This window comes from Hippoglossus stenolepis, chromosome 5, assembly GCF_022539355.2.
Source record: "Hippoglossus stenolepis isolate QCI-W04-F060 chromosome 5, HSTE1.2, whole genome shotgun sequence".
NCBI classification, from domain to species: Eukaryota; Metazoa; Chordata; class Actinopteri; order Pleuronectiformes; family Pleuronectidae; genus Hippoglossus; species Hippoglossus stenolepis.
The window spans coordinates 14,843,345-14,979,524 of NC_061487.1; the positions used below are offsets into that span (position 1 = coordinate 14,843,345).

The 136,180-nt window shown below is 42.1% G+C and overlaps 6 protein-coding genes and 1 non-coding gene across 13 annotated transcripts; 5 read left to right on the forward strand and 2 right to left on the reverse strand.

The window, feature by feature from the left end:
- Positions 1 to 4,512: 4,512 nt before the first annotated feature.
- Positions 4,513 to 23,329, forward strand: klf13 (Kruppel-like factor 13). The gene is made up of 2 exons (XM_035156291.2): positions 4,513 to 5,582; positions 16,591 to 23,329. Exons 1-2 carry the CDS (start codon positions 5,051 to 5,053, stop codon positions 16,908 to 16,910), a joined length of 852 nt encoding a protein of 283 aa, XP_035012182.1. The 5' UTR covers positions 4,513 to 5,050; the 3' UTR covers positions 16,911 to 23,329.
- A 5,451-nt stretch (positions 23,330 to 28,780) lies between these two features.
- Positions 28,781 to 73,428, reverse strand: otud7a (OTU deubiquitinase 7A). Of its 2 annotated transcripts, none has more exons than XM_035157773.2 (13): positions 73,284 to 73,428; positions 54,660 to 54,789; positions 51,546 to 51,699; positions 47,135 to 47,320; positions 46,804 to 47,022; positions 44,031 to 44,132; positions 42,553 to 42,680; positions 41,784 to 41,896; positions 39,403 to 39,530; positions 39,159 to 39,308; positions 33,328 to 33,442; positions 32,683 to 32,767; positions 28,781 to 32,281 (listed from the first exon to the last, which is right to left on the reverse strand). In XM_035157773.2, the coding sequence occupies exons 3-13, from the start codon at positions 51,628 to 51,630 to the stop codon at positions 30,725 to 30,727; spliced, it is 2,868 nt and encodes a 955-aa protein (XP_035013664.1). In that variant the 5' UTR covers positions 51,631 to 51,699; positions 54,660 to 54,789; positions 73,284 to 73,428; the 3' UTR covers positions 28,781 to 30,724. The 2 variants fall into 2 exon arrangements, with proteins under 2 accessions (XP_035013664.1, XP_035013665.1); XM_035157774.2 differs by lacking the exon at positions 73,284 to 73,428 and adding an exon at positions 73,016 to 73,216.
- A 2,071-nt stretch (positions 73,429 to 75,499) lies between these two features.
- Positions 75,500 to 91,135, forward strand: LOC118109304 (proprotein convertase subtilisin/kexin type 5). Its single transcript, XM_035156328.2, has 16 exons — positions 75,500 to 76,043; positions 77,684 to 77,887; positions 77,975 to 78,043; positions 78,197 to 78,239; positions 82,012 to 82,157; positions 82,725 to 82,919; positions 86,763 to 86,849; positions 86,968 to 87,166; positions 87,265 to 87,488; positions 87,612 to 87,854; positions 87,995 to 88,240; positions 88,516 to 88,711; positions 89,382 to 89,587; positions 89,773 to 89,873; positions 90,132 to 90,303; positions 90,382 to 91,135. The coding sequence occupies exons 1-16, from the start codon at positions 75,857 to 75,859 to the stop codon at positions 90,762 to 90,764; spliced, it is 2,901 nt and encodes a 966-aa protein (XP_035012219.2). The 5' UTR covers positions 75,500 to 75,856; the 3' UTR covers positions 90,765 to 91,135.
- A 147-nt stretch (positions 91,136 to 91,282) lies between these two features.
- LOC124851859 (beta-1,3-galactosyl-O-glycosyl-glycoprotein beta-1,6-N-acetylglucosaminyltransferase 3-like) lies at positions 91,283 to 93,204 on the forward strand. The gene has a single exon (XM_047339725.1). The coding sequence runs from the start codon at positions 91,332 to 91,334 to the stop codon at positions 92,613 to 92,615; it is 1,284 nt and encodes a 427-aa protein (XP_047195681.1). The 5' UTR covers positions 91,283 to 91,331; the 3' UTR covers positions 92,616 to 93,204.
- Positions 93,205 to 93,863: 659 nt separating this feature from the next.
- Positions 93,864 to 115,451, reverse strand: bnip2 (BCL2 interacting protein 2). 6 transcript variants are annotated; one of them, XM_035156335.2, is made up of 12 exons: positions 114,415 to 115,450; positions 111,641 to 111,736; positions 111,436 to 111,503; positions 110,748 to 110,924; positions 108,061 to 108,243; positions 107,747 to 107,849; positions 107,537 to 107,668; positions 106,915 to 107,001; positions 106,350 to 106,448; positions 105,548 to 105,583; positions 103,934 to 103,961; positions 101,947 to 102,001 (listed from the first exon to the last, which is right to left on the reverse strand). In XM_035156335.2, exons 1-11 carry the CDS (start codon positions 114,780 to 114,782, stop codon positions 103,949 to 103,951), a joined length of 1,362 nt encoding a protein of 453 aa, XP_035012226.1. In that variant the 5' UTR covers positions 114,783 to 115,450; the 3' UTR covers positions 101,947 to 102,001; positions 103,934 to 103,948. The 6 variants fall into 6 exon arrangements, with proteins under 6 accessions (XP_035012222.1, XP_035012225.1, XP_035012221.1 ...); XM_035156331.2 differs by lacking the exons at positions 101,947 to 102,001; positions 103,934 to 103,961 and adding an exon at positions 93,864 to 94,488 and having other exon boundaries at positions 114,415 to 115,451; XM_035156330.2 differs by lacking the exon at positions 103,934 to 103,961 and having other exon boundaries at positions 101,414 to 102,001.
- Positions 95,761 to 97,117, forward strand: LOC118109306. Its single transcript, XR_007032704.1, has 3 exons — positions 95,761 to 95,800; positions 96,077 to 96,272; positions 96,943 to 97,117. It is a non-coding gene; the product is annotated as an uncharacterized LOC118109306 (transcript).
- On the forward strand, positions 98,841 to 100,627 carry LOC118109307 (beta-1,3-galactosyl-O-glycosyl-glycoprotein beta-1,6-N-acetylglucosaminyltransferase 3). Its single transcript, XM_035156337.2, has one exon. The coding sequence runs from the start codon at positions 98,887 to 98,889 to the stop codon at positions 100,168 to 100,170; it is 1,284 nt and encodes a 427-aa protein (XP_035012228.2). The 5' UTR covers positions 98,841 to 98,886; the 3' UTR covers positions 100,171 to 100,627.
- Positions 115,452 to 136,180: the final 20,729 nt, after the last annotated feature.

Sequence of the window (136,180 nt, forward strand, 5' to 3'; positions counted from 1 at the left end):
GAAGTTGGATTGCCCAAGCAACTTCAGCTCTGAATTAAAGGAAATCCAGTAGAAACTTTTTAGTTAATAAATGATTACGATTACAAGAAAAGTTCTGTTTTGATGAAAAAACATAATAAGTATTGTAACATACACTCTATATAAAAGATGTATGATGTGACAGCTCCCCAAAAGTGAGGCCAAATAATCTTGATCAACCCATGGTGGCTAGCTGCAGTAGGGGTTATAAACCCCGCCTCCTTTAGGTTAGCAGATGGGACGTGGCCCAAACTAAGATGTCACACATATTAAATAATCTTTTCCTTAAAGATTATTTCAGTCATTTATAGTTAGCTCTTATCACATCAATGTTTGTTCAGGTGCGGATTTTTCTGGTATGTTTGGTTTTAGTTTTTTGATGCTCTAACAACGCAATGCTTGACAGCTTAGACTGACTTGCGATAGGTCGAAAATGATTATTGGATCTCCACACCAGGATCACTACTGCACAAACTCTGGCTCTAAATAACGTTAAAAACACAAGATGGCCGCACCCGTCTGTGGGCTACTTTATTGTCCTATAGGAAGTGGGGACGCATCGTCTATATTTATTTAGAGTCTATGTAAATAAATAAAAATACTAAATAAATACTAAACCTCCAAACATCAGCATGTTAGCGTTGTCATTGTCAACGTGTTAGTATGCTGATGTAACAGTGGAATGACACTCAGATAAGCCCGAGATCTTTGGCCTCTGCTGAACATCACCATCTGCTGCAGGAAAAACTCTCAATCCAAGTGTTGTGTTTCATGTTATTTTTATTGTTCTTTTTTGTCTTTTTTCCTCCTTGCCTTCAGAGCCAGGCCTTGACACAACAAGCTCGACCAGATTGCTAATAGTGGTCAGACTGTCCTGTGCCTGAAAACACATCTCTCCCATTACAAACAGAAGCAAGAAGGCCAATCAGATTGCGAGAACTTCATGTCAGTGCCAGACAGTGTGCTGTTTAGACGCTGCCGCACTGATGAATCAGCACTGGGAATTTGGGGAATTTAAAACTGGTCTCTTGAATCATCAGATCGCAGTATAGCTACAGAGAGAGAGACTGTTGCATGTTACCTTTGGAGCTGCAGCCGCTCTCCTCGGGCCTTCTTGTGCCTGACACCCTGTGGGAATTGATAAACACTCGCAGTTTCTACACAGCTCTGGGAAATAACCCTGTGAAAGAGGAACTACACCCTCTTGACGTGCTCTAGCTAGAATAGGCTTCCTAAGCACCACGTGAAATACAAGAACGCCGCGTTTTTTTTTTGTGGTGAAAGAATATGTAAAATAATACAGCCAGATGGCCCTCTGAATGCCACATCGCCTTGCTCTCTCTGAACACTGGGAACTTTCTAGTGTGGGCTTTTGTGCACGGTGCTGAAAGTGTGCATTCATTCTCACAGGAGAGCATCAGCTGCTGCAGGGAAGCAGGTCTAATCCTGTATCACTGCAGTGTGTGTGTTTTTTCTTATTCTTAATAAACGTGTTTCAAGCGACCCCTTTTGTTAAGTGGTGGATAAATAAGAGGTGAAAAGCGGAGCACAGGGTGATCACTGAGAACATCATGCACAAAGCAGAGTTTGGTCACGTTCTTCATCTGAGACGATTGATTCCTGAAAATGTATTTGAGATATAACCAGTGGGGTTAATTTGGGTGCATGAGCTTATCAGGGACATTCAAGTGTGTCCTCGCTGCTAATCAATAGCACCAGCAGGTTTGTTTTCTGACAGGACTTTGCAACTGGGGACATGTTATTTTCCAGCACTGCGTTTGAAAACCTAACATTGGAAACCTGATGAAAAATTGACTTGTGATTTTAACTCCAGGTTTCTGGGAAATATGTCTCCGACGGACTCGCTGTAAAACTAACACTGCGAAAATAAATGGCCGTCTGATAATGACAGAACCCTCATATCGCACAGCTCTGTATCTTGACTATTTCCTCCCCACAATGGTGTCACTTGTCTCTCGCCTGAGGATAAATTGAAGAAGACATTGCCTGTGGTGGCTGGCTGCCTTTCAGTTGGCAGAGACCACAGAGCTGCTCAGAGGAAGGTTCTGAGGTAAATTGCTGGTTCTGTGGAGAGTCAGCCGCCATATTTTAAAAAATAAATAAAATAAAGAACAAGCTGTTGGTGATAAATTTAGCAGAATATTACACTCGAAAATGGATCATAATCGTGACACATAGCAACTCCTGAAAAACAAATGTACACACAATCCCTGAAGAAGAAGAAGAAGAAGGTTTAATCAACATGTTAAACAGGTATTTGAACAACTGTAACAGTTTTTGCCTGTAATGTTTACACCACTGTCTCTTCTTTGACTGAGGTGTAATTAAAAGCTTTTGAGAGGTTGTGAAGAAGAATTATCAGCCCTGTGGAATCTCAGCAGGCTACGCCAATAATGTGGCCGTTGGAAGCAGTTGAGCCCACTGCTGGATCACGGTCTCGTTGGCCAGGGTCCCGGAGGAGAAGATGACACAGTAACATTCATAGAATCAGGAGGAAGTTCTTGTCGATGATGATCTGTGGCAGCCGGTCTTTTATGCAGACCAGACAACTCACTCGCCTCAATGTTCCTCTGTGTGACGTGTGTGCTTTTCTTTATTGTTTCCTCATTTGTGATTGGTCATTTGTTAATGTGACACGGAGAGGAAGTCAGTGGCATACTTGTTTCAGAGATTCACCTCGAAAGAAGAAATTGCTGCTGTTTACCATCAAAGCACATTTCCTGTAAATTCCTCTGCAGACACTATCACTGCCTCCACTAAAGAGGAGGTGTTTTCATCTCTGTTTGTTAGTTAGCTGGATTGCGCAAAAAGTACTCTACCAATATCCATGACATTTTGCGGAGGGCTGGGGTTTTTCCCATGCAAGGAAGACCTCAAGAATGTCATTTTCTTGGGTGTTTTCACAGATTTCTCAGAGAACAATTCATGGATTCTGATGAAAAAAACCCTGACATTTTTATTGGACTGATATTTATGATTGTGTGAAACTTCCAAAAAGGATCTGGGTCTAGTGAATTTAAATGTGGTTTCATGAGGGGGGACTGTTGGGCCTCGGTGGAGGTATGAGCTCAACTGTATGAGCATGTGTTTTCTTCAAAGTGTATGGTCAAAATGTAGAATCAAGCCTCAATCCGATTTCTTTGTCATGAGTGTTTGATAACATGTTAACTATCATTGCCAGTAGTTCTTCTAGCAATTGTTTAAAATCTTTATTGTCTTATATATCTGTATTGGTATTCTTTACTTTCTAATATCGGCATCGGCCTGTATGAGCTCTATGAGTGCCATTCTGTTCTGGTTTATTTTGTTCCAAGGTTTTGGTTTACATCATTGCAGAGCTTTTATTATGTCTGGTTGTGATATAAAACAGTTTGAAGGCATCTGTCTGGATTGTATTCAACGCATTTCACTATTTTCAACACTTCAGTGGAATGAAATGAAAATGACCCCTGCATTAACGTTACGAGAGCCTTCAACGTTTTCATTGGTTTTCTGATTCTCAGAGAATAATTCATGGGTCCTGATGAAAACAAGACAGGCATGTTTCGGGGCCTGATATTTATGAGTTTGGGTAATTTGGTGCAGATTCAAGTAAAAATCTGGACCTAATGTAAATGCTCTTTCATAAGGGGACTGTTGAGCCTTGGCGGAGTGTCAGTCTAATTGTTCATGTGTTTTCTTTAAAGTTTATGGTGAAGCCGTAGAATGTGAAGCCTCAATTACATTTCTTTGTCATATGTGTTTGACAACAACTACTCAGCTACTACTCTATATTGGCTGATAGATCTGTATTGGTACTCTTTTGCTTTCTTAAATTGGTATTAGCATCGGCACCTCGCCTTGGTGGAAGTATGTGCTCTACTGAGTGTCATTCTTGTTGTGGTCTGGTTTCTTTTTGTTCCAATATATGTATTTGATGCTTTCAGTAGTTTCATACCATTGCAACGTTTTTCTTTTGGACTTTTGGTGAGATAAGACAATTTGGAGCCATGATTTTGGAAAGGACCCCAGCATTAACATGACCAAATTTGGCGCTTTTCCGACATCTTCACCGATTTTTCATTATATTGATGAGCATGTGCAACCTAGTCCCAAAAAAACAAACCGGTTCTAGTGAATTTAAATGTGGTTACATTAGTGGATGTATGTGCTATACTGAGTGTCATATAGTTTATATTATTTTTTTTTCCAATGTTAGGATTTGCTGCTTCTGTGTTTAAAAAAAATAATTAATAATAGTTTGAAGACATAATTTTGCATTTCGAATGACACTATTTTCCCATGGATAAATCAGTAGAATGACATTAAAATGACCACTGCATCATCTGCATGCATTTGCAAATGTTACAACACGTGTCAGCGTGCATGCATGCGGACTAGGATGCTGCAGAACGATCCATCCCGCCCAGTGCCAGGAGACAGCAAAAAAAAATAGTCATTGTATTGCACATTTTGTTCCTGAAATGTCTCTGCAGTGCATGTAACCGTCTCGCCCGTGAGCAACCTGTGGGGAAACTTTCAAGCAAACTCGTCCTGCTCGGTGCATCTGAGGACACGCGGTGCCCAATGAATGAGCGGCCACTCTGACGATGCTGCCGAAGCGCTGCCGGTCGACACGCCCCCAGCGCGGATACAACCAGCAGGAGCAGGCGCTCAGGAGACACACACACACACACACTCACTATGCCGGAGTGTTTGAAGCCGCGATGGGAGTTAACACATCCAAGTTTGTAGAGTTCCTGTTTCCAGCGTCGTTGCACTAAACAAAGACTCTGCCTCTCTTCTTGTTTTTCTCCATCTGAGGGGGTTTGTCTGCATTTTTGTCCGAGGCGTCTCTCTCACAGGATGTTGATGATACTGGAAAGCCGGGGTGAGATCCTAAAGTCACTTCTCCTCTGACGAGAACCACCTCCTCTTCTCCACCACACAAAGGGAAACACGGAGCAAGTACTTTCCCCAACGCGCCATCATTTTCTTTTTTATATCACTGTTGTTGTTATTGTTATCTTGAATGTCATTCAGAAGCAGAGGGGGCTGTTTCAAAGACACGATGGATCACTTTGCTGCAGAGTGCCTTGTTTCCATGTCCAGCCGTGCAATCGTTCACGCTCCTAAAGGGAATAGGGAGATGAAACCAGAGAGCCCGTCCTCCTCCTCCAGGAGCGGGGAGGAGATGAAGGAGCCCCTGGTGAGAGACAACTCCTCTCTGTTCGTGGTGGCGCGGATCCTCGCGGATTTTAACCAGCAGCAGACTCCCGGCAATGTTGCCGAGCAGGCAAAAATAAAGGATGAGAGCATGCCGAAGCTGCTAGATGAGGATGATGATGATGATGATGATGATGGTGGTGGTGGTGGTGAGGATGATGGAAACTCTGCCACACCTACCACCATCTCCGATCCTTCGCTCAAACAAAGAGGCAAGAGATCGAGAGGTCGAGCAGAGCAGGAGTCCCCCCAGAAAAAGCACAAATGCCACTATTCAGGTTGTGAAAAAGTTTATGGCAAATCCTCCCACCTCAAAGCTCATCTAAGGACGCACACAGGTCAGTCTCACCGGATGCGAATGTTTCTTGCTGTGAACATCATACTTGTTGTGGTTCCCCCTTCAATATACACGAGAGCGGATGAGATGATTAAAACTACGAAAATACAGATTTGAATAAAGAAACTGGTTTCTGGTATACACCCAGAGAGATATGTGTGCAGAGGAAGGTGGGTGTGTGTCACATGCGTAAATACGCACGGATCCACCCTGGGATGGAAATAGACAGACGGATTGGGGCAGATTTGGCTCATAGTTTAATCATTTGCCTTTAAGTTGTGTGAACTTTGGGTAATGTCATTTTGATTTCGGGGAGGGAGGGAGTCGAAAACAGTGCCACTCCCACTCAAGTCTCCGAGCCTTGTCACGGCTTTACTCCCCCCCACACCGCCCTCATTGGACGGTGCGTATAAACCGAAAATACAAAGCAAAAATGCACAAACATCCCATTTTTCTTTCACGACCTCTTATATATTGACGTATATTCGTGCACAAAGTAAACTTTGGTTAGTTTAATGACATCCTGACAAAATAAATAACATTCAACAACACGCATTATGCACATCCCAGAATAAATAAACAAGTGTGCACGAATATGCGGATGCAAAAAAAAAAAGTTTTCAAGATCAATCCAGTGCGTCACACTGCAGAGAGAAAAGAGAGAGATGGGGAGAGAGGCTGCGAAATGCGCTCCAGATCGGAAGTAAAGGCTCGGTTAGCTTTGACCTTCCTGGAGGACCACACCTCCACATATGCGCTTTGCATTCCGCAGGACAGGGAGCTACACAGAGAGAGAGATTGGAGGGAAAAGAGATGTAGATTGGCTCAAATTGGGGGGTTTGATAAGCGCCGCGCAGTCCTCTGCCTGCCCAGAGCCCTTTGTTGTGATGTGCCACACCCCCAAGCAGACAGACTGCCAGCTGATCTGGCCAGCAACAGACTCAGCTAGCTGAGCCTCGACTGAGGAGCCTCTGCCTCCCTGTTACATGACTGCAGCTCTCACTCCCTTCCCTCCTCTGCTTCTTCCCACACACACACACACACACACATTGATCACATGAAAACCTTATTTGAACTTGACATACATTTGAGTCTTTATGAGATTTTATGTAATAGGGGAAAAAAAACACCTGCTCGACTATGACCCCTTTCTTCCTCTTGTCTGTGACTCTATATACAAAGGTAGATTATTGTCTGTTTACTTATCAAGACCTTTTTTTCTTTATGCCTGTCTAACTGTGAGGGTGCACTCCCCTTTCCTGGCTTTGTGACTGGTTTGCATCTGTTTATATCTCCAGATGTATTATCCTTTAGAAGAAGTTCATATGGATGCCATATGCCTTGGAAATAAATTGAAACTATATAACTGCCAGCACACGCTACCTCAGGCCTGTTAGGAGGTGTCTTTTCTCTGATATGTGCTGTTGTGTATTTTTGTGTTTTTATCCATCAGCTGCTGCCTGGTGCTGCCAGCTCTGGTGTATTATCAGTTTAAGAGTCTAAGAAAATGAAGCCCTGATTTGACTTATGTCTATACATAAAGTGGGAGTACATGATACTAATAATAGTTTGTGTTAGTGCAGTTCTATAACTGTCCATCATTCCTGCCCCTGTTTCTCTGCTTATTAAGCCTTTCCTTTCTTTCAGGACACACTCCTGTGTCTGGCTTTTTGTGATTGGCTTGCGTCCGGTTTCTTCTTATTTGATTGGATAGTCACAAAATGTGAGTCATCTCAGTTCATCTGAGCCAGACGTGCAGCAGCGCCTCTCTCAGTGTGCCAGCCTCCAGTGCAGTGTGCTTCCCTTTAGCCCCAGCCATGTGTTTTAAGTGCAGTTTTATTGCCCTGAATTTGCCCAATCTCTTGTCTCTTTGCCTGCTAAGTGTTTCCTTTCGCCTGCCTCTCTGTGTCGATATGCCCGGCGTCTGGCTTCACGATTGGTTTGTGCCCCATAAATTCCCATAATAATGACTCTTGCTGCTTATTTGATTGGATAGCCTCAGAATGTGGGTCATCTGGGTTCAGCCAGGCTGTCTCAGCCAACCTTGCAGTGCTTTCACAGAGCCAGACTCTGGCGGTGCACTTCCCTTCAGCCCCTACTAACAGAGTCAAGAGAGAATGGATCCCATCCCCAGCCAAACACCACTATCTAATTGAGGGGGGTAAGCACTGTTATAGACACTAAACAAAGAGCTGGGAACAAGGTGTCCTTACTTGACTTCTCTAACGCCCAAAGCCTCATCATCCCACCTTTTCAAATCCTTGGAGCTAAAACCTGAGCTGCATTTTATTTCTGATGCACACATTTTGTACAGCACATCAAATAATTGATCTCATTTCAAACACAGAATGAACTTTATCCTTTTCATTTTAATCCAAGCAAAAATCATATTTTAGTTCATGTTATGATGATTTTGTTGAACAATATTGGCTGTCTACTCGTTACTTTTATTGTCAAGAAACCAAAATCTAAACTAAACTAACACTTGCTAGTTATATACTTTGGTCAATTACTATCAGTATATTGTATATTGCAATGTATGTCATAGTTTCTTTCAAACTACTGAAGCTTTGTCGAGGGTAAATCTAAATGACAGATAACCACTGCTATAAATATAGATTCAGGGTTTATATATAGTTAAATATAGTTTTCAGGGTTTCAGTGTTTCTGATGCCAATCCAGTGTAATGGACATGAATAAAAGTTTGTTTACGGAGCTCAAAGTTTTTAAATGTAACTTTTGGAAAACTCTTGTCTTGTATTGTATTTTGGATAATTTACAACCCTAAAAAACGTCCACAGTGGATTTTCTCGAGAAACTGGTAAATTTATCTCTTTAAAGGTGTTAAAAGGTTAAATGTCTAATTTTAGGTTTCAACCACACTTTGTGTCCTTCAGCCCAGAGTAAGATGGCCAGTAGGATGTAGCAGACATGGGTGTTCAGGCTGAATTTAAATCACTCGTTATGTTGCATCTTGTTTGATGTCGAGGAATCCACAGCAGTTTAGGGGTCTATGGTTACCAGACAGCTTTTGTCTGATCTCCCGGTGTGGGAGGTGGGACTTTTTTTCCCTCCAGCACATACACTTATCCTGAAGTATGGAAATTGCAGTTGTGTAATGCTGATTCACAGATAAACTCTGCTTTACAGTCAAATGGAGCAAAGGAAGGCCAGAAAGGCAACAACTGCCTCTGATTCTTTCACAGGGAGTTTCTCGCGCTAGTTGGTTTCTTTTTATTCAATCTTTTTCTCTCTCTTCAACTGTGGAACAGACCCTTAACAATGAGGTCCCACTTTCCCAAGAGGTGTCTTGCGGTCATGGGGTACACAGTGTTTTCTGTGAAGGCTCATTACCCTGCTTTAGTCATGTCATGCAGACGGCCACGTCCAAAGGAGAGATGGCCCCTGACAAGCTCATTACAAGTCATGTCTTCTTCAGAAAGAACAGCCCGGCTCCTCTGTGCCCCCCACAGCTGGGCCTCACAAAAGGCCATCTTGTCAGTGTACAAAACCTATTCGAAAACTATTTGAATCACCGGGAGGAACAGGGTCAATATTTCTCAAAGACAAAGAGCCTAATGACATTTTACAGTTCGTTTGACGTTTTGTCTAGACATCTTTTGTGTTATGCTGGGGGTACCTCTAATACCGAGAGATTGCTGTATAGCCTTTTACTGTCTGTCCTAAAAACTAAGTGGCACCACCTGGCAGTACAGTTTCACCATCATGTAGCTCCAGTTGTTCATGCATGCTTTCTATTTTCGGTCAAATAACTGCGGTTAATGACACTATTTTAAAACGTAAAATTATCCCAAATTGGGTACGGAAAAAGAGAAGCAGGAGTCTCTGATTTTATATAAACTGCATCTCCGCCAGTGGTTTTATATTTGGCTGCACGGCTACACAGAGTGCAGTGTTCCTGTGTGGCTGGTGGCAGTGATGAGGTAGCAGGGTGGAGATGGGGTTTTCCTGCTCTTTCCCGAGCCTGACCTTGGTGCACTAATATGCAAAAACAAAAACACTGGGGCACAAGAGGTTAGTCACTCTACCTGCCACATGGCAGGATTTCCACCATCCCTCCTAGTTGAGTAATATTTCTACTGAAGTGAAACAAAAAGCGATGACTCCTTAGTCAGGAGATTCCCAACACTTTCCATTGACCTCCATTCGGGTGAGGCTACAAGTTAAATGTCTGTTTTAGGGCCAGCTAGCGGTGTGTCGTGCACCACTTAGGTCCAGACTGAAATATCTTAACAACTATGAAATGCATTGCAGTTAGGTTTGGTATTCGATCATGAATCCTAATTACCTTTTGATGATCATTTGCAATTTTCCTCTTGTTCCACCAGCAGGTTGACATTTGCAGTTTTATGTGCAGCGTCTCATTTATGACCAAATACCTGCAGATTTAATCACATTCCTATTAAGTTTAGCTGCATACTGGGTTTAGTGTAATTAGCGAATGTTAGCATGCTAAAGCACTATACGCTTAACATGGCACATGCTCATCACGAGCATGTTAGCAAATGTGAGCATGTTAGCCGGTGTCAGTTCAGCTCAAAGCCCCACTGTGCCACTGAGTCTGCAGCATGGCTGTTATACATTTAAAGAAGAATACATTTGAGTGTTTTGTCTCGCTGTAAGATAAGACTGGATGAAATGTGGTAGGCGGCGGCCCACAGTATGTCCAGTGGAAACAAGGTATTAGTTAAATCTACTTGATCCTTGGGATGCAAATACAACCAGTGGAACCACCATCTTGTCTGTGCTAATCCTCTGGTCCATGAAAGACCCCACCAAGGCGTGACGTGTTCTGCTGTTATGCTATCTTACATATGGACATGTAAAGATGACTGTAGGACAGTTCCTCGCTAATGTCAGGATATAAACCTGATTTAGCCATGATTAAGCATGCATGGTGGACACTCATAATACTGAAAGGCCCCTGTCAGGCAGTTCCCTGGCTTCGCTGCTTTCAATGGCCCACGGGGCTCATGTATTCTTTAGTTAGCTCTGGAGTACTACTATAAAAGCTACTCTGTCTGTTCCCCCACCAGCCCCTCCCACGCTTCTCCAGCCTGCACAGCAAAATAGGTGCTGAAGCGTGTTGTGTTCCCAGGCCAAGACCCGGCCAAGGCTCGTGGTGTGGTGTTGATTACCAGCGGCAGGAAGAGAGGGATACAGACCTGTGGAACACTGTGCATTTTTCACCTCTGCTATTAAAAAATTGCCAGCCGCATCTCGCATGCGAGGGAGGGTTCTGCAGTATAGAGACGGAGAATGTACAGTGTGGCGGGGTGGGGGTGGGGTGGGGTTAGATACTAGGATAGTCACTGTCAATACCCTCCATTGATGTAGGTCATATATTCAGCTGCATGCATCTGCAGCTAATCTGATTAACATTGACGGGCTGTGACCTCTGCACCAGAGAACACCCCTGTCAGGTCGGCGCTCAAAGGGTCCCATCTGAAAGTTGGACTCGGACTGGGTCCACTGTGTTCTGTTCAGCACAGCTCGAATAAGGGGGCAATGGCTGAAATTTGCTGTGGAGCTGATGTCAGAGGGAGTGTTTTTTCTCTAGCTGAGCCGTTTATGTTCCCTACAGTATGTAAGGTGTGTCCCCTTTCTCTGCGTGATAAATCAGACTGTGGCAGACCACGATACACTGGGGTGAGGCCCTCGGCACAGAACGAGGAGTATTTTGTTCAGTCTTGGGGGAAGGACGGCATAATCATCTCCCTCGTGAAAATATTTCTCTCCCACTCACCGTCAGAGTATCAGGTATAACAGTGGGACAGCTGGCACTATCCCCAGCCTGTATCTGCTCTTATCGCGTGTGTGATGAGGCCTCCCAGGATCTAGCAAGGCTATGGCTCTTTGTCTGGCACCGGGCAGTGAGGATGTCTATCTCATAGGAGATATAATGTCAGGCTCCATCAATGGAATGAGCTGGCATTGTCCCGTGAGAGTGGGTTATGGGGCATCCCTGCTCCCACCTGCTTATGTAGACCAACTGCAGACATCCATTAATACAGTAGCTGCAGCTGCCTGCATGTCCTAAGTTCACCAGGGCTTAAAAAATGAGGCGACTGCCTGCAACACATCAAGGCTGCAGGTTGTTTTACTATTCACTCAAGGCTGAAAGAGAGTGCCCACTCTAACTAATTGAAGCAATTGTGATGAGCTAGTCAATGCAAGTTATCCCGGCAGTTCTCTTAAAGAGTTGAGGGGATGAAGTAATGTATGTGCAGGAATCACAGACAGTCACACTCGACCCCCGCTGCATGTCTCCCGGTGAATGTCAATAAGCCCTGTGCAGCGCAGACCAAGGGGAGTGAGTTACGGTTAGTACGCACAGCCTGTCTGATTGAAATGCATTACAGGAGTGCCTCTCCTGCTGGGTGCGAGGCTGCCGCTATTGTTCACAACCTGACAGCTATAGGCCCACGAGGGGAGCCGGGCTATTCAACAGCCAGCAATGTCCCCCTCAATAAAGACAAAAGATGATAACAGATCAAATGCTCGCTGTTGTCAGAGCTTTCTCCCACTTTGGAGCCGGACCTCATCACGAGCACCTGACCCACCCAAGGGTACTGTGTTCCTGCAGGGAGGTCTAATTCTTTATCTTTTGCAACAAACTCTGAAAAGAGCCAAACAGTTTGCAGTGGCTGATTTTCTTGGAAATTTGACTCCTCTCCCACGGAGTTAATTTTTCATAGACAAACAGCCACGTAAACAGTTGTTCTGATCTCAGATGTGTTTCAAATCAAGGTTTTTTCTTCTCTACAGACCGCAGCACGTTGTAATCCTTTGTTGTTATTTTTGTGAAGCAAGGCCTGTGTATGTTCTGCTGCATGAACAAAGAAATGGGTCGCTGCAAAAACCTTAATGTATGTTTATTGTTCTGCACACACATGTTTGTGTTTATAACATCTTGGCATGTGATGGTGAGTGTGGAGGGAGAGGCCGGGCATGGTTGGGTTACCTCGTCTGCTTCAGTGGTTTATGCTGATGAGGGACTCGCCAGTCATTTTAGTATTACCCAAAATCACATGAATGCTTGTCTCCTGGCAGAGTGGCTGGCTCCTGGTTGGTTACAGGTCATAGCATGTTGTAAACATGCATCCAAATTACAGGATTCTGCGGAGCCCTACCACTGGAGTTAGTGGTGTCCCTCTCATTTCATGTTGCCAAGCTGGCTGTGCAGCTAAGCCAGCAGTGAGGTGAGGTAGCTCCAAATCTAATGAGCTGTGATCTACTGTCTGACTCCAGTCTTACTTTCCCTTTGTCTAGGCTTGTAAAAGTCTGTGCAGGTCGTGTGCATGCGTGTGTGCATGCGTGTGTGTGTGTGTGTGTGTGTGTGTGCAGCTTGTTGTTGTCATGAGCTCTGTAAAAGATATTTCCTGCTCTGTTTCTCACAGCCAGAACAAAGTTAACTTCAAGGTGATCTCACATGTATCCACAGGAGCTGGAGTTTGTTCCCCTCTCTCACCCTTTAGGAGCTATTTACTCAAGTTCTCTCATGGCACGCACACGTGCAGGTTTTAGCTGTGGGAGTTTGGCCCATGCCTTAGGACACACCAGGAATGTTATCTCCTCTGGTTTGAGATGCTGATAGCCACTGTTGGAGCAGGTGACTGAGTTGAGTTCCTGTGCCGCTGCCGCTGCTCACGTCAAAAAGAGATTTGATCTCGCCTTCACAGGCCGCATCTCTTACACCGGGGAGACAGATTCCGTTTCTCTCGGCCGTTTCTGCAGAAACCGAGGAGCCGAACTTCTAAGATATGAATGAGAGGAGGGTGAAGGGAGACGAGCAAGAGATGAGTTGTTTATTTACTGACCCAGTGGCCTCCGAGAGAACAGTTATATAACGAGAGTACCTGTGACATAATCACATCGCCTTGGAGGGGGGACACTAATGCCTTGCAGTGGTACAGTTTGCATGCATGATGTAACTCACTTTACGGGTAACTGGGTCACTTTGTTCGTTAGGGAAAAGCTTCCCTCATTACGCCCCGTACTACCCCCCTTTCCTTGCCCTCTGCAACCGACACATTCTGAGAAAGACAAACCCCACCCTGGAAATGGCACTCTGCCAGAAATGGGTGCCTGGCCTCGGTGGGGCCTGGCGTCATGGCGGCCACAGTGCCCTGCTGTGACAACGCTGGGACTAGTTGGGAAGAACAGCAGTGTAAGGGGAGTAGCTAGCAGCATTAGTCTTTCAACTGAGATGCTGAGTGATAGCTGCAGTTAATTGAAATATCTTGTAGAGTGACATCCTCCTACAACAACAGGGTTATAGCCGCTATCTTCATTTCCACTCAGGATCGAAGTCTTTGTTCCCTAAACCTCCCAAACTTTATGGATCCTTATGGTTATGAAACAAGTGCAACAACCAATTGGGGCACTGCATGTTTGTTTTCTTCACGCAAGAGAATCTTCCAGGGCGGACATTAGAGCAGCAGGATTTGAATGCATATTCATATTGTCGACCCAAATGCCAAAAGCAGTTCAGCATCAGATGAAAATGGTCATCGTATCGGTTCATTCTGTATTTTCTAAGAAGTCACGTCGCTCCACATAATTCGATGCGTCTCCGTGAGTAGCTGTTGGATACCTGATGCTTCCACTATGACTGCATTACTGTATCAGAGCAGTTAGACTGGATATTTCAGCCAGGCTCTCTGGTGTCTGGTTAAATATTAATGTTGTTGGATCCTTTACACTGGTTATTGAGCCTTAAGCTGCCTACGTAGCTCAGCTCTTCTTTTTCAGCCAATAACTCATTTTGCGGGGCCATGTGGCAGCATGGGCTGCTCCTCTTGATTCTAAGGTCTGAAATCAGATAATCCTGAGTCTTTGAGAATTGGTAACGCCAACGGATTAGGAGGTCATGTTTTCACCCCTGTCAGTTTTTGTTGGTTGGTTTGTATCTTGAGCACGGATGGGACGGATTAGCACAAAATGTTGTGGAAGGTGTGGAAAGTATGCACTAGGGAAGAGCCCATTAAACTATGGTGCAGATTTAGATAAAGGGGCAGATCTAGGAATGTTTTTATTTGTTGACATTTTTACTGATTTCCCGGGGAATAATTCATGTAAAAAGGAAAAAGGCATGTTTAGGGTTCTGATACCAATGAGTGTGTTCAATTTGGTGCATTTTGAATGCTGGGCCTTGGCGGAGGTATGAGTGCTGTTCTTTTTGTGTTAACTCTTGCGGGAGAGTGAGAACAAGATTTAGCAAGAAACAAGGTGGTATGCAATGTGCATATATGCAAATGTCTATATGTCAGTTACAAAGTTTACATAGGCTGAGCCCTCAGGATCCGTAGTGGGCAGGGCCGACGGTGTTTGTCTGGAGCTGAGGTGAGGCGTCAGAGGCAGGAACACAGACCGGGTTGTCTAGACCTGCTCTGTCTGCCTGCATGCTTTGTAACCGTGCAGTATGGGGGGAGGGATTGAGACTATAGTGAACCGAGTTCTTGTTTTTGAGACTCACTGGCATCAGGTAGCATATGAGTGTTTGATGCTGAACAGCACTGTTTCCATTGTGGCCCTCGGGGAAACCACAGAACAAAGAAAGCATTTGGAAGACCTGCTCTTATGTGCTTATTTGTCATGCCACCCATAAACATTAACGCATCCCGTAATCTATTCCTTTTCAAAACTCAAATCCTTGGCATATACTTACACATGATGATTGCTTATTCTTATTCTCCAGAAAGAACCATGACATTTAAAGAATATGTCCTGCTCTTTGCTGTGTAGCACTGCAAAGTAAAATTAGCATGCTGGATTATTGTCAGGCAGAAACTCAGTGAAATGGAACTAAACGGAACACAGTATTACACATAATGGTGGGTGAACGCACGGCGCTGCATTGAGGCGCCACGCTCTCTGTTTCCAAATCAGAATGGAAGGAAACCACAAGATATATAGTGCCATCTGGCTTTGAGTATATTTGTGTCAAAGCCCACTTTTATTGCCTGATGGAGGGGGGAAGGGTGTAATTTCCCATGTGCCGAGTCACAGATAGTTGCATGTTGGAAAATGGGCAGGGCAACCATTGTGAGCGTGATTAGCATCTGGAGCTTAGATAATTAAACTGTGTCTGCTCCTCCAGCGCAATTTCTAAGTGATTTACCCCCAAAGTCCTCCGAGTCACCACAGACTTTTTGTCTCACTTTAAAAAAAATATCCGGAAGAGGTCTTTTGTGGTTTTTGACATCCCTCCCCTTACTGACCTATTAGTGACAACAGTAGCCTTGGGATCATTATTCCCGGATGACTCACAGTTGACTCTGTAGAGAAAACAGCACAGTCTTGTTGAGCCGGACCTGTCGTGTGTTTGCTGTGCATGTCAGTGTTCATGACTTGTCAACCTGTAAACACTTCACAATGAGTCACTAACTGTGGTAGCAGAGTTGTTATCACAGTGCAGATGTATGAATAGACATGAGTTTGTATTTTTCCATGTTACACTGACACTTTCAGGACTTCTGAAAAGGCTTAGTGCATATAAGGAATTCCCTTTGTACTAAATCTGGAGCATGCACAGTGGATTTAGCACATTTTGACCTTGTAACACAAATGTCAATACTTTACATTACTGCTCACCATTTGTCCAATAATACTAACGGGAAAAAAATAATTCATCTTGGCCTGAAAAACATGTTCAGAGATGGTTTTATTTGAGTGTGGTGTGCCTTAGAAAATGGCCCTAATATTAAGTATATATGATCTGTAGTACTGTTTCTTTTTACAAATTACTTTTAATCTAGTAGATCTTACCGGCTGATTTAATCATTTTATAATGTTTTATTTTGTTTGTTTTTTACGCTTTCTCATCTTTATTGTGATTTATTGCTGTGTGATCTTAAATTACTTTTAAATTGTTTCCTATTTTTGCCTTCAATTGCTAATTTTTTACTTGTAAAATTATAATTATGGAGGTAAAAACATTAAAAAGCACTGGTGGTTAAAGTCATCTTCCTTCTCTGGTTTTTCAGGAGAACGACCTTTCCCGTGTACCTGGCCAGACTGCAGTAAGAAGTTTGCTCGCTCCGACGAGCTGGCCCGTCATTACCGCACCCACACGGGGGAGAAAAAGTTTGGATGCCCACTCTGTGACAAGCGCTTCATGCGCAGCGACCACCTGATGAAGCACGCCCGGCGCCACTCAGATTTCCAACCCGGCATGCTGAAGAGGCCTCATGGCGGTAGCGGCGGCAGCAGCAGCATGCGTCCCAGCTCCCTCAGCGACTACAGCCGCTCAGATGCCTCCAGCCCCACCCTCAGCCCCACCCTCAGCCCAGCCAACTCGCCTTAAACTGAAAACCAGTCGCACTTTCCGCCTCTAACCTGCGAGGCCTGTGTTTTCATCATAACACTTGTGTTGCACAGTTGTCTGCAACCCCCCCTTTGCTATTCCTGCGCTTGCTGTGGTGTACCATACTGTACATAACTGCTTATTGTAGTGCAATTACTTGTGTGATCCTAAAAGAAGGTAATGCCTTTCCCAGATGGCAATATTTACATTCTGTACCATATGTCTGTATTTTTTTAGCTTCTAATGATGGCTAGTTGTCCAATATACGTTCGCAGTCAGCTAAACAAAAACACAGACGCCCTGACAAGTCTTATCATGTTTGATTTTCTTTGTTTTTTAAACCGGTGAGGAGAAGGGGTTTACACACACCTCAGGATTGAAGACAGTTACTTTTTCTGGAATACCACAGTACTGAACAGTACTCACATTGACTGCACAATATACTCATCACTTTACTCTGAAATTCAACAGGGGTTGGATTTAACGCCCTGCTCAGGGATGGCCTTGTTAGCTTGAAAGAATGAACACAGTAAAGAGAATCATACAGTACATATATAGCAGCCTTACACTCAACACAACTTGCACTCTATGGTTTTATTTTTTTCTTTTGTCAGTTTTCACATCCAAGGAAACTAGCCCTATGGTCATACGGTCAATCATACACAAAGCTCATGCTCTGGACTCGCGTGTGTTCTGGGGATTCATATGTGATGTAAATGCCGTGTATTAAGAAATCAATATCTCCATACCCTCACCTCAGTAAACACATCTGTCCACAGTCAGTTGCCGTAACACTGGGTTAAACATGTTTTTAGCGTGCAGCGTGTACTGTGTAAATCTGCACAGTGGGACGACTGGGATTATAGTGAACAGTTTTTATACATGCACTCAGTTGAAGAAACCTTTAAATAGACACAGTTAAGTTTCAAAGCAGCTGTTCATACGTTTTTTTCAAGCAAAAGTGCTGTGTCATCAGCCAGTATTTCACACAAAATGGACACAGAGGGACTGTGGTTGAAACAATATTTATCCCTCTCTCAAGCACATAGGAAAAAGTACCAAAGACAAGAGTGAAAGAAAGCTTTCTACTCGGTCTTGTGAGCCGCCCTTCATCGAGGCTTGGGGCTGGTGGTTGGCAGTATCACAGGTAGAACCAGACAGCCTGCTCACTTCCCTCCTCCTGGCTCTGACTTTTTTGCGGCCTCCCTGAAGGAAACAGCTGCATCCCACAAGAAGCTATTCACAACCCGCAGGAGGAGTGCGATCATGCCATTTTTCAGGGAGTCCCTCCTTCACTCATCTGGCTCTACCTGTCCTGTCAGGGAGCGGAGAGGCTGCAAGCCTGCCAAATTGCATAAGTGCGCCTAAGTAGGAGGTCAACTGTAGGCCGGGGTGTTGGGCCGAGCCGGGCTGGGCTGCAACACAGTGGAGCGCAGACGGAACAAAGCAGCTATCTGCAGTAGGCAGCGAAGAGAGGGCAGGTCCTGATAAAAGAGGAGAGGTTTATCATGAGCTGAGCAGCACTGAGGAGGAGACACCCAGTTGCAGACAACCCCATCTCCTCCTCCTCCTCCCTTCCTCCTCCAACTGTAGGAGATGTGAGTGGAAAAATGGCTGTAATTAGTGGGTTGATCCGACCTGTAAGATAAGAGTAGAAAGAGAAGAATATGAACAACGGTGCTACCTAAACAATGCCGGCAGTGTGGGTAGGATGTACCCAGCTCCATCCTAAGCACAGGTAGAAATCCTCTGGTCCTCCTGAGGAGTCAGATTTCACTATGCCAAGAAAACGATGCGCCAAATTCCCACCAGTAAAACCGGAGCCGTCAAACAGCTGCTTTCAAACTTCTCTCTTTAGCAACAAGGGGGCTTTTAAACTGTTGTAAAAACATCTGAACCAAAATGAACATATCAGCAAAGTGCAGCGTTCGCCAGTCTCACGTTGTCCTGCCTGTGAAGCTCAGATGTCCCCGTGAGAAAGCTCACTTGTGTTTTCTAGACGGACATGCCTCAATAAGTCGGGCAAAAGGCACAGTAAACCTTCCATGCAAACAGGCACCACTATCAAAACGGCTGCAGACCCGCCAGTCTGTGTTATGCCTACATTTTCTCTTAATGCTTCAGCACTATGGTCGCAAATAGTTTCATGCATGTAGTGTGGTCCGGACTGCAGTCATCGTGAATCCTGTGCGTTCGCTTCATCTTACCATCTCAACCCTCACCCCTGCGGTCCGCTGTGTGCATGTTAACAACTTCGCCCTGAAAGCGTGGAGGGTCTTTTTTGAGGCGGCGTGGCAGGTGTAAGCTAATGAATGGCAGGCCTTGTCCCTCACTCGCCATAGTGGCCATCTCCTCTTTAAAGTCGTAAAGAATCAGCTCTGTCACATCCGCCAGAAGGAAAAACCATCCCTTATTTTGACCGAATGCAGTAGTTTACTCAACAACACCACATGTTAGAACAAGAAAACTCTGTGAGATGTTAAATAAGGTTCCAGGCTGCAAGATGACACTTTGAATGCCACTAATCAGTCGCTTCCAGTGAGGGAAGCACTGAGAGGGTTTTTACTTTTCACCATTTCTGAAAAAAAACAAAAATGACCTCGGATTTTCACAAACAATTTCTTCTAATTGCTGTTGAGCAGCTTTTTGTGGTATCTAGCCATGGCTTTTGTTTTATTATAGCCAATTTTTGACTTGATTTGTAGTGTAACTTTCTCTTTGCGAAAAAAATAACAAACAAAAAAACGTCTGAGTGGCTCAGCCCTTAAGCAGGTTTCATGAATCACTTCTTAATCCATACTCTGCACATTTACCTCAGGGTCGACATCCGCAGAGCAGACAGGGACAGTTTGTAGATTTTGTCGTAACATCCGTGGCTGCACAGAAATGTCTCTGCCGGCCTTCCGCAGTGTTCCTGGGTTCTCAGTGCTCACTGCTGGTCAGTGTCCGACCACACTGGAATCACAGGAAAGCCTCTTTACGGGCCCAGCTCCTGCCTAATATGTCTGCATAACATTCAACAGTCCTGCTATATGCCTCTTTAAGCACCGGGCAACGATGATGAAATGCTCCTTTAAAGACCTTTGACCATTAGCGCCGGTGGACGTGCTGTACAGTATGCAACCGGAAGCTCATACCATGAGAAAATAAACTGACTGCGACAGTGTAGACATCCATCCATCCATCCACCTATCCATCCATCCATCCATACTGCACCAGTGACATACAGGCCTCCACAGGCAGGGTGTCTCATTGCTTTTATTCTCACTGTACCAAATCTACTTGAATAACACAACACAAAAGGCCATTGAACACAGTTTTGTACATGTCCGTTTTTACTGTACTCGCATATGTTGTCAAATAATTCATAACCTCTCTGGAGAAAGGTATATAGAGTAGTATGTTCTTTTTTTTGATGGTTTTTTTTTTGATGATTTTCCATTGTCTTCAGGTCATTTCAGCAATTCCTTTAACTTTGTCACAGCATTAAGGTTGACTGTTTTATCGGGCTGTAACAGCAGCATATTTTTCTTGAATACAGAAACACAACTTAAACCCTGTTTAACTGGGGTTCACCCCTTTAACCAGATACACTTACTACTCTGTTGATGTCAGGATGCAGGTTGTTCCAGTGAGCCTGTTATCCAAAGTTCCTCCACGTTGGAAACTGAAAGGGTCGTTGGGGGGAGTGATTGGGGTCACGATGAGAAACGGAAACTTCCTGACCTCTATGTACGTTGATTTCCCAATGTAGTGACTTTTTCCTTGATTACTTAGATTCTTTTTTAAAGTTTTCCATAAGAATAGAGAGACCACAGCATTGTGAGTTAGCAATGTAGTCACGATTTTTTATTATTATTATTATTTTTTGTCTCATGTAAGAAGTTTTAAGCTTGTATGTTTTTCAAAAATCATACCTCTCGAAATATTCTACTATTGTCGTACCTTCATATCTTTTCAAAGCATCCATCATGTAGCTTATATTTGCTTGATGAGTAGCACAATTAACTGGTGGTTTTATTTGTCCCTACTTGAATAAGAAAGGAAAGAGAGACTTCTTTTGTAAACAAAAAACAAACAACAAAAAACACTGGGCTACATTTTATATAATCATCCCATGTTGTCAGGGTCCTGCACATCCTTGTAGATTCAAAAAGTAATCTTTCTGGGAAAAAGTATAACTATGGTTTTTTAATTATTTTTTTTAACAGAAATATTTAAACCATCCCTTCCCTACTGAGCTCCACAACTTTGTCTCGGTCTGAATATTTACTGTGATTGGGATGATGTCAACTGTATTGGTATGAAACTCAATTTCAGCATTTGTTTTAATCCATCTTTATGATTGTAATTGTAATCCCAGTAAGATTACAGATTTCAACATCTGTCAAAAACAACTTTAAACGTTGACAAAGTGGAAATGTGAGGTTTCTACAAAAATGTTAACGGCGTTTTCTTCTAAATGTAAAAATAAAATACATTAAAAGAGAATTGATTGTTGATGAGTATGTAAAGAACTAACATTTAATATTATTTAAGAAGTTGATATTAATGACATGAATATATTCACTGATGAGACCATCTCAGCTGAAATCTTGTTGACTGATCACAATACAAAAGCATGATTGATGCAATTGTGTGCCAAAACCATAATGGTAACTTCATAAAGATCATACAAATGTTAAGGATAAAAAACAAGCAACTAGCTACTATCAGACATTTAACAAAGGTGTACAGTTTTATAAAGTGTGACTTGGTTTTTTTTACGTTATGTACAGGATTTAATGAAGCAACTCTGCATATTTGATATGCAATTGTTCTAAGTTAAATATTTCTTTTTCTGCTTAATGTAAACATTTTTTTTTGACTGTGTAGATTTGTTTTTATTTGGTTCTTGTTATTTAATTTGTTTTCTTTTTTTTCTGCTGTACAATACTCAAGCAATGTATAATGGCTTATTACAGGTATTTTTTGACATAAACAATCTTAATGATAATGAACGCCCAACCATTCCAAAGGATTGAAAACTTTGCATTTGCTATAATGTGCTGCTTACATTGACCTGATGCATCTTGGTAGGTTTTGAATAGAAGTTCGTCTTGACTGTGAGGTTTTACCCATTGTGAGTTGTGCACAAGGTACGTTTCTCATTGTCAACATTTCCCGGGTTTAATCTCTCCTTTCCTCTCTGCGGGCTCCTTGTGCAGGCTTAAGCCAATTCAAATGAACACAACATGCAATATTTTTAAAAAGTTCAGACAGATCATGTAAAGACAGAGCATGTCTTCCCTCATGGCAAAGGCCTGAGGCTTTTTAAGGTGGGAATAATGTTTAATCGGCAGCCATGAAAGAAAAGAGTGGTTCTTGACCGGTGCGAAGGAGCCTTTGGGTTCTCGCAGCTCGTCAGCGGCTCCACAGTTAAAAACTGTTACCAAAGGCTTTGAAGGGAAAGATGAATGTTGCAGTAACTTTGAACCCAGCCCAACATGGACCCCTGGGTTCAACTTTACATGCTGTAAGTGTTGATCAATGGATGTTGTGCTTCATATGGACCTTTTTCTGCACCTCAACTTTCTTTAACTTGAATGAACAAAACTCATTTAAATACAAGAGCAAACGAATACTCAACGACTAAAAGACTATTAACTAGAGACTGAGTGAGTAGGAACGTGCAGCGTGGCAGATCAGCAGAGCACATCCGTCAGTACCCTTCACTGACCGAGTGCTCTCGCTCGACTGCCACAGCTGACACTGTGCAGAATTTGCTCTTGAAAAACAGGCTGACAAAAAGTCTTTTACTCGAGCGTTGGATATTTTATGCCCTTAAAGGATTTGTCTTGTTCTAAGTTCTGCAGCACACAGTGCTGTCAATGACCTCCCTTTGTAATTTGATTACAAAGGGCCTGTTGGTTCCAAACCTGTTTGTCTTCAACGTACCTCCTTAGTGTAATGTTGCTCTCTTGATACCTCTGTGTGTTCCTCCTCTGCCCATCACCATCAGTTGCCTGTTGTAGTGACTCCATGGTGCTGCTCTCCCTCTCAGCACCGATAAAATCTAATCTGTAAATAACTCTCGACTCAGCTATGGCCAGTACATCCACTTATGACCTCACTCTAACCTTCAGGTGTCATTTTTTTTGTTTTTGTTTTTTTCTCTCAGCAAACCAAAATCATGCATTCAAGTATTACAGTTGTACAGTTCCTTGGATTCTACACACTTCTAATGTGCTGGTCTTAGCTGCTCTGCTGTACCTTTTTATGGCATTATTTTTTACATGTTAGACAATATATTGTGACCATGTCCTATGCAAATATGAAAAATAACAGATTGTTGAATAATGTATGTTGTCATAACTTGTATGCATGAAATAGTGAAGTTTACATTTGGAAATAAATTCATAAAATAAGCAGCTCAAAAATTTGATTTGTTCTCTTTTCCCTTTTGGTTTATGTGACAGCTACAGGACAATGATAAATGCTAAAACAAAGGCTAGTAGTAGAAGAAGATGAGAGTCATTGGCCAAAAGGTTTGTTCACCATCTTTTAAGAGAGAACTGAGAGTGTTGATATCATGGCTTTGACCAAAATCACCACTAACCCCTAGTTTACTATATAGGGGTTTCTATATAGAGCACTATAGAGTGAGCTCTTTTGAAAAAGACAAAAATGCTTTCGGACACTACTAACTATATATCCTCCATATTCACATTGATGCGTTTAACTGACAGAGTGTGTGTACCGGTTGTGTTTGCACAGAGGGATTCTGTACCTCTTCCTAGAGTTCATCCGAACATATTCAGAATTCAGATAACATCCTATTGGCCTGCCTAATGGTGGACTGCTCAAAAAGATCCTGGGGGGAGGTGGGTGTGTACATTCCCATAATCTTCACTGCCGTCGGTCAAGTAAATGACTACAAGCAATATCCCTGACTGCACTGAGCTGAGCATCGGTGTTTTATTGCTTGTGAATTCAACTTTATGATTAGAGGAAGATGTTTTATAAAGTTAAATATCTTTCTTTAACTTCAGGATTGAAAATCTTGCAGTGTGCTCTCACAGTTACACCAGAGAACTATATCAAAATGATAAAAATGTCTCAGTTAGAGAGCCTCTTCTCACAAGCCTGCCTTTCACTTCAGTATTATTCCCTGAAAGAGGAAGTACACCTTGTTCCCTCATGCAAATATTTACAGCAACTGCTGGGGTATCAATGATGGGTGGGGCAGTGCAGCGCTGGGTACTCCTTCCTTCCTTATTGTGTTTTCAGGTCAAATCGACTGATAAACCGTGTGAAGTTTCCTGTAAGTACTCACTGCCTTTGCGAGCAGAAGAATAAATGATTCACCACAAACTTGCAGCCTCCGCCCTGTGAAAACTGCACTTTTTCATCTGCATGTTCACCAGCCGACATGTGCTTATAGTGTGCGCCCCCAGCCTCCACCACCACCACCAGCAGAGACCACAGGCATGGCCTATCCTGCTCACAATGAATCATGCGATGTGAAGTGAGACAGGAAGGAAGAGAGAGAACGACAGCATTAAAATTCGTGATGAGGAGGCCTGCGTGGTGTTCTCCCTGCTCAATCTGTACACCTCCTGTCTCCTGGCAGGTTGGAGCCACTAGCACACCACACTGCACAGACACACAAGCTGCCGCCCCTGGCATTGCCACAATTTGATGTGCCATCATAGCCAGCATGTTCCCGGAGCTTGTTTTTATATTTGTGTGCTAATATGCCTGGTTAGTTTTAATGTGGGTCTATTTACCCGTTTTGAATAGTGGCAGGGAACTGTTGTCAAGGAAAACTGAGCTGCTAAATGTACAAATCCTGCAGAGCCTCTGGTCACGAGTTTCACCAGCACACACCTTGTCATACTACAAGAGAGATCTTTGTACCGGTTGCATGGGTGAGACACGTGTTCTCTCTGGGCTGCAGGTTTTTCAATCATGTGTGTATTTTCAAGATGACACATGTTCTCTTTCATGTGAGTTAAATTGCTCCAGATGCACAGCAAAGTACAAAGCCTTGAGCGCTCATCTCTGCTGGTGACACCCTTCAGACAGGATGTGGGGGCAGAGGAGGTGGTTTCACTTTGACTGATTTATCACCTCAGGCACACCTTATCTTTGGATTATTATCTCCAGGTGAAATTTACCACGCAGAGCAATCTCAGGAACTTACGTGGAAGCGTGGAGGACCTCGACCATCAGTTATTTTGAATGCATTGTACCAGAGAAAGTACAGTACGGTGTGTGAGAGAGATGGAAGATAAAGACGAGGGGGTGGGTGGGTGGGAGGTGTTACCCGGCGCTGATTGGTGCACCCAAGCTCGACACACTCACAGTCTAGAGCGTGGGAGGCTCTGCAGGCTGGAAAACGGGTCTATGCTCCACTGAGGTGTGTGGGCATCGCTGACTTTGAGATTCAGTGGAGTTAATCCACAAAAAAAGAAGAGGGAGATGTGTTCGGCAGAGGCAGCAGCAGTGGTCCTAATCACACAGAGGCCCATGCATGTGTGTGTGTCCGTCTCCCTCCATGCCGAGCCCCAGAAGGCAGGCTGAAGGGCCATGTGATGCCACCCACTCTCAAGTGCAGTGCATGGCAGGGCTGGCGCTAGATCCTGCGGAGCGGGTGGGATGAGCTCAGATATTGGAGGCTGGCACTGGCTGAGAACAAGGCTTAGCTCTGGGAGGTGGGGAGGGGGTTGGCATTACCACTCGCTGCAGCACAGACTTCAAAACGCAGCAATCCCTGCTTAAAATCCAACAGCACTGTAAATACTGTCAGGTGGAGTTGCTTACAGTCGAGTTGATGAGAACAGCTTGTTGAGAATAGTGCAAGGAGGATCTGAATATTCAATTTACATACCCATGGTTAGGCGTAATTGTCCCACATTTTAATTTCCTCGTCTTAATGAGCCAACTGCTCACCATAAGAATCAATATTTATGAACCGTTATGTTAAGGTCTGTAATGGCTTCTAATTACGTGAGGAAGGAGAGAGATGCATCTGAAAGGGAAGGCAGTTAAGAATCAGGGCATCCTGCGTGATTCCAGAACGAGTTGAGAACTGAGAGAGAATTTGACAACCCGATGGCTCCGCCGTACTGTTTGGGAGCATGAGTCCTGCCAAACGGACGCTGTATGCCTGATAGAGCTCTTTGTTGCCTTGAGAAGCAAAGGGAGGTCCCCTCATTCAAATTCAAAGGAAATTCTGAGAAAAGGGGATCCAAGAAAGTAGACAATGTACTCCCATTCAGTTCTCGGAAGATGCAGGATACAAGATCTCGGCCAATATCGCTGTGAGGAAAGAGACCCTCGTGTGCCATTGTGTGACTAATATTAGGCGTCACGTGGAGATGTAATTCATCTTCAAAACTTAACAAGTCAGTCTGTATTATTAGCTGCCAGAACCGTGACCCGAAGCACGGGGCAACAGTTGGGAAGGAGAGTCTAACCCACATGATCGTCTCTAGCAGCCCGGTCACGAGACTCTCCTCTCAGCCAGAGCTATGCAAGTCATCCCACACATAACGGGCCTCTGCCCACCGAGCAAAACCGCCCCCCACTCTCACTCTCACTCCACCAACTCAGCCTGAAGCTGCTGTACAGACAGTGGACACTCAAAGTAAACACTCAATCTTTACTTCATACTCATTTTCTGTTTATTGGAAAGTTCACCCCAAAATGATAATTCACTCATACTCACCCATATGCCGATGGAGGGGTCGGTGAAGTGTTTGAGTCAACAAATCACTGCTGGAGTTTCAGGGGTAAACAGTGTAGGAGCCGAATCCAATACAACTGAAGATATTAGGGACTTATCTTATCTTAAACTTTTCTTTTATTGCTAATAAGTACTAAACACAAGGGAGAGGTGTGGCTGACAGGAACGGCTAAGTTTCGCTTTCAGGTGTTCAGTCATAAACTCGTCAATTTTGACCTCATGAAAACTAAAAGTATAACCAGAGTCACTGGGATTTATCCTCAGGTGACTATGAATATCTGTAAAAGAAATGTGCGATAATCCATTTAATTGCTTTTGAGATACTAGTGCAGCGCCTGTTCTAAACCTGCCGGTTTGGAATGGCCTGCTCTCTTTGTGTTAAAGCTCCAGAGCTACTTCAGAATCATTCCTTGTCTTCAGTGAGTCCTCCTCATACAGGTCAACAATGCACTGTCACTTTTTTATTGTTTGTGTGCTGGACGTTGTGTGCAGAGCTTATTATAAACAGTCTGTGGTGCAAAGGGAAGTTAGTATTTTAGAGGACATCTAAGCAACAGACACCTTCTTCAGACCCTACTTTTCAAAATAAAATTCTGTAATTCAGCCTGATATAAAGCATTGCAGCAACAAAACGGACGTTGTGCTTTTACTTTGTAGAGAAATTGCAAAAGAGGAAGTGATCATATGAATGTCAGTGCTATGACAGAGATCATCAGAATGTCTGTGTCAGTTTAATATGGTGATATAAAATATTAAAACTATCAAAATAATCTGGCTGTGATTTTGACCAGTGGTTTGACCCAGTTTCCGACCATTGCTGTAGTTTATTAGACGACGTATGACTGACGCCCCAACAGGCTGTTGAACTGGTCGATTGTTTATTCAACTTTTGTTAATATTTAACATCCCGCTTGTTCAAATTCTACCAGATTCAACACTGCTCTTCCCGGAGCGTATAACAATACACATGCCAAGTATGAAGAGGATAAAATGAACGGTTCGTGAGATATGCGATACACATACAGACAGACATAAGTTTGTGGAAATAGATTTCCATGACAAAAGTGCACTGAAACATCCCTCACAGCTCGCACCATACAGACTTTCAATATTTATAAAATCATGGTTCCTTGTACAAAACCAGGGATGATAATCTGACTGGAAGCCTTTAGAAAAAGCTTTAATGCACCAGGATGAAACCTTTCTTACTGAGCTATTCTCATGAGCTGTTCGTTTCTCTGCGTTAGAAGATTAAAAGAAGCTTTGAGTAAATTAATCCTAACATATCTACAGTGACGAATACATGACTAAACCTCTATGTGAATATCCTCTGAATCGTGTGTATGCTAAGCTTCATTCCATTTGTCTCGATGTGTGACACGCCCTCACTAGATTTAACCAACGTAGGGAATGAGAGGACATTTCAAAGACTGGTTCCACGCCTAGGCGTCCATTCTCTTGCTGGTGAACAAGCGTCCCTGGAGGAATGAGGCAGAGTTGCAGCTCTCGGTCAGGAATGCTGCCCCACTTCTCAGTTCACCCCAAAGAATCTCAACTCCCTAACCTCAGACCCGTTTTGGTGGGATTTCTCCCCTCATTCAGCTCTGTCTCATTCAATAAGCCGACCCAAGATAAATCACCTCCCATTAATGCTGAGTCTTATAAATCAGAGTGTCCTATTCAAAACTTCAGACTGCCTCTTAAAGGGGCGCGGCCCAAATTGTCCACATGATGACCAGTTTATTTGTCTGGGGGAGCGTTGCACGGCCTGTGAAAACATCGTTATAGCATCTTTTAGAGCTCAGTGTGAGCTTTGTGTAGTCTGACAGAAAAACCCAGTGATGTCATAGTGATGTCATGAATGTAAACTAGTTTGCAGCTTGCAGAGACTTTTAGTGGGAAGCCCGCGTCAGGAGAATGACGGTGGGTCATTTAAAAGGGTGTCACTATTTCCCAAGCAGAAGAGGTCATTATAGGAATTATGAGATCAAACCTTTTTGGAACTTTAGAGCTGATTTTCGGCCTCTGCTGCATTTTGACCATTATTTCAGTGGGTGAGATGTTCATTCGCTCCTCTAATGCAACTCATGGCCTCCTTTGTAAGGCCTTTAAAAGTCTCTAATCTAAGTCGAGATAACACTGACGTTCACTTTGTTTATTTTCAGGGGCTGAGTGTTATGGGTAAAACAACCTGATTACAACAGTTGAAATTACAGGCTTCATTGTGTGTTGTGTCTTGTTAAGTTCTAACAGTAATGTCTCCCATAACCATCTGCTTTAGGGCCCTGCTAGAAAAAAGAAAGGAAGGCTAGAGATGGGAAGAAGACGCTGGTAAAAAGTGTATTGCAGTGTTTTTACATATTCCTAGATTCTTATAAAATACCCTAAAACTCTCAAAGCGCAGTACTGATTAAAAAATATTACTTACAATCCTAACAATATGTAAAAAAAGACACAGACACACCATGTTTGTAACAATAAACTATTTTTTTCATATTTACATCTGTACCTAATGTGCAAATTAATAATTTAAAGTAGTGTAAAACTCTTAAAGGAATACAAAATCATATCTTACAGTCCTAACATGGTGGGAGTCCATGAACTGGTCACATAGGAACAAAGAGGAGCATCACTGTAAATGTGTACAGGAGAGAGACAGAAGTGAACCGAGGGAGCAGTGGACATCCTTGGCCAGGACACACACTTAGTTAAGGACAGCATGGTACATTATCCAAGCATCACCAGAACAAACAGCAACACAAACACTGCATCTTTACAGTAGTCATGTCGAATGAGCAGAAAGCACTTGGAGGCCCGGGCTTCACAAACCCACTGATTGATTAAAGCACTGATGATCACAAAGGCTTGAGGTGCTCGTAGCAGCAGGTGCTTCTTTTAAACGGCCTCTAGATATGGAGGAAGAACACACAATCTCACACTGGACGGGTGACACATGTATACTGCAGGTCACCACATAGTGCCTATAGCATGATTGCACATCGTGTGGCGTGTGTAGAGGGGGAAGAGATACGTAATCACACGTCAGACAAATACGCATCGGCCTGCTCTCACTACCCACAATTCTTCTCATCTAACACATCGACTGAATAAAGTAGTTAATAGGCGACTCAGAGACACACACCATAAAACACTGCATATTTGGAAAGCAATTTGTCCGATGCACATTGTTCAGTATTTGGCACAAAAAACAGTTGGAAAATTGGAATCAAATTTTTTTAAGAAGCCAGTTTTGGCAGTGCTTGTGGTCTTTAGGAGGTCGACTACGGGCAAAAATATGAAATGAAATCCTGCAACATATTTTGCGTCCGACTCTGATACAGCTAACCCTTGCACTGTGGTAACGACGAAGGTTAACACGTAACAAATGAGAGTTTTACATGTCATCCTAATCCAACATTACAACCTATGATGCTTACACGTTTTTATTCCTGTAGTTCAAATTGTTTACAAAAGCACACCGTGACAATCCTTTACAATTTACAAGACACAGATAACCTACAGTAATTATATTATTGGTGCATAGACAAAACTGGGAGAGGGTGTAGCAAAAATCACCAATTTATTGCTTTAAAGTCTAATATCAATCTCCCATTGAATTTACTTTGATTGCAAAACAACTACAAATTTTCCACAGAGATGTTGAGGAACCTAGCAGAGGTATTGCATTAAAACTGATTAAAAGAGCTAAAATGTTCCCTCCAGATAAGATGCAAATCTTTTTAAACTTTGAAAAATAAAGACCTTTCCCTCACATACAGAGAGTTACATCACAGAGATGACTTTTACTCTAAAACAAGTAAAAGACTAAATTCAATGAGACAGAAATCAAACTAAACAATCGCACAATATCTGGCCAAAGCTGCTCACTGTTTCAAGTTCTGCATCCCCCATCATAAAGTAATAATCTTTACCAACAAGGGAAGGGTGACAGGAATACAAGAGCATTCTTCAACAAAATAGGAAAATGTTTGCCATCATGATATTCTTGATGCAGAGTGCAGATGGTGTCTTCCCTCAAGTCTCCTGTGGCCTTGCTGACAAGTGGCTGAAGTGGCGGTGATGGCTACGCAGGCCTTTGCACCTTGCACTCCCTCTCCCTGCGTTTTAGCTCCTCCCTGTAGCAGTAGGAGCAGTAGTTTTCTGTCTCTGGCCTGCCGTAGAAGGAGCAGTTCTCCCTCTTGCAGCGGCGCTGCTGAAAGCAGTACAAAGGGCTTCCAGAGCTCCGCCCTTTGGTTTTGTCTTGGTTGAGCCAGGTGTGAGACGAGTTGTCCTCATCAGCAAACTCCAGGCAGTCCTGAATGTCTCCCGCATCAAATCCATTGGTGTAGGTGTGGGACTTGTGTTCGCCCGGCATATTGTAGGCCAGGGTGTCCATGGTGTTAACAGTGCGGACCCCTGACAGGCGAGCAGGGCTGTAACTCTGCGATGAGAGTGTGCGGTTCTGCTGGGGGTAGGTGGCGCATGTCTTTAGGGTGCCCACCACAGGCTTATAGGGGTCATCTTGAAAGATGGAGGTTTGCATGTTGACATCTTGTATGTGAATCACACTGTGCCTCTGGATGGGCGGTGTATGGCTGTAGTGGGCAGACACAGGTAAAGGCCCAGGTCTCTTAGCACCAATACTGGGGGAGGAGTAAGGCGCAGGGGCTGGGTGGGAGACATGGTGTGAGGCTGTTGGCGGTGTGAGGGGGGGCACTGGGACACATACTAGGGGGGCTGCAGGAATGGGACTGTTCCTTCCCGGCATCTTGAGACCCAGCGGGGGCTGTGAGTTGTGGTTGTAGGTGTGTGTGTGGTGGGGCAGGACAGGAGAGCAGCTCTCCGGAGGCGAGCTGTCTGATCTCTCCCTCTGGAAGACACTCTCATGCTCAGGTTTTTTCGCGGCCACCTCATTAGTGGTGGGGGGCTTCTTCTCGGCCTCCTTCCTCTTCTGCTCCTGCTCTTGGCTGAATCGTTCCTGGGCGTTGGTCAGATAGTAGTTGATCATCTCCTCGTGGAACTGATGTCGATGGCTGGTGAGCAAGAGGCCGGCGAAGATGAACTTGCGCTCCCCTTGCATGGCGGCCCGCAGAATGTTGAGGCTGAGCTTGACATCGGTGCTGTATTTCCAGTTTTCCATGATCTTGTCCCCTGAGACTCTCCCTGCACTGTCCTGTCTCTCCGTGGGGGAGGAGCTGGAGGGTCTGTCTGTAGGAGAGGGACTAGTGGCCTTTTCAGAGGAGGTGGAGCTGGCTGACTGGCCCGACTCCTCCTTGCTTCCTTTGTTAGTCTTAGACTCCTTCTTCTTTGCTTTCTCCCCTCCGTTCTCCCCACTACGACCTGAGCCAGAATTGGATTTGTTCATTTTGCCGTGCACAAGGCCACCCAGCCCTCCCATGTTCTTCTTCAGCTTGATTCCCAGGGTTTTGCTGAAGCTACCTAGTTTGTTGGCTACGGAATCAGCTCGGCTCTTGTCTTTGTCCTTGCGCTGCTTGTCCTTGTCCTTCTCTTTGCTGGGCTTGCCCGTGTTGACATTAGAGTTGCTGCCGACAGACTCACGGTCAGAGTCCATGGACTCTGCCAGAGACTGGACGTCCTCACCTGCAGAGGCTGTGGGAGACTCTGGCTGAGCCAAGGGAGCCTGCACAGAGACGCACAAACACACACACAGCAATGAAGAAAACACAGATCAGAGCAGAGGTGATGATGTTTCAGGGTCAACTTCATTAAATTTTGATTTCTGCACTTTACAGAATTTCATGGAATTTTGATTTCAGGTATTTATAAGTGGAGAGTTCTAAAATATTTCTATAAGTATTCAAATTCACACACACACACACACACACACACACGAGCTAATTTGCCTGTAATCTGAAGATTCATATTCATTACACACATAAATGCCGAAGGTTTATTGCCTTCTGACAGTAAATAACACTGACTGATTGGACTCTGTGGTTTAAAGAACATCTGGAATGGAGGAGTCTCTCCCGAGCTAAATTAACGGCCACGAACGCCTCACGAGCAAGAAAATAAAATTACCCTTGTTTCAGATGGAATTCGAATCCATGTTACATTCATGTAGTTGTGCAGCAAGTTGAGTTTGGCCTCCAGAGACAAGATGAGACTGTGGGAGAAAATATATTCACGATTATAAACAAGCAGTGTGATGTAGGAGTCTTCATGGCATCAACAGTGCGCATAAGGGTCTAGTGCAACATGTAATTTTGGAAGTTTCAGATTTCTAAAGGTTGTACAAAGAGGTGATATTAGAAAGTAGTTAAAGCATCTTCTCTCTATATATCTGTATTCTCCATTCTGCAGCTTGTATAAAGATAAGCTAACCCCCTGACCGGCAGGAATGTGAAACAGAAACCCTTACACAAAGCCTTTGCTAAACTCAGAGAGGGTGTTGCTGCTTTAGTGGGGCCATTCCTGGAAAACCCTATGGATGACTGACGTGACTCACAATTTGTTCTCTCTCTGCTCACTCTTTGAAGTAACCTGAATTCGGAGCCCGTAATCAAAGTTAAATCCCCCACATATATACAGCCTTGTGTGTGTAGACTGGACAGAACTGCCATCGCCTGTGGATTTTACCCTCTCACCTTCTCTCCGAGCTGCTTTCGTAGTCACTTGCTCTGTTGATAAGCATCAACACGCTGTGATATACTATACAGGACTTACTTGGCTAGCTTGGTGTTATCGTTGTCGTCCCTCCCCCAATCCCAGTCCCTGCCAGGGTCCACGGCAAAATGGAGTGCCAGCAGCTTGTGCTCCGAGTCAGTCAGAGGGATAACAGCTGGAAGAGATAAGATTAACAAAAGGTTACTTCCGTGTCGCCTCACCAATGGAGACTACATCGCACGCAACCCGTTCTCCCACAAGACCGTTGTGGTGTCAGAGCTGAGTTGACACCACGAGGCCTCACAGGAATGATGCCATGTTAATTATCCCAGATGCCTGTCAGTATGGGTTCAAGCAGAGGTGGGCAACCTCCAGCCTTGGGCCCATATACGGCCTGCATCAGTAATACAAAACAATTCTCATGACAAGAAAACAACATGAAATAATAGACAATATGTCCTTCACGGTGGTCTCTTCTGGGCGTATCAGGTCAGGTCATGGTCAGTGTGAGGAAAACAACAACTGATTAGGTGTCATCAGGCTTTCTGCAGGTTTCCACAGGTTACATTTTTAGGACCCTTTTCAGACCATAATGAGTGAAGTTTTAGCCCTATATGTCAAATACAACAGATATGAAGGGATATGGGAGTCCCACATTGACTTACACAACCAATAACGCTTGAAATGTTATTTTTATAAAACTACAGTCAGAGACATTATGCATCATCTCTCAGGCATCCAAGGAGAGTGCACTCCAACAAATTCTGACCTTGGCGTTGTGCAGACTGGCAGTTATCAGTTCCACGTTGGTCTTGTTTGTAGTTTTATTACAGAATGCTAATATCTGTATCATTGAGAAAGAACTGCAACACAAATGGGCATTAAAAACTATATTCAAGACCTACCTAAACAAATCTAACACCTAGTAATCCATTCAGTGGATTTTGTGAAATCTTGTTTACAAACAAACAGGGGTGAAAACATAACCTCCTTGGCACAGGTAGTGAAAAAATGAATCTAAACTTGGCATGATGAGAGTGCAGCTTTGATTTATAGAAACTGAGTATGTCTTCGGCTGATCGGAGCTGCACATGATTCATTGGTTTGGTAATAGAGTGCAATCAGACACAGGAGTACAGGTTAAGAGCAGGAGAGGTGAAGAAAAGTCATTCATCCTCCGCTGATATGATCGGCTCCTTACTGGGAGGAAGAGGTTTTCATCACTAATCACTGGAGAGCATAAAACAGACACCCACACGTGCTTGCTCTCGTGGCTTCCTAGTGTGGGGGCTGTTGTCCACATGACGGCAGAGAGAGGCAGGCTGTTCAGGCCGAGGACATTCCAGCCTTCCCTGTCAGCCCCAGATGGAAGATACAGTCTCCTCCCTGCCTCATCAATTCTTCCACTGCCAAGAGGCTGCTCTGCAGGCTCCACACAGACATGGACACCAGCAGCAACTGCCCCTACTGCATCCCCGGTGGAACTGCAGGTCAAAGCCCCTCTCCATCCCTGTCGTGTCTCTTTCTGACGGCCTGTGTTCGGGTGCAAAGCACACGATGAAGCGTGCTCGGTGTCAAAATACTGGTGCTGCATGTATTTTGATGATGCCTCAAGTTCTTTGAACAGCCAAACCCGGGTGAGCACATTTAACACTGTCAACATTGCTATTTATTTTTATCTCACACCATCAGTCGGAAGCTAAGGAAACACATTCCACTGTATCACTAGCAGCACTGCTGACGGACTAGACTTGTTGAGAAAGATATCTGCCCTAGAATGTCAGGCTGGGTAAATGACTGCCAACGACAATGCATCTTATATCATCGACTTAAAATGAGGGACTGAGTAATAGCTGCAGCCACAGAGACAAATACGAGCATTGGCAGGGCAAATCTGAAAAGTGGGAGGGAAAAGAAGTGGATTTACTTGCAGAAGGTTCTTTCCTAGAATGCACAAGGGCAATATAATTCAAAATCACACACACACACACACACACACACACACACACACACACACACACACACACACACACACACACACACACACACACACACACACACACACACACACACACACACACACACACACACACACACACACACACACACACACACACCATAACACCAGTTATATAGCTCCCACTCAGTTCCCACTCAGGTCATGCAGCAGGCAGTGGAGGTCTGTGTCCCGGCTCCCACGATGCAGCTGTCTTTCTTTCTCCCCATTCCAGAGTGCTGTGTGTGCTGTTGTTCCCGCTTTGGGCCCGGTCCAGATTCACAGATTCAATGCTGCCAATTGAGCTCTGGGGGACTAAAGTGTGCTGTAATGTATTTACTATCCCTGTTGGCAGCCTAGTTGCGTCGTCCTTGAATGACCCGACTCCCATAGCTTATGCATGGATGACATCATAGCCCTCTGTGGTATGCGAGCTGTGTACTCAGCATCATAGTTGCTAGCCCGCCTCGCCTTGCTCAGTTTACATCTCTGAATCGCAGGGTTGGGGGGGGGTCCAGTCTGAGCGATAGGGAGGGAGGGGGAGACTTGGGTGTACTCAGTGAGGAAACAGCTGTTGGAAAGGAGGCAGATATCCTTTCTATGAATTTATTCACACGAATTGGTTGGATATAGATATATTTAACTTGTCTTTTTTTACTGTGCAGCCCTCAGTTCCATCCTGCCGTGTGCCGTGAGAGCAGAATGAGAGTGAGTCCTCCCTCGTCGCTCACTCCCTTCTATGAGCAGAGTCTCCCGTTACGAGCTTTGATTCAGAGCAGGAGCAGTGAGCCAATGTTTCCTATGTTTTGCGATTCAAGAACAATTTGTACTGTCTGGAAAACGCACAAATTTGAATTCCTGACTTTGGTCAGTCCGCACAGCTGCAGATTTTAAAGGGGCCTAATTCACCAGAGTAAACAGCAGTCGTGCATATAAACAAGCCTGAGCTTTTTCGCAGCGGAACCGTGGTGGTAATTACATCACATTTGAAGTTACACATAAAACCACAACACATAACGTTTTAATTGTGATTGCCATGTTGGTTTAATTACAACGAGTGCATGGTGAGTAATACACTGGGTGTCTTTAATAGATAGAGGAGGGGGATTGCCAGACCTGGATGGGTACACTGCGATGTTATGTACTGTAGGTGGTCTTTGTGTAAAAGACCACCATTTACTTAATTCACTTGGGTGTCAGAGGGTTGGTGATGGGATGCCAACGAAAACCTGGAAGTGTTTTGGTACTGGGACCAGAGCTTGAAATCGTTTCAGAGTTTTCCAGAGGGCCAGTTCCACTTCTTACGTCATTTAACCACAGGAGCGCAAACAAGCTGATAAAAGACACAGCCAACGGCATCTGCTGAGGAGCCGATCATTATCACACAGCAGGTGAGCGGTAAATGGGCTGATAGAAAGCATAGTCATGTGCACAAGGACTCTGGGTTCACCTGATGAACTCACCAGGGAAACCACTTGACTGCTCTTTTGGGAGACACTCAGAATATAAACAAAAAGTTTTAACCATCAGCAATAACCTTTGACTTCAGTCACCCCTCCCTTGTTGTTTTTTCACCATCCACCATCAAAACAGCCCCAGCAGTCATGCAGGCCGGCCATAAAAGGGGCAGTAGCGTGACGTGTCAGTGTGATTTAGAATCAGGTTACTGGGAGGGACTCTGCTATAATCTTCCATACAGAGGGCTGAAGAAAGAGCCAGTATTCTAACCCAGCCTCTGGCACCTGAACACACACAGGCCCGATGCCCCTCGGATGCTCTTCGCTGTGCTGGGGAAAACTGAGAGCAGCCCTCCACCTGAGACGTCCACACAGTGGCCTGACTGTCAGCAGAGAGGCTTGGTTAGTTGGGGCCCCAGCGGTCCAGGACCCTGCCCATATGTGGCGATGTCATGAGGGCTTAGAGACAGACTGGGGCTACTCTGCCCTAATTGGCGGTGGAAGATTAGGTCTGCCTGTCTGACCCTTTGCTTGTACGGCTGACATCTGTTCAGCCGTACAAGATATGAGGCAGCATGACAACACTGTACTTTTCTTTCAATTTACAAATGATAAGAGCACCAGCCATTTCTAATAAAGTCATAAAATATACAACTTAAAATGCATAAAACTGCAGATAAACTTATCTAGAGTAGCAGGGATTTGTATCATTAGTGTGTCATGGGATACATCACATGACATACACATGCATGCATCTAGCTAAGTGTACAAGTGTTTTCATAACGTCCGGGAGTCAGACTGCAGACAGAAACTCACTCGGATCCTGTCTAAGGACACAGCGCACCAGAATAATTAAATACAGTCATGCAGTGGGGTTATGTTCCAGCTACAGCGGGTTCTTTGGACATATGCACCATCTGGTGGACAAAAGGAGAAGCCTCTCTGCCACATGATAACAGCCAATATACAAGAGTGCAGAATAGTGGAGGAGCCTGGCTTTCATGTGCTGCTGGCACAAAAGGGAATGACCTCAGGGCAGGAGTGGCAGGTTAGTGATCATGTCTGTCTGCTGGTCTGCAGTGATCATACCCCTGCCTTAATGACTAGGTTGGTGTTTATGGGCTGAGAATAGTACGTACTCAGACGAGCACAAGAGAGGAAGAGAAGGAGGAGGAAGACAGAGAGAGGAAGAAAAAGAACGTTTGCGCAAGTGTATCCGCATTTGAGGGTGAGAAAAAACACCGGGGGAGACACGGAGTTGGCCGGCTGCCCACGCAAATGACAAGTGAGTTCCACCCACTGAGTCAGATACAGAAGAGTGCCGTGACTGCTAACGCTGGTTGTCAAGGAGAAGCACTTTATTTGTCGATTAGAGGACCTGCATGTGAGGATTAAGCTGACCTCGAAAACAAGCCACGCATCTGGAGTAGCAACAGAACGGGCACAACAGGACAAAAACAAGAGTCACTCAACACAATGGAAAATCAACACTGACTGGCCACAACATAACAATCGAAATGGTCTGCACAGGAACTATATCACAGATTTCTGCGTGAGAAGAACAGACACACCCAGTTAGACAGGCTGAATTCAACCTCAGAGGGAGAAACGTAGATATGCAATAACATACAGGATTGAATTATTTTAACTCAGTATTTAGAAAGTCAGAAGAAGAAGAAGAAGAAGAAGAAGAAGAAGAAGAAGAAGAAGAAGAAGAAGAAGAAGAAGAAGAAGAAGAAGAAGAAGAAGAAGCAGCAGCAGCAGCAGCAGCAGCAGCCTGCTGTCCTCTCCCCCTCCATGTCGGCCACTCCCTGGTCCCTGCTGCCAACCAGCCAGTTTTAATAATGGATCACAGGTAATTAGACTGCTGTCTCATACATTATTCACCTCTAGCAGGACAGGCAGACCACTCGCCCTCACTCCCACTATCCACGCACTTAAGTTAAAAGCAAAAACTGCCTAACTATTGCACATTACAGCAGGTGACTCTTTGGATTAAAAAGAAAACAAGAGGTCAACCAAAGGGTAACATCACAGATTTACACCTGCAGACATCACCAGCTATTTTCTGTCAAAGAGTAAAGCTGCTTTCAGACATGCACTGAGCTCCGGATATCCTACTGACTTTCTCAGGAGGGGCAGTATGTCATATGTCCGACTGAGAGCCTCTGGACTCTTTGCAAACTTTCTCCTCCTGGTTCCCAATGTGAAGTCTGCAGATAATCCGGGGGCCCAATGTGAAAACACTGCAGGAGATTCCTCTGCAGGACTCACCGCAAGCGAGTGGATGTTTTTTAATACGCGACAGATGCAAAAATGAAAAAACAAAACAAATATCGCTGCATGAAAAAGAGTCAACAATCCATTTAAATTTTGTCCTACAATGGCCTAAGAGTGTTTTCTGTAACTGGGTTTCATAATGAGGTGCAGTTGCTTACCTTGCTCTCGCTGCTGGTCCCTCTGCTCCATGGACACCAGTGCGGAGAAGTGAGCCTGATCATAGGCCAGGACCAGAGGTGAGCAGTGACAGCGGCTTGGAGGCACCTCCAGGGGCAGATAGAGTCCTCCAAATGGGATGGGAGCAAAAGCTGGAGATTCAGTCACAACACCACATGCAGTGTCAGTTACCACAGCTCACCCTACTGTATTGTACAGGATCGTTAGACGATGCAGTCAGCCTACCTTCTCCTCCTGAGTCTCTGAGCATCGTATCAGCCACCACTACGATTGGCCTGCGTAACACGTGGGCCAGCACAAACACATGGAACTCCTCCAGACTCTCGTAGACGGGATCCTCAGAGTTATCCACACTGAGAAAATAAAAGGAACACATGAAACACTGTTGGATCATGGGACAGGTTCCTGACTATTGACTGGTAGAATAACATTTGCAGTCAAAATAATAAATTAATGTGCTAACCGTGCGCCGGTGTAATCTAATCTCATCCAACCGGCTCCTACTTTGTACCTCTTACAAACAGGACAACAATGCAAAACTAGAGTGACACTCAGTAGAGAGCATACCTCCGCCAAGGCCCAACAGTCCCCTCGTGAAAGCACGTTTAAATCAACAAGATAAAGACTTTTACATGGATCTGCACAAGATTGCACATACTCATAAATATAAGTCCCCGAAACATGTTTGTTTTTTTTCATCAAGATCCATGAATTATTCTCTGAGAAATCAATGGAAATGTTGAAATTCTCTATTTTTTAATGTAAAAGAAAGTAAAAAAAGCGTCTCTGGACCGCCCCCTGATCCGGATCCGCACAAAATGGAATAGGTTCTTCCCTTTACCAATAACACATCCAGACAGACGAACAAACAAACGCAGACGAAGACATAACCTCCTTGGTGGAGGTAATAATCCATCTGTACATACATATATTGGAATAAAAGAGAGTGGGAGAGAGAAAGAAGGAGGGAGGGAGCGATGGAGAGAAACAGAGGCTCTCAGGCATGCAACCACCAGGGAACCGGAGGATGTGGAACAATTAAGTTGTCAGCCACACAAACAGCCACGCTGCCACATTTACTCTAATGAAGAGCCTCTTAATATGTGAATCCCACTCATCCCATTTAGTGGCTCATCTCACACTAGGACCATCAAACATCCCTGACCTGATTACTGTATTACAGTCAGACTCAATGAGAGGTTAGAACCACCAGACTAAATGAGTAAATTACGGTCATTAATGGGATATACTCAGCGATAGAGATCTTTAAAAGGGTTGTTCACCCAAAAATGAAAATTCACTCATTATCTACTCACCACTATGCCTATGGAGGGGAGGGTGACGTGTGTGATTGGGTGAACAATCCCTTTAAGCTGGACATCTAAATCTAAACAGAATTCTGTTGTTTTCAGATGTTACCATTGGCTTGTTTGTTATTAGGTTTGCACACTTCACATTCCCATCCATCCATCCATCCATTATCTATAGTGCTTATCCATTGAAGGTCAAGGGGAAGCTGGAGCCAATCCCAGCTGACATTGGGTGAGAGGCAGGCTAAAACCTGGACAGGCCGCCAGTGTCTCACATGGCCGACATTCACACATGCAGTCAATTTAGAGTCTCCAATTAACCTAACCCCAATCCGTATGACTTTGTAATGCGTGTGAGGGAGCCGGAGAAAACCTGCACAGACAGTTTGCATGTTCCACAAGCAGCAGTTCTTTCAGTCTGCAGATAGAGCATCATAGTCTCCCCGCCCCCATCAAATGTGCTGCTACACCAAGCAACGATATGAAAACTTGTGTATGTTTGTTTCAGAGAATATGGAAACAGAGAAAACCACAAGGTTTCTGTGCGTAGGAGGAAGAAACCACAGTTAGTTTCCATGGTGCCTCTGTAGCCTGACATAAACCCACTCTTACGCTAGTTCTCATGGAGTGTGTGTGTGTGTGTGTGTGTGTGTGTGTGTGTGTGTGTGTGTGTGTGTGTGTGTGTGTGTGTGTGTGTTGTGTGTGTGTGTGTGTGTGTGTGTGTGTGAGAGAGAATCACATCACCTGCAGCAGCTAAAAGTAACCCACTGCTCAGGGAGGCTGTTATGGAAGAAGTGATTAATGCTGAAGGCAGCCAGTAGATGGCACAGTCTCACTTGTGAGATTCGGCTGATGTTATTAAATCAGAGAAGCAATTTGAAAGAGCAACAGTCCGAGTGGGACCAGTTTCCCCGACAAATCCATCTCAGGGAGAAGGTCACTTTTTGTTTTCAGTGTGGGCCTCCTGCAGAATTTCAACGCACAGCGCATTAAAACAAGAGCTGTAATGTGTGACATGCGACGAGAAGCTGCACAACCTGTACAGCTGCTGTGGTTCACTGTGGTCTCCATCTTACACAGTGATTACAGAGCAAAAACTGCTGCATTCTGGTTAAAAAGTGTAACATGTGAGTCTTGGGAGAGTGTGTGTGTGTGTGTGTGTGTGTGTGTGTGTGTGTGTGTGTGTGTGTGTGTGTGTGTGTGTGTGTGTGTGTGTGTGTGTGTGTGTGTGTGTGCGTGCTTGCAGGCTTTTTCTTTTAAGGGATGTAGAAATTGTCTGTGAGTCAAACGGCTTACCCTCCACTGGTGTTGCCGTTTTTGCTGAGGTGAGTGCGAGGCTCGCTGGAGGCCAACTTCAGCAGCTCGTTCCACTCTCTCTCCCACTCCTCCTCAGTGTACACCAGCCCTGACTGCAGAAACACACACACAGAAATAGACATTCTCATGAACATGTGCTGGTGCTCACCCACACAATCCCTGTTATTAGTCATTTTTGACCAATTCCATGGTCAAATGACTAATGCAGAAATTGCAAAACTTTCCGTTCTGCAATTTCTGCCTGTTCTTCTTGCTCATGGAAGAGACTGACAGGATATATGGATAATTAGATAAAAGGTGGATGACATGCAGCAAAGGTTGCCCGGACTCAAAGTGGGACACTGCAGTTACATGGGTTGCATCTTAGATCAGCGGGCCACCAGGATGCCCCGGGCATTTTTAAAACATGAGCATCTGTACTACTTCTTTGCCTGAGCTATCTTTGGTGACACATTTTTTTTAATAGACTGGAAAATACTTTAATCCATGGACATGAAGAGAACGGAGAGGAAGTGCAGAGGATTTGACAGTATTAGAAGCACTGCTGTTAATCCACAATTGGTATCGTAGAAAGACAATTTTCCTCGCAGCAAAAATCCAAATGTGAGGCCCAGCAAGGAAGCTAAAATCAGTGCTATTAGCAGAGGTTACGAGTGGCTCATCCCTGGATGTATTAAAGTGTCATTAGTGAAAGAGGATGTGATGCTTTTAGAAGGTGCAGTGTGCCGGGATGGAGGCTCTCCCTGACCTCCTTGTTCTGTTGGGTCTGCTGCCACCTCCACCTCCTCTTCAGAGCATCCCTCTCCGCTCCGCTCTTCATCATGGTGTACAGGGACTTCCTCAGCATCAGGTCTCTGTCATGGAAGCCCCACATTCCTGATCAACACACACAACGGCGTTACTGCCAGTCAGGCTCAAGGACATAAAACAACACCACCATCGCATATAGATAAAACTAGAATTACCGCATTGTCTCCGCCAGCTAGTGCAGTTTCTGTGAACATATTTCTACAATCTTTTTTTTCATATAAAAGGTCACTATAAACTCTACCTTTGACAACTGAAACACAGTAACATGAGGTCATTGTGACCTTAACCTTTGACCTCCAGATAATCTCTGAGTTCAAGTGTAAGTTTGTGCCAAATTTGAAGACATTTCCTCAAGCGGACCTTAACACATCATGTTCAAGAAAAACATAAACATTGCTGTGACCTTTTGACCTTTGACTACCAAAATCGAATTAGTTTTCTTGAGTACGAGTGAATATTTGTATCAAATTTGAGGAGATTCCGTTGAGGCATTCTTAAGATATCATGTTCCCGGGAATGGGCCACTGGCTGTCCCCGGCGCGGACGCATAATAAAAGAGATGGAATTACGTTGATAGGTCGTTCCAAGATGACCTCAGCTGTCAAACTAAAAATGTCTTTTGTCACTCATCAGAGGGCCTCAGTCGTCTGAATGTCAGTGCTGATCACATTAGCTGTGATGCTTCTAACCCTCTGCTGCTGCAACAGTCTTCACACTGGGGAGTCAGCCATCTCCTCCAGCACAGACCTGCATATTCTGTCATGCCCTGAACCCTGCGAACACTGCAGCCTTCATTTTCCCTGCAATGTATAGGTCAGTTATCTCCATCCCTTCTCCTGCTGCTTCCTCCATCTCTCTAACTTCTCCTGTCTCACTCCGTTCTCTGGATTCAGCAGCTCTGACGCCGCGTTGACACTCTCATTAGACACCCGTGACCTCGACTCGCACAGTTGTTCCACGCCAACCGTGACGTTTAAAAGCCCCATGATAGGAGAATGAAGTTTTACATGTTTTTTTAATCGTATGTAAATTTTTCTTTTATCTCTTGTTATTTGGACTCGATCATATATATCATAGGGATCTGATCGCGGTCGTCAACTTCCTCTTGTTTCATCCCTGTCCTGTTCATCGGGGAAATCCGCAGGTTTAGACGAAGTTGGCAGAGAGCAGGCTTCAAATCGTTGTGACTGTCAAATCTGACTCTGATGCACAAAGCACATGAAGTGTAACTGGCTACTGTAAACATCAAGCTTACCTACCATAGCTTTATGTTTTTACCTGAAACAAAAATATGCAGAATCAACTTGCACTCTTAAGTCTGTTACGTGGGGACTTGAAAGCTGTTTTCAAGAAATTATTATCAAACTATGGTTAAAGTGTGTATTGAATATACTGAAGTGTACATGAGTAGCTCACCTAAGGAGGCAGCGTGCAGGAGGCAGTTCCCGTCCCCTGTGGTGGCCAGAGGAAGCAGCTTCTTACAGCTGGTGCACATGGTGGACCACCAGTTCAGACGACCTGCACACACACATACAGTAAAATAATAAATACACAGAATCTGCACAAAACCCAGGAAAACACATTTGACGTTAGTCCATTTTCCATTGGATGTTCAAATGTATCTGTATAATGAAATATAATGTCTCAATATCAATGTGCCATTGATCTCGAATCCAACTGAACATCTCCCTGAAGAGAAGCATATGGTCGACAAGAAAGAGGCCGCAACGCAAACTGAAACAAAAAAAACTTTACTAAAGAATTTTCCAGGGCCTATGACAGTTAACTATGAGCTATTATATATACTACATGAACAGGAACCATAGGTTGGGGAAAAAAGGGAATGCAAATGAATGAAGAGAAAACCATGTCGATAATAATAGAAGGTCGAACAGCAGACTCAACTTAACACTTTTTTTAGCAATAAAAGTGTTAAATCCCTCAAAACGCGGTTTTACAGATTGGCTTTTACTTATGGTTCTTTTACCCATTTCTTTTGCCATTACTTTTAAATGATATTGTATAAATTTCCTTGTTGCCTTGGATGTTTTGCTCTCTCGTTTTTATTTGCCGTCTTTGTGAAGCACTTTGCAACGGCTGTTTTGAAAGGTGCCGTATAAATAAAGTTGTTATTGCTATTATTATTATTAATAAAATCACCTATAAGTGTTGACTGGGTTAAGATCTGGTGAGAGTGAAGGCCGCAGCATATGATTGGCTTTATTTTCATACTCCTGAAACCATTCACTGACCCCCCCCCCCTCGCTCCCTGTGTCCTTCTGCTTCTCTGCTCATCTTTCAGATTTTCCTTATATTTGACACCCATCTGTATCTGATCAGAACCGTCTTGTAGAGAGAGATTGCAGAATTGCTTCCTTCCTGATGATGGAACTGTGAACTCTTCTATCAATGAAATTCAACAAAAAAACGGTGTCACAGCTACTTAACAGAAGCCGTTTATTGTGCACGTGAACCTTAATATTCAAAAGTAACTTAACGTCTCTTAGTCGAGTACTGGAGCAGGTACAAGTGACGGCCCATTGAGTACAATTAGCCAAACAAGTATAATGAGCCTCCATGGCTGATCTTTGAAGGCAGTGATTAGCACAGGCAATATGCCTGCAGCCTCCATTCTGAATATTTTCCTCGTCGGCCTGAATTTCACAGTAAATCCAGTTTCTGCTCCATCACTGCCCCGAGGGAGAAACGACAGCTTCACACCCCAGGTTGCTGCACGTCGCTTTACTGCAGACGGCCTCACTGCTCCGAGTCTGGGCTGATCTGAATCCATCATCAACGACAGTAAACACAGAAGAGGCTCTGAATGATTTACCCCTCGGTGTAGACAGGCCTCAAATTACACAGGGTTTGTCCCATCAGTTTGAACGTCATGATTTTAGTTTTTTACATTAGATACTGTACATTTTCTAAAAGGATGGACTGCTATCACATCCCAGTGCGTTTAATGATGTCACATCCTAGAATGACTATTACTTTTTACCATCCATGAAGTGAGGCTAATTCTTATTCACAGAGATATATATTTTATCGCCCTGGTCCTTCCCACAGTTTGTGATGCATTTCATTTTTGATTAGATTCATGACAGTGCTCAAACTTTTATGAGTGTAAATTCTGGATGTATCACAAGATCAGATACTGTCTTCTGGTTGGCTAATCAGTGTGGCTCCCATCTTTGGAAATCGGACGAACGCCATCACCCACAACACACCCACACTTTCAGTGCATCTCCATTGACCAACAAAAGCCACAAATGTCCACCTCCACCACAGGTTTTGTTTTCACCCCTGACAAAAACGACTGAATGGATTTCCATGAAACGCAATGATGCAATGATGCATGGATCTTGAAAAACACATGCATGTTTAAGGAGCTGATATTGATGAGTGTTGTCAATTTGTCAATCAGTCAGTAATAAACACGGCTGTCACGGTTTCCTAGTTCAGTTTTGACCCAATATACTTCCCGTAGTTTTGCATATAGTTTTCCAGGGCAAAATCCAGTTTGGATCTAAATTCTTGTTTGTTGTAGCAATGATGCTGCAATTATACTCAGGTTTGACCATTTATCCTTTTAGTTCATGATGTCATAACTATAACTAACTATAACATTTTCCATCCATCCATCATCCGACTGTTTGCTTGCTATGGTGCATGTACGTCAGGTTGGCAATCGCCATTTTGAGACACTATCAAAAATGTATCTAGAAGAATATTATGACATCCTTTTATGTTTGAATGGTTTATTGACTCGATATTATTTTTGTCGACAGCACTCGGATGTTGAACAGAATTAGGTGAGAAAGCCTTGACAGACTCTGTCGTCTCTGTGAGGGAAACAGTCGGCTGGAAGTTTGGAAACTTCACTAACTAGTTTCTCTTCATTATTTCAAAGCTTCAGCAGGGAGATGAATTCCTTTGGGATCCAGGATGTTTGAATTAGATGTTGTTGTGTTGCTGGTCTGATCTGCTCTGTCTCTTCTCTCAGTCTCACGCTCTACTTCTCTGTCTCCACTTTCACTGGCATTTCTGTTTGCTGCTGCTTTGTTGGCCTTCTGCCTCTCAGTGTAATCTGAATAAAGGCCACAGTGATGATTCTGTAACATGTCTTGTGTCAGTAGTAGGAGAGTACTACAAATGGATGTATTGTATTATATCCAGCAGTACTCACCAGCCTGCTCCAGAGCCATCATGGTGGACTGCTCTATCAGGTCTCTCTCTATGAAGCTCCTGAAGTCCTCACTGTACACGCTGAGGTCTGGTAGCTGGAATGTGTAGATGGGCATCTCGAGAGGGAACTGCTCGCTGGTGCACTCGCTAGCCACTTGCAGCCGCGCCAGGGAGACGATAGCAGAGCTGGCGTGGGAGATCCCGCGGGACAGACGCTTCTCTAAAGCGGAAAAGAGGGACGAATGGAACGGATGAGTGGGAAGCGTGTGGAGACAAAAGGGAACTTGTGATTGGTGGTGGGTAATCTCTGTTCCAGATGGTGGCCCTGCTACCTTGTGCATTGTCCTCCTGCTTCTGTGCACACGGCTTGTCGACCCTGCTGACATGGGTGGGCGTGTCACGTATCTCGGGCTGCTTGTAGTATCGGCCCTCATTGAAGACCTGTGGCAGGTTGGCAGTGTGGACCTGCCTGAGCTCCTCGTAATCATTTAGAGCAGCACTGAGGTCCCAGTTTTTACCTGTGGGACACGAACAAAGGTCAGGCTGATTGTCACAAGAAATAATGAGAAATAATGATATTCCGTCTGTTATGTTCCCACACAAAAAGTTGTTTTCCTGATGCAACAAGACAGTGTTCACTACAGTTTAGTGTCAACATGATGATCTCACGGAGAAAACCTGAGAAAACATTTCGAGTAAACAGAAAGTATAGAGGGAAATAAGCCAGATTTCCTCCTAGTAATTCCTAAACACAAAAACAATGCACTTGGTATTTGGTAACAAGATCTTTAGATTCCTGTCTTCCTCAATACTTTGATTAAATGCCTATAAATCTCTAGATCTCTTAACAGTCATTAAAAAAAACGGTTACCCCCCACTATAACGGTACGTACAGTCTATATAGAACAATGCCATACTGTGCCTTTGTCTGTGTTAAACGTGCTGCATTGAAACGTGAATAACTAGGGGTTGGGGTCGGGTGGTGCCACAAAAAAATGAAGATAGTGAGGGGAGACAGATACTTCAAAAGAGTGACAACAATATCCTGATGTGCAGGAGGGACACACACGCACACACACACAGGAACACGCACACAGAGACACAGTTGTCCTCTGGGTACTGTCTCTCTAACACAATCCCTTCCAGGTTTATGAGACAGAAGTCAAACGTCAGTCTTATTATATCTGAGCGTGCCTTCTCCTAATGCCACAGGACCTGTCTGCAAAACACTCTTTATAAATCCCACCTAAACGCCCTCGACTGCAAACATTAAGAACGCCGGGTCTCTGTCTGTCTGCGTGCAACCTGAGCATGTTTGTGTGTCAGGGTCCATTAATGGACTCCCTGTGTAAGAGACCTGGAGGAAGTTGTCCTCTCAACCCCACTCGGACTCCCAGACTTCTCGGCGGTCTGAACATGAAACACAGCTCCACTAATCACCATCTCTCATGCCAATCAATGCAAAACTGATTCCACTGTATGGATCTCAGCAGCTGTAGCCGCATGCATCCAGGAACACGACTTAAGGTCCAGCTACACAGCCACTCGGCACCTAATGCACGTTCTTTAAAACGCCTGTACATTAGGCTGCTACTACACTGTGGCAAGGAAAGCACAGTCCCTGCTCACTCGTTTGTAATTTGTAATGGCTGACGTCAGCACAGGGAACACTGATAAATTCATCTGCAGTATCAATATATATTAACCCTGTCTGTTAGAGACACTGTGCGTCTGTTTTATTCTAACATCATTCAGAATTAAACCTTTTTCAGAGGATTTACATATAGTAACAGTAGAAATAGATCTTTATGAACAAGTTTTACTGTAAAAATCTATTTTCTTCACGTAAACACAATTTAAAAAGTAATTTTCTCCATTCAGAGACAGCAGACATTTGTATTTGTCCCAGATGTTCCTGTTAACATTAACTATGGCTCTGCTCTATTCAAGAGTCCCAGTGTTAAGATAAATAAAATAAGGGGAAATTTACCATGGTACAGGAGCAAAAGGGAATAATGAAATACTCAGTAAGTAAAGGTAGTAAAAAGTTAAAAATATATATTGTATGTATATATGTACAATGTCAATTCAAACAAAATATAAACTTCATTATATTATATACAATTAAATTATATAAATTCTTTATTTACAACCCTCAGAAAATGTTCTAGTTTAACGTCTCGTGAATTTTAAAGGGGACATAGCATGCAAATTCCACTTTGTTAGTGCTTCTACAGGTTAATGTGGGTATCTGGCATGTCTACCAACCCAAAAACTCTGGGGAAAAAACACTCGCGCGTTTTGTTATAGTTCCTCTAAGTCAGAAACGTCATGCTTGAGCGACTCGATTGCGCTTCCTGGGTATTGTGTCGTAACAAGGAACTGGAAGTCTCCCTACATGGTCTTGGCCCACCCCCCCCCACACTCGTTACTTCCGGGTTTACACCGGAGGCAGAGAGGCTGCGAGGCAGCGCAGCGCCGTTCCCAAGCACGCAGCCGGGCTGTTCACACGGGACGAGCATTTCTCCGCTGGTCAGCCCGCGATTCACTCACATGTGGCATTTGTCTGGATCGTTGGGACTGGGAGGCTGCAGCAGCTGCTCGGGAGCGACCGCTCGCTCTCCCATGTGTGAGCTGGAATTTGTGTCAGCGCCACACAGCCAACAGTGTGGAAGACTTCCGCAGTGTTCAGCGCTACTGTAACCCCCGAACCCCGACATTCAACGGGTACAACAACAAGCGGAGAAAGCAGAATCGCGGGCTGACCTTATATATACAGTCTATGGGGCTGACCAGCGGAGAAATGCTCGTCCCCGTGAACAGCCAGGCGGCTGCGCGCTGAGAACGGCGCTGCGCTGCCTGCAGCGGTCTTCCACACTGCCAGCTGTGTGGAAGACTTCCGCAGTGTTCAGCTCTACTGTACGCCGGGTTACAGTAGTTACGCCGGTACAGTAGTTACGCTGGGTTACAGTAGTTACGCCGGGTACAGTAGTTACGCCGGGTTACAGTAGTTACGCCGGGTACACCGGACGCGGAAGCGCCGCTGCGAGGCAGCGCAGCGCCGTTCTCCAGCACGCAGCCGCCTGGCTGTTCACACGGGACGAGCATTTCTCCGCTGGTCAGCCCCATAGACTGTATATATAAGGTCAGCCCGCGATTCTGCTTTCTCCGCTTGTTGTTGTACCCGTTGAATGTCGGGGTTCGGGGGTAAATGATGGTCTTCATAGCCCCCACCTCTCTTTCTCTCTCTGTCTGTCTGCTTGTGTGCTTGTAGTGGATGGGCAGAGGGGGACATTTAATTATGTGATTGGGAAAATTAAAACTCCAGGACAACAGAAGGGAATACAAAGTATGGGATGCATATTTGATAATTTATATCATATAAAATATGTAATTTATATCGTTTAAAATCATGGGGGAGAGCTGGCTCATTAGCATTTAAAGGAACAGGCACTCAAAACAGGTCACTCTGTGGAGGGCTGTTTTAGACAGGGTAAAAGGGTGCTGTTTTATATGATCCTTGTGGTATTTTGACCAAAGTATGTTACAGACATTTCATTAAGACCCCAAGGAACCATATCAACTTGTGGTAAAATGGGCATGCCATGTCCCCTTTAACACAAAGGTCAAGGTACATTCAGTGCTGCAGTACATAAACCAGCCTCTAGAGGGAAGCACCATATGTGACACTGTCATATTTTCACACTTCTCTGTTGCTCGTCTCTCTGTCCCCTCACACGCACACACACACACCCAAACACACACACACACACACACACGCACACACGCACACACACTCCTGCCTGACTCGGAGCAGAGGTTAACAGAGCTGCTGATTGATGCTCATCTGGAAAGCGATGCTAACAACAGATAAAAGCAGCAGGCGTTATTCTGAAATAGGGCATCCGGGCCCACTGTCTGTCTTGTCTTGAGTGCAGTGTCTTGTTTGGTGTCTGTCACATGAATGCCCCCGTGGCTCGATACCGAGGCAGAATCAGGGGGGAGGAAAAGAGGCTGAGTGGGAGGAAGAAGCAGACACCCAACCCTCTAATTCTTTTTTCAGACCAGACATCAGCTGCATTATGTACACACAGAGAAAATAACGTTTTCACATAGGTTGCTGCAAACATTCTACGAGGATTTCATCCACTAGTGGAAGTCTGATTAGCATGGTGCATGCTTTTATTTCCATAAAATCAGACCAAACTGTATCTGTGTTTGGACGTCTGCATTTCTTTACTGCACATTCTCCTGGTCAAAGTGCCAAAAAGGCACAAAAAAACATCACTCTATATCATCGTCTCTATAGCGAAGCCAACCCAGCAGACCTGGCGTTCTGTTGCTGTGTGCACTTTTGCTCCCCTGTGTTTTTTTTCCACTGTATGTACGCCATATACAAGTGCCAGTAGCACTCTGCTCCTCAATGAGTTCCAATGAATGGGCACAAAGCTCTCCCTGGGGAGTGCACTCGTAAAACCGTCACACTGGCCTTTAAATCAGCGAGCTGGCCTACTGTTGCAGCCCCCACTCCTCTCCTTCCTGCCTTTGTTTCCTTTATTTTCCTCCACTCTCATTTCCTCTCCTCCTCTGTTCTTCCCTCTCCTCTGCTCAGCCATGTCACAACAGGGAGCAAATGATCAAAACAGTAATTCCCAAACATCTTTGTTGTCTTGTATTGAATAAAAGTTTCAGTTCTCTTGAAGAAGCAGGCCAGTGTCTCTCAGCGCTGCAGCGATCTCTTACCTTCCAGCAGGTCTCTTGCCAGACCCGGTTCTGCCCCCGTGGACCGAACAAAGTCTGACAGGACCGCGTCCATGTCCAGAGTCATGTGATCATGTGTGTGCGCTGCCCAAGGTGCAGCGGTGGCCTTGGTGGACGCCAGCCTTCACGTTCTCATCTGGAGAAAAAAAAACAATGATGAAACACAACAGGCCTTAAACTCACAATTCAACGTCTAAAAAGTCCCTTACCCCGGGAGAAAACTCACTCCACTGTCTGTCTTACTGTATCCCCACCCTGCTTGTACTGATGTGCAATGCTTCACGGAGCTGATCATTCATAGCTCTGTGAATAGCGCTCCACTCCCCTGTGCTCCTCCCTGCTCTTGCTCACAGTCATAACAGAACATCAGGCGCTACAGATGTAATGTCAACAACACAGCCAGTAGTCGTAACCAGGACACACCTGCCTATCTCTAAAGAGTTTGGCCCACCGCCCGCCGTCATAACAACGCTGACCCTCTTCCTGCGACTGGGTGTCAACCAGAGGTCTCTGGGTATGATCCAGCATCTTTAACCACAGCGACACTCTTTGCGGAGCTGGCCGATTCAGTGTGATGGTATTTTGTGGGATGCAATCTGAAGAGCATGTTTACATCACGGCTATCTAACACCAGGGCCCTAATTAATCAACAAGCATCGCCCTGTTAGGTCAACAGCACTTCCAAGACGCACATGCGTTCACTCCCTCGGCCCCGGGAATGAACGAGTCCACGCATAGCTTTCATTCCAGCAACAGAGGTCGCAGCGTTGTCCATGAAGAAACCAAACACCCACAGGTTTGCAGCTCTGACACCAGGCTTCTGTGTGCGGACCAGAAGTTTGTAGATTTGACCCGAGCATGCTGGAGACCTACAGATCCTCCGCCCACGTCTCTGAGCAGCCAACAGGAGATAGCCGCCCCCCGCCCGCTCGCAGTGTGCGACATGACACGACTGCCCAGGTTTTGGCTCAGCGCTGTGAAGTGACAGATGCTCTGAAAATAGAGCCTGACAGAAAACAAATGCCGTTGTTTCCTGCTTGTGACGAGGAGGAACACAGTGGATTACTGTAACAGGAGGATATCATGTCATATTTTCCTCTAACCATGGTGGAACAATCTCAGATATCAATCAATCAATCAATCACAGATTGTCTCATAGGGCTTTAACAGGGTGTGACATCCTCTGCCCTTAACCCTCAACAAGAGTAAGGAAAAACTAAAAGATATGAAAAGTATCAGAGAAAAAAAAGAGACCCAGCAACTTCAGTCTTTATCATATGCATTATTAATGCGCCAAAGCACACTTAAGCAGTAGTTTAGCTGACCTACTTACTGTCAGCCATTTGTATTGTGTTGCATGTGCTTTACAGTACTGAGAGAATCATTTCAACCACAAGGAACACAAGGAGGTCAGATGAAGCAGATACAACCAAACCTTATACGAGATCATGAGATCATATATAGGAAGTTATCAGATTAAAGGGGAACCACAGTGGAACTCTTGCTTCTGACTCGTCTCTCTATTTGGATATCGACACTTTTAGTATCATAAGGAGAATGGAATCTCAAAATCCCTGTCTGTCTGTCTGGCTCCAGAACCGTTCATCTTATCGTCCTCACACCCGTGCATGTGTATTGTTCAGGGCCCAAGAAAGTGCAGTGTACATTTGGTGCAATTTGGACACTTCAATACAGTCAATATGGATTAAATGAAACAGGGTGTCCACCTCTCTGTAGCAGGGACTTCTGGGACTCATCAGCGTATGTGACCTTGTTGATCACCACAACAGTGCATTCACGACAACGGCTACACAACGGATTCTGTAGTTCGGGGTTCTGTGTAGTGAGTCGAGCTTCACGGAACTTTGAATAAACAGGCCAACAGCTCTTTGTGCAGCAGTGGCAGCTTCAGAGTCCTGCAGACTGAGTCCAGCAGCCGATCTTTGTTCGCCACGACTAAATTATACTGCAAGTCACTTTTATAATTTCAGAACGAAAGCTGCAACGAGCATCACCACAAGGCAAACAAACAGGAAGGTGGCTCTGTGAGGTATTAGCCTTCTATCAGCACCCAAGAGACAACATGTGCATAGGGTTAGGGTTCGATTATTACACCCTCTAAGGATGGACACTCAACTCCATCCCTAATACAGAATAATAGGCTGCAAGTGAGAATCACAATATTGCTTTGCAGTGCAAAAAGCTTTGAGTCCAGTGGTGTGGAGCAAGTAAGAGAAATAGCTGAATATTAAAAGCCGAGACCTCATATTTTCCGTCATGAGCAGCCTTCTTCAGATCACCGTCCCTGTGGGAGGTAATTCTGACTCGGAAACACACTAATGCATGTTTTTCTATCTGACAGAAAACCACGTGGGCCAGAGGAACCTGAAACTGTCCGGCTTCCTGTTATTCATAATCACAATTAGCACATTTGTCACATGCACGTATCAGTCGATCCAGTTAACTGGAAAACAAACTTCTTATAAGCACAAGGCTGACGCATTAAAGTGATTCCACTGATGCCAACAGTTCTATTCAAAGTTTCGGACTCACCTACCTCACATATGAAGGAGGCCCTCAGCCCCAAACAGCATCAATATCAATAATCAATAATAATAGGATATTGTATATGGCATTTCTCTGCAATAACAAATATGATTTATGTATGATACTTTAAGTACATTTTGCTGATAATACTTGTGCTTTTCTTCTTTTCTTCTGCTATATTTTTAATCTAATACTTATAATAGAGTCATTTTACACTGTTGTATTGCTTCTTTTATTGATGCAGAACATCTGAATACTGACAGGAGGGTGTTACAGGGTTGAGCTGAAATAAACTAGAGTGCCCATGAGCATGGTAAAGGAAGATGTTACCCAGTGTGCCGGTGTTGCTGATTTATGTGTTTTTAATAGTGTTTTTTTGGGGGCGACAATGGAGGTTGGGTTGTAAATCAGGCTCTGACTACACAAGCAATGCTCGACAACAGGATTCATTCATTGTTTGTTCTGAACACTTGAGAATACCTCCAGCCTGAAAATGGGAAAATGTGCAGCAGATGGTTGCGATTGAACCTTTTTCTGTGTCAAACCTACTTTCTGTATTTTCGCTGAGTGTGTTTGAGGAGCCATCTGATAGCCACAGGACTGTCAGGACCAGACACAGCTCTAGTCCATGGCTTCAGAGGCAACAGTGCAGAGGAAGACCCTGGGGAAGCAGAGGACCCTGAAACACAGAGAGAAGCACAGAAAGTCATCATCCTGAAACAGAAGGTTACGGCCCTTTGTTCTGATTGGGCGATTCAGTTTAAAGCTGCTGTAAAAAACCCAACTGTACACGTACGTGCGTCTGCATCAGTGTTCATACGCTAATCCAAAATGCCATTTCTTTCATTATGTGTCACTTCGAGGCCAGTTTGTCAGCTGACATTTCATTATTATGTGACTGACTGAAGATCATAGATTAATTTCCTAAGTCTCCACCTTTTTTAATAAAAGGTGGCATTGTGATGTGTGTAACGACACCTGTCAGCTGGTGTATGGTCACAGTGAAGCTGCATCATTTCTTCTTAGATAAATCTCACGATAATTCCACAAAAGTCTGTCTGTCTGTATGTGGAACGCACATCTCATCGACTTCACAATTGGCTTGTGTTTTCTTAGTGGCCCGAGGAAGTGCAGTGTAAAATTTGCGATATGTTCAACAATAATAAAAATGGAATATACATTTATACATTGCTCTGTAGCAACCAGTGGGGGCGGGGCCAGAGTGCTAACAGTCAGTCTGTGGACTGAGTTGAATAATCTTCTATGTCCTCTGATAAACTACAGCAGTGATCGGCTATGGGGTCAAACTGCAGGTCAAAATTGCCACCAAATCATTTTGATAATTTTATTTTCTTTCACCATATCGGACTGACCCAGACATACACAGGAGGTGCTGAACTAATTTACAACAGTAACATTCAGAGTTCTTCAAAGTTAAAAGCATAACATTCGTTTCGTTGCTGCAGTGCTTTATATCAAGCGGAATTACAGCTTTAAAAAGCTGTGAACTTGGGTCTGGAGATTGTGTTAATTGTTTAACAAACCTCTGAAATAGCCGACATTCAATGTATGAAAAATAACACAGGTTGGGTAAATCATTCAAACTTATATATAAGCCACACATGTGAACAGTAACAAAGTCAATTCAGTTCCATTTATTAAAAAAGCATTGACTATAAAATCTTCATCGCAGATAAACCTGGTAGGATGATGCTGCACACAACGTCCAGCTCAGGAACAATAAAAAGTGACAGTATATAGTTGAACTGTTCGAGGAGGACTCACTAATGACAATAATTCCGAAGTAGCTCCAGAGCAATAACACAGGTCAAGCAAACAGCCAAAGAATAAACAAGCAGGTTTAGAACGGGCACTGCACTAGTTTCTAAAACTAAAACAACCTAGAGTTTATGTAGTATCATCATTTTAAAGAACTGCCTTCTTCCCCAAGACCCTGCCTACACTTACATTTTCATGTTCTCACACTAAAGACGCAGGTGTGAATGTGACACCACCACTGACATGGTAAAAAAAAAAGTGCAGCGCTAGCCTCACGATCTGTGCTTTTACGTAATGAAACGCTAACATGCTGATGCGGGGGGAAGGCAAAGAAGGTCACCGGTGGGTTGTTGTGTTCCAGGATGATCCTGCATGACGCAGCAGGCACAGATGTGATTATGTATGTATGTGTGAGAGCAGCCACAACGAAAGTTCTGTGGATATTCTGCCGTCCTCCGCTGGATCGCACCGCACTTTCAGCAGAAGACTGGCAAGTGCTGAGCAGTAGGAGTCAAACCCCCCCTAAGTGGGGCTGAAGTATCCCTCAGCCATGCATAATTCACATGGAGCGTTAAAAGGTTCATTTACGGTATGTGTCCTCTGTTTATATGTACATTATCTCTTACAGCAACTTGGTTCCCATCACTGTGGGTTTTTGAAAATTTGTGGATATACCCATAATTATGTGTTTGTTGCTGTAGTTTAGCCTGAAAAACAACTGTGGAACAATAAACAACTGATAACGATATATATACAGTTAAACCATAAATCACAAAAAATAAACAGAAAACAATAATACAAGCAAAAATATAGAACTTGAAAAAAGAAAACAAACATGAATGATTATTTCACGTAAAAAGTAAACATAACTGCAATTTTGTTTTGCATTGTAAACCTCTTGAATTGATCATCGCAAATGTCTGAATAAATAATCATAATAATAATAAAGTTTGTTATGGACAAACACAATGTCCAACAGCCAACATCAATTTGTCTGTGAAAGGCTCAAATCTTCCAACTTTCATCAGCCTACCAATAAGCAGGTTGTACTTAAGTTGCTTAACTAAGTGAGATTACATGTGGGGAAAATGATCAAGCAAAAGTAACAAAGTTTGTCCACCCTTGTCTCTTATAATATTGTAATTACAGGTCTCAGGTGCAGACATATCAGCAACACAACAGAGTAAAGTTCTCTAATGTCCTTATGAGCAAACAGACACACACACACACACACACACTACATTGTTTATCTCTTCTGACCCACTGACCCGTGAGCGCTCTGCCCGCAGCCCCTACATATTTATGACAACACATAGACCTTGAAAATCACAAAGTAGTTTCTCTATCACCTTCTGTTATCTCAAAACTGCGCTGGTTCAAAACACTGCATGATGAAATCCCAGAGTCTTAGATTGTATGTTTATTTAATAATAATAATTTTACCGTCAGATGCAGCCTTTAGGATCAGATTTCATGTCAATAAAATACCTGCTTAATATCTGTCAACTCAAATACATGTTGGTTTTCATAGACAGTCGACACAACCTGGATGCGAGGAGAAGGATTCAAATGGCACCATAGTGCACATACCCCCAGCAAGGCCACATCGAATTACACAGACGTATAGAGATCAGAACCATAAATGTGATTTCATGAACTATTCTCTGGGAAATCAGTAAAAATGACGATAAAACCTTTGTCTGGATCGACGTCAAATTTAATGGGTTCTTCCTTTGCCAATGTCCCTCCCTCACCAAGTTTCAAAGCGTAATCCTGCTATAAGCCAGACAAACAGACAATCAGAAATGAAAACATCATTTCCTCTGCCTGAGGGATGGGGAGGTGCTGGGTCTAACCCACTGAGTGGTGAAATACAGATGATTTATTTATTGACCAATAGAAAGTCACATTAAATATGCAGTTAGTTAGTTAAACATTCAACATCTCATCCTCTATGTAAACTTTATATCACAGGACAATAAACTGACCTTAGTGAATTCTTCAGATGAGGCTTTATAGATGTTTAAATCTAATTTACCTTTTAATTTAAAATACAGTATCTCTTCTGAACCTGTGGAACAATTAATAAAGCTTAAAAATACAGCAGCTCAACACAAACTATAATTAAATGCAAAATCACCCTACACTATGCACAGTAATACTTCACAGCAGCTCCCCACCCACTACTCTTATTTTCCCCGAAACATAGTTAGAAGTGTCACTACTTTAAACAGCAAGTTGTAAACCAGTTGGCTGATTAAAAAGTGTGACTCTATAAAACTCGATGAGGGATTCCACTCCGTGAACACTTCAGAGTGCCACGCATACAAACACAGGAAGAATGATGCACAGTTTCTTCCTCACAGACAGAAGCTTATTCGTCATTTAATACAGAATCTCTGCTCCACGCAAATGTGCCACAGGCTGTATTTCCATGATGTGAATGTATGTATGTAGCAGTCGGACCGTAATAGGATGAGTTATAGCAGAGATAATTGTCTCCATAGTGAGCGGTGATCGCCCACATGTGAGGCCGCTATACACAGCAAGCAGGTGGGAGGTGAATATACTGTACTAACACTTACACTCTACTCTTTGCACTGCAGCTCCCCCAGAACCAGAGAATGGTCAGGAAGTAAATCCTATACAGCATCATATACATCTGGAGTTATAAGCTTTCAATACCTGGTTCTATTTAGGCTTTTAGTGAAAACAATAAAACTGATACAGTTTGGGAAAGCCCTTTATACAGACATTGATAGGTATCATTTTCTAAGGCTAATCAATTTCCTTCCATTAACCTGCTCTGTCTGCTTCTATTCATGATTTTCCTCCATTTCACAGACCCCTTTCAACAATGTGAAGATGAGAGGAGGGCATAAGTATATACTGTGCTGGGGTGGAACAAAAAACAACCTGAACACATCAATATTGTACAACTTAATACACTATTCCTTTTTTATAATTAAATTCACAGCTAAACTTATCAGGTGACACCTTAAGTTAGTTTAAAATAAAGTCCCACTCAAAATTGTAACTGCAGAGATCGAGTCGTATAACAGTAAACCAGTTTCACTGATGAAAGAAATGCCCAATAATCCAAATATATTTGGTCAATATTAACTCAGTTGTGATGGGGAGTCAATATCTTACACCCCTCACTCTAAAAGGTAAAAACTGGAGCCTGACAAATTTATCAGTTCATTGTTACAGTAATATCGATATCTGCGTTTATGTTTGTCAATTTGTGATTATATGAAAACTTTTATTTTACAGAATAAATAATGCAGAAAACATGTGCATTTATGTTATGATCATAATAATTATACAATCAAGTTCTATATATTTGTTTTTATGTTTTTTGCCTAATATATTGCTATTCAAACCCCAGTATTAGTATCAGCCCCCAAATCCCCAATCCACATTGGTTGAGTAAAAAGACTGTAACTGAAGTATTAAAGATGATGATGAAGGTAAAGGAGACAGTCTCATACTGAATACAAAGTAAATCCTGTCACGATGAAGGTGTCTGATCACGCCGCTCCCCTGCTGCAAGACCATCTTGACTTGACACAGTGTAAAATTGATTAGTCTGATGATGGTGGTTGAATTCTAACTTTTTATAAAGACTGGATGTCACACTGTGACGAGCGGCTGCTGAATCTGCCAGTGGCAGAACATCTGGTGTCAGCCTCACCCACCTCCTGCCAGGAGGAGAGGAGTGGATGGGAGGTAAGGAGAGGAGAGGAGGAGAGGAGAGGAGGAGAGGAGGCCAGGCTTTATGTTTGATGGGCCAATTTGATTTGGCCAATTTGTTGTTCATGAACACATCCATCTGCTTATCTTCATAGTATCTAATCGTTATTTGTATGATGAAAACATAACTCACTTGTTTGTTCTCATTAAAGGGATAGTTCACCAAAAAATGAAAGGTTAAAGCATGGTGTAAATTGCATTGTTTCGAGTCGAATTTGAATGTTGGTGCTTATGGACAGGAGCAGTATGGAGGCATTTTATGCTTTTTGGGGCCACATCTGCCAAATTACCAATACTGATATATCAGCCAATACAGATATTTGAAAAATGGGTCATGACTATTTCACAATTTAACCATAAACCTCATTAAAAATAACTAAAGATAGAAAGAAAACACACACACGTCTAGAACAGCACTCAGTACAGTCCCTTTATGAAACCACTAAATTCATGAGCATATATTTTCTGCATGCTTATTCTGTAAAATAAAACTTTTCATATTGGTGCACGTCAGCAAACATTAATGCAGATCCTGTTATCTGTGGCTCAGATCAGCTGATAAATTGTTCAGGCTCGACTAAATATTTGAATAAGATAGCTAATCTCATTAAATGATTCAATGCATCCTGCTTTTTGAGGACTAACTCTCTTCACAGCTCCAGTATAGCAGGTGGCAATAATCCAAAGTGCCAACAGGACGTCTGCGACCTGAAACCTGAGCCCGGTTTACAAAATAGTGGCAAAAGACTTGTTCTGCAAGGGATGCAGGCTTGTGGTTAAACACAAATGAAGTTCCTGAAACCTCAAAGAGTCCCCTTCCTGCGCTGGACAGAATATTTTGGATTCTTTAACCCGAACAAGGAATAAAATCTCAACACTCCATCGGGTCAAATGTGGCTTCACTGCCAGTGTGTGAGCTGAGCTGCAGTTAGAGGGGCCAAGCACCATCAGGCTGAAACTGCTAGGTTCAACATCCTGTGTGACATGTGTGAGAACATAAACATGCATGTGTGTGTGTGTGTGTGTGTAAAAAGCTCTCCACCCCATTCAGTGTGCCCTTGATGTGTTTACCAATATCACAGCTAACAGAGCAAGTGCTTCTACCAAGGACTGCCAAAACACTGAAGACAGCTAATAAAAGATGTGATTCATTCTTATCCAGAACTTATTCACATGCCTGTGTACAGCAAAATGTCAACCCACTCTCTCAGTTACGGCCAGAGGGGAAGAAAACGGCCTGTTTTTTTCCTACAACAATAGAAGCAGCTTTGCTAATTTAATGGAAACACTAAAACCACACAACAGTTTCTGAACGGCATTGATGCACAGCTATTATCAACCTACTAATTCCACAAACATCTGTCTGTCTGTCTTTCCCACAGATCTCGCAAACCGTTTAAATTGCCTGAGGAAGTTCAGTGTCAAATTTGGTTCAATTTGAACGTGAGATACCTTCAATATTAATACAAATTTGAATAAACAAGCGGCCGGCGCTCTGTAGCAGTCAGAGGGGGGGGAGCGGGGTAGTGTGTCAGTCTGTGGACCGAGTTGAACATGTCTTCTTCAATGTCCGGAAATAAACAACTAGCTGGTTTGCAACTGGCAGCCAGTGGCCATTAATATCTGTCCCGCCAGATCATTTCAATAATTTGAATTCTTATACCCACCATATCGGACTGACACAGACATTCATGGGAGTCGCTGGTGCTGATCTCCGTCATGTCAACCAAAATTCATAAAATCACTTCCTCCTCGTTGCAATTCATTTTCAAAGTGAAAGCGCAACATTTGTCTGGTTGCAGCTGTGCTCGATACCGAGTGGAGTAAGAGAGCTTTTATTAAAGAGTTCTGAACTTGGGTCTGAAGATTGTGTCAATTGTTTAACAGACTCTGAAATAGCTTATATGCAAACCACACATGTGAACAGTAATAAAGCAGATTCAATTTCATTTGATGAAGAACATTGACCAGGAGGGATGATCACATGAAAAGTGTTCTAACTTCACTCTGCACCATGGACTGTTTATAAAAAGCTCTGCACACAAACAATAAAAAAGTGAAAATTCTGAAGTAGCTCCGGAGCAATAACGCAGGACAAGAAAACAGCCCATTCCAAACAGGCATGTTTGCAACAACCACTGCACTAGTTGATGTAGTTCAATGAATAAAGGCAGAAACAATGGAAAACACTATTAAATAATATATTAGACTTTTAGGGTAATTGCACGTTATAAAAGAAATGAGCACAATTCCAGACAAACAGATATTTCATTTCCACCTTGTATCAGTAGTGAATAATCAACACAATCCATTAGCATGCTTCATCACACAGCACACTTAAGTGGCATGGGATATTCATGTAATGGGATATCATAATGTCTCAGCAAACTACACACTAAGCACTTCCACTATTTCAAAGTCCCTGCTTGAGAGCACAAGATTCAATCAGAGAATTTCAATGGAGAGTTGACGTACCACTTGCTATTCAGCCTTCATATCAGTCAGTCAGCCTCAATCCCTGTCCTTCCTCCTCCTCCTCCTCCTCCTGCAGCCACAACGGTAAGCTTGTATTTATGGTGATTGTGTACGTGCATCACTAGTTACATGTGGCAGCAAACGTTTGCACACAGATGCTAGACAATATGATCGGCAGCGACGTGTTTCAATCAGTGCCTGGGGCAACATGTTCATGCTAGGGCTCCTCAGGCTCATCAAGTTTAGCCATGTGGACTTTTGAGAGCTCCATCTCTGTCTGTCCGTCTGTCTGACTGTCTCCAATAACCATCTGGGAGTGTAGAGACTCCCTCCATTATGTTCTACTCACCAGTGAGACGTTCCCTGACTTCAGCACCCACAGAAAGGTATTTACTTGGCGTGAGAAATCAAACGCAGGGTCCCACTTTCTTCCGGAGAAAAGAAAATGGAGAGATCGACCGAGAGAAAGCCAAGAAGGTGGAAGGAGTGACTAGGTTGCATGTCACTGATACACTAACCACTCCTGGTTAACGCAAGAGAGCCAGTGTAATACTCAGAAGTCTTGACCTCTAGACAGCATTTGTAATAAAGCTGTGCACAAACACTCACATACTTTTTCTTTGACTCTCTTATCCTCCTCTAAACTTAAAAGAAGTCCAGCTTCTGTGCAGCAGCCTTCCACATGCTGTGGGAAAGATGCTGCTGGAGGCATTAATGTCACTTTACATCTCATTGCTGCACTGCACACTGCCAGCACAGCAGTGAACGGAGTGGAGGGTTGTTGTCAATTTGCTCTAAATGCATCATCACATTAATATTTGAGGTAAACTTTGATAAACGCTGCGGTGGACAGCACAAGCAGCCTGTGTATATACCTGAGGGACACTGGTATTTCAAGAAAACTTTCCATTTTAGTTTAAGGAGACATATATAGGTTCATTATTTTAATTTGAAAATGTTCCGAAAACAATCACTAACCTCATACAGGCAATTGCAGCAGCTCCTCTTTGCAGACTCTGTCTGAAATGGTTCGGTTGTGTCTCTTTAAGCCCCCCTCCCGATAATGCACATTCTCCTATGATTGGCCAGCTGGCCCACTCTGTTGTGATTGGCCAACTGCGTCAGCCTCTATCTTACTTCACCTGGCTTTGTCCGGAGGCGTGTCAGACTAGCTGCTAGGCGTGCATTATGCAAATGTGTGGAAGTATGGTCCAGACAAGGGGTTTGGGGAGCTTCAGGAACAGTGTTTTGTGTGGGAGAGATGAGCTCCCTTTACCACAGACTTTGGGCTGTTAATCTTTGCAGACTTAATGACACACTAGAGGAATAAGAAAAGCCACAAAAAAAAACATAATATGTCTCTATTAAAAAAGTGAAAAAGCCCAGCCTATAAACCACATGAATCAGACAGAATGTTAATTTACCATCAGAGCCATAACTTTTACTGCTTTACCTGTGGTTTCAATTATTTACAGACACAGTAATTATTTAGAAATGACAGGAAAGTTATCCCCCCTAAAAAATGTGTTCAGTGTTTTCACAACAAGTAATAAATCATTTTAGCAAAGTAACGGTTTCTGTCTGATCTGGCGGTCGAGTCAAACCTCTGGTTCCAACAGATCCACAGACACAGCTCAGCTGTGTATGCAGCATGCACCCAAACAAAGAGCGGGTTGCTGAAGGGCACAGAAGAAGATCATAACCTCTTAAAATGTCAATCCCTCCAGCCCCCTACCACAGCGGCCAATGCCCCTTTTCCCGACTGGGCCCTTTCGACAGAGTGCCACGAGCTGTCAGCTGTGACCACAGACTGAGGCCTTACCAAAGCAGAGTGTTCCTGACTTTCTGTTGGTTTGAAGCTGATGCTATAGAGAGAGAAAACTGTGGATACATCCTTTGCAGCCATAGGTGTATTAAAGACGAGCGTAAGAACAGAAGAGACATGGAGAACTGCTTGTTTTCTGAATCTGAATGTTCTGATCCCACGTGAGATTAACACACCAACTAGCTGAAGCCAGCTGGTGTTTCCTATGTGAGTTTGTGCTGAGGGAGGGTGTCCTCTCAAGTGACGAACACACAGTCTTTCGCCTGCATCCACTAATCTCACCACCTCCGAGGCCTACGTGTGTCGAGTCAACAAACCTTAATAGGTAAACAAATCTATTATATTAACCATGTATCACCAGGCAGCCAGTGTGAGTTAGACTATACCTAATAAAAAGATCCCTAATGCTTCAGGAAACTCACACTTTGCTGTGGTTATCTAACAAAGATTTTGTGGCTTCGACTACACTGTTTGGGATATACACAAAACGATTACTGCGTGTAACAGAAGAGAAACTGCGTGTAACTGATGTCATGTTTCACTTGTTTGAGATTACCACTTAACTGAAATGTATGCATGCCACTTTAACAGTGTAGTTCTGGTGTGTTACTGAAGCTTCATTTTCAATAACGCTGTAAAGGTCTATATTCTTGCACATTAAAAGATGTAACTGACGCTAACGTTTTTGTCCACCTCTTCACTGTCTTCGTAGTTTTAAAATACGAAACCCAACCAGATGTCTGCCGCCGCAGCTCCGGGCGTGTTTTATGTCCCTTGCGAGGCCAGATCTCATTGTGCAAGAAGGCCGACCACGAAAGACCAACAGTTAAAGAGTGCCGATCTGATACCAGTGCAGTAAAAGCTTCATGAATCCACAGGTAAAGGCCATAGACTGTGAAAGGTATACGATGAAAGACTGATCTCAGGATTTTATGAAACGATGCAGGATCATTTAAATCAAGATCCCAGCCTGATAGCACAGAAGGTTATAATGTCTACTCTCAGAGATGAAACACACAGACACACACACACACAGGACCACATCTGGGTGAGCTTAGCAGCTAAGCAGTACTTGTGCTCTTGTCAACCTGATTATTTCATTTTGCTACCCAGAAAAACGACAGGACAATAGCATTTAGAGTAAAGCAGGATTCTCCCAGTCGCAGCTTTGAACAAGCATCCGAAATGTAAAGAAATAATTGTATTAAGCTGAAACTCTGCTTTAATCACAGAACAGCCAGAATGTATTTAAACAGTTTTAATGCTTGTTATATCTCACACTACCTGAATTGTCCAGCATGGCACCACTGCTGGATTGATTCTGTGCGTGGGTGCTTGCATGTTTGTGTGTGTGTACATTCAAGTAGGTGGAGAAAGCAATATTATGGAGTTTCTCTCCTATTGTTATTCAACAGCCTGGTTTTTCATTTTGAGAGCATCATTTCTTCATTTCACGCTCACATTTTGCAGCGCCTTCCCTCAAAACGCTGCCCTCTCTTCTAACCAGCAGCCGCTCGCGTGCAAATTTGCTCTGCTCCTGCTCAACATTGTTTTTCTGCACTCACATATCCAGCTGTTTGAACAAATGTCCTGCGATTCAGTTTGAGTCCTTATCCCCCATTCTCAGGCTGCTTCCATGCACTTGAGCAACTCCTGTCAATCAACAGAATGGCAGGTATGACACTGACCAATTAAATCCTTTTTGGTGGTCAGTGGTCAGCCTCACTGTGACATCATGACAGCGTTTCCCACAGAATTTATTCAATCTATAGTGGTAACAGGGGTGCACATGCACCAAGGTCACTTTCACGTGCTACAGATTCCGAATGACAGCTCCACAAACGTAAGAGTGAAAGATAAGTTCTCGGATGATAAAAAAGAACTGCATTGCATTCCACAACTGCAGCTGCAACTATGAGGTCTGACTGCGTGGACAATAAAAATGTTATGGACCATAGCGTGAGCATGCAGTAGCTCGTGGAAAAAACGACAGCGTGTGTGAGCATAAGGCAAATAGCGGTGCACACAAGTTTTAGACCTCTAATGTTATGATGAGAAGTGTAAAAAAAATGTTGGTTTATTATGAAACTGAGGTTGGACAAATAAGAATATGACAGGCCGCCACAGTATAGATAATTAATGGGAAACACTGCATAATGTTCTGCGAAAACAATCCTCATGTTGCTGGTGATGGAGCTGCAATACCCTCCCACACACCTGCCCACTACTTTGCTAATGTAAAAAAACACAAATAAATCAATAAAAATATTATTCTATTTACAGTTAGGGCAAGCTGTATATTTTTATACATTTTGCACACACTACACCTATTTTATTGTCTCCCAACTGCATCTGTCACATGACGATTTCATGATCGAGTGCTCAACATGTGAATGTTTACTACGGTCGCTCCTGTTCCTGAGGTGCAATGCCATTGAAAAATGGCCTCAAGAGTGTTTTCTCAGAACATAATGAATGCATAAAGAACTCAATGAAGCTGACCTCTGACCTTTGACCTCTAAATTACAATCAGTTCCTCCTTGAGTCCAAATGAATGTTTGTGCCACATGAAATAAAACTCCCTCCATGTGTTCCCAATATATCGCAATCACAAGAAGGGGACGGAGAGACGGACGGATGGACAACCACAAAATCGAACCACAGGCCCCCAAGTGCTTCCTGCACTTTACTGTGGTCACTTTTGCGGAAGGAACAGCCACAAGCTAACAATGAGAAGTGGAGCTCATGCTAACTGCAGTAGGCAACACCCAAACTGTGTCTGGCGAGGACCAGAGGACAAGTCACAGATTAATAGTGGCTGCATAAGAAGTTGAGATACTATGAATTTGATGCTTGTGTCATTTATTCCCATTACCTATAGCCACAATGGATTTTCCATCCATCCATCCATCCATCCATCCATCTATTCATTATCTATACCCTTTATCCTTTGAGGGTGGAGGGGGAGCTAAAGCCAAACCTAGTTGATGTGGAGTGAGAGGTTGGGTGCACCCTGGACAGGTCAACAGCATATAACATTCACACGGGTAATGTAAAGTCTCGAATTGACCTAACCCTAATCTGCAAGTCTTTGGACTGTGGGTGGAAGCCGGAGTACCTGCAGTAAACCCACACAGACAGAAAGACCCCGGCCAAACTGGTATTAGAATCAAGAACCTACTTGCTATGAGGCAACAGTGCTTAACACTGCACCACCATTGATTTTGAAGCCCAAAATATGTCAGAAGTTAATGGAGACAAAATCCACAAAGATATTCCATACAAACTTTTGCATCGGCCTCTCGAAAAAAAAATATCCTCACTCTCAGTAACTTTGCTGGATGCATGTTCTCCAAGCTTGGTTTAAGTGCACCCACAGGGAGGGCATTCAGTGGGCGGGGGTGCATTGTGGAGGAGAGATGTGTCATACCCAGACAGTAACTGACATTTGACAGATTATGTTGTGTGTGACTGATGATGCGAGCATGTGAAATGTTTCCCCTTCATCGTTCAAAGGATTTTCACTATGGGAATGTGTTTTACAACCAACAGAGATGTTTCCCTGTACAGTCCATGATCTGATTTCCTGTTTTACAGAAAGAGATTTCCCTTAAATCAAACACTTACAATGGCATAAATCTGGACAGTCCGTACCCACAGATGTTAATGTTAGTGTGAAAGGTTGCTTGTCTCTGTATGTCAGCCCTGTGTTGGGCTGGCGACATGTCTAGGGTGTACCCCATTTCTCACCCGATGCCAGGTGCGTTCAAAACAACAGGAAAATCTCCAGAGCGTTAAGATTAGAGTAGAGCATGCAGGAGGGGAGTGTATGAATTGCACTGTGGAAATGACATGTTTTGTTTAAAGCACATCAACAAAAGCCCAAATCACCAAAACCTATCAAGTGTCGTTGTCTGTCTGATTTGTCTGTTTCTTCTACATGTATGACACCTCGCTTCCATCCTGACACATTTGTTCTCTTTTCATTTTTCCAGTTTTGTGTCTATCGCCCGTTAGAAATGTCATCCACATGCTCACTTGCTCACGGCGAATCCTCTGAATAATCTCCTGCTGTGTCCGGACAAAATCCTGAGCCTCTGACTCTATGGATGAATGGTGCGTGGAAAAGTGCTGCATAAATGTGTGATTGTGACTTGCACTATTAAGTGCTTTGAGTTTTCCAGGCTTCGATAAGACTGGGAAAGTTCTATATGAATGCAGCCCATTTACCATAACTCTGAGGAAACCAGCAGCAGGGTGAATTATCAGAGCTGACCCCCCCCCCCCCGGCTCATATTCTTGTGAAATGAATACAACTAAATGTATACAACAGTATGACTGCTAACGGGGTGCAACTTGAAAAAAGGTTTCCTGCAAAACTTCACAAGATAAATATAGTCCACAAAAACAACTCTACTTCATGGCCCTCTTGAGTCATCTCACATCTCTTCTTCGTTTCACCAGAAAGGAGACAACAACAATGATAGATTCATTACTAGTTGATGGAAAGGGCAAAATTACTCCCCAGTATTACATACATGCATGTTTTCTTGAGATAGTTGATGCGAAGTGTGGAGTAAAAAGGAAAGAAAGTTCAGTGACAGTGTGAGACAGCACAGCATTTACTTTCTCTACTTAAGGAAATGAATGACGTAGAAGGCGAGCTGAACAGCACTACTGATCTTCCTTTTTCCACGAAGTGCCTAACCTGCATTTCCTTTTTAAAATCTCCTAAAACAAAAATAAACTGCAAGACAAAATGGAGATACATCGAGTTAAGTTTCCAACCAACTCAGCTGGGTTTTGCAAAGAAGAGGAGGCCTGACCTCTTTCCCTGAATGAATGAAAATGACCTACACAGTGGACCTGCATGAATCTAAATTGAGTCACCAAGGGTATCCTGTGCAACGGAGTTCTGTTTGATTTAGAAACTGCTCCCTTGCTGATTGGAGACAGGACAGGGGATGGCTGTGCCCACTGGGCCTTGAGGGGAGAACGTAACAATGGCGTCTCAAGCAGCCAGCCTGAGTCTAGACTGAGCACCAGACGAGCAGAGCAACACACATGCAGTCAGGTGCAGGAGGTGAAGACACACACACACACACACACACACACACACACACACACACACACACACACACACACACACACACACACACACACACACACACACACACACACACACACACACACACACACACACACACACACACACACACACACACACACAAACCATGGCTGTCACACACCAACACACAACCTGTGGATTCTCTTACTTTATGAGTGTCACACTTCCCAATACCAATACTGAAACCTGGACTTTGCGTATTGGTCAATAACGAGAGCTGATCCCGTACCAGTGCATTCAAAATAATATCTTATATAATACAATGTATTTTAACAGCTGCATGCTTTAGGGAAGTGATGATTGCTATCATTGTTGTTTGGCCTGGCTCAGGTTAAACCCTTTGAAAAACAAATTCATACAGAGAATGTTTGTCATAGAGGTTCTTTTAGTATCTAGTTTCACAATCATTACTGAAAAAGAACACAAATAAATGAAGGTGTACACAACAATGACTTCCTTTAAATACTGTATCTTGAAACTGAAGTCTTGCTTATGGTAAGCGTAGTCGTTTATCTTGAAGAACTTTCCAGAGTGAAATGTTGGGTAATTGCTAGAATTGTAGCAGGTTCCGGCTAACAGTACAGCTATGACTTCCTATTTGCTGCTCTGAAAACAGTACTTGCCAGTGTCTGTACCGTACTGTGCAACTGCTGTTTTGGAGCAGTGAAGAAGAAGACATTTCTGGGAAAAGAAAAAATGCAGTTTTATCTTGGCGAAATCAATACAGTTTAATGACGTGGTATTGGATCTTTACATAGATTTGTGTACTGGCCGATAACCAAAACAATATTTCCGTCGGTATCACAGGCATGTCCGACACTGGTATTAGTACATCTCACACTCTCAGCTTTAATAACAACACCTTCTCATTGGTGATGAAACTTCGATTTCAGACTATGTATGCAACTATAATAACAAAGTAAAACGGTTTATATATCGTTTTTTTCAATCCAAGAAGCAACAATTCAAAATACCAACAGTTTATTGTCACAGACACAGTTTAAATTTTAAAGCTTTTGGCCATATCACATATTTGCTCTGTGGTAGAATATTGTTAGAATTCAGGGTTGGTGTCTCCTGATAAATTTTATATTAAAAATAATGACATCAATTTCGATAGCAATCGTTTTTACATTAGTTCAGTTTTAAAACCTTGAAATCATTTTATATTGTTTTCAAGAGAAAATCCTCACATATGATATTAAAGTTTTAGCTGCTCAAGAGAAGCAAAGCACAATCGTAGTGATATTTAAAAAATCCTACATAAATTATAATCCAATGGTTTTCAGTTGTGTGTTACACTGGTATGTGTCTGTCTCAGCATCTGAATTCAACAACTTGATCTACAGGTATCAGATGAGGAGGACCAGACTGGGCGCCGAGAGGTTCGTCACCAACATCTGAAATCCAACAGCAGCTTTTATGTCTCAAAGCTGAAGCCCTAAAACAGAAGTTTGCTTTAGGACAACTGTATTAATAAACGTCCCTTTCAGTAGAACAATATTAAAGGTCTTTGTTGCAGGTCTCTGCTTGATTGACAGGTGTCGCAGCCTCTCACACTCAGCCACACTGGTTGCCCCTTCTTTATCCCACCTCAGCCTTCCCTAGAACTATATCCATACGTTTTCAAACTAAAACCATCTCTGTCCACAAAAGCTTTTTGGCTCTGTATCCGTTTTAATCCAGGTCCAAGCCTGAAAACGCATATCACGTGACCACTCATCTACACTTACACATTCACAGGCATTTGGTTGTTAGTGTTAGAGTAAACAAACAAATAATAGCTTGTGTCCTCCGCATGTAAGCATTTGTATCATTGTAAAATGCACGACAGCTGTTAGCAAAGACAACAGGGTCTGCAACTTCTAGCTGAATATCCATGTTGCGTTCTACACTGGTTGCGGAGGCTATTTATGATTGTTTTCCTGCGGAAGGGGTCATGTGATAGGAGCCTGACGAATCAACTAAGGCACGTCGTTATCAAAAGACCCAATCAGCAAGCTGTTGTGAGTGTGTAGGTCATCGTTTCCAAATAAATGCTCGTCCAGATTATAACACATTTCCTCTAGCTTCAACATATGGCATAGCTAACGTCTAGTCATCCAAATAAGACGATGGTCACAAGCCACAGGGAGACCCCCTCTGTTCCACTCCTGCAACTCACATATCAAAATACGACAAATAGAAACACAAGCTCAAGCCTTGCAGATAAACACTGTCAAATCCAGCTTTACTATAAAAAAATCCATAAATCACTGTTAGATGGTTTCTGCAGTCAATGTATTAAAGCCTGTCTGCGGCTGCAGCCTGAAAGGGAATACTGGTGTAGGGATTTATTACATCTTTATGGTGCAAGGTTTACAACTACATTTGTCTGTGATTTGGAGGTGCAGTTTCATATTTCCATTCAAAACGCAAATTTGAGAATGGGTTTGCTCAATGCCTGTGACCACCACAGTGCAGTGACTCTGGGAAGGTGACCTGTCGCCCCTCCACCCTCGTCTAATTTGATGTGTGCATGAGAGGAGCCCCTCTGCCTGCCTCCATGGCCTCTAGCTGACCTCCCTCCGCCTGCAGACAGAACACTTAACATTGCCTCCCCACCTGTAGAGATGTCTGAGGAACAGGGCCAACTTCAAAGCCCTGCAGTGATTGGGCCGTGATTACCACGGGGCACTTGACTCATTTCGTCTCCTCTGAAGGACTAAACTTTGGAGGAATCAGGCATGGAGATGTGGAATTCTTCTGAAAGGAAATAGGACATTTAAACCCCCTTCACAGGTGCATTTCGATTTATTTTGATCGTTCTTTGAGATCCCTGAGTAATGCATCAGTTCAAAAACCCATTGCCCCGGTGCAATATGTGAAGAAATGTAAACTGGAAATGTTTCGATTACTCAATCTTTTTTTTCTCCTTTTCTTTTTTTTCCAATGCAAGCTTATGAGGGTAATTTATCTGCAATTGCACAGATGTTTGCAGAGGATTGTCATTTTGCATCAATTGAAAATAGTTCAATAAAGCGGCACTGCTGCAGTGACATGAAAGCCCAACTGAGTTCAACAACAACCGTCATCTCTGCTCTGCTTTTCTGCAGCTAAATACCAGTGACAGGAACAGAATTCACTGTGGTAACTGATCAGGTGCCAAGCGCCCTCTCCCCAGTGCCTTTCTGCACCGGAGCCCTCTGTGGAGCTGGCATGGCTTGGCCCATCCAGGCCATGCCAGGGGCCTGGCAGCCACGGGCCCTGCTTTGTAGCTCTGCCCTGTCTATTGGAGCCGTCTCCAAATTAGACTCGACAACTGTCGGCTGCCCGTCTCAAAGACCTGAGCAGAGACTTTAGACGGGGGCAATAGGTGGACTGAATAAGTTGTGTGGGTAACACAGCCGACAAGCCGATTTGATGTAAATCACCAACAAATGACCCAAAAGAAACCGAGAGAGACCTCACTAGTGTTATACCCAGCTCAAATATAAGCTGATATTCCTGACAAACAAGCATTTACTATGTCGATATAAATAAGGCTGGAGTCAAAAATTAGAGCCTTTGCAACACAAACACAATTGGGAGATACTGTGAACCAGGCCAGCATTAAAAGAATGAAATCAGACAGAGGCTTTTGTGAGGCTTCCTACATTTGAACAGGAACAGATAGGTGATGGAGACACTGCTGAGATTTACTCAAACATGCATGATTTCCTCTCCAGCTACATGTGAAGCCATCTGGCCCAAAATACACTGTGATGATTAATATTCCATATCTGTAAAGAGAACTACAGCCCTCACAGCCTCAATAAGCTAAAGGGACATGTTTTGGGGGGGATATGCTACCATCACATCATAAATATATAAATATATATACACTACATCACAAAGGTCTGTGACTAAGCATACAGATACTAGAGCACATCCATGTTTACAGCAAATAAGCGCACGTCTCACCAGAAACCGTCGATGAGATGATTTGTGGCCTCGATGTTTTCTTTGCCTTCGACCTAAATCACAGGTTTTCGCACGGAAGCTGAAGTTGAATTGCATCGAGGCACGTACACGCACAGAGAGCCAGGTGCACCTGTCTGCAGCGGCAGCCTATTGTGTCCACTGTCCACTGAGCCATGCAACGGCCTGTCGTGTATGTGTGTGTTTGTGTGTGTGTGCGTGGGATAATACAATAAATAAGTGTATTTCTAAGAGCAGGTCGGTGTCTTACCGTGCTGTTTTCACTCATTGCTCCCCATCGTAGCGTTTTCAGTCCAGACCTCTGACGAACCGTTAATTCCTACCTCTCTCTCTCTCTTTCTCTCTCTCCTCTCTCTCTCTCTCTCTCTCGCTCATCCCCATGTCATATTTCTCCGCTGCAGCAGAACAAAGCCACGCCCCCTCCGACAGCCACAGCCGCGTGACGTCAGCCGGTGAGCAGCGTTGGTTGTGCACACGCCCTCCCATTGACGTGCAGTTAGAAGCCGCTAGAGGCCGCTGTGACTGATAAAAGAGAAGAAAAAGTGCACACACACACACACACCAAAGAGCTCAGAGCCCATTGATACATCTCTAATATTTTATATTTTCACGTGAAGACCTGGAAATAATTCAACGTCTTTGAAATAAAGAAACGTAGAGGGATTTTTTAAGATTCTGCACTTATTTCTCAGGCATAGAAAAGACACTATATCACAAAATAAATCAGTTACTGCAGTCAGTGTCGTTCCCTGTTCCAACCTTATATATACAGTCAAAATGAATAAAGTATTACTGCAGTCTGTGTGGTTCCCCATTCCAACCTGTACATGTATATATACAGTCAAAATAATTAAAGTATTACTGCAGTCTGTGTGGTTCCCCGTTCCAACCTGTACATGTATATATACAGTCAAAATAAATAAAGTATTACTGCAGTCTGTGTGGTTCCCCGTTCCAACCTGTACATGTATATATACAGTCAAAATAATTAAAGTATTACTGCAGTCTGTGTGGTTCCCCGTTCCAACCTGTACATGTATATATAGTCAAAATAATTAAAGTATTACTGCAGTCTTTGTGGTTCCCCGTTCCAACCTGTACATGTATATATACAGTCAAAATAATTAAAGTATTACTGCAGTCTTTGTGTTTCCCGTTCCAACCTGTACATGTATATATACAGTCAAAATAAATAAAGTATTACTGCAGTCTTTGTGGTTTCCCGTTCCAACCTTTATATATACAGTCAAAATAATTAAAGTATTACTGCAGTCTTTGTGGTTCCCTGTTCCAACCTTTATATATACAGTCAAAATAAATAAAGTATTACTGCAGTCAGTGTGTTTCCCCGTTCCAACATTTATATTCATTTTGCTTGTTTTCCCATTGTTTTAATAGTGTTTTTTTTCCCAGTTGTTATATGGTTTTCCAAATGTTACAGTTTTTATGTCTATTTTCTTTTCCAGTTGTTATGGGGTTTAGGTGTTATGGTTTTCCAAGTGTTATAGTTTAAATGTTTTATTTTCCTGTTGTTAAGGTTTTTAGGTGTTGTGGTTTTCAGAGTTTTTTTGTCTTTCATGTTTTTTTTGGTTTTCCAGGGGTTTTGGTTTTCCAGCTGTGTTGTCTTTTCAGTTGTTATAGATTTCCAGGAAGCATGTTTGTCCCTGGTGTTTTGGTTTACCAGGTGTGTTGGTGTTATAGTTTTTACATGTTGTGTTTTTTTACAGGTTTGTTTGGTTTTCCATGTATGTTGGTTTTCCATGTGTGTTGGATTTCCAGGTGTGTTGGTTTTCCAGGTGTGTTGGATTTCCAGGTGTGTTGGTTTTCCATGTGTGTTGGTTTTCCATGTGTGTAGGTTTTCCATGTGTGTCGGATTTCCAGGTGTGTTGGATTTCCATGTGTGTTAGTTTTCCATGTGTGTTGGTTTTCCATGTGTGTTGGTTTTCCAGGTGTTTTAGTTTTTTCCAGGTTTGTTTGGTTTACCTGGTTTGTTTGGTTTTCTATGTGTGTTGGATTTCCAGGTGTGTTGGTTGTCCATGTGTGTTGGTTTTCCAGGTCTGTTGGATTTCCAGGTGCGTTGGTTTTCCATGTGTGTTGGTTTTCCATGTGTGTTGGATTTCCAGGTGTGTTGGTTTTCCATGTGTGTTGGTTTTCCATGTGTGTTGGATTTCCAGGTGTGTTGGTTTTCCATGTGTGTTGGATTTCCATGTGTGTTGGATTTCCATGTGTGTTGGTTTTCCATGTGTGTTGGATTTCCAGGTGTGTTGGATTTCCATGTGTGTTGGATTTCCATGTGTGTTAGTTTTCCATGTGTGTTGGATTTCCAGGTGTGTTGGATTTCCATGTGTGTTGGATTTCCAGGTGTGTTGGTTTTCCATGTGTGTTGGATTTCCATGTGTTTTAGTTTTTCCAGGTGTTTTGGAACGTGGAACCTCCCTGTTTTCATTCACTGGCACCAGACGCCCCTTTCAAGCAGACACTGGGATGTTTAGGCACACAGAGAGTGGCTGTTCGCTCCTGTTCTCCTCTCAGGATCACTTGCTGAATGCCGCTGCTGACCGCAGTCCCCGCTCATTGTCCAGCCTCCGCTCGGACAAACTGGTCCTGCGAGTTATTCTCTCGGCAGGTGTGTGTGTGTGAAGCGCCACAGTTGGTGGTGTAGCCTTTCACATATCGAGCCGGCAGCGCACCGGATCAGGAGATACCACCACCACCACCGCTGCTGCTGCTGCTGCTGCTGCACGGACACTGCGTCTCTTTGGGGACAATCCTATTTTTGTTTTTACTCCTCCTCACTTCCAGCCAAAGTCTTCGGGCACAGCCATGAGGTCGGTGGCCGCCTGTCTGCTGCTCGTCCTCTGCTCTGCGGGATTTATTGCGGGTAAAAAAGCCTCGTCGCCCTCCTGCCCGAGCGGACGGTTCATGCTGAAGAGCCAGTGTGTCCTCTGTCATCCCACCTGCTCCGAGTGCGTCGGACATGAGCTGTTTGAATGCACTACCTGTGGAGTTGGTGAGCAACATTTCACTCACACACACACACACACACACAAGCACGCACAAGCACGCACGCACTTTCAACCCACAATGCATGACCGTGCATACATAGGCGGCACCCCCTCGAGTAAATTGTAGCTTATGATGGATATTTTAATCATAGGGGGCTCATAATATAATATAATGCTCTTGATACGGCTTCAAAAAGGTGATTTTTTTTTTTCGTTTAGTTTCCAGCAACAAATAAATATTCAAGGCTTCGCAACGTTTTTGTCCTCGTATGAAAAATGTCACATGTGTCTGTCTCTTCATTTATGGCCACTGGCTGATATAAGGTCCCCTTTGATGGCAGATTGAAACAAATCCATGTCAAAGACTCGTTAATCCATCTGAAAGGGAGGTGGAGCTTTTCCTTTCAAAGCAGCACTGTACTGGAGGCAAAGTTGTTTCAAGGCTTTTGCATTAAAGGAGTGGCATTCAGCTCTGGTTTATCATCTACTCTTAAACAATCAAGAAAGTGCAGCCTCCAGAACTTGTTGATTTTTTTCGTCTTCTTTTTTTTGGAGTCACAGGGGCACCTTTTGAAATCAAGGTGTGATCATTTTTCTCCCGTGTAATCTGATCACGTCAGAATGGGGCCTTTGTTAATCAGAGGGAAAAGGAGAAAAAATATCCCCTCGGGCTGGAAGTATTACTGTTGCAGTTCACTGGGCTCAACCTGGGAAACCTGCATGTCTCTCTTTCTCTCTGTCCCTCACCCACACATCCCTTTCTTTGTGACCGAGCCACAGCCAATCATTTCTACTGATTCTAATTAAATGTACACTGCCGTTGAGATTTTTCTGCACAGTGTGTGCTCCTGGTGTGAATACCTGTTAGCTGTCCTGTGTGAAGGCACATAAAAATGGTCTGTGCCCTATTCCTCATGCTCTGTGGTGTGTTCTCGTATAGAAGCCACAGTTCTCTGTACATGCTGTTAGAAGGGCTTGTGGTTCCTCTCCTTCCTGTCTCACACATCTCCTGAGTGGATGAGACAATGCTGCAACTCATCGGCTTCCAGAGGTGCCTCAGGTGCCACAGCTAGGCTAGTGGCAGGTGGCACAATATTAATCACCAGGGCCAACACAAGCCTCTCTCTCTGCCCACAGCTCTGATCCCTCATCTGCCTCCGACTGCCCTTGTTTACGTTATTTGGAGCATCATCAGTCGGTGATCTCACATGACGAGGTTGTCATCTGCAGGCCCTGCAGTCAACATGCTGGACCGCAGACATCGGTTAATGATGCTGTTCATGAGTTTGACATGCGCTCGCTCTGCCACAGTTTCTGTTTTTTCCGTCAAGGACGCACGAGCAGTGAAATGTTGTATGAATCCTCATTTTCCGAATAATTGTGCTGGTCCACATCTCTGCAATATGTGTCATTACTTTGGGCCCTGAACTTCCACACTGCTGACAGCAGGGTCTTTCATCTTTTCTTCATCCCGTGTAATCATCAGGCTCTACCTCTCTCTTTATTAAGAGAAGCTCATTGATTTTCCAGTTTTATAAAAGCATTGCAGGAGTTCCACATGGTCAACGGCATCTTAACCGGAGGAAAAAACAGAGCAGGCTGTATGGTAACAAGTCCTCTGTGCCCTCCTCCTCCTCCTTCTCAGATGAAGATGGACAGGAACGTTTCCTCCACCAAGGTCGCTGTCGAACACATTGCCCCCGGGGACTCTATCCTGACAGGGGTCACTATGCCTGCCTGCCCTGCATCGCCAATTGTGAACTCTGCACAGATGGCAACATATGTGCCAAATGCCGGGAACACTACAAACTCCAGAATGGGGTCTGCCAAACGGCGTCCTGTAGCACGGGTAAATCCAAAGCATTGTTTCTGACTGTAGGCTGTAAGTTGAGAGAAAGACACACAGGCTCTTACTGGTGGATCTCTTGTGTTTCAGGGCAGGTGCAGGACCCTGATACAGGAGAGTGCATTGACTGTGAGATGGGCTGTAAAGCGTGTTCCACAGGTAAGTTTCACATGACTCCTGTATCAGGCTAACATTACGGCACAGTGAGGAGAATAAACACTGTATGTCAAAACCTCCGTGATAATGATGCACAGTGCAGTTTTTTGTTTCACCATGAATTTTAATTAATCACCTTTTCTCATTTGCACACAGGCGACCCTGAGATCTGCAGCAGCTGTCTTGAAGGTTACTTCCTGTGAGTTTCTTGCTTTATTATTCCATCTTCCCCTATCTGCCGTATTATCAAATGTATTCTCAGGTATTCATTTAGAAACCTAACAGTTAGTAACCTCGGCTGCAGAAAGCAACAAAATGCTTGTTTTGTCTGAACAATGCTCCAAACCCAAGAACATTGAGTTTACAATCACAGAAGATTAAGTAATTGGCATTTTTGCTTAGAAAAATGACCTGCAATTAACAATCACCAAAAATGTTTCAGATTAATTGTCGGTCAATTGAGTGATAGTGTCCATTTAATACCATAAAATGAATGTTTGATTTATTCATTCAATTTTTTTTCAGCAGTTTTAAATTATGGACATTAATTAACCTCAAAGTGACCTTGTTTTTTTGCATTGCCATTGTCTGGGTAGATAAAGAGTTGGGTAATTCAATATGCAGTATGTAGAGTCAGATACTATGCCTTTCCACCAATTGCACAGCAGTATTTGGTATGTTATTCTCCACACTGCAATGAGCCACATTTCACCTGTATCCCTGTTTATGCCAGCTTATCGCTTGGACCCAGCGTGTAAAGCCGGCTGCAGAGCAAGAACAGACCTCCAATTGTGCTCCCACTCCCTTGAGTTTAGGCTGAGTGGTATTGTGTGATTCAGGTTACCCTCCATTTTGAGTCATACCCTGTTACCTGAGCCCTGGTTTGAGCACAGAGCAGTGGTCTGCCTCACGGAGATACTGAGTGGAGTGTGATTCCATGTTGTATGTGAGGAGGAGAGAGACAGAAGAGAGCGAGTGTAAGTGGAGAGCCACACAGCCACCAGAAGTGTAATTATATAGGGTGCATGGTCTTGACTTCTCTGCCTGCTTTCTGTGAATCACAGCAGAGGAGGGGTTGAAGGAAAATACACCTCTTCACTGCTTGTCCATCGGTGCAGTGAAAGAAGCTGCTTTCAGACATACACTCAACTCAGAGATCCTCCAGACATATTCTCCGGAGGGGTTGTATGTGTGAACCCAAATGTCCAAGTGAGAGCCTCTGGACTTTCTGCAGACTTCCTCTGGCCAGTCCCTCAGTATAAGGGAGCCAATGTGAGAACACATCAGGAGATCCTCCGCAGGCTTCACCGCAAGCAGATGGGTTTGTTGATGACATTTCTAACGCGTGACAGATGCAAAAATGAATAGAAGAGACTCAACAGAAATAATAGAAATACTTCAGGATTAAAAAGTGGTAGCATACACGGAGAAGACATCAACGAAGATGTCAAAAGAGCTTTTGGTGATGAGGGCCAACACTGGTGTCAATGTGCTGTAATGAAAAACATGTGATCTCCCCGCAGAATGAATACGTTGCATTCTTACTCTGCCTGCTGCGCCACCCCTCCCCTGATAGCTCCAGAGATTTCTGCACTTTTAGTGAACGCGTCTGACCAGAGAATCTCCTGCTGTGATGTTCATGTGTGAAAGGCAAACACTGGCAAAAGTCAGGACCCAATTCTCTGGACATCATCCAGAGGTCATGTCTGAAAACGTTCTATAGTCTTCTTTGGAGAAGAAAGACTATAGAAAATCATAATCGATTTTTAGAGATGTGGAGCGACAAGTCATCTCAATAATTTCTGTGGCTGCAGCGCTCGTTGCATCCTCCACGAGAGGCAAACAAAAAATAAAAGAAATCCGATGGAGCACGGGCCGATCATTAACTGCAGGAAGAGCCTCACTGTGATAGATCATGACACTTTTCAGCACTTGCAGAAATTCTGCTCTTTGAGGTTTTACTCATACTATTGAAAAATGTCAACATTAGACAGCGCTGGCATAACTGTGAATCGACTGGGCCAGTGTTACTCTGGCATAAAACACCGCCTATTGAAAAGAGCCACAGCATGATGGATGCTTGGTATTTATTGACATTTACCTCCCTCTCTAAGGAGCTAGGTTCAGCTAAATCAAAAAGAAATTGCTGTGATTCATTCTCAATATGGCTTATACCAAGCGTTCTTAAGTACAGGCACAGTTTCACCTCTTCACAGCTAATTCAAGGAGTGAAGGCTCCAAACAAAAGTTGCTTTGGAAATGCTGATGTGCTTCCCTGGAATGGATCGTTTGATATTTGCACAGAGGGATTCTTAAACATCCCGCAGATTCTTAAGCCGTGCACTGTTGCCAGGCCAGCTGCTATTGTAAGTGAGCTGATGGATGCTGTGTGGCGCCTCCAGCTGCGCCCGCTCAAATAACCACCACATCCTAGCACCAAATCCACGGCAACGCAGTGGGAAGGCCAGCTTGACTTGTCAGCGGTCAGGTTCTCTCATAAAGAAAGACGACGGAGGAGGCAGCATAGGGTGTTGAACTGTATAACTAACAAGCTTATTGCTCTTCAGCCTGTTTTGTTTCAAGTGTTAAAAGTTGGAGTCATTCTTGCTTTTAAGGTTTTATGTGTGACATCTTTGCAACTCAGTATCTCAGCTGCTTCAGGCTAGATAATTTTTTAGGACAGTGGTCTCTTGTTTAATAGCTCAGTTAACCCTAAAGGACTGTTGGGGAAGGTTAATGACAGAAATCTCCCCCGTGCCTCTGGGCTACAAATAAAACACCAATTAACTTCCTGCCTTAAGAGGAGCACAGAACTGCGATAAGCTGAAAGGAAAGCTTGTTATCTCTGTTTGCTGCCTGATATAGTTGCACTTTTTTAGCATTGAAGTCAACAACACGGACACATTGCATGTTGGGCTTGCCTCTTGCATTTGCATGTCTGTGTGTTGTCATCCATTTGGGCAGACGCTTCCTTCAGCAACATGATCCTTCTTTCACTGTAAAGCTTTTATATTAAGCTCCATGCAACGCTTTACTTTGAAATAGCAGATTAGGTTGATGGTTCACTGAACAGCAACAGGCAGAATAGTGCACTTATCACTTCTTGCTGTATGTAACTTTTGTGAGCGGGTACGATCTGTGTGAGATCCGGAGAAGGTCTGCACCATGGCGTCCTGACTGTCTCCGGTATTTGCCTTTCACACACGCAGGAGGAGATTGAAAGCAGCTTGATAGTTGTGGCTTTAAGGGCCAGATTCAGGCCCAGAAAGTTTAAGAGTAATGCTGAATCAGTTAAAAAGACAAATCAAAAACCAGCGTTTATCTTTGATATTCAGCAAGGACACTTTAAAATACAAAAAATTCAGAGTTTGGTGTATTTGCTACAGCATGCAGCTCTTCTGGTTCAAGAAGCCAGGAATCATGAAAGCCAACAGAATGAATCACCCCTTGTGGCTGCAGAGGTCGCTGCTGCTCAGTAAAAGTTACACAGCGTTGCTATAAATCACAATCATTAGGTTGATATAGCTTTGTTCTGCATGATTGCTTAACGAAATAAAAAAGTTATTTGTTTGGTTTGATAGCTATGACGACCAGTTTCAGTCCACACCGTAATTAGACATTTTCACTCTCACACACCTAGTTCTCCCTGAATGATTTGCAAATGGAAAATGGATCAATCAATCAATCAATCAATCAATCAATCTATATTTATATAGAACATTAGAATAAAATCAGTTCAATGCAACTAAAACTGCCATATATATATGAAATTATAGATAAATATAAATATAAATATAAATAAAAACATTAAAATATAAAATATTATATAAATTTTTTTTGAAGTTGTGTTTAAAAATATATCAGAAATATTCAGCTCCTCTGAGCTCCTCTCGAAGGCTGTTCCAGTGATTTGGAGAATCATTTTTGGAACGTCTTGACTTTTGTTTTGAAATTAACCTTTGCTTTTACAGTTTCAGACATCAGTGTCGCAGACACTGTCCCCAGAGCACCTATGAGGACTGGGGCAGGGGCGTGTGTCTGTCCTGTCCAGCTCTGTGCACAGATTGCAGGAGCGATACACGCTGCCTTGCCTGCCAGCCTGGTTACTTCCTCAACGGTAACATAATAATCACTTCTTTTATATATATATATATATATATATATTGCAACCATATCACAGGGATTAGATGACCATTTCGTTTTATCTGTTCAAAATACTCAAAATGAGTTTGCATTTGAGAGTAATGAATCAGTCTTGTTAAAGACAAATGATGGTACTCTGAGTCTTTATTTGATTTGCAACTCAGGTCTGTGTCAGCTAATCCATAAAATGAGATATGCAAATATTTGGTTTATGTAAACAAGGATTAAGTAGTGTAGCTAGGTTGTGTTCTCTTTGGGCCTCTCAGTCTCTACATCTTCTCTACCCATATGATCTTGTTTGTGCCTGGTCAGTCAGATGGACTTTGGAGAGAGAGCGAGCTCCTCGCAGGGTAGACAGGATAGATGTAAGGAGATGAGTTTAAATCACTTAGAAATACGGGTTGAAAAGATCAATGAGTAATAAATTAGATATTTTCTTCCATATAGTGTCTGCTGGGTTTTTAAAGAACACCATTTCAGGAATCCAGTCATACAAGAAAAATAATTTCATTTTACTCTGTGTACTGCTCTGCCATGTCAGGAGGTGAGTGCATCAAACAGTGTCCACAGCAAACCTTCGGTGACTCCAGTGGGTGGCGCTGTCAGCCTTGCCACAGCTCATGCCAGACATGCTATGGACCCCGATCATCAGACTGTGAGCTCTGTCTTGGTGGGAACCCTTCTCTGCACGGGCAGTGCCCTCTGGTTAACTGCCCATTGGGACAGTACTTTGACGGTATGAGGAACAACGTTTTTTAAGCTTTTGTTGATTTATCTAAAAGAAAAGTTTTTAGTAAATTTACAGGCTTGTGAGTGGCCTAATATGAATATGTGATTGACTGCATTCCAGTAAAATAAAGTAAAAACATGAGCAAAGGGTTCGATGGCAAACATGCTGATGGCAAAATTTGCATTATTCTGAATTATATCACAACATGTATACTGCTGAATTGAGAGCATAGTATGATCTCTAAGGATGTGGCACAGGAGAATGAATGGGTTGTTTACTTCGTATCGGGGTAAATCACCATGGTAACTTGTGCTGAACAGCTAACCTGCTCTGGAGCAGGTTAAGTTGGAGATGAGAGATCAAGCAGTATAAAAGCACCGGCCACGGATCAATCAATTACATTAGAACACGACGCCACCATTCTTAAAGGATCCTGTGGAGCTGGGTGTGGCTTGTTTGAGGGTCTCTGAGGAGGACAAGGGTCTTCAGAGACCAACCAAATTATTATACCTACTCCGATGAGTATCTTTATTAAAGATATAGATTCTCATCGGAGGGAATGATAAACCTCTGTCAACTACTGGAGCCGAATATAACCAACCTGACACGTAGGAGCAACGTACAGACTGCTTTGCTGGGTGTGTTAGCGGCAGGATAACCAGACATAGTTTTATACTTTTATCCTTCCCTTTAAGTAGGTTTATCCTATGAAATTAAATAGTTATTTGGAATAAGGGATAGATAGTTTACAGATTTACCTTGTGACAGGAGAATAGTTCATCAAATAATACATATACTGCAAAAGAGAGGTTCTTGTCGGCAGAACCAGTGGTTCCAAAGATTCCTTAGATTCTGAAATGAAACATTTGGTGCTCGTGCATTAAGCATTTTCTGCTTGCAGTTCTTGAACAAATCTAAACTCATCTGGATGGCCACCATCTCTGGTGTTTTTAATTTTTAAGAAGAGATTCAAAAAAATCTGGTTGCATTTTTGTTTGGTCACAGCAATTCAGAGGGTAGTAGAAAACACAGGAAGAATTCATAGGATAGATGGAAATTTCCATTACAAATGATATTTGACTGATACCCTGATCCAAATAATTGCTTTTCTCCTTGGGGAGTCAGGGCAGAGGTCAGTACTGTGGTACCAGGAATCTGGAGGGATTTATTGTCTTGCTTGAGCACTTTGTAGCACGTTGGATGCTTGCTGCTGAGACAGGGGCATCCTGGGACCTGTAATCACCACTTAATTAAATGCATCGTTCCAAGACAAAAAAATATAATTTATTCATTTAAATAAACCCTAAGTTGCAAAACATTATTTTGTTGAGTTATGATGAAATTATATTGTTGCCAAATCGATCAACTCAATATTGTGTGTAATTAAAACAATTATTGATTTGTAATAATATTTAAGTTGTAGTTACTTCATAAAGTTGGCTTGACAACTTAATTTTTTTCTCAGGATTTTAAGTCCCCTCCCCTGCACATTTAACATCTTTGATAAATTCAGACGGTTGAGCCTGTGTCAGAGAACCTACAGGCTGAAAAAAATAAAATAAGAAGCACATTTTCAAGGCAAGTATCATTTAATTTATAACTAAATTCTGAAAAGGCAATATATTGAGGTGTTCTCAATTGTATTGGATGGATTCAGCTGGAGAAAGAGAGTGGATCTCTTATGAGAGGTGACAAATAGGGATAATTTCACGGTGGCTGCTGAGAAAATGGACAAGACGTACTCTCTTCGTCGATGGGGAAATTATTCATGAGGCCCCTGCAATCAAGGACTAAATGGAGCGATGCCCTGCATTATTTGATGCAACTCAGGTAAGTTTTTTCAGTTATATGTTTTATATATATAGTTATATAGTTATACATATGTATGTATTTTGAATTTAAAACCATGATATTGGTTGTTTGTCAGCAATTTACCAAATTTTTGATTGATTTCCCGATCTTCAGGCTGTTATTGGTTAAATTTATGAACTTTATGTTGATTAAATTCACATGATCCTTTTCTCAACATCCGTATAAGCCTGTATCTGATTTTCTAATAACAATCCTCATCAATGCAAGAAGTTATAAAATATTACTGAATTTACCAAGCATAGTTTTGCATTATAATATGGTAAATAACAAAACAAAACAAAACAAAATGTAAAAGAAGCTTAATGTTAACTGTGATGGATTTTCTGTCCACAGTTATACAGTAAACTTGTCAGATGGGTTTCAGGAATAAACATTCAAAATGTAGCATATACAAAAATGTCTTTTGCTTTGCCATATCTGGCTTTTGTCCTCATGTCCCTGCTTGATAATTTCCTGGATTAACCTGGATTAAGTTCATTTTATAAGAATTTGGTCTCATAACATGCTCTTTAAATTGGGTGATAAAAGAAAAATAAGCAATTGTTATCTCACCATTATTGTGTTTATGATAAAAGATTAATTTTTTTCTCATGTTTGTTGTTGCAATCTTTTCAGGCAATTTGACTAATTGAGTACTTGTGTGTTTATGAGGGTGAAAAAAGAATAAATAATGACTCTGTTGATCAACTGAATTCACTAAGAGTGACAGTGTAAAAAGTCTGCAGTAATCCTCCATCTCATTATCTTGAACACGCTAACGTATCTTTTAATTTACTTAACAGGACATCCAAGAGTTTGAGGCAAGCCTTGAAAATTGCCATCATCGGTGATCAGCAGTCAACCCCAGTATCTCGCCACAAGATGGCAACCATCGTGGTTGAGGGAACAAACATTTGAAGTGTTTCAGAAGCTGTTCCTTGAACTTGATGGACTGAAAACCAGTACCAAAGTGACAAATCTCAAAAACAATATTTTGAAATGTTTAGTTAATAAGTGTTAAGTACATATCTGCAGTTCAAAATAAAAAAGTTAAATTGCCAAACAATTTTGTTGTTTAATGAATGAATTTCTTTAAAGCTAAATAAAAAAATAATGAAACATTAAAAAGCTAAAAGCTATCAAAGGAAATCTAACCGGAGCAAATCAACTTTTTCAAATGGTTGTCAACTTAAAAACTTGTGTTCATGATTTTTCAACTTAAGAACAAAATCCTTAAAATTACTTTTCAATAATGTGTAGTTGGAACAACTTAATTTTAAAGAGTAATCCACTTAAAAAATTGTTTTTATTGAAACAATTCTTAATGAGTAGTAGTTAAAAATAATTTTGATTGCAGAAAAGGTAATTCTTTATAAGTTCTCCTTACTCAAAAAAGATTTATGCAAACTGTTGCGTAGATTTTTTTTGTTGAGCCTAGACAATATTTTCTAGGACCCTTCCACTGTACTGCGTCACCTTACATTCAAGAGTCTTTTTATTGGAGCACTTTCTCAAGGCTTCTCTGACTTGAGCACCTGCTTCCCCCTTTGGTGTAATGACAACTCTTCACGTTGGACTCAAAAGCTGGACTCAGACAAGTGAACTCCAGCACTTCAAAGGCCGGTTTAGTGTAAACTTGGAGTAGAGTAACGTGGAAGTTGAGCCGGAGCTGACGGATTAGCCATGCAAGGTGAGGCAGCAGAGTAAACAAGGAAGAGAGCGTAACTGTAGAATTGCAGAAAACAATGTTTATGCTTGCACAAATATTCAGTCAGTAGACAATTGTGCAGGAGTATGCTTCATACCTGAGAATAAATCCCAGATAAAAAAAAGTCAGAATCCTCGTAAAAACTGCGTAACTGGGTTTTAAATGTCTGCATCAGTTGGTGAATGAGGCCCATTGTTTCTTGAGAAACTACAAAACCCCTGCGAATAGCAAGCAGAGTTGCAGATGGAACAAACGCATATTGGTAACTGTCTCTATTGTTTCACTTTCAGGGGGAAATAGTGAATGTCACACGTGTGATGCATCCTGTAAGATCTGCTTTGGTCCTCAAGCACAGGATTGTTCTTCTTGTTTCAAAGGTACAAATAGTCACTCTTGTCGGTCATGACATTTGATTTGATCATAACCCCTGTGTGTGTGTGTGTGTGTGTGTGTGTGTGTGTGTGTGTGTGTGTGTGTGTGCGCGCCCCTTTACAGGGTATTTCCTGGACCAGGACAGTTCTTGTGTTGCACAGTGTCCATCTGGCTCCTATGCAAACTCTGCAACTCAGCTGTGTGAGGACTGCTCTCCAAACTGTGAGGCCTGCATAGACACCAGTGATAACTGCGTCAGCTGCGCCAAAGGCAGCTATAGACTTTTTCTCCACCAGGGGCGCTGCTGGTCGAATTGCCCTGAGTAAGCCATTGTAATGATGTTTTGTAATTATGGTTGATTTTTGTTAACTGTATCTGTCTCTTTTTTACGTATTAACTGTCTCTTGATGCCACTTGCAGAGGTTTCTTTGAGACAGCTGAGGGTTCATGTGAAGCCTGTGACAGCTCCTGTCTGACATGTGATGGGATCAAGTCCCAGTGTCTGTCCTGTGCTGATGGCTACTACTTAGGCAGCGGTATGTGTAGACTTAACTGCTCACTGCGGACGTACCCTGCGGAGGATGGCACGTGCAGACGCTGTCCGCCGCACTGTGACGTTTGCTCAGATGACAGAACCTGTTTCAGTGAGTTATCATCTTTGGGAGCAGCTAAGAATTAGTAATAATATCCTTAACTATTTTTAATTTTAAAATATATTGTGATCAAATCCTCAAATCCCTTGGTACCTGTCCTCCACATCATTTCAGAATGCAGTTTCCTCTACTTGATGCTGAATGGCGTGTGTAAAGCTAGTTGTCCCATGGGCTTTTATGAGGATATGGAGGAGGGCCGCTGCGGTCAGTGCCATCCTACCTGTGCCAGCTGTTCAGGGCCCTTGTCAGATGACTGTGAGACCTGTTCCACATTTAGCCCCAAACTCTACAAGGGTGCTTGCTCCAAGGACTGCCTCACTGGTACTTACTATGAAACTGAAGCCAGAGAATGTCAAGGTGAGCCACAAAAGACAATGATATTTACATTTACAACAGCATCAGTACAACAGTATCACTTCCAGTGTTTTTAAAATGATCACCATCTACCATTCAAACATGGCCATGCTCACACACACGTGTCTTTTGATTATGTGCAGAATGCCATCCGACTTGCATTAGCTGCTCCGGCCCGGATGCAAACCAGTGCACACAGTGCGAGAAGGGACTCGTGTTGGATCCAAACACGCTGCTGTGTGGCGTGACCGGCGACACAGACTGCCCACCAGGGACCTACCTGCACGATAACCAGTTCACCTGCGTGGGTTGCCACCGCCACTGTTACTCTTGTGAGGGGCCAGGCAACGATGAATGCCAGACATGTGTCGTCCCCAAATACCTACACAGTGAGCTTTGGCAGATCTACACACTAAGATAACAGTCTATAATCTTGATGTATGAATGGCATTTGAGACTGAATATTTCCTTGTATTGCAAATATCTCTGAAATTATTATTATAATTTTTTTTAGCATGAAGCTGCAACATTAAAGGTGAAAAAGTGAAAGTCTGATTCCTCTCTGAATCCACTGTAGATTTTGTGGGTGTTTGCAGTTGATGCCGTCAGTTCACCTTGAGAACTGGCTACAGAATGATGGCTTCTGTATCTGTGTGCTTTCCAGACAGGACCTGTGTGAGCGAGTGTCCTGCTGGTTCATACAACACAAGGCAGGAAGCTGATGGGCAGGAGCTTGGATTCTGTTTGCCTTGTGAACATGTTTGTTCCACCTGCACTGGGGAATCGCCCAGAGATTGCTTAACTTGTTCTCCAGGACACCTGCAGCTCCTTCATCTCTGTGTCACTCAATGTCCCACAGGGTAATGACATTTCTGATCAACGATAACAACATCCTCTATTGAATGAATAGTTTTCACAACGCATTCACTGACTTAAAACCAACTACGAGTGGCTTCTCTGCTTCTCCATAAGGACATTTTTTTTCACATTCTACAACATTTTGAGATAGGATGTTTTTTGACACTTTCACAGTTTTCTCAGGGAATAATTCATGGATCTGAGGAAAAAAACAGGCCTGTTTAGGGGACTGATACTTATGAGTGTGTGTAATTTGTTTCTGTTGTTTGAATTGAAGGGGACTGTTAGGCCTTGTGAAATCTGCTCTACTGAGTCCTATTGGATTTTATAATAAAGTGTATGGTTAGACTGTAAAATATCAAGGCTCTATTACATTTCTTTGTCAAATGATAACGACATCTTAGGAATCATTGCCAAATTTTAATTTATGTATGTGTCAACCGATATATATTGCTATTAGAAATTCTTATTGGTATCTGCATCAGCCTCCAAAAATCTATAATGGTCAGGCTCCATTAAGAAACCTATACAACAATATTGGAAATGATTATTTCTGCAAAAGAGTTTATGTTCATTGTCCCTAGATAAGATTTAGTTGCTCATGATGATTTTTTTGTGATTTTGAGTTCACCATCTAAATTCTCATTCTCATAAGTTGATGCATTTCTTCAGGTATTACAAAGACGGATCCCACTGTGAGAAATGTGACCAGTCCTGTGAGCTGTGTACAGGACCAGGGCCCGATTCCTGCAGGGCCTGTCCGCCTCCCCTCCTGGAGCTGCAAGGCACCAAGCTGTGCGTTGAGAGCTGCCCGCACCGCTTCTATCAGCTCCATGACATGTGCGAACAGTGCCACACGAGCTGTCAGACCTGCATGGGTACATACTTAGGAACTATTAATACTAATATTTACTTAATTTAACCATTGTTTAACCTGGATTATCCCATTGAGATCAAAGGTATAGTGAGACCTGCCAAGATGGGCAATAAAAATGTGTCAACCCGGGTGATTTCTGTTTGACTTTACATAAGCTGACACTCTATTGTGCATGTGCATTTGCAGATGCCTCACCTCAGAGCTGCCTGACGTGTGACTGGGGCAGCACTCTTAAGGACAATGTTTGCTATCCACGTTGTGAGGAGGGACGGTACTTTTCAGATGAGGTGCAGTCTGAGCTATGAGTCACGAAGCCTATTTATTTGTTTCCCTCTTTGTTGCCAGACCACAAAATCACATCCAGTAATTATCAACATGGAACAATTAATAAATGCTTAAACAAACAAAAACTGATTATCTCTGGTTGTTGTTCAGCTAATAATGAACATTTGACTCCATTGAGAAATACTTAAGATCAGATATCAACTTGTCAGAGGCATTTAGTACCTGACTAAGATTTAACCCAACTCTCTTTTTCAAATCAGGAAACCTGTGAGTCATGTGACAGCTCATGTCTGCATTGTACTGGCCCCAGAACAGACCAGTGTCTGACCTGTCACCGTGATTCTGCTCTCCACGCCGTGGAGAACCGCTGTGCCCGCTGCTGTCAGGCTGGAGGGAATGCCACTGACTGCTGTGTTTGTGACAGTCGCTCAGGTAGAGCTCTACCCATCATAAAAAACACAGGATTCTTTGGATACAATTTGCTAAAAGCCGTTGTCTTCTTTCTTCTAGCTCTGTGTGTGGAGGCCCCCCAACGCAAGTCAGGAGATGACCCGAGAACAGACGTGAACATGTCCTCCAGACCTCTGAATCACACCTCAGCTGCCTTACCTATTTCCCTGTTGCTGGCTCTGGGGTTGGCTCTGGCTGTTTTTGCCTTGGTCAAAGCTCACTCCCGGAAAAGGCTTTGCTGGGGCCAAAGCTACGAAAGACTGAGCGGCAGTGCCAGTGTCAACATGCCCCACGGTGTGCCTGAGCCGGACAGCGGAGATGAGGTGGACGTGGTGTACACCAGCAGAGGTGGATCAGTCTATCGACGCTACAGCTTCATCCATGAGCAGGACACTGATGCAGACCAGGATGTGGATGAGAGCACTTGTCTCAATCAATCTTAAATACATCCAAACCAGAACTTTAAGTGAGGAATGTATTGTGAATGCACACAAATACAAAGATTGACAGGTGAATTGAAAATAGTTTAGTTAATGCTTAGATGAGAATGTGGTGGTATGTTTCTTCTTGAGTTCTGGTGTTTATTCTACAAAGTGCCTGTGTCTTTATAATACACATTCTTAGATGAGGCATTTATGACTGAAGAAAAGAGATATAAATACATATATCTGTGTATACAGTATGTGTGTACATGGCTTCCTTTTTTACTTGATATTTAAGAGGTATTTGTGAAACAGTGGAAAGATGATGTAACTTAAACAACTAAAATCTGTACGATTTGTTGTACATACAAATATAAATTAAATAAAGTCCACCTAATGTGCTCAGTTCTACTTAACAGCTGGTTATGTTGCTGTAATCTTTTGTTGTCTTTATTTGACACACCTACAGCAAATAAGGCCTGACAGAGTTTGGTGTCATTTATCTGATGAGGCAGTGTCATTGATCAGTCAGGTAACCTGCACTGAGGCAATCATCACCTCTGATCTAAGGAGACAGCTTCTGTAAGGATGGCGTGTCACAAGGGCCCTAAGCTGAGGATCCTTTGTCTCATCTCCATGGGTATGTTCCTTGCATTTGTCTTTTGGGAAGCTGGCTCTAGCAAGTGGCCATCGGCTGATCTTGTAATACCAGAGCAGTTCTATACTGACCTGCCCGTCTGCTTAGCCATCATCAGTGGAGACACAGAGGGCAAGATGAGTAAATTAAAAGAGCTTCTAGCATCTGGGACAAAGCAGAAGAGGTTTTCTGAGGATTTCTACCTTAATGTGACAAAGGACTGTCCAGCTTACATTAAAAAGAGAGATTTCATTACAGTGCCTCTCAGTGAAGAGGAGAATGACTTTCCCATTGCCTACTCCATTGTGATCCATGAGAAAATTGAAATGTTTGAGCGACTTCTTCGAGCGGTTTATGCACCTCAAAACATCTACTGTGTGCACGTGGACCAAAAGTCCTCTGAAGAATTTCAGAAGGCTGTGGAGGCTATTGTTGCCTGTTTCCCCAATGTGTTTATAGCTACAAAATTAGAAAAGGTGATTTATGCCTCCTGGTCCCGTGTGCAAGCAGATCTGAACTGCATGACAGATCTGTTGAAGTCACCCGTAAAGTGGAGGTACCTGCTCAACACCTGTGGGACCGACTTCCCTATAAAAACCAATAGAGAGATGGTTAAAATACTCAAGATCCTAAATGGAAGAAACAGTATGGAGACTGAGGCGGCTGGAGGCTACAAGAAAGGCCGTTGGCAGTATCATCACATTGTCACCGACAGTGTCATCAGGACAGATGAGATGAAAAGTCCCCCGCCGATTAGCAGCCCGATGTTCACAGGGAATGCCTACTTTGTGGTCTCAAGAGCCTTTGTGACACACGTGATGCAGGACACAGAGGTTCAGAAACTCCTGGAGTGGTCGAAGGACACATATAGCCCTGACGAGCACTTGTGGGCCACTCTACAGAGGATGCCCTCTGTACCCGGATCGATGCCTGCCAACAGCAAGTTTGATTTGTCAGACCTGCTAGGCCTCGCTCGTGTGGTGAAGTGGGGCAATTTGGCAGGTGATGTAAAAAAAGGAAATCCGTACCCTCATTGCACTGGTGTTTACAGACGAGCCATTTGTGTGTACGGAGCTGGTGACCTCCGCTGGCTGCTGAGTCAACAACACCTTCTTGCAAATAAGTTTGATGTTGAAGTTGATGACATTGCCATCAGATGTTTGGAGACAGTATTGCGTTTCAGAGCTTCAGGCCTTGACCCACTGCTAAAAGGTCAATCTTCTACCATGTTGTAATGGTTTTGATCATGTAAAATGTATAATATTAAAGATATATTCCATAGTCATTAAGAAATGGCCTAGTATAAAATCATAAGGGGTCTTCAACTGGGTTGTCTTATAATATTATGCTCCTGTTGTATTTCCAAAATACTACCCATTGTGATGGGATGTTAACATTAATAATAATTGTTTTCATGAATCTTATATAATTTTAGAATGTTCTGAGCATTAAATATGATAGACAATGTGTATGGCTGATGTTTTTATGTGATTTCTTTGATGCCTTTGTGTAGGATTTCAGTGTATTTGTGGCACCATCTAGTGGATTCTGAGTTCTGTCAACTTGTTTTGCCAGTTGTCGGTTTTGTTAAAAAATGGGATTCAGTGTTTGTATGACTTAAATCCTGCCATGCATACTCAGGAATTGGTCACTGTATTGCTTTGGTGCTGCTATATGATTATCTTCATCATGTTACCACTACAGATCTATTTTGAATAAAAATCCAAAACAATGTAGTTCAATGGATGAATATAAATGTTATTAGAGCAACAAGTCTTTAAGCTCAAATTGGCTTCAGTGCACCAGTGTACTGACAGCTGGATCAGGACCAACATATATTCAGGTGAAATCAAAACATGAATTAATTGTGTCCTGCTCTCTTTTGATTTATAATTAAAGTAATTTGCATTAAAGCTTGTCCTTAAGAGATTTTAGCTTTTCATTGCTGATCACTTTTTCCAGTAGGAACCCCCACCGATCAGACATTACTCCCAGTCAAACCATATTAACTGCCCAACATAGCTGAAACAAGATAATCAATCAATCAATCAATCGATTGATTGATTGAAACAAGATAAACACTTGTGGGACATAATGTAGAACAAAGTTCCTCCTTCAACAAATGCAGGAACAAATATTTACCAAGAGTGTATTATAATGAACAGCCCAGTTGTATGCTGGAAGAGTTCCAGACACATCTAAATCATGTGACTGCCAATTATAGGAACGGTGATCATGGTCTCAACTCCATACTCATTTTGCTTTTATTTCAAAATAAGAGTGCACTGTTATAACTAATCCAGGATTAACAAATCAAATCTCGAAATCTGATCAAGTAACTAAATTATATTGATGTAACAGGATAATTTTAGTCATATGAAGAGCAGAGCCAACGAGTAAAGTAATGTTAAGACCTACATCTTTGCTTTAGTCTGTTTCTCTCACAAACTTCCTCCCTCCACAAGTCAGAGAGCACATTCAAGTGAAGGGCAAACAATAAAACTTTATTTTCCCCAGGCAGGATTTTATCAGAGAACGTCAGCAGTGAACAGTGAAAAAGGTGCCATCAAAACTTCTATGAAATGCCACTCAGTGGGTCAGAGACCTAAAATGCAGTTTAAAATCAGAGCAATCATAAAAATATATTAATTTCTCTCCTTTGTCACCTTTTGAATATAAATATATATATTTTAAATGTAATAAAGCAGAGCATGCATCAACCATTTGTAACAAGAGTGCCTTAAATAAAGTGTAGATACAACAGTAACTAGGGAACACCAATAAACTAAGTTGGACTTGATACACCGGCAGGAAGTAAAAAGGATTAAAAACATTTCAGACAGCATGAGGGGAAAATGCTGAAGATCAAGCTGCTTGACACAGAAATACAGCAAAAGGTTTCAATGTAACAGGCAGCACAGTTTCAAAAAGGCACTTTTCTGATGCTCGGATTTAAATCTTCAGTCACGTCGCCCAGAACAAAAACCTAAGAGTGGCCGAGGTTCAAAACATTTTTCATCACTCTCGAAGTGGCAATGGGGGGGGGGTTGTCACTCTGGAACAGCAGCAGCCGCAATCTCCACTTTGCCGTGCATGTCCTGGTCGATCCTGCAGACAGATTCAACAGACCATCAGGTGTCTGCGTCACTGGGATGCCAGCACATCAAACAGGTTGAAGATCATGAATCATCACAGTAACGACAGGCTTCTACACTTCCCACAAACGCTTGTCATACAATCACATCCTGGAAAGGGATCATTACATTTCTACCTTTAAAAAGGGAGTTCTTCCTCTGTGAGAGAACATTTCTGTAAATATATCTTTTTATTTGACTCACCAGAAATATTTCTTTTATACGAAATCAATAAAATAGATCTAAATAAAATTAAATAAAGTCTGTTAACACTTTCCTTCCTGAACAACCTTTATTATTCATGTGCTTTTAAATTAAAACACATTAGGGTAATACAAACCATTATATAATTTGTATCATTATGATATTCACACTTCTCCTGAAACCTTGTAAGAGAAATGCAGTTTTCATTATCTGCAGAACACACTGCAAAAAGTGATACAGTCCAGGAGGCAGGGTTTATGACCTATAGGTGATCAAGACTGTCTGATTCGGCTTTACTTTTGGGGAGCTGTCATGTTATCTTTATGTACAGTCTCCAGCTGTTTCTCAATTCAGGGGACCATCCCATTTAAAAAGGATCCTTCAAATTTTTCCTCCAATCCCAGAGAAACAAAGGTTTCAGTGAATGGATCCTTCCTGGCGGTGTTAGTATCTGTGAAAAAAAACAACAACTTTTGATTGCAGAGGAAAATATCATTGCCCGAACTCAATCTTGTTTGTTGGTTAAAAGTAATTTCTTTATAAGTTCTCCTTACTCAAAAAAGATTTATGCAAACTGTTGCCTAGATTTTTTTTGTTGAGCCTAGACAATATTTTCTAGGACCCTTCCACTGTACTGCATCACCTTACATTCAAGAGTCTTTTTAATGGAGCACTTTCTCAAGGCTTCTCTGACTTGAGCACCGGCTTCCCCCTTTGGTGTAATGACAACTCTTCACTTTGGACTCAAAAGCCGGACTCAGACGAGTGAACTCCAGCACTTCAAAGGCTGGTTTAGTGTAAACTTGGAGTAGAGTAACGTGGAAGTTGAGCCGGAGCTGACACATGAGCCATGCAAGCTGAGACAGCAGAGTAAACAAGCAAGAGAGCGTGATGTGAGGTGCTGGGCGAGGAATAATGCAATAATAACAGTACAAACAAACCGTAATGTTGGACCTCCTTGGCAAACTGAATGATCGAGACGGGAGTGTAGAGCTGAGTGGGTTGCCACCGCCACTGTTACTCTTGTGAGGGGCCAGGCAATGATGAATGCCAGACATGTGTCGTCCCCAAATACCTACACAGTGAGCTTTGGCAGATCTACACACTAAGATAACAGTCTATAATCTTTATGTATGAATGGCATTTGAGACTGAATATTTCCTTGTATTTGCAAATATCTCTGAAATTATTATTATTTATTTTTTTAGCATGAGGCTGCAACATTAAACGGGAAAAAGTGAAAGTCTGATTCCTCTCTGAATCCACTGTAGATTTTGTGGGTGTTTGCAGTTGATGCCGTCATTTCACCTTGAGAACTGGCTACAGAATGATGGCTTCTGTATCTGTGTGCTTTCCAGACAGGACCTGTGTGAGCGAGTGTCCTGCTGGTTCATACAACACAAGGCAGGAAGCTGATGGGCAGGAGCTTGGATTCTGTTTGCCTTGTGAACATGTTTGTTCCACCTGCACTGGGGAATCACCCAGAGATTGCTTAACTTGGTCTCCAGGACACCTGCGGCTCCTTCATCTCTGTGTCACTCAATGTCCCACAGGGTAATGACATTTCTGATCAACGATAACAACATCCTCTATTGAATGAATAGTTTTCACAACCCATTCACTGACTTAAAACCAACTACGAGTGGCTTCTCTGCTTCTCCATAAGCACATTTTCTTTCACATTCTATAACATTGTGAGATAGGATGTTTTTTGACACTTTCACAGTTTTCTCAGGGAATAATTCATGGATCTGAGGAAAAAAACAGGCCTGTTTAGGGGACTGATACTTATGAGTGTGTGTAATTTGTTTCTGTTGTTTGAATTGAAGGGGACTGTTAGGCCTTGTGAAATCTGCTCTACTGAGTCCTATTGGATTTTATAATAAAGTGTATGGTTAGACTGTAAAATATCAAGGCTCTATTACATTTCTTTGTCAAATGATAACGACATCTTAGGAATCATTGCCAAATTTTAATTTATGTATGTGTCAACCGATATATATTGCTATTAGAAATTCTTATTGGTATCTGCATCAGCCTCCAAAAATCTATAATGGTCAGGCTCCATTAAGAAACCTATACAACAATATTGGAAATGATTATTTCTGCAAAAGAGTTTATGTTCATTGTCCCTAGATAAGATTTAGTTGCTCATGATGATTTTTTTGTGATTTTGAGTTCACCATCTAAATTCTCATTCTCATAAGTTGATGCATTTCTTCAGGTATTACAAAGACGGATCCCACTGTGAGAAATGTGACCAGTCCTGTGAGCTGTGTACAGGACCAGGGCCCGATTCCTGCAGGGCCTGTCCGCCTCCCCTCCTGGAGCTGCAAGGCACCAAGCTGTGCGTTGAGAGCTGCCCGCACCGCTTCTATCAGCTCCATGACATGTGCGAACAGTGCACACGAGCTGTCAGACCTGCATGGGTACATACTTAGGAACTGTTAATACTAATATTTACTTAATTTAACCATTGTTTAACCTGGATTATCCCATTGAGATCAAAGGTATAGTGAGACCTGCCAAGATGGGCAATAAAAATGTGTCAACCCGGGTGATTTCTGTTTGACTTTACATAAACTGACACTCTATTGTGCATGTGCATTTGCAGATGCCTCACCTCAGAGCTGCCTGACGTGTGACTGGGGCAGCACTCTTAAGGACAATGTTTGCTATCCATGTTGTGAGGAGGGACGGTACTTTTCAGATGAGGTGCAGTCTGAGCTATGAGTCACGAAGCCTATTTATTTGTTTCCCTCTTGGTTTCCAGACCACAAAATCATATCCAGTAATTATCAACATGGAACAATTAATAAATGCTTAAACAAACAAAAACTGATTATCTCTGGTTGTTGTTCAGCTAATAATGAACATTTGAATCCATTGAGAAATACTTAAGATCAGATATCAATTTTTCAGAGGCATTTAGTACCTGACTAAGATTTAACCCAACTCTCTTTTTCAAATCAGGAAACCTGTGAGTCATGTGACAGCTCATGTCTGCATTGTACTGGCCCCAGAACAGACCAGTGTCTGACCTGTCACCGTGATTCTGCTCTCCACGCCGTGGAGAACCGCTGTGCCCGCTGCTGTCAGGCTGGAGGAATGACACTGACTGCTGTGTTTGTGACAGTCGCTCAGGTAGAGCTCTACCCATCATAAAAAACACAGGATTCTTTGGATACAATTTGCTAAAAGCCGTTGTCTTCTTTCTTCTAGCTCTGTGTGTGGAGGCCCCCAACGCAAGTCAGAGATGACCCGAGAACAGACGTGAACATGTCCTCCAGACCTCTGAATCACACCTCAGCTGCCTTACCTATTTCCCTGTTGCTGGCTCTGGGGTTGGCTCTGGCTGTTTTTGCCTTGGTCAAAGCTCACTCCCGGAAAAAGCTTTGCTGGGGCCAAAGCTACGAAGACTGAGCGGCAGTGCCAGTGTCAACATGCCCCACGGTGTGCCTGAGCCGGACAGCGGAGATGAGGTGGACGTGGTGTACACCAGCAGAGGTGGATCAGTCTATCGGCCTACAGCTTCATCCATGAGCAGGACACTGATGCAGACCAGGATGTGGATGAGAGCACTTGTCTCAATCAATCTTAAATACATCCAAACCAGAACTTTAAGTGAGGAATGTATTGTGAATGCACACAAATACAAAGATTGACAGGTGAATTGAAAATAGTTTAGTTAATGCTTAGATGAGAATGTGGTGGTATGTTTCTTCTTGAGTTCTGGTGTTTATTCTACAAAGTGCCTGTGTCTTTATAATACACATTCTTAGATGAGGCATTTATGACTGAAGAAAGGAGATATAAATACATATATCTGTGTATACAGTATGTGTGTACATGGCTTCCTTTTTTACTTGATATTTAAGAGGTATTTGTGAAACAGTGGAAAGATGATGTAACTTAAACAACTAAAATCTGTACGATTTGTTGTACATACAAATATAAATTAAATAAAGTCCACCTAATGCGCTCAGTTCTACTTAACAGCTGGTTATGTTGCTGTAATCTTTTGTTGTCTTTATTTGACACACCTACAGCAAATAAGGCCTGACAGAGTTTGGTGTCATTTATCTGACGAGGCAGTGTCATTGATCAGTCAGATAACCTGCACTGAGGCAATCATCACCTCTGATCTAAGGAGACAGCTTCTGTAAGGATGGCGTGTCACAAGGGCCCTAAGCTGAGGATCCTTTGTCTCATCTCCATGGGTATGTTCCTTGCATTTGTCTTTTGGGAAGCTGGCTCTGGCAAGTGGTCATCGGCTGATCTTGTAATACCAGAGCAGTTCTATACTGACCTGCCCGTCTGCTTAGCCATCATCAGTGGAGACACAGAGGGCAAGATGAGTAAATTAAAAGAGCTTCTAGCATCTGGGACAAAGCAGAAGAGGTTTTCTGAGGATTTCTACCTTAATGTGACAAAGGACTGTCCAGCTTACATTAAAAAGAGAGATTTCATTACAGTGCCTCTCAGTGAAGAGGAGAATGACTTTCCCATTGCCTACTCCATTGTGATCCATGAGAAAATTGAAATGTTTGAGCGACTTCTTCGAGCGGTTTATGCACCTCAAAACATCTACTGTGTGCACGTGGACCAAAAGTCCTCCGAAGAATTTCAGAAGGCTGTGGAGGCTATTGTTGCCTGTTTCCCCAATGTGTTTATAGCTACAAAATTAGAAAAGGTGATTTATGCCTCCTGGTCCCGTGTGCAAGCAGATCTGAACTGCATGACAGATCTGTTGAAGTCACCCGTAAAGTGGAGGTACCTGCTCAACACCTGTGGGACCGACTTCCCTATAAAAACCAATAGAGAGATGGTTAAAATACTCAAGATCCTAAATGGAAGAAACAGTATGGAGACTGAGGCGGCTGGAGGCTACAAGAAAGGCCGTTGGCAGTATCATCACATTGTCACCGACAGTGTCATCAGGACAGGTGAGATGAAAAGTCCCCCGCCAATTAGCAGCCCGATGTTCACAGGGAATGCCTACTTTGTGGTCTCAAGAGCCTTTGTGACACACGTGATGCAGGACACAGAGGTTCAGAAACTCCTGGAGTGGTCGAAGGACACATATAGCCCTGACGAGCACTTGTGGGCCACTCTACAGAGGATGCCCTCTGTACCCGGATCGACGCCTGCCAACAGCAAGTTTGATTTGTCAGACCTGCTAGGCCTCGCTCGTGTGGTGAAGTGGGGCTATTTGGCAGGTGATATAAAAAAAGGAAATCCGTACCCTCATTGCACTGGTGTTTACAGACGAGCCATTTGTGTGTACGGAGCTGGTGACCTCCGCTGGCTGCTGAGTCAACAACACCTTCTTGCAAATAAGTTTGATGTTGAAGTTGATGACATTGCCATCAGATGTTTGGAGACAGTATTGCGTTTCAGAGCTTCAGGCCTTGACCCACTGCTAAAAGGTCAATCTTCTACCATGTTGTAATGGTTTTGATCATGTAAAATGTATAATATTAAAGATATATTCCATAGTCATTAAGAAATGGCCTAGTATAAAATCATAAGGGGTCTTCAACTGGGTTGTCTTTAAATATTATGCTCCTGTTGTATTTCCAAAATACTACCCATTGTGATGGGATGTTAACATTAATAATAATTGTTTTCATGAATCTTATATAATTTTAGAATGTTCTGAGCATTAAATATGATAGACAATGTGTATGGCTGATGTTTTTATGTGATTTCTTTGATGCCTTTGTGTAGGATTATTATCAGTGTATTTGTGGCACCATCTAGTGGATTCTGAGTTCTGTCAACTTGTTTTGCCAGTTGTCAGTTTTGTTAAAAAATGGGATTCAGTGTTTCTATGACTTAAATCCTGCCACGCATACTCAGGAATTGGTCACTGTATTGCTTTGGTGCTGCTATATGATTATCTTCATCATGTTACCACTACAGGTCTATTTTGAATAAAAATCCAAAACAATGTAGTTCAATGGATGATCATAAATGTTATTAGAGCAACAAGTCTTTAAGCTCAAATTGGCTTCAGTGCACCAGTGTACTGACAGCTGGATCAGGACCAACATATATTCAGGTGAAATCAAAACATGAATTAATTGTGTCCTGCTCTCTTTTGATTTATAATTAAAGTAATTTGCATTAAAGCTTGTCCTTAAGAGATTTTAGCTTTTCATTGCTGATCCTTTTTCCAGTAGGAACCCCCACCGATCAGACATTACTCCCAGTCAAACCATATTAACTGCCCAACATAGCTGAAACAAGATAATCAATCAATCAATCGATTGATTGATTGATTGAAAAATAACACTTGTGGGACATAATGTAGAACAAAGTTCCTCCTTCAACAAATGCAGGAACAAATATTTACCAAGAGTGTATTATAATGAACAGCCCAGTTGTATGCTGGAAGAGTTCCAGACACATCTAAATCATGTGACTGCCAATTATAGGAACGGTGATCATGGTCTCAACTCCATACTCATTTTGCTTTTATTTCAAAATAAGAGTGCACTGTTATAACTAATCCAGGATTAACAAATCAAATCTCGAAATCTGATCAAGTAACTACATTACATTGATGTAACAGGATAATTTTAGTCATATGAAGAGCAGAGCCAACGAGTAAAGTAATGTTAAGACCTACATCTTTGCTTTAAGAGAGCACATTCAAGTGAAGGGCAAACAATAAAACTTTATTTTCCCAGGCAGGATTTTATCAGAGAACGTCAGCAGTGAACAGTGAAAAAGGTGCCATCAAAACTTCTATGAAATGCCACTCAGTGGGTCAGAGACCTAAAATGCAGTTTAAAATCAGAGCAATCATAAAAATATATTAATTTCTCTCCTTTGTCACCTTTTGAATATAAATATATATATTTTAAATGTAATAAAGCAGAGCATGCATCAACCATTTGTAACAAGAGTGCCTTAAATAAAGTGTAGATACAACAGTAACTAGGGAACACCAATAAACTAAGTTGGACTTGATACACCGGCAGGAAGTAAAAAGGATTAAAAACATTTCAGACAGCATGAGGGGAAAATGCTGAAGATCAAGCTGCTTGACACAGAAATACAGCAAAAGGTTTCAATGTAACAGGCAGCACAGTTTCAAAAAGGCACTTTTCTGATGCTCGGATTTAAATCTTCAGTCACGTCGCCCAGAACAAAAACCTAAGAGTGGCCGAGGTTCAAAACATTTTTCATCGCTCTCGAAGTGGCAATTGGGGGGTTGTCACTCTGGAACAGCAGCAGCCGCAATCTCCACTTTGCCGTGCATGTCCTGGTCGATCCTGCAGACAGATTCAACAGACCATCAGGTGTCTGCGTCATCAAACAGGTTGAAGATCATGAATCATCACAGTAACGACAGGCTTCTACACTTCCCACAAACGCTTGTCATACAATCACATCCTGGAAAGGGATCATTACATTTCTACCTTTAAAAAGGGAGTTCTTCCTCTGTGAGAGAACATTTCTGTAAATATATCTTTTTATTTGACTCACCAGAGATATTTCTTTTATACGAAATCAATAAAATAGATCTAAATAAAATTAAATAAAGTCTGTTAACATTTTCCTTCCTGAACAACCTTGATTATTCATGTGCTTTTAAATTAAAACACATGAGGGTAATACAAACCATTATATAATTTGTATCATTATGATATTCTCACTTCTCCTGAAACCTTGTAAGAGAAATGCAGTTTTCATTATCTGCAGAACACACTGCAAAAAGTGATACAGTCCAGGAGGCAGGGTTTATGACCTATACTGTAGCCAGCCAGAAGGGGGTGATCAAGACTGTCTGATTCGGCTTTACTTTTGGGGAGCTGTCATGTTATCTTTATGTACAGTCTCCAGCTGTTTCTCAATTCAGGGGACAATCCCATTTAAAAAGGATCCTTTCAATGTTTCCTCCAATCCCTGAGAAACAAAGGTTCCAGTGAATGGATCCTTCCTGGCGGTGTTAGTATCTGTGAAATGCCGCGTAAATTGTTATTATGAACAGTTTTTGCTAACAATGGGTAGCTGGCTAAAGTAATCAATGTTCCTTTGCAACTGGAACACTATCAACTCGGTGTATTTGGATGTGACGTCATTCCGAGGGCCGCTCTCCGAGGTGCAATGGAACACAGCATTACTCTCCCTGGTAATAAAGGCAGCTGAGAGAGCTGCCACGGTGAGACTGAGACACGTGGAGAGGAAACATACAGACACGTTGGCTGTGTCCCAAATCACCCACTCACTCACTATTGCCTACTTCACTATACAGTGACTACTATATAGAAGACTATAAAGTGAGCTCATCAGGAAAAGAAAAAGACTTTTGGACATTACTCTGCGCTTTTTTTCTGCACCGGTAATGATGTCACATTAAATTTTAAATGTTTATGTTTGCCGCAGTTTGTGCTGTGATGAGCTGCTGTGCTAATATTTATATTTGTACCACAGGTCGGGCTGTTCCTGCTGCCCTCGCTCCTCTCGTCTCTCCACCGAAAGCGCAATGCATGATGGTATATGTTGTTCGGTTAGTAACACATCTGGACCATAATGTCTCATTTCAGTTCTGCCTTCGCGGTCTACCTGGCCTTGACCACCTCCTTTGCGGGCTCGGTAGACTGTGTCCTCTGAAGGATGCAGCCCCTGAATTGAGACGCAGCTTATGTGTCACACCGACACAATTACTAATTATAAATATTAATTAATGATTAATTCCATGGCAATATGCGAGGTTTTAGTGCATTCATCTTCCAAGTTTGTCAGTCAACTTAGAAACAGGGAACAGGGGTGAAACTCACTGTGGGTCCGTTTACACCTTGAGAAAACACACAATATTAAATGTTAACCCACAATCCCTTGGACCCCGAAAATTGCCTGGTTATTTTTTTCCTCTTAGGGTTCTAACATCCCTCGACATATCTGTGAATGAATAACCTCAGCAACTGAACATTCGTTACTCATCAGTCATGAGAAGAATATCTCGGTTTGCGTGAACAAGGCTGACAAAGGTTTGTGACAATTACCAAACATCCGCAGGCAGTGGGTATGCAAGTGAGTCATGCAAAGAGCTGTGAGAGTAAACAAGCTGGGTGTTCAGTGAGGATGAATTACTGAGGTGAACCATGTGACGATATGGTTACAGTGCAACGCCAAACCACAGTGAATAAGACAAGCCACTTCTTGTAGTTCAAGTCCACCCTAATCAGCATGATCAAACTTACCCAACATCAAAAACATCAAATTTTAAACCTGGTATTAAAAAGACATATGCAAGTGAGTGAATTACTGACATCTTATAATCGTGTGAATAAATAACTCAGTCTGCATTATTTTTCTCAGTCTAAGATCAATATGGGTCAATATTGTCATCATGATTATTTAACATAATTACTCATTGACTTTGCATATTTATAAAATAGCACATTTGTTCAACTTTAAAGACAAATAAACCATTTCGGCTTTCACACTGCCTGAGTGAGCAGGGAAGAACTTCTCTCCTGTCTGAAGGAGAGAGAGAGTGTGTATGTGTGTGTGTGTGTGTGTGTGTGTGTGTGTGTGTGTGTGTGTGTGTGTGTGTGTGTGTGTATGTGTGTGTGTGTGTGTGTGTGTCTACTCGTCTCCATTGCTCGTCACACAAACTGACAGTTGAACTGCAATGCGCTAAAAATGTAGGATTTTTTCCCCCATTGTGTTTAAACACACATCTCATAAACTGTATGGCAAATAAAACGAACACAAATTAAAACTTTAAGTACTCTGATTAGTGCTGGTGCACATTGTTAACGTGTAAAGAGAGTGCAAGTCAGCGGGGGAGTGAGGTCATGCGGCAGCAAGGTAATACAGCACGGTAATACAGCACGGTACAAGAATACCATGACTGTAATGTGTGTCTGCCGCAATCCTGCAGCAGCCACAGCAATGATTTTGTAATGGTGGGCCGCTGTATTGTCCTAGCATTTAGTTGAGTGCATAGCCCTACTTTTATCAAAGGAAATACAGTCGTTATAGCAGAAACCTCACACAGCATAACGCGGCGCAGCCAAGCGCTGCTCCCGCAGGCAGTGTGCCCCGTGCGTCATAAGGCAAGACCGGCAACGAGCGCTTCATTGCAAAACAAAACGCGGAATAATAATTGTTTTATGTCAATTATTTGTTTTCATAATCGTTGGAAGCCATAATTATGATTGTAATTCAATTAATCGCCCAGCTCAGGTCTGCATAACAATAAAGTTCAACAGTATCTGGCAAAAAAAAACAACTCAGCTGTATAGACGTACACGGTATATTTAACCATATTCGGGGAGTTGATATTGTTAAAGCAACAGTTGAGTTAAACAATCAACAAGCCACCTATTTTTGGAAACCAATCAAGCAGCTACTCAGTCTGTTCATTAGGAATGCCCTAAATCTACTCAGAATAAAATGCTGGACAATACAAAATACAATTAGAGGACAGTGGATTTTGGCCAAAAGGTATCATTTAATAAAAAAGAGTAGAGAGAATGAGATGTCTTGGTGCTTTTCTAAAAGCCAATGGATACAATTTTATTGTTAGTTTTGTGAAAAGCAAAAAAAAAAAAGAGCCCGACCGATATGGATTGTAGGGGACAGATGCAGATACAAATATTATCGGCTGGAAAATAAATTAATTAAAGCATTAATACAAATGCAATTATATTCTGCATCGTTTATCCTGTAAAATCCAATTTTTCATATTGGTGCATGTCGACAAACATAAATGCTGACAGCACAACAAGGCTAACATTGGCCAACCAGTAAATCGGTCGAGCTCTAGAAAAAAAACTGACACTGATCCTGGGTGAAAGTGCAAATACCTTTTACGGCTATTCCTGTTTTTTTCGTCGTCAAACCTTAAGAGGGGGCAGGGAAATGAAGTTAAGGAAAAGAGAAATACACAGCCAACAGCAACCAAACATCCAAAAGAGCAAAAAACCTTTTTTGATATATTTGTGCCGAGGTCTTTTTCAAACGCCACGAGAAAACAAGACCTGCCTCGGGTTAAGCCACATCAAGGAAGAATACAGCATCCGTAATGTCTCAGCATGAGCTCAACAGTTATGCATATCAGTAAAGGTTATTGCTTAAATACCTCATAATATATTCTTTTACAAAAGAAAATGTTTAAATATTTGAGGTCTTCGCCTTATGGCAGTGTAGGCCACATAAGGGACAATGCCAACTAGAATTTGCGAAGCAATTAAAGGAAAAAACGGCAACGATGAGCCAGATGAATTTAGAGGGATCATTAAACGGTGTTTATTGCAGGTTTGGTGAATGAATTTTATAGAAGATGGAAGGCAGCCTATTCTTTTGTGGTCCTGTTCTTTTATTTACCTTTTTTTTTTTTTACTTTACTAATTTTATTTACTAATTCATGTGAGCGGTCATATATATTTCCACTGCAATGGTCTGAATCACTAGGTTCACATATGATTCTATCAGGGACACGTACCGCTCAGCCAAAAACCACCCCGAGTTTTCAAGAGTATATATATTTTTTCCATATCACCCAAACAAGTTTAACTCACATACATCATATGTTAACTGCCATGTACATTAAATCTCGTTGAAGACAAACTTGGGAAATGCTGGTGTGGTAGAGTAAAACATACTTACTGCTTGATACAATCTGGTATGGACACATACTCCATAGGAACCAGCCCTGCGAGGTCTGTCAAGCTGTACACATACTTGATTTTCTGACTAAATTTGGTGCTGTGAAGAGAAGAAGAAAATGTGTGAATCTCAGGCTACGTTCATAATAATACGCATTTTATAAATCTGAGGTAGATCAATAATGTGTTAGACCTCCTCACTTTGCTTTCACAATGAATAAGCATTATATTGATAATTATTTAACTTATGTTATATTGGCATTGATGAAAATTATATTACAATAATTATTGATAATGTTTTATTGACCAGCCCTATAAGCGCCCAACTACAGAGTAGACAACCTGATTCTTTTTTACACCAGTACAGGTATGACCAATCTGCGCGAATGGTCATGTGATATGCGTTGTCAGTTGGGCAAGTAAGGATAGAGATAATTTCTGATATGGAGCAAAACTGCTCATCTGGAAAAAGACAGTTTGCTTAAAAATAAAACCATATTAGAACGAACATAGCCTCAAGGATACACAAAGGTCTTGATTGAATCATTCTGATATAAAACAGTTACCTTATGAAAGGTTTTGTGAGTGCCAGCAGGGTGCGAATAAACCAAGACGGATGGACAATTATCAAAGACTTCAAGTTCTTTCTTAACCTGCAGAAATAGAAATTGGTTACTTTTTAAAGTAAAAGTGAAATCACAGCATGAACATATTGATGCCGTTTCTATTCGTGTTGAGTGTTGACCACTAGAGCTGCTTTCCAGACATGCACTGAACTCCGGGTAATCTCCTAAAATCATCCAGAAGGGCTGTATGTGAAAACAAAAATGTCCGGGTGAGAGGCTCCAGACTTTCTCCTGCCAGCCTCAAGGAAAAACTCCGGACAATGTCCAAGTGAGCTCAAAAACAAGGGACTCGCCGGAGGATTGACCCGAGGGTTGACCAACAAATTCTAATCAGGTCATCCATGAGTCATAGTGAATTGTTGTAATTGATGTAATGAAATTCCCTATGGGCAGTACTGATACATCACATTCACAGAAACATGAGGTCAATGTGATCAACGTAGCATTGTTGTGAATGCGTCGTAGCATTCACAACAATGCTACGTCGATCATACGTGAAAGGCAAGACCTAATTGTGCGGACACTCTCCGGAGTTCATGTCTGAAAACGGCTTATGACTCACCTCCTATCAATCTGCTGATAACACTTTCTGAGCCAGCCGACAGTTGGCATCTTTTTCCGAGAGGTCGCCCCATTCAAATACACTATCATATAGTTCTCAGCAACCAAAAGCTCCAGTGTGCCAATGACATACCTGAGACAAGAAAATCCCATTAGTGACGGCCCTTAAATGTTTGCTCACAAGGCCAAAGGAATTCAAATAAACACTCACTTGAATAAATTGTCCATGATGTATCTATAATTTGGTTGATTGCTCTCAGGCATAAAGCAGACAGCAAACACAATTATGGCATTCAAACCGTCTCCATAGTAACCTGCAGTGAAAGTCAAATGTTACAAATTGATGTTCCAGTATCAAAATAACATTTTCAGTATCAAGTCTTTGTAAAAAAAAAAAAGTTTGCTTGGTATTAAAAGAAAAGTAGATTTAACGATTCATAATCGAACAAAATGAAATATACTTACAATTAAATTGCTGTATTTATGTGACTGTGCTAATGTATATGAATATAATATGCCACTGACCTCCATGGCTGATAACCCTCTTGTAAGGTTCAATGGCTTTCATGTCCACTCTGTGTTCCTGGTCTCCGAAACGAAACACCCTCCAGCGTCGACCCTCCTCCCTTTCCTCCGAGGCCGATAAGTCCTGAACCGACTCCACACCTTTCTGAAGCAGCTCGGTGGTTTTTGGTTTTGGGAGATCGTCTAAAGGAGAAGACGCATTTTAAAACACACAGCATGGATAATGTAGCCACTGGATCTGAGAGTTGCTTGGTTTAATCAAATTACATCTGTTTTGATTGAATTATTGCTTTGTGGTTCAATTAATTCTCGCTTAGTCTTCTATTAAGGTCAGCCTTTTCCTGAGGGAATATCTAAAATTTCATGGGAGAAATGATGAATGGAAATAACTTTCTCAGCCAAATGCGTCTAGTGACGCACTACTTCTTCAGATATGTGAGACATTCTGCTCTTTTTTGGGGGATATATAGCTTAATGATGAAGGAGTCATAAAGTCTAATGTTCAAATGATCATGTATGTAAAGCATGCAGCAGGCAATGATGGAAAAAAAAAGGGAAAAATACAACCAAATCACACCACCACACTTTCATGAAGCTCTTCATTGAGCGGCACATTCCCTAAATATATCGAATACAGACGTTGATCAGGGTTTCTTATGTAGAGCGCATTCCACGTACGTATACGTACTTACAAGTCTGAGATCACAACTCTTCTATATGTATATACATTTGAGCTGAAAATAAGTAAGTAATCAGGAGAAGTTCAAGTTCTGCTTCAGAAACAGAAAGAAAATTGATGTGTCGACAGACATACTGGTAACTTCATCACCAGTAGGTTTATCCTTAATTAAATCATTTTCGAGTAACTTATCAGATTCTAATTTGTCTCTCTCTCCGCTATCATCATTACATATATAAATATCACTTATCATTTTCATTATAACAACCAGTCTGACAGAGCTTAAATGTGATAGTTACTCCCACCGGTCATCCCAACCAGTCGAGGCAGATGGCCGCCCACATCAAGTCTGGTTCTGCTAGAGGTTTCTTCCGATTCATCAGGGAGTCTTTTCCCCCACAGTGCTTTAGTGCTTGCTCATTGTGGGAGCTTCTGTATCATTTTTAAGGTCTCTGCCTAATATGTAAAGTGCCTTGAGATAATGCTTGTTTTACTGTTAAAATTTAATTTAACAGTAAAAGAATATGGTGCAAATTCAGTGGTAAAATGAGAAACATAATATGGAGCACATTTTTATATTAGATGACAGGGCTGTAACGATTCTCCAAATCCACGATTCGCTTCGGACCTCGGTTTTAGAGCCACGGTTTGGTTCATACATCAACGTTTGGAGCAGAAAAGAGAAGAACACTAAAGAACATATTGGACTTGACTTCACATAAAACTACTTAAACAAAAATAACCAAAGAAAAGGAAAAAAAGAGGTGAGGGTGTGTGAATGTGGGTCTCCCATAGTCTCAACGTCCAGAGTTCAACCTGTATATTTACAAAGTCTGTGTCAGTCTCCCTCACAAGCCCAACATAGTTCAGTCCAACCCAGTTCAAACAACAAAACACAGATAAAACTAAAATAATCCCTTCTGGGTTTTACCGCAGCTTCATAAACCAACAACTCGGGAAAGTAAACGTGACACGCTTTTGCAAAGGTAAAACAGACGATTGCTCTGAAGCTACTAGTTTCTTCTGTGTGTTGGTTCAGATTATGCAGGCTTGTGATTAACGCTCATAGGCACACATGCAACAGACTGCACCTGCTGCTGTGGCAGAGTGTGGGATTGGGCCGGGAGACGTCTTCACATATCTTCTGGACAACGATTTCGGTTCGATTTCGGTTCAAGAATCGTTATAATGTATTAATTTATTGTGCCATTTCTTGTGATGTGCAATACCTTGTAAAATGTGACACAATGACCAATAATCAGCACAGATTAGCAAATGTAAAAATGGCACCAATCTGATGACCACAATTTAACCCATGTGTCGATATTGCTTGATTATTTTCTCAAATGCAGGGAAATTTCAGGAAAAGTAAAGGAAAAATAACATGCACAAAAATACTGAGTGCAAATGAAAAGGTATGACACGTGAAACACCCACTGATTTGTTTGAACGACCGAAGACGGAAAATAATCTGGACAATAAGGGGTTGATTGACTTATGAAACAGGTGCTGTCCAAGAGACCTTACCACAAGGATAAGAGAAACCTGTTGCTGGCCTGCAGCCTGTATCCAGGCAGAGAACGGAAACAATTCTTCCAAGAGGAAAAGAGGAAGGCAGCAGTGTGGAAACACAAAAAAACAACAAAGCATATTTTAGCTACGCTTTAGGCAGACAGCTGCCTACCCAAACCTGTACAATCAAGAATGGAAATGCCAATAGCTCAGAGAACCGGGATATAAAAAAAGATACTTATATTTATATCACTTGCCAATAAATAAAGTACTTTTAATGAATAAATAATAAAACATTGCCTTGGACTTTTACCTATGGGTCCAAAGGTTAAAGGTTTCTTTGCAGTTCCCACCCAATCACGTCAATTTAAACTTTGTTGTTTGACATTTTTTTGTATTACCTAAACAAACTAGAACAAGCAGGGTTAGTCTACTCTAAAAGTACTAATACTGTCAATACTATCATTGTCACCACATGATATAAAGAAGTCTTTACCTTCCCATTCAAACTCATTGCTGTTGTCTGAGGGTGTGTCAATGTCATCAAGGTCAAGCTCTGTACTTTCATCCAGCTCATCAGAGAGAAGCGAACCCTCACTGCGGTCAAACGTCAGGCTGATGTTCGGAGCTGAAAGCTTTTTCTTTGGCTTCTTGCCATGGTCCATTACATAATCTGGGGTAGATACCAAGACATTGATGGTCACCTTTGTTATACAGGTTATGTTTTTTAAAAGCCTATTATAATAGAACACTTGGAAGTCTTTAATTTCAGGTATTGGGGACAAATCCAGAGTACTTGTGAAGTTTGCACAAATCAAGTGGCATCGTCCAGTGCTAGTTTTCACAACATAATTGTCTCCTTGTGTTACTTTCTCTCCCCAGTAGCGAAGCAAAAGAGTACTGCCTACGCAGATTTTGTACTCATGTTCTTTGTTGGGAAGACTCTCTTTTGATCTGGCTAACTCTGACTGCTGATGTCTAACATTAGTTTCAGCTGAACTTTTGAGTTCATTTTGGCACAAGGGAGACTGAACAACAAAGTACAGGAATGATTGCAGCAATGCAGTACCTCTCAAGGTACTCATGTCAGCATGTACATTTGAAGATAGACTTGACAATATCTTGACATGTCCTTAATATAATAATATCTTTAAATGCACCATATACTATTCTGTTTTCATTACCCGGGTCTCTCTCCTCAGACGTCCCAGCAAAAAGTTCATCTTCAAGCTCCTCCTCCTCTGGTAGGGGCCTAATAACAAAACAGGAGGTGTGATCAGGTTGTCAGTAGGTCTACGGTTCATGTGACTTTTAAAACACAAACATGCGACACAAAAGCTGTGAACCGTGAGCCATACTATTATCATCAATGACTGATTGAAACAATACCGTGGAAAGTCCTCATCCTGCCACTCTTCCTTAAGTTCCACTCCTTCCATGCGTAAGCGGGCTTCTGTTGTGGCGACTGACTCTTGGCGCTCAAAACTGGATAAGAAAGCACAAAAAAGGTTAAGTTTATGTTTAATGGTTTCTTTTTAAACTCACTGAAGGGCTCTCTTGTACTACAAATGTAGTAGTATCAAGAGCAGGGCGAGCAAAGATTATCTGTAACAAACTAAATCCGTATACGGTCTGTTATCTGTCAGCACTTGCTTGTGACTTGTACAATCCTAAAAGGATTATGGGGGGGAACACTGAAGTCCTATTGATCTACTTAGAGTCAAATGCAATTTCTGTTCTTGGGTTAATACCTCTGCTACAAAAACCTTTAAGACGTTACTGGTTATGAACATGAAAAAGATAATGGACACACTTGACTGTAGCGGCACAAAAGCACATAATTAACTCTGCAAATAAGAGTGGGGTTCTTCAGGTCATAAATTATAAATATGATAAATTATGTTAACAAATGCTAAGTCTTAATTCTACCTGAAGTGTAACTCATGTACATGTAAACAAAGTTTGGGAAAAAACATTTTGCCTTAAATGCAAACTTCAGATGCCTGCTGTCAAATAAAGGATAGTATCTGCTTTTCATTTTGCTGTGGCCAACCCTGCCCATTACTTAACATTACATAGAGTCAGGAAGGACCTTTGCTTGTGTCGACATACCAAGCAGCATGTGGTTCTTAACTGTGACAAGTACTCCAAAAAACAACCATGGCACCTTGTGGAACCAGGTACTGAGCAGACGCAGTGCCAATCACGACATGATTCTTAATCCTGACTTGTGGGTGGCTGTGGCTCAGGAGGGGCCATTCACTCACAGGGAGGTCAGGCCCAATTTACCTGTTGGCTGTGCCATCGTAGTGTGAATGGATGAGTAAATTAGCAGCATTATACACAGCAGTAGTAACTGCAGTGTAAAGCACTGCGAGTGTTGAAGACTAACATGGGATATAAATGCAGTCCTTTTCCAGTTGTCTCCTCGAGAGTGAAGGCTTGCTGCTGGCCACATAATCAGATCAATGGCTGTTTGAAAAGCTTACGAGCTTGTGTTAAGGGCTTAGGCATAAACCATAAGGCTCCTTACGAATGCTGATTGAGGTATCTTTATCTTTGCTGTACAGAGCTCCCTTTGATGCATAAAGCACACACACGCCTGTTATTTGTGCTCCCAGACAATCAAACATTCAAGGCATTCGGTACTCAACATTTCATAAGGCATCAGTTTAGCTGTTTGCTTATGTATAGCGCTAATCACCACATTATATCTCAAACTCAAATGAGCGAGTTATGAGTGCCATAGGAATGTGGTTTCCTGGAAAGATAGCTTTGAAATCAAAGTGTGTTGGGGACCTGGCTGCATGGAAGTGGAATCAGCCACATTAGAGACTACAGGCGGAATAATGAAAAATAGGTCAGTTTTAAAAAATAAAATAATGTACTGATAATGTAATGTAATGTACTTAATGGTGACCTCAATTAAGACGCAGATCAGTGATTTGAGATCACTGATTGTGATTATGCTGACATCATGATATTTCACATATTAAATGCTAACCTCTTTAAAGAAATGTCAAAAATATGGTAATTCTGTATAAAGATGATGATCTGATGAGTTGATCGATATGTTTAAGTTTAATGAGGAGTCATTTTTCTTTTCTCATCTGTCTTCATGGTATCATATTGTTTGCTGTTACAACTCTTCTTATTATGTCCCATGTTCAAGATTAAAAGGGAAGGGAACGTTACTTTACCACAACCATAACCTTATATTTGCATTTAACTTCTTAATAACACTACAATACAAGCACTTTGGACTGGCACTAAGACAGTCGTGGGTTCCCATGGCATGGTCTACAGCTTATGAAAGTCTCCATGATACGCAAATCTGTTTGTGTCTAAAGAGCGACCCATTTTGGCCTAAGTGAAGCACTCTCCAAGTTGAATACTTCTGGTAATGAGGTTTAAAATCTATTCTGCCATCTTAATCTTTCAAACAAAGCTCAAGTATGTTCAGGAGAAGAAAGGTTGTTGAAGTGGCATCTCCATGATGTGAAAACTTGTATGTGCATTTCACTACAGGTTCCACTCTGGTTCAATTAGGATCACGTAGTCATCATCAGCTAAATGCTGTATATATGTGATGTTGCTCAGACACCATTACACACTATTACATCTATAAAATATCACGCAGGAAATTAAAAAGCCCTAAACACACAAGTTCTAAAACTCTGATTCCCTGTTTGTTTTTTTAGATTGAATGAGAAAAGTGTTGAATCGACTGAGTTTTCATTTTTGATGTCCTAGCCTAGTCTTGTTATTTGTGAGACTAAATTATAATCGACTGAACAGATTTGTCTCTGCCCCCTTCATAAAGTTCAACAAGTCAATACCATACCAACCTCAGTGTAACTCGCTAAATTACCTGCTTTTCTGGACAGTCTAAAGACATGAACATGCCAAAAGGTTTGGATATCTCCTCCCTTAATGGGAAGGGCCCAGCATAGCTAATACCAGCAATTAGCACTGGTGTCAGGCTGGAGGAGGGCTGGCAGTGACATGTCAAATAACTTTCACATGCAGCGCATTGGAAAACACTCACAGACACTTAGTCACACAGTCATTTAGATCCGGTGCTGGAGTCTGGACGGAGGAGATCGTATGTTTAAGTCGCACAACACGCATGAAAGAAAAAGAAAATGTCCACATATACAGACCTTCCAATGGGTCCAGGCGGTGAACGTGGCTGGGGCAGGCTCACCGGGGTAGAGCTTCTTGCTCCAGGCTGTTTCTGCTCGTTGTCTGGAGTCGTCCTTTCCTGTGGCGTACCTCTTGTTTTGGCTGGACTCTCTAGAAGTGCCTCTTCGCCATTTTTGACAGGAGGCACCGGGCTACTTTGTAAATCCTCCACTTCCTCCCCATTGCCTTCTCCCGACACCCCAGAAGGCGAGGGGCTGGAGGCCAGTTTGTCTCCCCGCTCATCGTGAGTCGTCCTGGGTGTGACACAGTCTGGGTTGCTATTGTTCAAATTCATATCACCTACCCCCTTTAGCACGGCTTCACTCTCTATCACGTCCGATGCCATGAACCTGTCCTGTGGCTGGGGCGGGTTGGGCGCGGAGAGAGTCCGTCAGTGACACGTTTATAACACCGATCTGATCGTCGCTTTAAATCAGTCAGATGATCGCTCTACCTGACTTGCACAACTTCTCGAGAAGTTTGAGGCTACCGTGCTAGCTCTTCCCCGCTGTACAGCTAGCCGGGTGGGGGGGTGACCGATGCTGACAGCCAGCTACGCCATCTAACTGCGATTTCTCAAGAAACCAAAACCGTGCTAAATGTCACCCGGGGCTAAGCAGAAAGTCACCTCTTCTGCATGCGTCACACGGTGAACTCGGGAGTCGGGACAAAAAGTGCGCTGGCTTTGCATAAGCGGCGGCGCGCGGTGATCCAACTTATCAGCTTCCTTCCTCCCTCCGAGTCACACTGTCCTCCTGCACGCTAGCCCGCCCGCTACAGTTAGCTACTTCAGCCGCAGCGAATCCCAAGCTAATGTTGTCCACATGACGCCGGCTACAGTCCGCACGGTGAAGACGCGACAGCTGCCAGCCGCGACCCAGCCGCCACACGGAGCCGCGTACAGGACTAAGTAAGTATAGTAAGTAGATTTAACTAACCGGGTCTACGAGCAACGTAACAACAGAAGACTGTTATTTGCTAACAACGCTAGCTACGTAACTGACGCATTCCGTTACGTAGCTAGCGTCTCCTGCTACGTGTAGCCAGCCTTCTACGGGGGTTGCCAGGTTTGTCTACTTCAGGTACGTATCTAATGTTACTATAAAGTTCGCGGGTTTACTTTGCATTTTAATCGTACAAATAATCTGTTTTCACTCCCTGAATAATAAAGTTTGTATCTGCCTCCTCTCACGATACAAAACATTTTTTCATTACATTATCATCGTAAATAATACTTTGTTTTCACTACCTGAATAATAAAGTTTTAAGCTGCCTCAATTTGCAAAACTAAAAATGCAAAAGGTAAAAATGTTCAAATAAGAGTTTATAAAGTGCATTGCTCCCCAAGTTTATTCAAATGTGTGTCACAGGAATTTACTTAAGCTATTAGATGGTATATAGGTGTAAGGTTTCTGACTGCTGGAAAATTGGCCAACCTGGCATCCCTGTCAGTCTTTCCGTGAGGTGTCACTCCTGACCAGGCTTCACTCCCCTCTGCTGAGAGCGGAAATCAACATCATTTTCATTCCACACAATAATTTAAAATGTATATTGTCCTAATTGTAAATTACAGCAGTACGTCTCTTACAATAGTGTAAAGATAGTATATTAACATTTACAAAATAAGTTAATTTTTTTATGTTTTTAGCGAGGCTACTAATTTGTGTTATTTTAGATTTCTTGGTGACTTCATTTCAGAGACAGTTATTGCATATTTTAATATGCTACATTTAACATAAGTTCAAGTTTGCACTGTTATTAGCAGTGACACACAGCTTTAACAGCATTAACATGCTGCTTACATCTAACTAATCAGTAACAATTCAATAATGTACAGTACAGTACAGCAAGGGTACTATTCTGCATTAAAACTAGTTATACTTTTGCTAATTCCAACATAATTTTAATTTGACAATTTTAAAGTTAAACTGGATGATTTTTACTTGGAGCAGAGTTTATACACTATGATATTTTGTACATAGATCTATGAGTAGTGCTGTATGTTGACTTTAGTCCAAAAGACTATGCCATCATAAACAACCCAGATGTTGTTGGTTAACATGCACTGATATATTGAGAAAAAAATATAGATTTTAATTGCTTGATGACATATAATATAATTGATTGATTACTCTTCATTTGTTTGTAACACTAATCACTTGAGTAGATTGTAGTCTTACCATCATTGACTAATCTTTGCCACTAGATGGAGGCAAATGCTTACTTAAATGCTGCAGTCAGGGACTGTGGCATAGTTCGTTTGAGCACAAGACTTTTCTTGTGGAAAGCAAACTGTCTGAAGTGTAATGAGGTATTTTTTTTGCATTTGCAATTATGATTCAAGCATCTTTAGTAGGAAACCTTATTTATCTGAAATAAGCAATGACAGCAATGCTGTGTCTTCGGTGTAACTGAGGAATACATATCATTACTATTTATTCAATAGTGATATATATTGTGGAAATGATAGTAATTTTCAATAAGAAGCCTATTTCTGCAGAGACAAGAGCCATTTAGTTTTTTTACTTTTAAGAGCCTCCACACTGAATTGAGTCAACTCCAACAAATGCACAATCATTTCTCTTTTGGGGATAGGTATAGGCTAATTGGCATTTTACTATAAGACCTAATTGTAAAAATGAACAGACATCTATAGGTCTAATATAATGGTGCTGCTTGGTAAATACCTCCTCTGTGTGCAGCGGATCATTCTGCATGATTTCTAATTAACACCTTGCTATTTATTCTGTGGGATCATTAGGCCTCATCACAAAAGGATAATCCAGTCAAATTGAGAGTGCTTGCCTTCCACCTTCCACCATGGTGCTGTTTGCTAATGAGTCATGTTGCAATTATCAAACAAATTAAGACAAATGTTGCCTGTTTAGCAGAGATGAATCTGTGGAGCCATGCTGTGGTATTCACAATATTGAACACGGATAGAAGAATCCTAAATATTTCTAGAAAATTAACAGGACTTAAAAATAAAACAAATGGATTGGACATTTAATGATGACTTTAAATTTAAACATTTTCTTGTTCTATTTTATTTTTAAGATATCCCTCCAGATGTTTTGTGATGCAGTAAAAATGCTTTAAAAGGGTGATACGGAATTTTTTGTAAAACTAGAACCAGGAAAAGGTATATTGTCAAGCAGGAGCTAATGCAACATTCTAAAATGTGTGTTCCATTCATGCTCATGGTTGCTCTCAGGTTATATCCTTACAACACAGTGCATCTATTGCAACCAAAGAGCTAATGTTGTACTTACAGGTCCACTGTAGCCTATCAGATTGTTAAACAATAAAATCTAAAGTGGCATTTTCTGATTCAGAAGTGATCCAATTTGTCTTTTTGAAAGTGAAACATGAACTCCAGAGCTCAGCGCGGATGCAGTCGCAGACCCCTCATTTCATCATGAAAGGAGGGATGAACGTTAGGATCAGAGATGGAGGCATAACCTATTTGTGAAGCAGAATCATTAGCAAGGTTCTCCATCCAATTTCCATAAGTGGGGTAGCGGGAAGTATTTAGGCTACTTGAAGTATATCACTAATGAGAAAAGACAAAAAGGATTCATGTGCATGTTTTATGCAATCTCTTTCTGGGTGTAGATGAATAATTATTCATGATTGCAAAGCCTAAAAGGGAGGCAAGACGATAGCAACCGCAAAGAGACTGGTAAAAAATTTAAAGAGGAAGTTAAATGAATATTTAAGGGAAGATGAAATATTTAATGGAAACAAATGAGCAAAACATTTAAAACGGCATGATAAATAGTAGTGAGTGTCTTTAAATTGGCCCTCATAATTTGTGCTATTTGCTACAGCAGCCATAAGGTCTCATTCAGGCTCGTGGTGTGAACTGAGGACTCTGACGATTGTTTTCAACATGCCAGTCACTGTGTGAAGACAATGTGTCTGTAACCCGGGGTTGACCTCATCACTGTGAAATATTAGCCTTTGGTTCAGTGTAGTTTGTATTGATGCCACAAGGCAGAAACAATTCATGCTTTATTAAACTTCTTCAAGTTGAGGTTATGGGTTCTGGGGGGGAAAAAAATACATAATGACATAAATTGTGAATATGGTTGCAGTTGCAGGATTTATCAGAACATCAGAGTTTCTGTGTGAAACTCACATCCGAAGTGCATTTTGTGAATTTCACCTACCCACATCAAAAGAAAACAGAATGTGGAGTGTGTAGCAGCACACGTTCATTTGTTTTCCAAATGCGAAAATAATTAAATCAGCAAACAAATAATTATTCAAGTCAATGAGAACAATTATCTCAAAGATGCCTCTGAGACTTGGATGTGCATACTGAATTGATTAATTATCCTGCTAAAGATAATTGAGTGGAGCTGGGTCTTTGACTGCTTCCTCTCAACACACACACACACACACACACACACACACACACACACACACACACACACACACACACACACACACAAATTTTTGATCTCCATGAGAACATCATTTACAAATATGTGGTCATTGTAAACACTTATCTGTGTTTTTAAAAAATGCCACAGTGTAATGACATATAAGACTTTTTAAGAGATGTCTTTTTAATTTCACAGTCATCTTGCTCAGCAGCCTCTCCACATTATTCGTGGATCATAAGGAAAAATGTAAAAATGTCCATGGCTAGGAATGAAGTGCAGCTCACCTCTTTCTTCAACTTCATGAACCCTTGGTTTTACAGTATATTTTAATCTTTATTAAATTGCCTGTTAAGTGTATTAAAAATATAGCGGCAGACTGACCTGTGCTCATCTGTCCAAGTTCAACTTTGTCAGCGACACTGTGTCATGCCCTTACTAACCTGTGGGCAGACTATTACTTACTTCTGAGCCAGACAGAGATCATTACCTCTGTGAATGATGGCGCGGCAGCCCGAGCCCAACAGCTTTATTTCCCAGCTCAGCTCAGCGGATGCAAGCCATCACATCCTGTTAACAATTCCATGGCTCCACCATAAAGATAAGCTCTCTCAATCTGCTCCGTCTGTCTCAATCGCCACTGAAGGGCCATCATTCATCACTAACCGGGACGGGTGCCCCTCGTATTCACTTGTGATTGACACCGTTTAGATGATTCAGACAGAATCAGTAGGCTGTTTATTCCCCTCTTCCTGGACCGGTGCTCTGTTTTCTGATTAAGCGGAGTTCATAAAATATTTATTTTTGATATCAGCTTAGTCAAGTCCACGTAATCAGTCTTCTCACTCTGAGCAAATATTGGGCCATTTCACGTGGAATCGTACAAATGCCGAGATGAATTAAGTCGGAGGCTTTGACATTTTAATCAGAGTGAACATAAGAAGCCAATTGTCACTGTCGAACCGTATGAGGGTCATTTCACTTGTTAAGGATCCGCTTGCCATAAGATTTAATCGTTACATCCTAATGATTCGTTTACATGTGAGATCAGGTTGATATTTTATGTATAAGCACACATTCTGTTCAAGGCCTTTTATTCTATTAACCTGTCCTGTCTTTATTAGATCATAAGATAATTCCCATATGGCTTAGCCTTTGATAAATATGCTTTTAGGTCTACCTAATTAATGCATTCCGCTGTGATTTTCTTCACTTGTCACCCACTCTTTAACCTCATAGTGAAGGTACAGACTTTTCCTACTCAAATTAAAGGTCCTCTGAGATGCTGCACATGTGCGAGCTAATGATGTAGTGTACTGCACAACCTGATATCTTATCTGGAGGGCCTCGTTGAAATGTTTTGAGTAGAAATTAATTATATGGCCTCACTATTGTTGAGTGTGGATACATTCCAAGCAAACATGTTTTCATTTATTGTGACTGGTAATTCTGATATTATTTTGGTCTGATTACCCCACGAATTAGAGTTTGTGTGAGAAACACAAAATCAGTTCAATGTTTCTTTATGATTAAGGTTTGATAGTGGTTGAAATATGAAGTGAATAGTATTATGGTTGGTGGTGCACAGCAATGGTCTGGTGTTGAGGCAGCGTTTCTGAAGGGACCCAGCAGGATAAGGGCTTCACTAGCTTAGTCTACTACCAAATTAATTCAAGCTATTCAGCATTTTTAAATGTACCACTCCATTTTCCTATTACTTCCAGCATAATTGCACTTTTCAGCCATGTGACTAAGGGACTATCCCAAGGTATAATGAATGGGATGAGATGGTGATAGATGCTTGGCCATTATAGTAACTAAATCTGCTTAATATGAGAAAGGCCAGCTGTACTCGTATTACAACACAATATGTCACATTAGAACATTTTCAGAAAACGCACCATGCCATAATGTGCGTTAGAGCTACATTAGCAACTCCAATGTAGTTTGATTTAGCCCACTGTCATCTGCTTGAGTACAATTTGACCATGAGGCTAAAAAGGAAAAAATGACTGTCACAGTAATACAAAAGTCACTGTAGGGTTTGTTTACTGACTCTATGGTAACGAGAGGGGCTGGGTGGTAAAGCAGAGTCTTTACAAACACAGTCTTTATACACAACTAAAGCAAAGGTTACTAGGGAGGAACAGGCTCAGGTTCTTGGGTGGTCAGTGGTGAATTCATTCACAAATTAATGAGCTTTCATTAAATTGAGATCAAACAGAAAAAACAGGAATACATATTTCTTTCTACCATCTTTATTTAACTGTCCACAGAGGCGTGTAGTTTTGAGAAGTGTGTGGTTTACTGCTGCCAGATACTGTTGATCATATTGATTGATGAATTTACTAGAATGGCACTCAGTACAGTTCCCTTGAATTCAGACATGCAGTTCCCTAAATGTGCCTGATTTTCTTCATCAATATCCATGAATTATTCCCTAGGAAATCAGTGAAAATACAGAAAAACTCACGGGGATTTTAAAGAAAGTGATTAAAATATGAAATCCTGGATCCACCCCCTGATTCCGATCCACATCAAAATTGAGTTGGCTCTTCCCTGACTCATACTACATCCTTCCTTCAGGTTTTGTGGCAATCCGTTCTGTGTGCATATTCTTGCTTACAAACAAACGGACAATGGTGAAACATAACCTCCACGGCGGATGTAATTAGCAGCTTTAATAACCTACTCTGTACTCTGAGGCCACACACTGTAAATGTGGAACATTGTTATATGATTGTTTTCGAACGTAACTACTGTATGAATATATGTACTGTTGTGGTTTAGGGTAGAGTCACTTCTGGAGGTATGGGTATTGCCTATAACTGAGAAAAGAGCTATTTGTACAAAAAGGGATTGTTGCCGGCAGGATATCAGGTTCATTGAGGACACTCAGTGATCAGCACACTATTCTAGTTATCATAGCTATCATATTATTTAAGGAAAATGGGATTTTTATATGCGACTGAGCTTTCAGACAACCTTTAACACATCCATTGTTAAAGTGCCAAGAATCTCTCAAAATCAGCGATTGATCAAACCAGCGCCCAACACCAAACTATTTGAAGCACCCTTTTAATTATGCGTGTCAGAAAAGCCTACCGGTAACTGTCAGTGCATGCAGCTCACATCCTGTGAGTGATGAGAAAAAGGAAAACTTATAATTACTCTTTCTGTCACTTTTCATGATAAATGTTTAAGTTACCATCCACACAAAACAATAAATATTGTGTTCAAAAGCTTCCCTTTTTCCTTCTCTGGCTTCAAGCCCTCAAGAATTTATTCAGCAACCAATAAATTGGTCCATTCGATGTTTTGCACTGACAAATTATTCTCCAGAGTACTAACATTCTTGGTAGCAACTCAATTAGCAAGAGACAGATGTAACAAAAATTCACATTTATGTTTCATAGGCGTTTCAATATTTTATTATTTCAGTGCATGTTGGCATGGACCGTTTTATGTCACAGAAATGATAACAATTTGCTAATTCTCACATAAAGTGATAGTTGTTTTGGTGCATATCGCAGATATGTGGGGGAAACTACACGCTGTATAAATTCCCTTTAGGCTTTTGCACAATGTTGGTATGGCCTTGAGCGTCCATATGCTTTAATGTGACTGTTAAAAGCCAATATTTCTTATTATGGCTGAGGGGAGACTGATCCCACTCGCTGTCAATGTAAAGAGAAATGTCGACAAAGGAAAGTGGGAAAAATCATACCTTGGAGAAAAATCACTTAATAATGTAACTCTCAGTGAAGTTTATATATTTAAAGTTTATGAGTCAGTTGAGTTCATCTCCATCTAATGTGACACGACGGTTGGCTGGTTATTAACTGACACACACACACTCACACACACAAACAAATACAGTTGATTAAAATTAACATCTGCAGATCAGTCGTACTCTTAATATAAATCTATTAGTGAGGTAATTAGAATAGACAGAGTATTTGTCATTACTGTGAATACTGTCCATTCACAGTTGTCTTAAGAAAGAAAAACATATTTTCCATCTACCTGCTCGTCTTTGCACAGGGGAATAAGAGTGTTATTAATATGCACGGGTCCCTCTTGTCCATGTTTGGGCGTTTGATATTAACCCCCGGAAACAGTGGTGACCTTTAGCACAAAACCATATGGTTAACAATGAGTGATCTCCCTGCTGTTCAAGCATCATTTACCTCGGAAAGGCATGAAAACAGACGGTTTAACAGCACAACTCAATAAAGGTGGTAAAAAAATATTAAATAACTCACTTCAGTTCATAGAAACTAGATTTAGATTGTCTTATTATTTACTTATTAATCTACTCTTTATGTGTATGGAGCATTTGGACATTTATAGCAGCTCTTAGACATTAATTCTTCATTGTTTTTTCTGTACTTGTGGACTACAGAGTATCAACAACATAATTTCATATAATTATACTCATGTTTTGTAAATCAAACATTAGGGATTAGTACCAGAATCCAGTGAGGTATGACATCTACAGATACAGATACAAATAACACCGGCATCTTTCCGACCATGACGCTGAGGCTCTGCAACGCGGCGGCAGCAACAAAACACATGGTGCTCTCTCAGTTATGCAAATATGAAATGTAGCCAGAGCACAATAACAGCTTTTATAGTCTCTCACTGTACATTCTGCTGAGAACATCTGAGAACACCAGACTGCATAATTAACTGCCAATGAAATGTTCCCTTGAGTCAGTCGTCTGCTTATTAACAAAGTAATGCAGTTATTTTTAATTGGCCATTTCATTGTAAACCAAATTAGATAAAATGACAAGGGGCACATTGCTGAAGAACAGGATAGAGTGTTGTCTACTTTACCTTTGACATATGTTCATTAGACATAACATTATATTTTGCTCATCAAACATCAGGGATATGATCTCAAATATACTCTGGGGTGGATTTAATGTAAGAGCGTGTTGTGGGATCTGAAAGTGCTGACAAATAATCATATACATTTCCTAATGGTGGGCATTTGATCAGTGTGCTTAAGATATTGTCGGCATCATGACATGTACTGTATATTCTGTGAACATAGGTGTTTATTAAAATATCGTATAAATTCTGTAATTTATTTTGTATGTTCAGATATGTCAGGAAATATATAATGTGAAAAATGCCAGTTTTAAAGTAATTTTTTCTGAATAAAATGTCAATAGAATTTTTATAGTATTTTTAGTTTCCCGCAGACATTAAATAGAGCTGGTTGGGGATCATTTATAATTATAAGTGGTGTATTATTGAATATCTTACACACAATTCCACACAGAATCTATAACCTGTAGTAAACATACAGGAGTCTGACAACGGAAGTAATAAGTATTTTCACCACCTATTGTTATTGTCTGCTTGTGTGTTACAGTGCAGTATTTGAGATCACTATATTGGTCATACTCTTGTGTATTTTATGCAGCCTCCACCGTAGTAACACAAAACGTGATCTGCGGTTACAAGAGTTGCAGAAACGTATTGCAGAGCTCATCGTACTTTGACATGGAGTTGGAACTGTTTCATAATTTAGATCAAAGTTAAAGTTAAAAAAATTGAAAGCAGAAGTCGCCCTTTGTGGCACCACATGAAATGTTCTTGCAGCGTAGCTTAAAGAAGACAACCAGAGGGTTGATGAGCAGTTGTGAGGACATCAAACAGTTCTGTCTTCTTATTGAAGAAATACTCCGGATTTTTTATTTTTTTTTGGTAAGGGAGCCTGTCTCCTTGCTGACAGAGATTTCAGAGTTGATGTTGCACTCAGCAGCAGGAAGGCACCAGTGGAGAACTACGTACCTGGATAGCTTTCCTAACCACAGACCTCTCCCAGAATGAATCATTAGCATTGTGCCAAAGATGGATGGCAACTTTCTGCACGACTTGCTGGCCACCAGTGCAAGAGCAGTGCGCGGGCTCTCCTCTGGTCCCTTGGCCTGCCTGCTGACCTGCTCCTGGGTCTTAGTTAACATTCAGGGGGCCCTGACCTGAAAAGCAGGCTTGGCAGCAGAACCAAGGTCCCATCCTCCCCAAAGAAATTAGAGGTGGTAATCTTTCAGGAACAACTTGCTAACCTTCCCAGACCATGTAAATGCAATAGATGCAGCTGATTGCCCTGCTTCTGTTTTGCCGCCCCTCTGTGTCTCACTGTCACCGGCCGTGTGCGTCTGACAGCGCAGAGGTGACAAATGATGGCCGGCGCTGAAAGAAGGTTACATTTAAACACAGCACAGGTCAATGGGGTAGATGGCTGAATGCTAAATCATTGTCAGAGAAACTAATGATACAACATTATAAGACAACAGGGCACAGGGAAAGATAAAGTGCAGAATGTCATACATACTATAATCAACCACTGTCTGTTTCAACCATCCATTTGTCTTTATTTTGCATAGACATTCATATATTCTGGTCATTGCTGAATGGAAACACTGAGGAATCCCATAAAAAGCTGTATATATGTATAGCTGGATTCTTTTGTGTGGTAGGAGCATCAGGATGCCTTGATTCCCGGCTGCATTGTTACACTGGAACATATTGGCCATGTATCGCCTTGTAATACTATTGGGACTGTTCCAGCTTCACTGTAATTAAAACACAAAATACACTTTGTTAGGCTTTGGAAACAAATATTTAATTCGCTTGTGTCTAAGATCTGTTACACCTGCTGTAGCAATTTCAAAAACACACAGGAAGTCTGAATAACAAACACCGAAAGAGCCTGGGAACCGAAGCACGAGTTGTGGCATCTTGACAAGTCTTTAAGTAATTCTTACAAGAACAAACACCCCTAGGCTCACTTGCTTCATTGCTTAAGTCAAAACAGGGAGTACATACAGGCTGCCAAGGAAATCGGATAGTGCCCACTCTGTAAATTAGAAAATTTAGATTATCACTGAAAATATGGGCTAATGTGTTGTTGGAAACGGTGTAAAATTAATACATTTATATCGATATATAAAACCGTGATTGTGTACTAATATAATTATCACTGGGATCGGACCCCTGGCATTTCTCTCACAATTTTGTTTACATTATATTAATACACACCAAAAATGTTATTTCAGCATTTTATATTCCATGGGAAAGCCGTGTGTGCGGCAGCTAATAATAACCATTAGTACAACCTAACTCCATCTAGCTGGAGGTTATGTGGACATGGAGTGTCCAGGAAGCTCAAGGACGGCTCACACTCCCAGATTAAACAACATTCACTCTCTGTCAAACGCCTAGCTCCCAAAACTGCCAAGCCAGAGGAAAATGAGCCCCCACATGACCCTCACTGCGGATGACAGGATAAAACACAAGACAGTTGTGCCTGAAGGAGACCCAGGATAACGAAATAATCTTTAATCTCTGTCCCTTCGAGGCACTTTCAACACCTGTTATTCTTGATGGCATTGCGAGAGAGGGCAGCTAGCAGATTCATTTTAAGCCTGGTAATTATTACACTAATTATTCACTTCGGTGTGGGGTGATTACCAGTCCTCGTTCAGGTGAATACTCGTCCGCCTGCGCGCCAGCTGAGGCCAGAGCGGCTCGGCGGAACAGTTGTTCCACTCCTTTTTCCCTTGCAGATATTTGACCTCTTGTCATGTTTGCAATCTGTACTTTGGGGGGAAGGGAGAAAAACAGCCAGAAACTTTTAATTGCTCAACAGAAGCAGTAGTGAAAGGCACAGCTTTGGCCATCTGTTCAGCCCACACCGTCTCTTGAGTAATGAAACTTAAACAGGTTTCATGGTTTCCACTATCCTGTGTGATGGCTCTATCGGGACTTTAGTGGGACTTTTATCTATTGGGTATTTCTCACAGCCGTGTAGTTTCTATGCCATAATGATGAGATATTATTTCTCTTAAATTAATGAGTACCCATAGTATTTTTTCTTTGCTCTTATCAATATTTAATGAATCAAGATATATTCTTTTCATTTTACATTTATAATCAGAGCCCGAGGCTGCAAAAGCCTTTAAGACAAATATTTCTGGTCTTTGACTAGATTTAATTCAATTAGTAGAAATACAACATCAAATACTATGCCTCCATTAACCGATCTTTCATGTTAAAAATGAATATCATGAATATTACTTTTGTGGCCATATGAAGACAATTACTCGCTGATGCTGTGACGACATAAAAAAATTAAAGGATACAAGAAATTTCCCAATATTGCACAGGTAGGGCTGAGTTAGATCTGTGCGTTGTAATGTCCACTTCATCACATGATTGTTTTAATAGGAAACTTCACACAGTCAATTTATATGTGCAGAAAAATCCTCATAAGATGATAAAGAGTATACACACTGCATCACATGGCAGAGTAAAGAATGTTTTGCTCTCTTAATTTTGTAGGAAATACTTTGAATCTCCCCCAAACCATCATGGCCTCAGATTGTTTTGTGTTAAAGGATAAAGTTAGGGATAACTTGCACTTATATTATTGTCAACAAATTCCCCAAAAGACCGAAACCAGCAACGTGTTTGTATATCTAGTAGTTTCTGTGGCCCTCAGCCCCGAGCCCATTCCTTTCCACTGAGGAAGTCAGTGTTGAAAGCAGGTCACAAATATTTATTACGGTTTATTCTAAAATGGACTAAATAATTTACTAAAACAACTGGGTAATGTAGTTTTTACCAAATATTAATGGACAATAATAATTTCCGTATTTGTTGTATACAATTTTGTCATTTACAGCACCATGAATGTGCATGTGAAACTGACTCATGCAGTAAACTGCAGTCCCCATGCTCATCATAATAAGAAACATTCTAACAACTGTATATATACAACATATACAAATTGTATATATACAATGGTGTCGAGAAATGGGCCATAAAACATAAAACAGTGAGTCGGGTGTGATGAGTTACAGAAATTACATTATTTAGTCTGAGCTGACATGGTTTTCCTCATCAAAACACTTGATGAGGATGTGGAGGGGATCAGCTCCAGACCCCCACAACCCTTCAGGATGAGAGGGTTATAGCTTATGGATGGATGGATATATCCACATGACTTTGGATGTATATTTAAATGCACAAATCCCTTCCTATTATACAAATACAGCCGTCACAATACTGTGCAATGGTATATTAATCCCTAGCTACAATTTAGAAAAATATATACAGGATATTATTATCAATATATAACAAATATAAATGATCATGAAGTGACTAAACCACACATATAACACAACCTCACGTGTCCTGAAAGCTTTCACCAATGGCAAACCCTGAAAAAATAGTGTTTTTAAAGTAAGAAAAACCATTGACAAGAAATGTAATTCTTTGTCAGGCATCCTAAAGGTCAGCTTTTACTGTCTCTGCAAGCGCTGCTGAAATATAAATGCTCTGTACCACTGTGTCTGCTGATTGCTTTACTCTCTAGGCAATGTCAATTTTGTGGAAGTACTTGCAGATTAAGTCGGCAGGACGTCGAGGGCCCTTGTAGTAGCTGCTATCTTGTTTTAGCGAAGGGTCCGAAAGCCCTCGTCTATTACCGGAGACACCCCAAGGACAGATGTTTTAGGCTTAGAGGGGTGATGGAGAATAATAGCACATTAGATTCCTAATGTCTCTCGGATGCAGGACTCGGGGGAGACAGAAACTCCTGGGTAATCCAAATTCATGTCTCTCGCTCTCTCTCCCTCATTTCCTCCTTTCTTTCTTCTCTTTCTTCGCTCTAACCAGAGTTGGGTCCTCGCTGCCTCTTGAGGTGCTGAGTCTTAGCCTGGAGCTACGTGGTACACAGTCCATTCATCAAAAGCATGACCCTCTCCAGTGAGAGACAAGATGCTATGGACTAATGAACGCAGGGAGTGAAGCACATATCTCTGTGTCATATCTGCACATAGGGGAGGAGATCTTTACTTATTACAGGACGTCTTCACATTAAACATACCTGTAGTGTATTTCAAATACAAAGACAAAAGGGATGTGTGGGATCATTCACCTAAAAATGTGACTGCGATGTATCAGATGTGATACTTAACAGAGAATATACACATGAAAGAGATTGTTTTTTATGCTTTTGTGGGGGGAAAGTACCTGCAGGGACAGAAGTTTTTTTTTCTTTCAGTCTTTTACATACCAACTTCTTTTCACCCGGCCTTTGAGCCTGGTAGAAATACAATTGCCATAAAGCTAATATGTAATGAACAGCACGGTGCATTCCCCTCCGGAGATTTTCATATTGTCATACATCATATGTAAATTGGGGATAAAGGGTGTTTTAATTTTTTTTTTTGTCCCAGCATGAACATTCGGTGGTCTAAACACATGGTAGTTATATGAAATCCCTGCCCCCACCGCCCTCACCACCAGCATCAAGCCCCCAAACCCCCCATCTCCAACCGCAGGCCAAGGGTACACCTTGATGAGTGAAGGGGGAGGCTAATTCAGTCCTCAGGCTTAATTAATCCTATGTCTTATTTGATGAATGACTCCCAAATTGTGCTGCAATAGTGTTAATTTTTGTGGACGGGGGCTGTGGAGCGGCGTGTTGACACGGAGCTAGGAGAAAGTCAAAGTCGGGACTTCCGAGAAGACGGTCTCGGGGCTTTGTTTGCGAAGTTGTTGTCCTCTGTGGACAGTTTAAGCCCCGTCCTCTGACGTTTGTCTGGCTGCACAGAGTGATGGGGTGCTGCGGGGAACATGTGTTTATGGATTTCTCCGAGCTAAGATCACTATAGGAGTCCACTGCCTTTGTCTCACGCTGGGTTTGTCAGTTTTGACAAACATGATTTGTTGTCTGCAAATACACAGAGTGGCCTGTAATGTTCTTTCTGTTTCACATGGATATCTGCCTCAGGGTTGCAACACATTATAATGATAAATTCCATGTTTGACTTTCTAACGAGAGGTGCCTAAACTATTAAAAACCAACAGTTCTTTATCCATAATGAATCTAAATATGCTGCTAAATTGTTCACTTATTTGACCAAGGTTACAGCTGAATGGATGACGAACATGAGATATGCCATATGTCTGATGTGAAAGTAAACATAGGGTTTTATTGAGCACTTTTACTGTTATAAATAGGCTCCCAGCACAACTATGATGCAATATAATTATGATTATTGTGATATGTACACAGTTCTCTCTGTGCTGTATATGTGCCTATAGAACACATTATATCAGCACCTCCGACAGTTCCAGGACTCCTGCTTTTGCCCCGACTAATATGAATCCTTTTGTCACCAGGGGTTCTGCTTTAAGTATGCATTGTCCTAACAGAGGTAGCACTTAAAACTAACGATGTCATAAATTTTTCTGGCTAATGTGGCAGGCGTAAAGGGAGCTTTGGCGGGTGGGGTGAGGGTCCGGTGATTTGAGAGGAGGGATGATGAGATTCGGTGGCCCAGCCCCAGCAATGAACTTGATTAAACTAATCTCATCTCTATCAAAGCATCACTCGGATCCCCCTTGTCCCATTATTCATGGCAATGGGATAATTACACTGAGATGCATGGGGCCAGACAGACAGCACAGTGACACGGGCCCTCAGACCCTGGGCTATGCCGCCACCACGGTCTGGCCTGGTCCTTTTAAACACAGATTAATTATGGTCAATGGGATGGTTCACATCTGTCACTCTCAGTGAGAAAAATGGAAATGATTTCCCTCAAGATGATAAAGGATGTATATTAAGTCATCTTCTAGTTGGAGGTTCTATCGGGACGAATGCAATCAGCATTTTAATACCGACATCAGTGCCGTGAGTGTCAGCGTGATGAGGAAAAACAGCCGCGGTAGATGTGAAAGTACTGATGTTTACTACCATTGTACCAGCAAACACACGACCTCGTCTCCTTAAACCAAAATATGCATGCGTGTGTGTTTTTGTGTGTGCGGGCATGTATGTACTGTAACTCTGTTATGAGTTTAGAGCTGATATCACCACAACTAAATATCGTTCTGCAGAATTATTTTAGCGTGTACCCAGTTTTAATACCTCCAATTTATCGCTGTGGAAATTTGGTCTATATCACTGTGAGTGACAGTGATAGATCATATTACCCATATGGCTGTAAAAACATGAAATCAAGTTTACAGTGTGTTAAACCGAGTCCTGTACTGCAAAGGCAACAACATTTATTTAGTTTTATTGGATTTCAAAAACTTCATCGTGGGGTCATTTTTGACCCCAAGCACGCAGAATGGTAATGTTTATGTTTATGCTGCTAAAGCATGCTTCAATATATTAAACAAAAGTCCTGAGATTCTACTTACAAATATTTTCCTTTTCAAGTAAAATGTTTTTTTAATGAATTACACATAAATAATTGAGTAATGCAATATTTATATAATCCACTCAGAGGTGTTTGTGGCTAACGCCTACACACGTCAGTAGTTTATACTGTGTGCACTCAGCAGCTTGCATTAGCTCCATCTGAGTGCCTTTTTATTATGGAGATTGTGGTAAAACATATAAAAAAAATCAAGTGAGGCCTTTTCCATGAGATCAAAATAAATATAACCCCAAGCAGTTTAATTGGGCAGAGTGTGTTTTAATGGATTTCATGTCTTTATTTATTTATTTTAATTTTATTTTTGTTTGGATGACTGCGTCTAACACGTGAGCACATTACATTTTTGTTAAGCAAAGCAATAAGAGGTGATTCCAGGATTGGCCTGTAGGCTTTGTCGGGCCCCTCAGTACGCACACACACACACACACACACACACACACACACACCCACACACACACACACACACACGCACACACCCGCACACCCTAAAGGACTCCAGTGGGACAACAGGGAGGGATGAACAGACACAAGCAATGGAAACCCAGCCGCCACTGTAATTATCTCCTGGAGTGGTGTGTGTCGTCAGTGAGCTCTGCTCCGCCACGGTCAGAGCTGTGTGGCCCTCAGTGCTCGTCTGCAGGTTTTTTTTTTTTTACCACAGCAGTGATTGGGCTCCTTTCTGGTGCACCCCAGGGATATTTTTCTCCAGTTCGGTCTTTCCACTCCGTCCCTGAGGACTCACATGCAGCCGCTGGTAACTGACCACACCACTTGAAACTAACAAGATTATTTGGTTGCACATTATACGCATCTTCCCCTTCTGTACTTCTTATTCTTGAAGTCACCTGAAAACCCGTTTTGTTTTTAGTTTTGTTGTTACACAAGAAATATGTGACTGGGAGGTTTATTATGATAAACACCCAGATGGCTGCAGCCATGTTTAATTTTTTCTTCAGGGGTTTATATATTGAATTAAAAGTGCATATTAATTAACACCCCTCTCTTTGTGCAGTAATTCTTCATATTTGGATTTGGTCCAACGCAGTAAACATGCTCTTAGATGCAAATGTTTATTGCTGTGTTGTTTGTAATAGTCACCTTTCATTGAACCAGCATTTTACATGCTCTGACACAACAGAACAGATTGCAAATTAGGAATACTTTAGATACAGAGGGTGTTACACCTTTAATACAACCTCTGTGTTATTTCACTTACTTTGTCGAGCATTCCCACCAGAGATCTGTACACAAGCTTGCATCACTAGAATTGGATGATGAGACAGGTCGTAAACAAACCGATAGTTTCACCTTATTTTTTAAGCAGCTTATTTATTTGTATTCACTGTATAAATTAAAATTATTCTATTCTTTTCAATGCACCAACAACTGCAATGGACTATTGGTGTGTTTTTCCTTGTTTTACCTATATAGTAGTTTTTTCACAGAATACAAAATAATAAATATATAAACATTTAAATACATGTATATAAACACAATGATAATCAGACTAAAAGGTTTTTACAAAACTGTATCAGTAATCCCACAAAACCACACAAGGCTTGTGTGTTGCTGAGATGCTCTTGGTTCTTTGGTGTTACCGTTTCCCTTTTTCACCTCCAGGGCAAATGATGCGGCAGCATAATTGATCAAGAAACCAACAATATGGTAACAAACGGATAGAGTATGTCGAGTTTAAGTGAAACTCTGAGTTGTGTCCTGGTTTGTCTGTTGCTGCCGACTGGCTTCATGTTGTATGAAAGTGTTCCTTGTCTGAGATGTGACTGCTGCTCTCCAATTTCAAGTACAGGCTCAAATAACTGCTGCCTGTAACGTGTGACACACTGAAGAAAACTGCATTTTATTTTACACGCCTGTATCTTATTATCATTGTATTGGCCAGTGTACAACACTGTACTCGCCCTCTGTCATTGTATAATCAGCACTAACCGGCGCTCTGCTCCAACAAGGCTAAGAAAACACAAATCACAGATGGCTTTTAAACACGTTCAGTCTTAACTCGGCTGTTAAAAGCAATCACGTTGAGGTCTTAATGAAGAAAATGAATGTATTCATCCCCGGATACATTAGAGGTGTGTTTTGCATTGCAGATACTTTCAGGTTTAGGCTGCAGATTGACCTGTTATCTAATGTGGTCATCCTGTTGCAATGTAGGACACAAATCTCTGAGAAGTCAAACTGATTGAAAAGTCCTGTACTAACTGAGCACAGAAGGTCTTTTGTTGTTTGTATTGGAATAATAGTGTTAAGGTTTGTGTTGTTTTGGTCCCTGTTGCTCAGCTGTGATTGTCAGGATCTGCTCCCTGTGTGACTCTGCATAATTGCCTGTTTTATTTTGTAGTTGCTCTCCTTAAATGTCTGTTGTTGCTTTACTTCCTGCCCCAGTGTGTCCATCGCCTCTGTCATTACCTGCCCAGGCCCAGTGTGTTGCACCTGTGTGGTGTCACCTTCTCTCCACTATTCTGTATTTAGTCTGTGTTCCACTCAGGCTTTGTCAGTTCGTCTGGTGTTCCAGGGATTTTGCTGCCTACGTTTGGATTTTCAGAGTTAACCTGAACATCTAATCTTTGGTACCCATCTCTGTGTAAGCAAATATGTTTTTATTAAAGCCTCTACACTGCTTCTGCCTTTGTATGTGTTTGCGTTCGTGCCCAGAAATTTTAGGGTTTGTGATTTTTTTTTTCCTGTCGAGCACTTTTCTCCTTTACAACAATGTTATACCAGCCAATGCAGACGGTATGTTATTGGTTTAGCATATGAATGTCATTATACACTTAAACACAGGCTGTTAAATAATAACAGAAAAAATGTCTGTCTGTATGTTGGTTGGTTGGTTTGTAAGCAAGATTACACAAAAACAACAGAACGGATTTCCACGAAATCTTGTGAAAGGCTGCAGCTTGGGTCAGGAAAGAATTCAACAAATTTTGTCGCGAATCCAGATTTCTTTTTTCACTTTCCTTAACATTGCGAGACAGAGCATATTTATACCAATTTCCCTAGTGAGAAATTATTGAACTTCAGGCACATTCACGGGACTGATTTCTATGAGTGCGAGCGATCTGGTGCAGCTGGATTGAATTCCAGGGAGCTGTTGGTCGTTGGCGAGGTAAACGTTCTACTGAGTGGCATTCAAGTGGATACAGATGCAACCACTGAGGGAAGTTATGCAAGTTTTCAAAATACTTTTTTTATACTCAAAAGCTGCAGATGTGACGCGTTCCGTTGAGGGAGATACTTGTGTACTTAACCTTTGAAATGTAACTCTGTAGATAAGAGCCTGTACAATTTGTGAGGGAAAACATATAAGACAGTTTTTCAGCCGGTGGAAATACTTGTTACTACTGTGAGTTAACAGCAGCTGTTTGCTTTAGTTTTGTGAATAAACTGTAAATGAGTCTATATGTGATTGAGACTTTGTATACACAACACTACATTCATTTCTTTGCTTTAGTTACTTTGCATGCTCAGATTTTAGGTTCAAAACATGTATTATGCAAATAGAATATGATTCATTGACTGGCACTAAATCCCAGCTTTTATGATGGTGTACAGCTCTCTATATATTGTACAAAACCCTCACAAGTTCCTCACTGGAAATAAAGTACAAGTGTTAAGTTTCTTGTTTCATTTCAACATTCCATACAAAAACAAGCTCACCCGCAGGAGACAGCGAGCTGATGCTATTATGACATGAAGATATGCATGTTGAACTCAGCCTCAACTATAACTGTACATATGCTACTCTTTTTTTTTTTGGCTGGCTGAGTGCGCGTTAGAGAATTTTGCTTGGCTCATGTCTTAAGTAAATCAATATGTCTTTCAAGCATGGCTATTAACAGCAGTGTCCTTTCATTCCCTATTTCTCCATCAAACCACACTAATCCTGATTTACACAGTTTAAAACCTTGGCCACATCCCTTACCTTCCAAGGAGATAGGGTAATTAAATTGGTACTTTTTACAAGTCGTACTCAATAAATCTGAATAAATTAACAAGGCATTACTAAGACTGCTACATTAAATTTGCATAGTGTGTTTAATGAATATGCAACTGCAAGTGAAAAGGTCTGCTACTGTGAACTCTTGAAATTAGCATAACTACTTCCAGCATGTTTCTTAAATAATGCTCTCATTTGCACATCACTGAGTTGGCTAATTCTAACTTCAGTCAGTGTAGCCTCATAATTAAGACTCTTGCTTTAATTTTTAATGAAGTTTACGTTACATCAATCCTGACAGTAATGAGAGGGACATGGAAACAAAAAGGCTGCTAATAATTAAATTCACCAACCAGTTTGAGGCGTAGTAATTCCTGAGGAGAAATTACATGGCTAATTATTAATTTGATATTCATACCATCTCACAGATAGATTCACTTCTTGTCCTGGTGCCAGTTCTGCTGAAATGCAAAATGCCTCCTCTCTGGCCCCACGACTAGGAGGTCTCACATGGATTTTAGTGCACAATTAATCATGTTGACACTCGCGATTAAATGCTTTTTATTGGTCTCGATTTATTAGGCCATATTACCTGAGTTGGTTTAACGCCTGTTGAAGTCTGTCAGTGGGATGAGGACATAAACAGAGTAATGATGAAATAACAGTGCTAATTTGCGGGCAGTTCAGAACTGGGGCTGACTTAAGGCACTTTGAGTTAAACAAAAATATTAAATTTATTTAAAAAGGAAAGAAGGGCTCCCTTTCCAATTCATGTCTGTAAACTTTCAACGTCACTTTTTGAGTTTTCTGTTTCTTCTGACTGACACTCATTCTCTCCCACCTGTTGTCCTACTTGCGATGAAGGTTGACAACAACACTTTATTCATCAATATGTAACAATGGTAAGAGATACAGTGACAGCTTTATTAAAACGATAACCATTGGCACAAACTGAATATAAAATAATCCTAGTGATGTCATCTAAATTGTACGAATTGTTGTTTTTTTAACCCTAGAATGAGCCCTTTATATTTCATACAAAGGGGGTTAGGGTTAAATACTAACCCTAACCCTATATTAACGTCTAGGTCCTCTCTATGGAGGCAGGGAATACCCCTCACCTCACCCTCCAGCT

Coding starts and splice junctions, on each gene's coding strand:
- klf13 (XM_035156291.2), top strand. CDS start 5,051: ATGTCATTCAGAAGCAGAGGGGGCTGTTTCAAAGACACGATGGATCAC. Junction 5,583..16,590: donor TCATCTAAGGACGCACACAG/GTCAGTCTCACC, acceptor CTGGTTTTTCAG/GAGAACGACCTTTCCCGTGT.
- otud7a (XM_035157773.2), bottom strand. CDS start 51,630: ATGACTCTGGACATGGACGCGGTCCTGTCAGACTTTGTTCGGTCCACG. Junction 39,309..39,402: donor CAGAGACTCAGGAGGAGAAG/GTAGGCTGACTG, acceptor CTGAATCTCCAG/CTTTTGCTCCCATCCCATTT. Junction 32,282..32,682: donor GAATTCCATCTGAAACAAGG/GTAATTTTATTT, acceptor GTCTCTGTGCAG/GCTCCCTTGGCTCAGCCAGA.
- LOC118109304 (XM_035156328.2), top strand. CDS start 75,857: ATGAGGTCGGTGGCCGCCTGTCTGCTGCTCGTCCTCTGCTCTGCGGGA. Junction 89,588..89,772: donor GAGCTGTCAGACCTGCATGG/GTACATACTTAG, acceptor GTGCATTTGCAG/ATGCCTCACCTCAGAGCTGC. Junction 89,874..90,131: donor GACGGTACTTTTCAGATGAG/GTGCAGTCTGAG, acceptor TTTTCAAATCAG/GAAACCTGTGAGTCATGTGA.
- LOC124851859 (XM_047339725.1), top strand. CDS start 91,332: ATGGCGTGTCACAAGGGCCCTAAGCTGAGGATCCTTTGTCTCATCTCC.
- LOC118109307 (XM_035156337.2), top strand. CDS start 98,887: ATGGCGTGTCACAAGGGCCCTAAGCTGAGGATCCTTTGTCTCATCTCC.
- bnip2 (XM_035156329.2), bottom strand. CDS start 114,782: ATGGCATCGGACGTGATAGAGAGTGAAGCCGTGCTAAAGGGGGTAGGT. Junction 111,737..114,414: donor CCGCCTGGACCCATTGGAAG/GTCTGTATATGT, acceptor TTTCTTATCCAG/TTTTGAGCGCCAAGAGTCAG. Junction 107,669..107,746: donor ATCATGGACAATTTATTCAA/GTGAGTGTTTAT, acceptor TTCTTGTCTCAG/GTATGTCATTGGCACACTGG.